General features: G+C 59.5%; 4 protein-coding genes and 1 long non-coding RNA gene across 10 annotated transcripts; 4 read left to right on the top strand and 1 right to left on the bottom strand.

Moving 5' to 3' along the window:
- Positions 1-32,074: 32,074 nt before the first annotated feature.
- Positions 32,075-50,387, top strand: EPPK1 (epiplakin 1). The gene is made up of 3 exons (XM_064384705.1): positions 32,075-39,904; positions 41,384-47,206; positions 48,707-50,387. Exons 1-3 carry the CDS (start codon positions 32,126-32,128, stop codon positions 50,000-50,002), a joined length of 14,898 nt encoding a protein of 4,965 aa, XP_064240775.1. The 5' UTR covers positions 32,075-32,125; the 3' UTR covers positions 50,003-50,387.
- A 17,329-nt stretch (positions 50,388-67,716) lies between these two features.
- NRBP2 (nuclear receptor binding protein 2) lies at positions 67,717-75,579 on the top strand. 2 transcript variants are annotated; one of them, XM_012473309.3, is made up of 18 exons: positions 67,717-67,970; positions 68,440-68,562; positions 68,639-68,740; positions 68,841-68,930; positions 69,124-69,164; positions 69,280-69,374; positions 69,498-69,521; positions 69,593-69,676; positions 69,755-69,810; positions 69,913-70,008; positions 71,525-71,657; positions 71,771-71,873; positions 71,952-72,002; positions 72,077-72,212; positions 73,026-73,079; positions 73,175-73,238; positions 73,331-73,386; positions 73,476-75,579. In XM_012473309.3, the coding sequence occupies exons 1-18, from the start codon at positions 67,848-67,850 to the stop codon at positions 73,542-73,544; spliced, it is 1,500 nt and encodes a 499-aa protein (XP_012328732.1). In that variant the 5' UTR covers positions 67,717-67,847; the 3' UTR covers positions 73,545-75,579. The 2 variants fall into 2 exon arrangements, with proteins under 2 accessions (XP_012328732.1, XP_021531708.1); XM_021676033.2 differs by lacking the exons at positions 73,026-73,079; positions 73,175-73,238; positions 73,331-73,386; positions 73,476-75,579 and adding an exon at positions 72,972-73,022 and having other exon boundaries at positions 67,847-67,970.
- A 3,541-nt stretch (positions 75,580-79,120) lies between these two features.
- Positions 79,121-91,976, top strand: PUF60 (poly(U) binding splicing factor 60). Of its 4 annotated transcripts, XM_012473310.3 has the most exons (12): positions 80,875-81,045; positions 83,999-84,097; positions 86,357-86,452; positions 86,584-86,673; positions 87,564-87,614; positions 89,750-89,911; positions 90,000-90,092; positions 90,208-90,421; positions 90,501-90,691; positions 90,823-90,958; positions 91,157-91,392; positions 91,530-91,976. In XM_012473310.3, exons 1-12 carry the CDS (start codon positions 80,923-80,925, stop codon positions 91,827-91,829), a joined length of 1,791 nt encoding a protein of 596 aa, XP_012328733.1. In that variant the 5' UTR covers positions 80,875-80,922; the 3' UTR covers positions 91,830-91,976. The 4 variants fall into 4 exon arrangements, with proteins under 4 accessions (XP_012328736.1, XP_012328737.1, XP_012328733.1 ...); XM_012473313.2 differs by lacking the exons at positions 80,875-81,045; positions 83,999-84,097 and adding an exon at positions 79,121-79,188; XM_012473311.3 differs by lacking the exon at positions 87,564-87,614 and having other exon boundaries at positions 80,877-81,045.
- A 627-nt stretch (positions 91,977-92,603) lies between these two features.
- On the top strand, positions 92,604-115,068 carry SCRIB (scribble planar cell polarity protein). Of its 2 annotated transcripts, XM_021676032.2 has the most exons (37): positions 92,604-93,184; positions 94,342-94,459; positions 94,561-94,639; positions 94,805-94,894; positions 94,999-95,055; positions 95,150-95,213; positions 95,354-95,428; positions 95,496-95,640; positions 96,145-96,263; positions 97,162-97,361; positions 97,435-97,601; positions 97,690-97,820; positions 97,902-98,027; positions 98,738-98,905; positions 99,341-99,727; positions 100,601-100,663; positions 101,207-101,296; positions 101,686-101,763; positions 102,624-102,947; positions 103,048-103,128; positions 103,222-103,497; positions 103,854-103,964; positions 104,070-104,363; positions 104,440-104,628; positions 110,506-110,616; positions 110,698-110,751; positions 110,900-110,974; positions 112,002-112,064; positions 112,934-113,041; positions 113,150-113,303; positions 113,375-113,522; positions 113,598-113,783; positions 113,870-114,012; positions 114,088-114,125; positions 114,253-114,327; positions 114,555-114,606; positions 114,688-115,068. In XM_021676032.2, the coding sequence occupies exons 1-37, from the start codon at positions 93,026-93,028 to the stop codon at positions 114,831-114,833; spliced, it is 4,944 nt and encodes a 1,647-aa protein (XP_021531707.2). In that variant the 5' UTR covers positions 92,604-93,025; the 3' UTR covers positions 114,834-115,068. The 2 variants fall into 2 exon arrangements, with proteins under 2 accessions (XP_021531707.2, XP_012328738.3); XM_012473315.3 differs by lacking the exon at positions 114,253-114,327.
- LOC110569342 (uncharacterized) lies at positions 106,006-110,432 on the bottom strand. The gene is made up of 3 exons (XR_002479460.2): positions 109,316-110,432; positions 108,955-109,167; positions 106,006-106,697 (listed from the first exon to the last, which is right to left on the bottom strand). It is a non-coding gene; the product is annotated as an uncharacterized LOC110569342 (long non-coding RNA).
- Positions 115,069-137,400: the final 22,332 nt, after the last annotated feature.

Below are 137,400 nucleotides of genomic sequence, written 5' to 3'. Positions count from 1 at the left end.
CGCAGGCCACAGGCAGGAGCAGAGCCCCTCCCCGCCAACACACAAGACCACCCAGCAGTCTTTGTGTCCTGGGCACAGAGGGCCGGCATGGGGAGGGCAGCCCTCAGGCAGGAGACGGTGGAATTGTGATGGGATCGCCCTGAGTCTGCAGGTCAGCTTGGGGAGCGAGGCGGAGATGACTTTCCCTTCATTCGTGGCCTCTGAATTTCTTTCAGCAGCGTTTTCTAGTCTTAAGCATACAAGTCTCGCGGTTCTTTGGCTACATTTATCCCTGAGTGTTTCGTCATTTGCCCCGCTATCGTGTACGAACTGTTTGCTTAGTTTCATGTTTGGATTGCCTGCTGCTAGCATGAAGTACCACTGATGTTTGTCTGTTGCGGAGACAGCCTACCGAGCGTCGCACCTGTCCTCCAGGGCCTCTCCGGACAGCCCGGCACGGTGGCTGGGCCCGGGGGCAGACCGGCTTGCCCCACTGGGTCACGTGCAGGCAGGACCCGGGTTTCTGGGACCTGAGCCCTCACCCCCACCTGTTAGCCCACCGGGTCCCACGGACGGCGCTGTGGACAGGCTCCTCCTCCCTGGGCTTGGCATGAAGGGGCCCTCTTGGTTCCAGCCGAGCAATCCACAGCTCCCACGCTGAACTGGGCTGTGGGCCCTGGGAGGTGAGGAGGAGAATGCCCCGGTGGCTGCAGCTGCTGGCCCAGAGGAGGAGCCTCTTTTCTGGAGGCATTTTTTCCACACTAAGGAAAGGGAATGGATGATCTGAGCCCAGGAGTTCCAGGCAAGGCAGGACGCCCAGAAGGGGTGGGGCGGCTGTGATCTGCGGGAAGTGGCTTCCTGCTCTGCCCCTCTCGGAACAGGAGGCTTCACCGTCCTAGAAACACGTTTGGAAGATGAGACAGTTTGAGCTTACTAAACCCACCTGCTTAAAGTCCTGAGTTAAAAAAAAATTAACTGATCATTCTTAGGGGACAACAAACTTACCTTTTTAAAATGGAGAAATAAAACACAAGAACCGAGAATCAAGCGCTAGTTCTGTTTTTCCCGTGCGAACGGGCCTCCGGGGAGCCAAGCGGCGTGAGAGGGAGCTTTGTCATCGCAGAATTATTCCAGCCAGTGAACAGGGCGGAGCTGAGGGGATGTCCACTTTCCCTGCCAGGCAGCGCACGCCAGCCCCCGAGGGGATGCAGGCCGCACCCCCGCGGACCTACCAGAAACCTGATCGGCTCCACCGTGTCCCATCCTGACACATTTCAGAGCCTTCTGGGGGCAGAGTCTGATCCCACCCTGAAACCCTGAGTGTCTTTGCTGAGGAACTGCTGGCTGGAGCCTCTGGGGGACCACAGCTAAGAGGCCAAGAGCCAAGGGGGCTTGGAGCTGGGAGCGCTGGGGCCCTTCCTTCCCGCTCTGGGAGGCAGCTGCCTGAGTCGCCGCCCTCCCCTGTCCTCCCCCTGCTCGGGAGCGGGGCTTCTCTTGGGCCTGGTCTAAGGATGCTGGACTGTGGGGTGCTGGACATGGGCCTGCCCTTGGCCTCAGGGCTGGGACTCCCGGCTGGGTCCCACTCCACCCACACCCCCTCCAGCTCTGCCAGGAAGACGGGGCTCCACCTGACCTCTGAGGACGGGGGCTGGATGGAGCCCATTCGCCAAGACCAGGCTGAGCAGCGCACACTGGGCCCACCTCATTCGGTCCTCTTCTGTCTCACATCGAGATGGATTCAGAGGTGATGCCAGTGCAGGCAGAGTGGCTTTGCGGCTCCCTGGGTGGTGGCAGGAGGCCACCCCTCGGGCACTGCCAGGATGTGGACTGCCTTCATGCGGAGCGTGGCTTTGAGCTTTCACCGGCACGGGGTCCACGGAGGCTGCTGCCCCAGCAGATGGCAGCAAAGCTCCTCCCAGCCCCAGTGTCACTCCTGCTTTCTGAGCAGAGTGGGGACAGCAGGCTGCGTCCCATCTGGGAGGTGCCACATCATCCCCCCAGGGGAACCCAGCTCAGTAAGAGGGGCGGAGGGTGGGGGTGCTGGCGTCATCTCAGCAGCCCGTGCCCCAATACGTCCCAGGAGGATGGTGGTCCCCAAAGTCCTCCTCCCTAGAGATTTCTCATCCCCAGAATGACAGTCACAGGCAGAAGGTTTTGGAAACATTGAACGTAAATTCTTCCAATTGGTAAAATGTAAAAAAAAAAAAAAAAAAAATCTCGATCCTGGTTACTTTATAATATATATACTCAAAGGATTATAAATTTTGTTTTTATTTCAGCCTCTCTGGACATGGGAAGGATTTGCTGAGGAGTGAGGATGGTGGCGATTACCCACAGTCATATCGTGACCTGTACATCCCCAACACTGAGCATTGAAAGTCAACAGAAAATTTGAAAAAGAGGACAGTCCATGCCACGGAATAGATATCACTTGAAAACACATAAGTGGGGCGCTGCTGGTGCCCTCATTTACTGTCAAGAACCAAGGACCAGGATTCCCGACAGAACCTTCATTTGAGAAGCCATTTTATTTTATTTTATTTTATTGAGATGGAGTCTTGCTTCATTGCCGAGGCTGGACTGCAGTGGTGTGATCTCAGCTCACTGCAGCCTCTGCCACCCGAGATTACAGGTGCCCGCCATCACACCCAGCTAATTTCTGTATTTTAGTAGAGACAGCGTCTCACCATGTTAGCCAGGCTAGCCTCAAGTGATCCATCCACCTTGGCCTCCCAAAGTGCTGGGATTACAGGCATGAGACACCGGGCCCAGCTGAGAATCTATTTTAAATGAGAAAAGTGGCCAGGTGTGGTGGCTCACACCTTAATCCAAGGACTTTGGGAGGTCAAGGTGGGAGGATCACTTGAGCCCAGGAGTTCAAGACCAACCTGGGCAACATAGTGAGACCCCCATCTCTATAAAAAAAATACAAGAAGTAGCCAGGCATGGTGGCCCACTCCTATGGTCCCAGCTACTCGGGAGGCTGAGATGGGAGGATTGCTTGAGCTCCAGAGGTTGAGGCTCCCAGACCCATGGCAGTGAGCTGTAATCATACCACTGTATTCCAGCCTGGGCAACAGAGGGAGATTCTGTCTCAAAAAAATAAAAAATTTGAAAAAAAAATGAGGCTGGGCACGGTGGCTCACGCCTATAATCCCAGCACTTTGGGAGGCTGAGGTGGGCGGATCACGAGGTCAGGAGATAGAGACTATCCTGGCTAACATGGTGAAAACCCATATCTACTACAAATACAAAAAAAAAAAATTAGCTGGGTGTGGTGGCACGTGCCGACAATTCCAGCTACTCAGGAGGCTGAGGCAGGAGAATTGCTCGAACCCAGGAGGCGAAGATTGCTGTGAGCAGAGATCATGCCACTGCACTCCAGCCTGAGCAACAGAGTAAGACTTCATCTAAAAAAAAATAAAAGTGAATGTACCGTTTGATGCACATGGCTTCCTGCACACAGGGTTGAGCGAGGAGGATGCAAGTCCCCCTGCACCCCAGCCCCGCCCTGGCTGCACACACCTCTTTGCTGAGCCTCAAACTTTGCAAAACACCCTCATGTTATCACAGCCGTTTACTCATGTTCCTGCAGTGCGACTCAAGACTTTCCCCATATGCTGTTTTGTTCAAAGCCTTTTATTGATTTTTGGGGACATAAATACAAAATGTTTCTGTATAAATATTGCTAGAAAGTGTAATAAGAGATGCGTAAGTTCTTTGAAGTTTCGGTACTAAAAGCCCAGGGGTGATCAGTGGCAGGAACGAGACTGTTCTAGGTGTCCTGTGGGCTCAGCTTCCGGTGAGGCAGCATCTAGGATTCAGAAGCCCATTCAAACAACCGCACGTGGAAGGTAAGGCAAGTATCATTCATCTGGCAGAAATCAGCAAAATCTAATAATGTGCTGCCAAATCGTGTGAGTGGGAAACAATCATCTATACTAAATATTACTATTTGTTATTTAGATGAGGATAAATTATCTGACTCAATAAATAAAACTATGTCAGATGGAATGAAGGTGATGATTTGGAATGAGGGGAGCGGTGGTCCCCGGCAGTGCTCCCGACTGCTTCATCTCAGGTGTGTGGGAGGGGCCGGACTGCCTGGTCCCAGCATGAGGGGCCATGTGGGGGGCCACTGGGAGATCATGGGGGGTCATGAGGTGGTACCACGTGGCCAGTATTGGCCAATGAGGAATGAGAGGAGGTACTTACGTGGCACCTTGACACCAGCGCGATTACTTCCCATCGCACGACCCTGCAGAGCCTCTGTCTCTCATCCAGGAAGACCCACAATGCTCAGCCTGGGTCCTGAAGCAAAGATGGACGAGAGAACCTCAACCAGCCTCTGCCACGTGGTGCGAGTGAGAACAGCTGCGGCTTTAAGCCAGTGACCTGGGCTTGCTTGTGAGTGGCCAGTGTATGGACTGTGGACTTTGCTTCCGCAAACCCTACAGGACACTCCCTAGTGGCCTGGCAGCAAAGCCCTTATCGGAAGGACGGAGACCAATGTTATGCAAAGCACTTGGCAAAACTGTCTCCAGGATAACCGGGAAGCAGGTCACGTATCTGTGAACTTGTGCCCAAAGAAGGGGTGGAAATAGAGCGAGTCGAACGTGTGGGTGGCTGTGGCCACGCTTGCTGGGCATTGACAAGCGACGCTGTGTTTGACTAGTGCAAGCGGCAGCCACGGGCCCCGGAGGGGACAGAGTCTAATTTCTAAAGTTGTCACATGATGTTATTACGTTTACCGTTCGTTTTTTGAGGCACAGTCTTGCTCTGTTGCTCAGGCTGGAGTGCAGTGGCACGGTCTTGGCTCACTGCTGCCCTGACTGCCCCAGGCTCACGTCATCCACCCATCTCAGCCTCCTGAGTAGCTGGTGTGCACAAGTGTGCACCACACCGTGCCTGGCTAATTTTTTTGTATTTTTAGTAGAGATGGGGTTTCGCCATGTTGGCCATCCTGACCTCAAGTGATCTGCCTGCCTTGCCCTACCAGAGTGCTGGGATTACAGGCGTGAGCCACCATGCTCAGCCTCTATATTGTTTTAAATGTCTACTTTTCAACAAAAAGTTGTTAAACATACAAAGGAACAGGAAAGTATGCTCATGCATGTAAGAAAAGCCAATGAACAGCAACAGCCACTGACGAAGCCCAGGCGTTGCACTTACTAGATGGAGACTTACAATGAGCTATTGTTGAATAGCTCTGTTCAAAGAGCTAAGGAAATAATTTTTTTTTTCTTTTTTTTTTTCACCTGTGCCTTCCACGGCCCAAGACGGGCACAGCCGCCCGCCCCCTGGGCCGCCGAGCACTGCTCTACCCCTCTGTTCTGGCCGCCGGGAGCAGAGGAGCTCGGGCGAAGCTCAAGGGGACAGGAAATAATATTTAAAGAACTAAAAAATGAGAGAAATCTCTCACCAGATGGAGGATATGCATTAAGAGATAAAAATTATAAAAAGGTGGCTGGGAGCAGTGGCTCACGCCAGCACTGTGGGAGGTCAAGGCGGGCAGATCACCTGAGGTCAGGAGTTTGAGACCAGCCTGGCTGACATGGTGAAACTCCATCTGTACCAAAAATACAAAAATTAACCAGGCATGGTGCTACGTGCCTGTAGTCCCAGCTATTTGGGAGGCGGAGGCAGGAGAATCTCTTGAGCTCAGGAGGCAGAGGTTGTAGTGAGCTGAGATGGTACCACTGCATTCCAGAATGGGCGACAGAGCAAGACTCTGTCTCAAAAAAAAAAAAAAAAAATCCACCTCAAATGCATGTAAAGAAACACAGAGCACCAGCAGAAACTTATTTTTGCTTGTATCTTCCTTTTTCCTGATGTGAAGGTAACCGCGTAAAGTAATACTTATCTGTGTTGATGAGAACACAACGTGCAAAGATGCCTGTGAGTGAAAACGGGGTGACGCGGGGGCGGACACGGGGGGACGCGGGGGCGGACACGGGGGCGAACACGGGGTGACGCGGGGGCGGACACGGGGGCGGACACGGGGGGACGCGGGGTCGGACACGGGGGCAGACATGGGGGGACGCGGGGCCGGACACGGAGGGACGCGGGGGTGAACACGGGGTGAGGTGGGAGCAACATTTTCGGATACTATTTAAGCATAGTTTGCAATAATTCAAATTAGATTGTTACCAAGTTATTTGTCAACAGTAATCCCCAAAGCAACCACTAAGAAAATAACTGGTTGAAAAAAAGGAAAGAAAAAGAAAAAAGGAGAGAGAGAGAGTGGGCGGTAAGCTCAGACAACATAGACTTTAAACAAAAGTTGTTAATAAAGAAAAGGAAGGACATTTTATAATAATAAAAGGGTCGATCCATAAAAAAGATATTATATTTATAAGCAAACACGTGCCGAACAACAGAGCCTCAAAATACCTGGAGCAAACACAGAATTAAAGAGAGAAACAGACAATTCAACAAAAATAGTTGAGGCTTCAGTACTCCACTTTCAATAATGAATGGAACAACTTGACACAAATCAGCACGGGAAGAGAAGACTTGAGCGGCACTCTTAGATTTTACAGACATCGTTAGAACATTCCACCCAACACTAAAAGAATACACGCTTTTCTCAAAAGCACATGGGACATTCTTTAATATAAGTCATATGTTAGACAACAAAACGAGTCTCAGTGAATTTCACTGGATTGGGGCCAAGCGCCGTGGCTCACACCTGTAATCCCAGCACTTTGGGAGGCTGAGGCAGGCAGATAACTTGAAGCCAGGAGTTTGAGACCAGCCTGGTCAACATGGTGAAACCCCGTCTCTACTAAAATTAGCCAGGCATAGTGGCACACGCCTGTAGTGCCAGCTACTCGGGAGGCTGAGGCAGAGGAATTGCCTGAACCTGGGAGGCAGAGGCTGCAGTGAGCAGAGATGGTGCCACAGAGAGAGACTGGCGACAGAGTGACAGATGGAGCCTGGGTGACAGAGAGCGACTCCATCTCAAAAAATAAAATTTAGTGGATTGAAATCATACAGTGGAATGAAATTAGAAATCAAGGAACAGAAGAAAATTTGAAAAATTCACAAATTTGTGAAAATTAAGCAACATACTCCTAAATAACCCATGGGTCAAAGAGGAAATTCTACGGGAAATTAGAAAAACTTTGAAATGAATGTTTAAAAAAACACCAAAATTTATGGGATACAATGGAAGCAGTGCTCAGAAGAAAATGTGTAGCTATAAATGCCTGCATTGAAAAGAAAAAAACATCTTGAGAGGCTAAGGTGGGAGGATCGATTGAGGCCAGGAGTTCAAGACCAACCTGGGCAACATAGCGAGATACCAGCTCTTTAAAACATTTAAAAATTAGCCAGGCATGGTGGCACAAGCCTGTAATCCCTGCTCCTCAGGAGGCCAAGTGGGAGGATCACTTGAGCCCAGGAGTTTGAGGCTACAGTGAGCTATGATTGTGTCACTGCACTCCAGCCTGGGCGACAGAGGAGACCCTGTCTCAAGAAGAAAGAAAAGGAAGAAAGAAGGAAGAAGAGGAAGAAGAAGAAGGAGAAGGAGGAGGAGGAGGAGGAGGAGAAACAGCATTTGAAGTCAATAACCTGACTTCTCTTCTTAACGAACTAGAAAAGAACAAATTATATCCAAAGCAAGCAGCAAGAAATAACAGGTTAGAGTGGCCAGGCGTGGTGGCTCACGCCTGTGATCCCCACACTTTGGGAGGCCGAGGCGGGTGGATCACAAGGTCAGGAGTTCAAGACCAGCCTGGCCAACACAGTGAAACCCCGTCTCTACTAAAAATACAAAAAATTAGCTGGGCGTGGTGGCATGCACCTGTAATCCCAGCCACTATGGAGGCTGAGGCGAAAGAATCGCTTGAACCCAGGAAGTGGAAGTTGCAGTGAGGTGAGATTGCACCACTGCACTCCAGCCTAGGCGACAGAGCTAGACTCATCTCAAAAAAGAAAAGAAAAGAAAAAAAAGAAATCATAAGTTAGAGCAGACATAAATGAAATAGAGAACAGAAAAACAGTAGAGAAATACCAATGTCGTTAAAAGTTGATTCTATGAAAAGATAAAATTGGCTTTCCATGCCGATAGCGCTCATACAATCATGGTGAATGTTCCCCAGACCCCCCGGACTCTGTAAGAAGCGTGGCAAGTACCGACCCCACAAAGTGAGACAGTTCAAGAAGGGCAAGGATCCTCTGTATGCCCAGGGACAGCGGCGCTATGATGGGAAGCAGAGTGGCTATGGTGGGCAGACTCAGCCGATTTTCCAGAAAAAGGCTGGAACTAAAACGAAGATTGTGCAAAGGCTCGCGTGCATTGAGCCCAGCTGCAGGTTTAAGAGAATGCTGGCCACGAAACGATGCAAGCATTTTGAGCTGGGAGGAGACAAGAAGAGAAAGGGCCAAGGGACCCAGTTCTAATCGCCGCCTTTTCTTTTATTATGAAGACAATAAAATCTCGAATTTGTGTTCAAAAAGAAAACAACAAAAAACAGCAAACTGATACTCTTTAGCCAGACTTACCAGGAGAGAAAGAAGGCCAGTTGGTTCAGTATGTGAAATCGAGCAATGCAATAGATCCTGTTCAATGAGTAAGAGGAGGGAACACAGGCAGGCGTTTTTCTGAAGATACACCGATGGCGGGCAGGCACGCGGCGTCCTTCGTTATTAGAGAAGTGCAAATCAGACCACCATGAGATACTTCGTACCCACTGGAATGGCCGTGACTGATTTATTTTTAATTTATGTTGAGACAGAGTCTCGCTCTGTTGCCCAGGCTGGAGTGCAAAGGTGCGATCTCGGCTCACTGCAACCTCTGCCTCCCGGGTTCAAGAGAGTCTCCTGCCTCAGCCTCTCCAGTAGTTGGGATTACAGGCGTGCACCACGATGCCCAGCTATTTTTTTTTTTTTTTTTTGTATTTCTAGTACAGGCAGGATTTCACCACGTCGGCCAGGCTGGTCTCAAACTCCTGACGTCACATGATCTGCCTGCCTCGGCCTCCCAAAGCGTTGGGATTACACGCATGAGCCACCGCGCTTGGCCTCATAATTGATTTTTAAAAATGGACAATAACAAGTGTTGGTTGATGAAGAGGTGGAGAAATTACAATCCTCATACATCGCTGGAGGGGACGTAAAATGGTGCAGCCACTTTGGGAACCAATGACAGTTCCTCCAAAAGTTAAACCCGAATTACAATACGACCCAGCAGTTCCATTCCCAGGCATACACCCAGAAGAACGGAAACCACGCCTACACAGAAACTTACACACTAATGTTTACGGGAGCTCACCATAGCTAAAACGTGAAAACTCGAACGTCCATCAACAGTGCGTGGATAAAGAGAACGTGGATTTTCCTGCAATGGATATTATTCAGCCACGAACAGGAACGAAATACTGACACATACTATGGCTTGGATGAGCGCTGAGCGCACGCTGCTAGAGGAAAAAGCCAGACGTGAAAGTCCGTGTATAGTCTGATTCCCCTCGTGTGAAACACCCAGAGAAGGCCCGTCCCCGGGACAGAAAGCAGATAGGTTTCCAGTGGGTGGAGAGTTCCTGGGAAAAGGTGTGGGGTTTGTTTTCGGGGTGATGGAAACGTTCTGGAATTACGTAGTGGTAATGGTTACATAACCTAATTGTACCAAAAACTACTGTGAATTGTACACTTTAAAGGGGTGATGTTAGACATTATGTTAACGCATGAAGTGTGTGTCGAGAGGGAGAGGGATGTTTAGACAAGAGCGGGCTGCGCCAAGAGCAGCAGTGAGAGGGAAGGGCGCCAGTCACACCACCAGGGGCTTACAAAGCTGGAAGAGGCGAGTCAACCCGAAGCAGAAGCGCCTTGAGTGACAGACCCCAACATATCTCAGCCTCGAATCAAGGGTTCAGTCAAGCGTAAGGCCGACGCCCACGATTAAATCTCTGTAAATACTTTTAAGTAACAAAATGGCTCTAGGAAAAGGAACTAAAGGTCCCTGAAGGGACTGTGGTGCTCATGATTAAGTCACGAACAAGAGGCCGGAGATCGAAGCTGCTACCAAGCCTTTCGTCTCTAGCAAGGATCTGCCGCGTGGCCCTGGCCTGCAGAGCCGCCGGGATCAGATGCGGAAGAAGACAATTCCTTCTGTTATTTCTTTAAAGTTTTTTTAGTGGAAAATTTGAACACACGCACAAGTGAACAGAATAGGATAAAGAGCTCCCAGGCGCCATCACCAGCTTCAACAATGAGGAGCCCACGGCCAGCCTTCCGTCTCCAGACCCATCCATCTCCCACGTCCCATCATCCGTGTATGTCTATCAAAGACAAGGGAGCTTTTACAAAACCATAATCACAGCATCATTACCGGGCCTTAATATCATCAAATAATAAGGGCCCTTACATTTGTAAGACCCCCCCAAAAAAGTTAAATAATAAAGTTCACAAGCTGTATGTGGGTCTATGAAACAGGAAGCAAGCTGTGCCAGGCACCGAGCCCAGACCCCACCTGGAGTCCCAGTGCTCCCTGCCCTGGGATTGCCCCATGCCAGCCCTGCCCTCTGCAACCCTGAGCATGAGTTCTAGGATCTGGGACAGGAATGTGGACCCCAGAGAGGGACTCAGGGCCAGCGGGCTCCCGTCCCCTCGGGCTTCTGACTCAGGATTCCTAGGAATTCCAAGTGTCTCTGAACTATTGATACCACCGGCCGCTGAAGGGCAGGAGGGAGTGCTGTCTCTAGACTGTCCAGAGATCTGGGGCAGTGGCCTGGAAACTAATGGGGCCTCCCTTTCTCTCTGCTTTTCCCACAGAGGCCTGGACTGTCTCCGCCATCCCACATCTAGGGACGGTTCCTCCACCTTGAATCCTAGGATAGGGTTACAGGATCCCTGGTTCAACAAAGCTAATAACATTGATGAAAATGGCTACCCTGAACAACACGTTTTCTTTTTCTTTCTTTTTTTTTTTTTGTTGAGACGGAGTTTCACTCATTGCCCAGGCTGGAATGCAGTGGCGTGATCTTGGCTCACTGCAACCTCCGCCTCCCGTGTCCAAGCGATTTTCCTGCCTCAACCTCCCTGGTATCTGGGACTACAGGTGCGCCCCACCACGTCCAGCTCATTTTTGTATTTTTAGTAAAGATGGGGTTTCACCTTGTTGGCCAGGCTGGTCTCGAACTCCTGATCTCAGATGATCTGCCGGCCTCAGCCTCCCAAAGTGCTGGGATTACAGGCATGAGCCACCATGCCCAGCCAACAACATATTTTCAATGTAGACAAAACAAATTTCTCCTGGAAGAAGATGCCATCTAAGACTTTCATAGCTGGAGAGAAGCCAGTGTTTGTCTTCAAAGTGTCAAAGGGTGGGAGGATCACCTAAGGCCAGATGTTTGAGACCAGCCTGGGCAACAGGGTGAGACCCTGACTCTACAGAAAAATGCAAAAATTAGCCGTGTGTGGCAGCATATTCGTGTAGTCTCAGCTACTTGGGCAGCTGAGGCAGGAGAATTGCTTGAGCCCGGGAGGTTGAGGCTGCAGTGAGCTGTGATCACCATTGCACTCCAGCCTGGGTGACAGAGTGAGACCCTGCCTCTTAAAAAAAAAAAAAAAAGGGCCAGACACGGTGGCTCACGCCTGTAATCCCAGCACTTTGAGAGGCTGAGGCAGGCGGAGTAGAGACGGTGAAACCCTGTCTCTACTAAAAATACAAAAATGAGCCGGGCGTGGTGGCGCGCACCTGTAGTCCCAGACACTCGGGAGGCGGAGGCAGGAGAATCACTTGGACCTGGGAGGCGGAGGTTGCGGTGAGCCGAGATTGCACCAGTGCACTCCAGCCTGGGCAACAGAGCGCGTCTCCGTCCCCCCAAAAAAGAAAGAAGTGATACACTGGCGCGGTTGTCACCTCGTGGGATTCTTGTTGTTAGAGATTATTTAATGCATTTTGGTCACAGGACCGTCTATGTGATATTGATCATTTGGGTTGTTCCAAAGCTTCTCTGTGGCCTGATAAAGGAGCGGAAGTGTCCCACAGGATCAAAAATAAAGAACGATGTGTGAGCCGCGAGCGCCTCTGTGTTTGTCTCTCTGGGCCCTGGCGTCCGGGGTCTGCTCTGCAAGCTGGGGCCTGCTGTCCCTGTGGTAGGCGGGCATCCGAGATCGCCGCTCGGAGCCCACCGCTTGCCAGGTGTGGTCTGCTCCTTGTCCCGGGGGTCCAAGGGTGTCACGCAGCATGGCTGCGTCCGGCATTTCCCACGGTATTGGAGAACTCGTCTTCTTCTCGGCCTCTGTGCGCTGGACGCATCGTGCTTCCTCTTTGGCCTGCGGAGAGGCCTGCATGCCTGCTCTGACCTTGGCTGCCTCGGGGCTCGGACAAGCTCGTCCTGCTCTCGTCAGCTGCATCCAAGCCGCCTGCTCCCCAGGCCCCTCTCGCCGGCCCTTGGCCCGGAGCAGTGTGTGGGGCTGCAGTTTCTCCTCTCCCCTCCTCAGCCGCATGGTCGTGAGCCCCCCTGCACGTCTGTTTCTTTTCTCATTGTCTTCTTCCTGACCCCTCCTCACGTTCACACATCGTCATTCTCACGATGGGCTCATGTTTAAGAGACAGCTGGATGGCCAGGGAAAAAGGCCTAAGATCAGGGATGGGGGTCTAAGGCCGGAACGAAGGTCTAAGGTGGAGAAAGAGGTCTGAGGTGGGGAGGGAGGTCTGAGGTGGGGAGGGAGGTCTGAGGTGGGGAGGGAGGTCTGAGGTGGAGAAAGAGGTCGGAGGTGGAGAGGGAGGTCTGAGGTGGGGAGGGAGGTCTGAGGTGGGGAGGGAGGTCTGAGGTGGAGAAAGAGGTCTGAGGTGGAGAAAGAGGTCTGAGGTGGAGAAAGAGGTCTGAGGTGGGAAGGGAAGTCTGAGGTGGGGAGGGAGGTCTGAGGTGGGGAGGGAGGTCTGAGGTGGGGAGGGAGGTCTGACGTGGGGAGGGAGGTCTGAGGTGGGAGGGAGGTCTGAGGTGGGGAGGGAGGTCTGAGGTGAGGAGGGAGGTCTGAGGTGGGGAGGGATGTCTAATGTTGGGGAGGGAGGTCTGAGGTGGGGAGGGAGGTCTGAGGTGGGGAGGGAGGTCTCAGGTGGAGAAAGAGGTCTGAGGTGGGGAGGGAGGTCTGAGGTGGGGAGGGAGGTCTGAGGTGGGGAGGGAGGTCTGAGGTGGGGAGGGAGGTCTGAGGTGGGGAGGGAGGTCTGAGGGGGGGAGGGAGGTCTGAGGTGGGGAAGCAGGTCTGAGGTGGGGAGGGAGGTCTGAGGTGGGAGGGAGGTCTGAGGTGGGGAGGGAGGTCTGAGGTGGGAGGGAGGTCTGAGGTGGGGAGGGAGGTCTGAGGTGGGAAGGGAGGTCTGAGGTGGGGAGGGAGGTCTGAGGTGGGGTGGGAGGTCTGAGGTGGGGAGGGAGGTCTGACGTGGGGAGGGAGGTCTGACGTGGGGAGGGAGGTCTGAGGTGGAGAAAGAGGTCTGAGTTGGGGAGGGAGGTCTGAGGTGGGGAGGGAGGTCTGAGGTGGGGAGGGAGGTTTGAGGTAGGGAGGGAGGTCTAATGTTGGGGAGGGAGGTCTGAGGTGGGGAGGGAGGTTTGAGGTGGGGAGGGAAGTCTGAGGTGGGGAGGGAGGTCTGAGGTGGGAGGGAGGTCTGAGGCCCACGTTTCTTTCCTTCTTTGCTTCAGAACAGGGCGAAGTTACCCTCGCCTAGCCAGCGCTGCGGCTTAGACATCTGATGCCCTTGTGACTCCCATTTTAGGAGGTCTCTCTTTCTATCCCAAGGTTTTTACAATTTTCCTCCTTCCTCTGACGCTTCTGGGTCACAGGGCAGGGTTTTCACGGTCTCCCCTGTTGCCTCCCTGACCCCTGACCCTTTCTGTGGGAGATCTTCCCTTCACCCCAACTCTGGGAACCCGCGCGCACAGCTTCTGGGCCTCCTGTCACCTCCACCCTCCAGAGCGTTTTCTTGTAGATTTTTGGTATCCTTTTCCTTCTCCGCCACCTCCAGGGTCCTAGCCTGACCCCTGTGCTGTGCGCCCGGCCCGTCAGTTCTTTCCCTGGCTTCTGGCCCACGCCCCTCGATCTTGTGAAAGTCCACTGGCTCCTTGATTGGCCGCCTCCACGCCCCTGTCTCAGGTTCACTCCACTCAGCCTGGTCTGTGCCCGGCGCGGCCAACGCCGCCAGCCGCGCGCTCACGGCACCCCCTTCTCTACAGGCTCTGTCCTGGGTGCCGGGGCGCCACGGGTCCTCCCATACGCATTTGAGGGAGGTGGGTTTCACGGGTTACTTTCCTGCAACCCTGGGGCTTAGAGGACAGGGGCTGGAGGACGGGCCCTGCAACGTAAGCTCTCAGATCTTGTCACAACTGGTCAGCCAGCCTGGGTTTGTACAGCCAGGATTTTTCTCAAAGCCACCATCAACCCTGGCAGTGGCCTGTGGGGAAGGGACAGATGACCGTCCGCAGGTGGTGAAGGGACGGATGACCGTCTGCAGGTGGTGAAGGGACGGATGACCGTCCGCAGGAGGTGAAGGGACGGATGACCGTCCGCAGGTGGTGAAGGGACGGATGACCGTCCGCAGGTGGTGAAGGGACGGATGACCGTCCGCAGGAGGTGAAGGGACGGATGACCGTCCCAGGTGAGGTCAGGGAGCAGCAAGCGCAGAGCCCACCCACCCACACCTGCCCGCACCCACACCTCCCCGCACCCACACCTCCTCCTGTGGGGGCCTCTCTGGGTGGTTTCTGGAGTCCACACCCCTTCTTGCTCGGGGAGTTTCTCCAGGGCTGATTTGAGGGTGGGCCAGTAGGTGTGGCCTCTTGGGCAGGGGGTTTGCTAACATCTGCTGGCCGCTCCCTGGCTGGCATGGCGGGGAGGGAGGCAGTGGAACCCGGGCGTCCTGGGGGCCCAGCCGACTCCTCAGCTGGGGGTGGGCAGAGCCTGCCTCAGGGGCTGTGAGGAGTGGAGTGGGGACTCAAGTGCTTCTGGGGGTGACAAAGAAGGGGGAAGGAGTGAAAGGTGGGTGCCAGGATGTCAGGAGGGGCCCGGTGGCACAGCCCACCTGAACACAGGGGACATGGGAGACGCCGCCCACCACAGCTCTCTGGCTGCAGCGGAGATTACAGCCCCGACATGGCCCCCGCTGCCAGAGATGAGGGAGCTTTCGGAGGCAGCGGGGCCATGGGACTGTGCGGGGCTGGTGAGCTGTGGGCTCCGAAGCATCTGCAGTGGACGGCGGTCCTGGGAGCCAAGGACAGGCCAGAGGCGGCCAGGATTAGGCACAGACCAGGCCGCGAGTCGAGGGAGGCTGGGTCTTTCCCCACTGGTTCAGGGCCCACGGCTCATGAGGCTCGCACAGCGTTTGCAACCAGGCATCCAGCCCCTGAGGGGAGAACGTGGCCAGTGGCCGCGCTCAGGCAGGCAGGTAGAGACGCGGGAGGACTGCACAGGGGTGCCGGGTGCTGGGGGCCCAGGCATGCGCCTGCTGGAGGAGACGCAGCTGTGAGGGGCCCACCGGGGCTGCAGGAGGCAGGGCCTTCCTGGAGGAGGTTCCAGGCCTGGAAATGGACTCTACGGTGGTGACTCCTGGAGCCCACCATCAGCTCGCTCCTCCTGGGACCGCGGCGGAGTCTGAGCCAGCCCCAGCCGCAGCCCGGCCCTTGCTGGAGCCGCTCCTGGCTGCTGGCGGGAGTGCTCCGGCCACAGCCCCCAGGTCCTGAGCTCACACTCACAGCATCAGTGCCGGCGCTGTATCTGTCCTTTCTCGCCCAGCACCCCCAAGCCCACCCCTCATGCAACCCTGGACCCGTGCTCAGATTCACCTGAAAATGGAGCAGCTGCCCTGGCGTGGCAGTGGCCTCCGTGTCCTCTGCTCAGACTGGACTCTCAGTCCTTAAGGGCATCTGGTTGCAGGAGGGGATGCAGGGTCCTCGAGAGGGCAGCGGCAGGGATGGCAAATGGGGCCCCTCCCATTTCCACGCCTTCACCCCAGGCCCATGTGTTCTACTTATTGGGAGGAGATGCCGAGGATGCCCTGCTTATGGGTTCGGGGCATAGGCCCCGCCCTGGAGCACAGTGCCCAGCTCCACGGCCCTTGGCCACCGGCTGCCCCTTGAGCATGACTCTGCAAGGCCTTTCCACCACCTGAGGGCCGAAGCTCTGGCGCTGCCATGCGGATCACCACGGCGACCACAGGGCCCTCGAATGGGCTTGTCACGCTGCCTGCGCTGGCTTTGCCAAAAGTGGCCCCTGGGGTTCAGCTGTGTTATGTGGCATCCTGCCAGGCACATCTCCCAAGGCTGGGAAGCATTCCTTCCCTTCCCTGCCAAGAAAGAGGAATAGCAGCACTTTGTGGTTTCCTGGGATGGATGACAGTGGGATCCCTCTCCTCGGGCTTTGTCTCAGGCCATGTCATGGGGCAGTGGCACCCTCACGCCCTTTATCACCCTGCAGCCCAAGGGCGCCCATCACCTGGCAGGCCATGGAGCATCATGGTGGCCCACCGTGTTAGGGGTCGTGGCACTGGGACCCGGTGGCGCTCCGGATGCCTGCTTAGACACCTCCCACTCCAGAGATGGCCACAGAACTGGAAAGAAAATGGCACAAAGAGTAGCCAACGCAAAGCCGCATGGAGACCACGGCCAGCGCGGTGGTGAAAGCCGAGCCGGAGAGGTGGCTCGGACATGCAGACCCAAGGCGCCGCCAGGGAGCGGGATGTGCGGGGGCTCCGGCCCTCCGTGTGTCCGAGCTGCTCGCCATCGCATTTACTCAGACGCGTCACCCTCAGCCCTCTGAAGCCACACAAGGCCTCTGAGATTCTGTAACTACAGTCATACACCTGGCGCCACCTTGGAGCACAGACACAGGTGGGCACGAAGTGAACTGTGCTGTCTTCACAGCTGAGGTCCGTGTTTATTTGCACAACCGTGCCTCAGACTCTTGGGCTCAGCCAGCGGGTTCCCTCTCCTGGGGGCTTGTCTCAGGCTGCGGCTGCTTCGGCACGCAGGGGGCTGGAACACATCCAGGCCCTGCCCTCCGCCTCTCCCTCCCCAGCGACTGCTGAGACGCGCTCACCCCCTCCCAGGCCCTGCCCTGATAAATCTCTCAGCACACGCTGCCCCAGATCCCAGCAGTGGTATTTCTGGGGAACCACTCCTTCCCCACCCTCAGTCCGTGGCTCAGCCGGGCCAACCCCACCCCCAGCTCCAGGCCCCAAGATGGCTCAGGCAGACCAGTCTCCTGGGGCTGCCTCAAGCAAGGACCACAAAGTGGGGGGTGAAACAGCAGAGATGTACTGTCTCGACATTCTGGAGGCCAGAGCCTGCGATGAGGGTGTCGGCAGGGCGTGCTCCTCTGAAACTGCGCTGACCTCTCCCTACTTCATCGGCTTCTGGCTGTTTGCTGCCAACCCCTGGCAGTCCTGGGCCTGCAGCGACAGCGCTTCAGCCTCCGCTTCCGTCACCTCTCGAGTCCGCACGGGGCGGCGTTTCCTTGTAAGGACACCACTCCATTAGGAGTGGGACCCACCCTGGTGACCTCATCTTCACTCGATTACGTCGGCAAATGCTCTATTTCCAAGTAAGGTCACGTTCACAGGTACTAGGATGAGGACTTCAGCGTGTCTATTTGGGGGGGCACAGTTCAGTTCAGGACAGCAGGCCATTTGATAAGAACTAATGTGCTGTTTCTAGAATTTCGGGAGAGAGGCTCATGGGCTTCCTCTGTCTGGTCGGCTTCGTTCTGGCCTGGCCCTGCGGGTCCTGGCACTCCGGGCTCCCCAGGCTGGAGCTGCAACCTGATGCTACACGACCCCAACCCCCACCCCATCAGTGCGACCAGCTGAGCTGCCTTTTTATTTTCTGTTTTTAAAGACAGTTTGAGCTGGGCGCCGTGGCTCACGCCTGTATTCCCAGCACTTTGGGAGGCCAAGGCAGGCGGATCACCTGAGGTCAGGAGTTCGAGACCAGCCTGACCAACAGAAAGAAACCCCATTTCTCTGAAAGATACAAAATTAGTTGGGCATGGTGGCAGGCGCCTGTAATCCCAGCTACTCGGGAGGCTGAGGCAGGAGAATTGCTTGAACCCGGGAGGCAGAGGTTGCAGTGAGCCGAGATCGTGCCATTTCACTCCAGCCTGGGTAACAAGAGCAAAACTCCCTCTCAAAAAAAAAAGACAGTTTGAGTTGAGTTTCTGGGGATTGGCTGGAGTCTGGGCTTCACTCATCACTCCGAGGGGCCTGAGGGCCTGGGACCTGCCATGTGGCCACTTCTCCAGCTCTGGGAGGGGCCCAGGAGCTCTGCCCAGCTGGGATGGGGGTGCAGGCCCCTCAGATCAGAGTACCCCAACTCTCTGGGCTTTTCTATCACAGATACCTGAGCTGGTCAGTGTGGAAACAGTTGTGGAATAATTTTTTTCCTGGTGAATCTTTGGATCTTGCAAAGAAAAGCCACTCCTTATCTCAACTGACACCCCCACCCCCATCAACCCAGGTCTCTGCTGGAGTCGGCTCTCCCTAGGACCCTTCCCCGTGCCAGCCCCTTCCTCCCAGGGGCTCAAAGCTCCCCTGAGAGGAGAAGAGCCTCAGTGTCTGCCTGCTGTGCCCATTTGGCCCCTTGTCCTGGGCCAGAGGGGAAGCAGGAGTCCCGGCTCCAGGCCCTCCACCCTGCCCCCTCCAGCCCCTGTGCCTCGGCAGACCCCCAGACCCTGGCGCTGCTTCAGGCCCCATGAGCACATCAGTGTGCTGTGGTCCACAGCTGCTGTCAGGCGCACACAGCGTGTCCACTTGGAGGTCCCTGGGGCTGGGGCTGGGCCGGGGCTGGGGCTGGTCTGGGCTGGTCTTCAGCGCTGGTCATCTGTGCCCGCCCTCAGGCCATGCACACAGGGTCCTCCTGGGCCTGCATCTGTGCTGGTGCTGGGGCTGCGATGCCCTGAGGGCAGAAAGCCGCACTGCAGGTGGGGCCAGACCTCCGCCCCCAGCCCAGGTCAGGGGCACGAAGCCAGGGGAGGAGGGGTATTGGGAGAGGATGTCAGCTTGAATGGGCAAGGAGAGGACGGGGAGAAGGGAGGTTATGGTAGTCACGTGGACTGCGCGAAGGTCCCGTGGCAGCACCCAGGATGAGCCCCAAGCTACGGGGTCATGGGCCCCAGCAAGGCAGCTGCTTCTGTGTGCAGGGGCAGGCATGGAGGGCGGGGCCCCTCCTGTGATGAGGAAGCCTCCCTGTGGAAAGGGACCCTGTGGCCAGCTGAACTACCAAGAGCTGGATGTACCCGAAACTCGGAGAGTGGCTGTCAGAGCCCCTGGAGGAGGCGGGGTGGCCGCCGTGCCTCAGGGGTCCTGCCCGGTGCGCGTTGCTGTTCCCTTCCGGGAGAAGCTGGACTCAGCCCAGACCCTGCCCCAGGTGCCAGGCAGGAGAGGCTGGAGGCTACCCTGGGCCTCAGTCCTGTGGCCAGCCCCATGGAGGCTCTAACAGAGACCCCACGCGCCCTGCCTGGCTGAGGAGGCGACCCAGGGTGTCAGGACCTAGGGCGCCTGCCCCCCTCCCCAGGGGAGAAGGGGAGGGGTCATCAGGCCTGCCTGGCCCAGGCAATGGTGCAGACATGCCAGCCTCCCTGGCAGCCGTGCCGGGATGCCCTCCATGGCTCCTGTGGGGCTCACGCGCTTGGTATCCCTGGGCCTGGGGGTGGGGGTGTCAGTGGGCAGCGTGGCCACCCAAGGGTGCGGGCCAGAGCAGCCCCTCCCGGGAGAGGCGTCCACCACTCATCCACCCACGGCGTGTCTGCGGCCCGCCCGGCCTGCCCACTCACCCCACCCAGCATTTTCTGATGGAAAGTTCCGCAGGCAACAGCAGGGCAAACCCTGTGAAGAAGACGGGCCTGGGCGGGGCGGGCCTGGGCCCCACAGTCGGCAGGCGCTGGCCTCCAGCCCCAGGGACTCCCAGGGACTGGGTCCCTGCCCTCCTTCCTCTCTCCCAGGTGCAGCACAGTGGACGGGCACAGGGGGGCCTTGGCCTGTGCGCCCAACACACCATCCTCTCCTGCGTAGAGGCCAGCGTTGCAGGAGGGACTCAGTGGGTCGGGGGAGCGCCTGCACTGGCGCCTGCTGACCAGCTGACCACAGACACAGCCTGCACCTGCAGGGACCAGGGTGCCCACCCCTGCACTAGGAAGCCACCCCCACCATTGTCAGGCCTGGGAGGGGGGCTCCAGGCTGAGGAGGGGCAGGTTCATTCCAGGCCTGGGTGGGGGTGGGAAAGGCGTGGCCACAGGGCGGAGGTTCCTGGAATGGAGACCAGCCAGTCTGGGGTGGTGGGAAGTCTTGGGTGGGGGCTGTCGGGGCCCTGGGGGTTGGGCAGCTGGGGAATGGAGAGGCCATGAGGGTGTGGGTGAGGAGAGAGGGGTCCTTGTGGTCTCCATAGCTGCAGAGGAGGAGGTGGGAGAGCCCACCTGCAGTTCCTCAGTCCCTGGCCCAGAGGAATGTGAGCAGCGCCCCCATTTCCCCCGCCCCCAGATCCTCCCAGGGCAGACCTGGCACCCATCGCCAGCAATCCCTCCCTCTGGCCGCCCGCCCAGCAGGGGAGCTCAGTCCGGGTGGGCTGGATGGGTGGGCCTCGGGCGCAGTGAGCTCCTCCAACCCTGGCCCATCCACCTCCCCCGAGGGGCAGGGAACTCAGGGGCAGGGTGAAAAGCCCCTTCCCAGCCCCTCCTGCTCACACGGTTGGGGCCAGGCCCTGGTTTCCCCGGAAGCAAATGGCCTGGCAGGAGGCAGGGTGGAGAGGAACCTGACAGCTGGACCGGCCAAGCTGTGGCGGGGAGGGAAGGCTGGGGCAGGGACATTGGTAAAGGTGGAGTTGACCCCTGGGCTCTGGGCTCCCTGCTGCCTCCAGGCCTGCCACAGACGCAATACCAGCCCCAGCCTCGAGCACAGGGCTGAGGCGCTGGCAGGCCCAGCAGCCTTCCGGGTCCTTTCAGGTCCCCTCGCCCCTCAGCGCTCACCATGGGAAACCGGGCCTCATGGCGGGGCTGCCTGGGGCCGAGAGGAGCCACACAGGGGCTAGGGCCCAAGTCCAGGGAGTCTCTGCTGCCATTGGTGTTCTGGGGAGCTCCTGGGCCTGGTGGATCCCCCGTGCCATTGAGGTGACAGAGGGTGGTGATGGCGATGGTGGTAACAGAGGCTGTGAAGCTGGAGCCTGGCGAGGGAGAAGGGCAGCTGGCTCTGGTGAGGCAGCAGCAGCTGGGGTGGGGGGCAGGGCAGCCCCTGGGGCCGAGTCATTCCTCCTGCAGGCATCCCCGGCGTACCTGGATGCCCTTCGAAGCTGGCTGGACTGTATGGAGGACCTCAGGCCTTGCAGGGGTCTCTGGTCCCTTATGCTGTAGCAGCCACCGTCCAGCTGCAGGAGCGTGAGGTGCAGAGAGCGGGGGGTAGGGCTGGGTGGTGACACCTTTGGGACCCCCATGTCCTCCTCTGAATCTCAGCTGAAGCCACTGATGCCTAATGATGCCGCTGGGCGTCAGGTCACAGCTGACCCTCCCTGGGGGGTGGGCAGATGGCAGACGCTGGTGGAAGATATAGCTCTTGTCCCCATAGCCGGTGACCCCTGAGAAGGGCAGTGGTGGGAGGGCTAGACAGAGGCCACCTGCCCCCTGTGCTCAGCCTACCCCCATGCCCCAGCAGCTGCTTCTGTGCCTGCTGTCGGTGAGGGCACCGCAGGTGGGTAGAGGTTGCAGGAAGACAGGAGCCCCTCGGAGCTGCATGCACAGTGGGGCCGCCTGGAGCAGCAGGCAGAGGCCAGGTGAGGGGGCATGAGTGAGGAGGGCACCATCGCAGGGAGGGCACCACTGGCCGCCTGGTCATGGTCCCCAGCTTGTCCTGGCAGCGCAAAGCTTTGAAGTGGCCCAGCACGCTCTCCTGGCTGCGCCGTGGCAGGGCAGCTGGAGCCTGAGGGCTAGGAGGGGTCATGCAGTGCCTGCAGGTGGACCCAAGCCCAGGGAGGGCCGCAGGCCGGCCCAGGGCTCCACAGCATGTCCCCAGCACACACGTGCCCCAGCACGTGTCTGCAGCATGTGCGTGGTGGGGCTGTGGCACGAGCCAAGGATTTGAAGGTCCCAGAGACCGGCTGGAGGCTAGCGGAGCTGCTCATGGGTAAGGGGCCCCTCGGCCTGGCTGGTCAGCCCCCCAAGGAGTCCTGAGTGCTCTCAGAAAAGCCCCTCCACAGCCCCTCCCCCGCCATTCCTTGGGGTGCCATCCTGGTGCGGGTATCTGTGATGTTGCCCCAGGGGATGCATCCCAGGCCCCCAGTCCAAGGCCCCCTCCCGATGCCCATGTCCCCGCCCCGGCCCCTGACCCCTTTCCCTTGCCCCTGGTTCGGCAGGGGATCAAGCTCAGCTGGTGGGACAGCCGCCGCAGGGGCTCCAGGACTGGGCGAGGCTGACCAGGGATGGCACTGCCTGTGCTCAGTGGGAGCGGCTGCATGCCCTGAGGTCTGCTGAGCTGTCATCCCCAGCAGGCCTGGAGGCCCAGCTTGCACTGGCGGAAGCAGCCTCTGAATGTCAAGGACTCACGAACCAGGAGCAGGTATTTGCACCCACCTGGCCAACCCCAGAGGAAGGGTTTCCACCCTGCCTGTGCCCTGTGGGGAGGCTGCAGTTCCCAGCCCCGAGGAGCAGGGATGGTTAGGAGTGCCCGAGGGCTTTCAATCCCCAGGCCACACTGCCCAGGATGACGCTAGCTTTCCCCCAGCTGAGGACCCGGCTGGCCAGTGTGGCATGGGGAGCAGAGGCAGCTGCCCACCCAGTGGTGGCCCCAGAACAGCACCTCCTACCAGGTAGCCCCGGGCCTGCTGGGTCAGGCTCTGGAGGGCTCCAGGCTCAAGGCTGGCAGTCAGGTGGCACTGTCTCTCCCCAGCTGTGCTTTAGGCAGAGGAGGAATCCTGGGGGAACCCTGGGCACAGCCTCAGCAGCCGGACACGGGGCTGAAGGCCACACGGGAGCCAGGCCAGCAAACCTGCTGGGGTCCAGTGGGGCTGGAGGAGGGGCTTTGCCAGAGGGCTGCCGGGCCCCAGTCTTGCAGGTGCCTGGGAGGATTGAAGGAGGGAGGAGGTCACCCTGGAGTCCCTGAGGAGAGGAAAGTGACCATGGGCAGGCTGGACAACCCGGGGCCTCTGGGCTGGAGCCGCTGGGAGGGGCCTAGCCAGAGGGCACTCACTCTTTTGGGAAAAGAGGGTACAGCAGGGGGGAAGGGAGGCGGGGCAGGCAGGGTCGGGCGGGGAGTTCTGGTGCCGATGTCATGGTTCGGCTCTCACCCTTCTAACAACTCGGAGCCCCCCTGCGTGACTGTGCCGCTGTCCATGGGCTCATGGCTGGAGGTACAGGCGGCCTTGGCTCCCCGGAAGGTGGGTCCAGCCAGCCCAGGGCCAGCGCCTCTCCGAACAGCACCGCCAGCTCTAAACTGTGTTGGGGCGGGGCAGAGCGGGCCCAGGTGCCTGGGCATGCCTCCTGCCTCTTCTAGCAAGTAGAATTCCCAGTTAAGATCCTGGTATTGCCATGTATGACTTCCATTTATGTGGTGATTGGAAAGCATATACATTTGGAGCAAGATAGGAAAAAAATTGAACTCTGAGGTAAAGGTTGGAGCCTCCTGTCCTGTGCTTAATGCAAGCTCAAGGCCCAAAGTGGGCTCTGCCGGGCTCGGCCTTCCTCCCCTTCCTCTCCCCTCTTCCTCCTCCCCCCCCTTCCTCCCCACCCTTTCTATAAAACAGGAGAAGCTGGGCTTACAGGAGGCAGTCTCAGTGTTTGCCCCCTCCCGGACCCTGCAGCCCCCTCTGCCTTGCTGTCCCTGGCTTATTTCCCTGGCTTGGGGACTGTCTGAATTTCCTGGGGCTTCCGTCATCAGCCATCACCAATGGGGCGGCTGTAACAACAGTCACGTGTGGACCCTAAGCTCTCCAGGCCAAGGTCTAATCTGGAAGCGTGGGCAGGGCCGTTTTCCTCGGGAGGCGAGGCTTGCCTCCGGGCCCCGCGGTGTCTTCCCTCCGCATCTTCACACCAGCTCTCCTCTCTGCGGTCTGCGTTTGTGTCCAATGCCCTGTCTGAAAGCACGCCCACTCCAGCATGGCCTCCTCCCAACTCACCGCATGTGCAGGGACCCTGCTTCCCAATAAGGTCGCGTTCCCGAGGGATCTGGAGTCAGGCCTTCGATGTAGGGATTTGGGGACGCAGTTCAAGCCACAGTTGGGAGAAACCCTCTGGCCCTTCCTCTCCTGGCCCTGGCTGAGCCTGCGGGAGCCCTGGCAGGCAGAGGCTGTACTCCTCACATCAGCCGGCCTCCGAGGCCTGGGCAGCCAGGGCCATCACCCTTGCTGACGGGGGACAGGGGGTCAGTGCGAGGCACAGTGAGGAGGGTGTAGAGAAAGAGAATTCGGGATATGGGGGGTTCTCAGGGGGACAGAGGCAGTAGGGCTCCAACTCCCACCTCAGCCCTTCCCTCACCCTGGAGGCAGGCGTGTCACCAGGCTCCTCTGATGGCAGGTGTCCCCCACCCCCTGTACCCCGGCCTGCAGTTGGAGCTTCGGGCTGCCATGTCCAGGCCCTTGGTGGAGTGGTCAGCCTGCTGCTCAGCTCCGTCCCACCCGCTCCCGCCGGCCCCTCCGTCCTGCCTGCATCTGCCCTGGCTCCTCTCAGGGCCGTGTGCCCTGGAGGGAACACTAGAGGGGGACTCCCTGCTCTCAGCTGCTTTATGGAGCAGTGGCGGGCACTCCTGTTCGGGCTGGGCCAGGCCGGGACCCGAGGGACCAACAGGGATCCTGGCCAGAGGCTCTAGCCAGCACAGTGCCTCCACGAACCAGCCCAGGGACAGCGTGGGCACTGTTCTTGGGGCTCTGCCCTCTGAGAGCCTCCCGGACCTGCAGAGAGAAGCTGGGTGCCCGTGCCAGGTAGAGGTAGGTAGAGCTGTGGGCAGTACTGGGTATTGGGGCCATCTCGCTCACCTCCCGACACCCTCCCTGGTGCCCTTCCCTGCTGCGTAGGTGCTGTAAGCCCAGGTCTGGGAGCTGGAGGAGTGACCTGTGGCCCCTAGGGAGGTGGTAGCTCCCAGAAGCCCCTACCGGGAGTGGCCCAGGGAACTGGAGAGGAAGGCAGGCACCCGGGTTTGCCCCGAGGTGTCCCCAGAGGTCACTGTAACACGGGGCAGGGGATCTGGAGTCACAGGAAGTCAGAGCCGAGGGAGAGGAGCGGGGGACAGATGCCAACAGGTGCATCGAGCAGGGCCAGCTCTGTGCCACCTGCCTCCACTGGAGGGGTGGGAGCAGCAGGCATGTGGCCCATCCCTGGGCATTTGAGCAGGCTTGGCCTGGCCAGCCTCACGCCCCGTTCCTGCAACGAGGGGCTGGCATACACCCAGGTTCTGTGGCCTGGCAGGGACGTGGCCTGCAATGGCTCAGCTGAGGGAAGAAGTGACTCTGGATGCGCTCCAAGCCACAGGCCACAGCCAGCCCCACCACGCTTCCCAACAAGACTGCACAGTGTCCAGGCATCCACTGAGCAGGGCTGGGGATGGGTGCAGTCGGTGTGGCTGTGCCTTGGGGGAACGTGGGCCCCACCAGAGCTCTGCTGCGGTCAGGGCTCCCAGCAGCCGGCAACAGCCACGCTGCATGGCCAGTGTGGCGGGTGTGGACAGGGTCCAGGCAGCCTGGGTGAGCAGGTGTGAGTGTGGGCCTGATGGGTGGGTGAGGGCAGAGCCAGGGCAGCGGTCCCGGACACCCTCCCCCCTGCAGGCCTGACCCCTCCCTCCTGCGCCTGCGTGGGCACCTGCAAGTGCCCTCATAATGTGCACTGTAGGTGGCTAGGTGGCTCTGGATGAGTTTCTGGTCAAGAATGACCCAGGTAGAGGTGAGGGCTGGGGCTAGCGAGAAGGGGACACTTGTCGGGGGGTGAGGAGCACCTGAGCCCTCAGGACCTCCAGGACTAGTGGACAGAGGAGGAGGAGCCTTGGGGACAGAGGAGGAGGAGCCCTGGGGACAGAGGAGGAGGGGACCTGGGGACAGAGGAGGAGGGGCCTTGGGGACACAGGAGGAGGGGCCTTGGGGACACAGGAGGAGGGGTCTTGGGCCCTGTCCTTCCCTGGCCCTGCCCACCTGGGATCTCAATGCAGCCAAGGAGAGGGCCCAACAGAAGATCCATGGAAGATTCCCGGCAAGGCTGAGGCTGCCCCCAGGCCAGCCCCCGAGGCTGTGAGCCTCCATGCCCAGCATCTCCAGCAGGCCCCAGCTTTGAAAGGTGGGTGCCAGAATGGGCTTCAGAGAGAGGGCTAGGTACTCCCAGGGTGACAGGGGGCATTCTCTGAGCCCGGATGGAGGGGGTGAGGGCTGGCACTGCTCCCACACAGGACACAGAGACCCCAGCTCTTAAAACCTCATGTGGGAAGAGGGGTCCGCCAAGGAGAGCCTCGAAAACCCCTGGACCCAGCAGACACAGGACGCGAAGCAGTGTTCCAGGGGGCTGAGCAGACAAGAGGGGCGTCGGGGCTGGAGGCAGCGACACCAGCCACATGGCAAGCAAGTGGCCTGTGGGGAGGGCAGCCGCTGCTCCGGCCAGTCCGCGCTTCCCTCCAAACGCCTTTCCTTAAAAAAAAAAAAAATTGTTCTGAAGGGCGCAGGACGCCCCCCCCCCCCGCCCGCGGCGCGTTCCTTGGCGGTGACTAGCTGCTGGGGCGGGGACAGGAGGGTCCCGCGAGGGGTTTCCGGCCCTGCCTGCCCCGCCCCGCGCCGGGACCCACCTGGGCGCCGCCCTGGACGGGGCGGGGCCTGCGCGGCTTCAAATGCGGGCGGCGCGGGTGGCGGGGACACTGTGGACGCCGCGGCGAGCGCGCAGGTGCGCAGGTGCGCAGGTGTGGCCTGGCGGGCGGGTGCAGGCGCGGGGCCGGACGCGGGCGGCCCGGGGAACCCGGACTGTCGCGGGAGCCGCACGCCGAGGCCGGGGTGGAGGCGCGGCTTGGGCGCCGGTGGGCCGGCAGGTGTCCCGCCTCGGGCGGTTCGCGCTCGGAGGTCCCAAGGGCCCCCTCTCTGAGTCCCCGACCCGTCATGGGAGACGCGGCCGCGGGTGGGGGTCTCGTGGGCCCAGCGGTTTCCGGGCAGCAAGGGCTGGTCGGGGCAGGCTCTGCAGGGTGGGGAACGCCCAGGCCGGGAGGCAGCTAGGCCGACGGATTGAGAGGGGTGACTCCTCGCGACACTGCCCGAGGGAGGCGTCACTCCCCCGGGGAAGCTGCCTGCGTTGGGTGAGCGGGTGAGCAGTCCCGGGGTGGCCCCTGCGGTCAGGTAAGCCGTCACGGGTCGCCTGGAGACCCCTGGGAGGCGGAGGCAGGAAGGGTCCTGCCCGTCGCTTGGACCCAGGGCCCCGCTGCGCTGTACCAAGATCGGGGCCTGATCTCTGACTGTGGTGCAGGATGCACGTGGGTGGTGTCTTCCCAAAAGGGCACACGCTCGGGCAGAGGCCAAGCCTGCTGCCTCCTGTGTGGGCCCAGGCAGGGTCTGTCCTGACCCAGCTCAGGCAGGCAGCTGCAGCCGCCCTGACCCTTGTCCCAGGCTGCAGCGGGGACCTGCTGGGCAGTCTGGTGACAGACAGTGACCTCTCCCAAGAGATGCAGACCCATCTTCCTCAGGAATGGCCCTCCACCACTGGTGCCCAGGGGCCACCTGAGGTGGGAGATCCTCGTGAGGGGCCTTTTGTGCCTCAGACTCTGGGGAAATCTGCTCAGCCTCCTCCCCACCCCATCACTCACTGCCCATGCTCACCTGGGCGGCAGCCACCTGCTCCAGATGCCCCCACATTCGAAGCTGCCCTCCCACCCCCGTCTGGCTCCAGACTCTCCAATCCACCTGCCCTCCCCAGGCCCCACTTAGAGTCAGGCGCCCTCTCCTGGGCCTTCTTCCTGCCCAGCCTGGGAAGGGGCAGGGCCCAGGAGGGCTCATACCAGGCCCAAGGTCACTGAGGAAGAGACAGGGAGTGGCGCAGCCAGCCACAGGCTGCATCTGGTGCATGGCGCAGGCGTGCACTGGCTGGCACACACACACATGCAGGACACGCCTGCCCCCGACTCCCTGCTCCAGGCACCCAGTCTCCAGCCTTCCTCCCTGAATCTCCTCTGTTTGGGGAACTGGAGCCGCTGGCCTAGCTTCTTCGGCCCACATAGCATGTGGCTGGTCTGGGCTGGCTGCCCGAGCCTAGGTCGAGGCCTGCTCAAGGTGCTGGCCCCACCCTCCCCACCCCATCCCTGCCAAACTCAACACATGCATTTCGGACTTGGCTGCCACCCACCTCCGCGACACAGGCTACGGAGGCTCCTCTCCAGGAACAGGATTCCGCTCCATCTTCATTACCCATTAAATCTGAGACCTCCTCCCACTTACCAGTGGGCCCTGCCCCTCCCCCTTGCTGGGAAGTCAGGGGCTCCTCTCATCTCCCCATGCCCATCCCCGCCCAGATGTCACCTCCAGCCCCTCGCCCCCAACCCACCAGAAGCCTGGCCTGGATGCTGTAGTGAGTGGCTCCCTCGGGCTCACAGACCCTGGGGTCTGGAATGAGGCACGCTGGAGAGGGCCCAGCCCTGGGGGAGGCAGGCTGGGTTCCTGGAAGCAGTCTGATGTAAGGGTCACTGGGAGTTGTCTCAGGATGGCCTCAGGAAGGGAAGGGAGGAGGAAGCAGGGTGGATAAAGGAGAAGCTGGCCTGTCCCACCATCTCATGCACCCCCTGAGAAGCAGAGAAGGCCACCCCAGACAGGCTGTGCTCTTGAGCCTGGCCCCTGGGGCCACCTCCCTGTACTCCAGACCAGATGCCCTCAACCCGGGCGTGCCTGCTGGCTCAGGGCTTGTCAGGTGTGACCAGATCCTCTTCTGTGAGGGTCCCCTCTAGGGTTGGGGGTGATGTTTCATTGACTGTGAGAACCAGGCAGGACAGACCAGGTGCCCGAGCACCGCCTGCCCCTCTCTGTAGTGCCTCCTTCTGCCCAGGCCTGCCCCCTGCCAGACGGGTGCCTCCTCCTGGCTGCTTGCTCCTGGGACATGACAGTCCAGAGTGGCCTGGGAGCAGCATAGCCTTTGACAGTGACACTAGCTGCGTCCCCTGGCAGAGGTGTTCCCCCTCCAGGGACCAGGACAGCTGAGCCCACCCACCACAGAGCTATGGGGCTGAGGAGCCCAAGTGCCATCATGTCCATCACGGATCAGTGGGAGATGGTGGGCAGGCCACTGTGGCTGCCAGGCCTTGGTTCCTGGGGACCCCTGTGGCCCACCTCCTGGGACACATGCGTGGGATGCCAGGTTTTGGAGTGATATAGCTGGCTTCCTGGGGAATGGTGCCCCAGCCTGCATGGTGTCACTGGGGAGCTGGCACTCCAGCTGTGCCTTCCAGAAGTTATTCAGGACAGCAGATTCTGGCTGGGGCAGACTGTGGTGTCACCAGCAGGTCCATGGCCAATTGCACCATGACAAGCGCCCAGGCATCCCTGTGGTGCACCAGCCAGATGCCCAGACGTCTATAGCCTCTTGGGAGCTTTCTCCAATGCTGGCCGTTTAACAGCAGCCCACTCCATGGTCCTCCACATCTTCTCAGCCACCTGACACTGCGTCCTGAGCACGGCCCCTCAGGACAGCTGAGCTGCAACACTGCTCCCTGGAGCCCCGGCTCTCTGAGCTCAGCCAGTGGGGTGGTGGTGAGCCCTCCTGGCCCTGGCTTTGTGTCTGAGGCTCTGATCAGCCCGGCAGCAGCAGGATGCCCTGAGGAGCCCCAGGACCAGTATCTGCAGAAGGGAGGGGAGGGGGCTAGGGTTTTGCCATGGTGGGTAGGTGGGCCACAGTTTTAGCAGGCAGCCCTGAGGAGGGGCATCGATAAGCTTCGACAGCCCTCAGAGTTGCCCCTGGAGCATGCCCTTCGTGGGACCAGATGTGGGGAGAGGGGACAGGGAGGACCCAGCGCTTTCTAGGGTTAGGCTCTGCGCGTTCAGAGGACGAGCAGCACGGGGTGCCAGTGAGACCTCAAAGAGGCAGCTGGGCACATGGTTTGGGACCCAGGATAGGCTGGGCTCTTGCTGCAGATTTGAGAGGCTGAGGGTAGGTGGGAGGCGGTCTCAGATTTAATGGGTAATGAAGATGGAGCGGAATCCTGTTCCTGGAGAGGGGAGCCGCCATAGCCTGCGTCGCCGGGCTGGGTGGCAGCCAAGTCCAGAATGCGTGTGTTGAGTTTGGTAGCCGTGGGGGGCGGCTGCCTCGAGAGCTGTGGAGTGTGGGGGTGGGGCTCAAACGTGGGGTCCAATCCTTCTCCTGAGACCCCTTGTAGAGGTAGGGAAGGGTGGGCATGGACAGGCTGCTGAACAGAGGGAGGCTCCAGCCGGAATGATGGTGAGAACCAGGAGGGGGTCTGGGGCCCGTAGTGCTGAGAAAACGGGGAGCAGACCCCACTCCTGGGTGGGTGGGCATAGGGTGCAGAACTCTGCAGGGGCTGAAAGAGCAGGAACTTGCTGTCACAGCTCTGGAGGCCAGAGCCAGTAGGCGAGGAGGGCAGGGCCGCGCTCCCTCCGGAGCTGGAGGGGAGGATCCCTCCTGCCTCTTCAGCTTCTGGGGCCACGGGCGTCCTGGGAATTCCTTGCTTGGAGATCCAGTCTCTGCCTCTGTCTTCTCCCTTTTTTTAAATATTTTAATTTTTTTGAGACGGAGTCTCGCTCTGTCGCCCCAGGCTGGAGTACAGTGGTGCAATCTCGGCTGAAACCCCCGCCTCCCGGCTTCCAACGATTCTCCTGCCTCATCCTCCCGAGTAGCTGGGATTACAAGCGTCTATCACCACACTAGGCTAATTTTTGTATTTTTGGTAGAGACAGGATTTCACCATGTTGGTCAGGCTGGTCTCTAACTCTTGACCTCAGGCGATCCACCCACCTTGGCCTCACAAAGTGCTGGGATGACAGTTGTGAGCCACTGCACCTGGCTGTTGTCTGTCTTCTTATAAGGACACAGTTACATTGGGTAAGAGCCAGCCTAGCCCAGTATGACCACACCTTGACTTGGTGACATCTGCAAAGATCCTATTTCCAAATAAGGTCACATTCTCAGGGACTGCAGATTAGGACTTACACATGCCTTTTTAGGGGACACCATCCAACCTGGTGCAGAAGGGGACGGGCCTGGGTGGAGGCGGCTGACGTGCAGGAGTGGTGGGGATGGAGGTGAGGCACGTGCGCCCTGCTCAGCCAGTGGCACAGCTGTGGATGGAAAGGGTCAGCACAGGACATGCTGGGGCTGCAGCCGGAGGACCAGGGCCCATGGCGGGAGAGAGCCTTCCCTGGCCTGCACGCGGCTCCTGGCAGGACTAACACGCGGCTGCGGCCCCCAGGGCAGGGTGTGGGCTCAGAGGGGCAACAGCCCAGAGGCCATGGTGCTGGGGGATGTGAGATCCAGCACAGGCAGAGGAGGGTGCAGGGCCAGGCTGAGGCAGGAGACCGGAGTTCAAGGGCAGGATTCTTGCTGGAGCCTGGTGCATGGCTGCAGAGGGAAGGTGGGGCCTCAGGAGCCAGCAGGAGGTGGCAGAGGCTTCTCTGGAGTGACAGGTCCAGGTGGGGTGAGAGGTTTCAAGAAGTCACCGGAGCTAGGGTGGGGCAGGGCATGGGGCAGAGCCTTTGGAGAACGAGAAGCCCAGAGGTGGGAAGATGCCAGTGCCCAGGCTGAGGGGCGGGCCCTGAGGGTGCAGCCACAGCCCCCATGGAGCAGGGCTGGGCCCCTCAGGCAGGGTCGGGGACCGGGGTGCCCAGGAAGGACCCGAGGGCACAGGGCCCTGGGCTGGCGGGAGGGCATTAGCCTGGGGTGGAGGTCAAAGGACAGTCTGCAGGAGGAACAGCCCTGGAGTCCCAACAGGCTTCTGGCAGCCAGCCTGGGTCCCTGCACTCTGGGTCCCTGTGCTCGCCCTGTTCCTCTGAGCCTGCACTTCTGTGGTTCTCTCTGGAGGGAGCGCTCCCAGGCAGACTCAGCTCCCCAGGGACACTCTGGCTGCACGTCTGTGGGTGGAGCTCGGCCCGGGATAGCATGGGATTGGCCCCATGACCATCTTCCCTTGTGCCCACCAGGCCATGCAGGGTCCCTGACCGAGCCTTTCTGTCCCCTGCAGGACAGAGGTGGACCTCAGCAGGCTCCGCATAACCAGCTGTATGTGATGAGCAGCCTTCACCTCCCGGGCACCAACAGCACGGAGCAGGCCAGCGTCCCCAGAGCCATGGCAGCCACGCTGGGAGCCGGCACAGCCCCCAGGCCCCAGGCCAGGAGCATAGCTGGGGTGTATGTGGAGGCCTCGGGCCAGGCCCGGAGTGTCTACACTGCCATGGAGCAGGGTCTTCTGCCCGCTGGGCTCGGGCTGGCTCTGCTAGAGGCCCAGGCAGCCACCGGGGGCCTGGTGGATCCTGCCCAGAGCCAGCTGCTCCCTGTGTCTGAGGCCCTGCAGCAGGGCCTGGTGGGGCTGGAGCTGAAGGAGAAGCTGCTGGCCGCTGAGCGTGCTGCTATAGGCTACCCTGACCCCTACGGGGGTGGGAACCTGCCCCTCTTTCAGGCCATCGGGAAGGAGGTTGTGGACAGGGCCCTGGGCCAGAGCTGGCTGGAGGCCCAGCTGGCCACTGGGGGCCTGGTGGACCCTGCCCGTGGCGTGCGCATGGCCCCTGAGCAAGCCTGCCAGCAGGGCCTCCTGGACCGGGAGACGTGGCACAAGCTGTCGGAGCTCAAGCCTGGCACAGGCATCCGGCACTTCCTCGACCCCAACACGCTGGAGCAGCTGACGTACCACCAGCTGCTGGAAAGGTGTGTCCGGGCCCCCAGCTCGGGGCTGGCCCTGCTGCCCCTCAAGATCACCTTCCGCTCCGTGGGCGGGGCAGTGAGTGCAGCCGAGCTGCTGGAGGTGGGCATCCTGGATGAGGAGGCTGTGCAGGGTCTGCAGGAGGGCAGGCTGGCTGCGGCGGACGTGGGCGCACGGGCCGAGGTGCGGCGCTACCTGGAGGGTACCGGCAGCGTGGCCGGGGTCGTCCTGCTGCCCGAAGGCCACAAGAAGAGCTTCTTCCAGGCTGCCACCGAGCACCTGCTCCTGATGGGCACCGCGCTGCCACTCCTAGAGGCCCAGGCCGCCACCCACACCCTAGTGGACCCCACCACAGGCCAGCGGCTGTGGGTGGACGAGGCAGTCAGGGCAGGCCTGGTCAGCCCAGAGCTCCACGAGCAGCTCCTGGTGGCTGAGCAGGCCGTGACAGGGTACCACGACCCCTTCAGTGGCTCCCGAATCCCCCTCTTCCAGGCCATGAAGAAGGGGCTAGTGGACAGGCCACTGGCACTGCGGCTCCTAGATGCCCAGCTGACCACAGGAGGGCTGGTCTGTCCAGTACGTAGGCTCCGGCTGCCCCTGGAGGCCGCCCTGCACTGCGGCTGCCTGGATGAAGACACTCAGCGACAGCTCTCAGGGGCCGGTGGCTTCTCAGACCCTGGCATGCATGGCGGCCTGCGCTATGAGCAGCTGCTGGCCTGCTGTGTCACCGACCCCGACACTGGGCTTGCTTTCCTGCCGCTCTCAGGGGGGCCCAGGGAACAGGAGCCCCAGGGACTCCCATTCATCATGCACAGTACTCGGCAGGCTCTGAGTTCAGCCACAACCACCATCTCCGTGGGGAAGTTCCAGGGCCGGCCCGTGTCCCTCTGGGAGCTGCTCTTCTCTGAGGCCATCTCCGCAGAGCGGAGGGCAATGCTGGCCCAGCAGCACCAGGAAGGGACCCTCTCCGTGGAGGAGCTGGCTGCTGAGCTGAGCGCCACCCTCGAGCAGGCTGCAGCCACTGCCAAGGTCACCTTTTCTGGGCTGAGGGACACCGTGACACCAGGAGAGCTGCTCGAAGCCGAGATCATTGACCACGATCTGTACGAGCAGCTGGAGCGCGGGCAGGCCACGGCCCAGGATGTGAGCGGCCTGGCCTCCGTGCAGAGGTACCTGCAGGGCACCGGTTGCATCGCCGGCCTGCTGCTGCCCGGCTCCCAGGAGCGCCTGAGCATCTACGAGGCCCGACGCAAGGGGCTCCTCCGACCCGGCACCGCCCTCATCCTCCTGGAGGCGCAAGCCGCCACGGGCTTTATCATCGACCCGAAAGAAAACAAGGCGCACTCCGTGGAGGAGGCGCTGAGGGCCGGTGTCATTGGGCCAGATGTGTACGCGAAGCTGCTGTCCGCCGAGCGCGCCGTCACCGGCTACACCGACCCCTACACCGGGCAGCCCATCTCCCTCTTCCAGGCCATGCAGAAGGGCCTCATCGTGCGGGAGCACGGCATCCGCCTGCTGGAGGCCCAGATCGCCACGGGCGGCGTCATCGACCCCGTGCACAGCCACCGTGTGCCCGTGGACGTGGCCTACCGGCGCGGCTACTTTGATCAGATGCTGAACATGATCCTGTTGGACCCCTCTGACGACACCAAGGGCTTCTTTGACCCCAACACGCACGAGAACCTCACGTACCTGCAGCTGCTGGAGCGCTGCGTGCGCGACGCCGAGACGGGCCTTTACCTCCTGCCACTCGGCAGCATGCAGTGCCCGCTGGTGGACGGTGCCACCCGGCAGGCCTTCCAGAACCTGCTGCTCTCTGTGAAGTACGGGCGGTTTCAGGGGCAGAGGGTCTCTGCGTGGGAGCTGATCAACTCTGAGTACTTCAGCGAGACCCGCAGGAGGCAGCTGCTGCATCACTACCGGCGACGTGAGGTCACGCTGGGGCAGATGGCCCAGCTGCTGGAGGCTGAGACGCAGAGGCAGGCGGACGTCACACTGCCTGCACTGCGGGGCCGGGTCACCGCCCACCAGCTCCTGGAGGCGTGTATCATCGACCAGCAGCTGTTGGACCAAGTGCTGGCTGGGACAGTCAGCCCCGAGGCCCTCCTCCTCATGGATGGCGTCTGCAGGTACCTGTGCGGCCTGGGAGCTGTGGGCGGCGTGAGGCTGCTGCCCTCCGGCCAGCGGCTTAGTCTCTACCAGGCCATGAGGCGGAAGCTGCTGGGGCCCAGCGTGGCCCTGGCCCTGCTGGAGGCCCAGGCAGCCACAGGAGCCATCGTGGACCCTCACAGCCTGGAGAGCCTCTCAGTGGATGAGGCTGTGCGCAGGGGTGTGGTGGGGCCAGAGCTTTATGGCAGGCTGAAGCGGGCTGAGGGTGCCATCACTGGCTTCAGAGACCCCTTCTCTGGGAAGCAGGTGTCCCTGTTCCAGGCCATGAGGAAAGGTCTCATCCCTTGGGACCAAACTGCCCGCCTCCTGGAGGCTCAGGTGGCCACAGGAGGGGTCATCGACCCCACGGGCCACTACCACCTCCCCATGCCAGTGGCCATTCAGCGTGGCTGTGTCGACCAGGAGATGGAGACGGCCTTGTCCAGCTCCTCCGAGACCTTCCCCACACCAGATGGCCGAGGGCGCACCAGCTACGCCCGGCTCCTGGAGCAGTGCCCCAGGGATGAGACTTCTGGCTTTCACCTCCTGCCCTTGCCAGAGACTGCTCCTGCCCTCCCCACTGAGGAGCAGGTCCAGAAGAACCTGCAGGCCATGCCGGCCGCCGAGGATGGCACGTCCCTCTGGGACCTGCTTAGCTCCTGCCACTTCACCGAGGAGCAACGGAGGGCCCTGCTGGAGGACATGCAGGAAGGGAGGACAAGTGCACGACAGCTGCTAGCCTCTGTGCAGACGCGGATACAGGAGACCCAGCTCCTGGCCCAGGCCCGCATCACGGTGCCCGGCCCGCGGGGTGAGGTCCCTGCTGTCTGGCTGCTGGATGCTGGCATCATCACCCAGGAGACCCTTAAGGCCTTGGCTCAGGGCACGCGGTCACCCACCCAGGTCGCCGAGCAGCCGGTGGTGAAGGCCTGCCTGTGGGGCACGGGCTGCGTGGCTGGTGTGCTGCTGCAGCCCTCCGGGGCCAAGGCCAGCATCGCCCAGGCTGTGAGGGATGGCCTACTGCCTGCAGGCCTGGGCCAGAGGCTGCTGGAAGCCCAGGTGGCATCTGGCTCCCTTGTTGACCCCCTGACCAACCAGAGACTGTCAGTGGAGGATGCAATTAAGGTCGGCCTGGTGGGCAGGGAACTGAGTGAGCAGCTCGGGCAGGCCGAGAGGGCAGTGGCCGGGTACCCAGATCCCTACTCCGGGGGCTCCCTCTCGCTGTGGCAGGCAATGGAGAAGGGGCTTGTGCCGCAGGACGAGGGCTTCCCCCTCCTGCAGGTGCAGCTGGCCACGGGGGGTGTGGTGGACCCTGTTCATGGGGTGCACCTGCCCCAGGCGGCAGCCTGCAGACTTGGCCTTCTGGACACACAGACGAGCCGAGCGCTGACCGCGGCTGACGAGGACAACAAGTTCTTCTTTGACCCCAGCGCACAGGACCAGGTGACCTACCAGGAGCTCAGGGAGCGCTGCGTGCACGACGCCGAGACCGGCCTGCTGCTGCTGCCCCTGCCCTCAGACACAGTGCTTGAGGTGGACGACCACACTGCAGTGGCTCTGAGGGCCATGAAGGTGGCTGTCGGCACGGGGAGGCTTCGGGGCTGTAGCGTGTCACTCTGGGACCTGCTGCGCTCTGAGTACGTTGGTGCTGACAAGCGGCGGGAGCTGGTGGCACTCTGCCGGTCTGGGAGGGCTGCGGCCCTACGGCAGGTGGTCAGTGCGGTCACCGCCCTGGTGGAGGCTGCGGAGAGGCAGCCCCTGCAGGCCACGTTCAGAGGGCTCCGGAAGCAGGTGTCAGCCAGGGACCTGTTCAGGGCGCAGCTGATCAGCAGGAAGACGCTGGACGAGCTGAGCCAGGGGGCGACGACTGTGACGGAGGTGGCGGAGATGGACAGCGTGAGGCGGTCCCTGGAGGGTGGCAACTTCATTGCCGGGGTCCTTGTCCAGGGCACCCAGGAGAGGCTGAGCATCCCAGAAGCCCTGAGGAGGCACATCCTACGGCCCGGCACGGCCCTGGTGCTGCTGGAGGCGCAGGCGGCCACCGGCTTCATCATTGACCCTGTGGAGAACCAGAAGTTGACCGTGGAGGAGGCGTTCAAGGCAGGGATGTTTGGCAAAGAAACCTACGTGAAGCTGCTGTCGGCCGAGCGCGCCGTCACCGGCTACACCGACCCCTACACCGGGCAGCCCATCTCCCTCTTCCAGGCCATGCAGAAGGGCCTCATCGTGCGGGAGCACGGCATCCGCCTGCTGGAGGCCCAGATCGCCACGGGCGGCGTCATCGACCCCGTGCACAGCCACCGCGTGCCCGTGGACGTGGCCTACCGGCGCGGCTACTTCGACGAGGAGATGAACCGCGTCCTGGCGGACCCCAGCGATGACACCAAGGGCTTCTTCGATCCCAACACGCACGAGAACCTCACGTACCTGCAGCTACTGGAGCGCTGCGTGGAGGACCCCGAGACGGGCCTGTACCTGCTACAAATTGTAAAGAAGGGCGACACCTACAGGTACATCGATGAGGCCACGAGACACGTGCTGCTCTCCAGAACTGCAGAAATGCGCGTGGGGAGGTTTGCTGACCAGGTGGTCTCCTTCTGGGACCTGCTGTCCTCCCCATACTTCACAGAGGACAGGAAGCGGGAGCTGATACAGGCATACGGAACCCAGAGTGGGGGCCTGGAGAAATTGCTGGAAATCATCACCACAACAATTGAAGAAACAGAGATGCAAAACCAAGGCATCAAAGTGGCGGCCATCAGAGGGGAGGTGACAGCTGCAGAGCTGTTCAACTCCGGGATCATCGATCAGAAGACCCTCCACGTGCTTCGTGCAGGGAGGACTGGGGGGCAGGCGCTCAGCACGCTGGAGTGCCTGAAGCCCTACCTAGAAGGCAGCGACTGCATCGCGGGGGTGACGGTGCCCTCCACCGCAGAGGTCGTGAGCCTCCATGAGGCCAGCAGGAAGGGGCTCATCCCTGTAGCATTTGCAACCTGGCTGCTGGAGGCACAGGCCGCCACCGGTTTCCTTCTGGACCCCTGCACCCACCAGAGGCTCTCTGTAGATGAGGCCGTGGTTGTGGGCCTGGTGAGCGAGGAGCTACGTGAAAGGCTCCTGAAGGCCGAGAGGGCTGCCACGGGCTACAGGGATCCGGCCACGGGAGACACGATCCCGCTGTTCCAGGCCATGCAGAAGCAGCTCGTCGGGAAGGCAGAGGCGCTGAGGCTGCTGGAGGTGCAGGTGGCCACGGGGGGTGTCATCGACCCACGGCACCACCACCGGCTCCCACTGGAAACAGCCTACAGGCGGGGCTGTCTGCACAAGGACATATATGCACTCATTTCTGACCAGATGCACATGAGGAAACGGTTTGTGGACCCGAACACGCAGGAGAAGGTCTCGTACCAAGAGTTGCAGCACAGGAGCCGCCGGCAGGAGGACACCGGCTGGCTGCTCTTCCCAGTGGCTAAGGACGCACGGGACTCCCACTACATTGACGATGAGACGCGAAGGGCCCTGGAGGCGGAGCAAGTGGAGATAACGGTGGGAAGATTCAGAGGCCAGAAGCCCACACTGTGGACACTGCTGAATTCGGAATACGTGACGGAGGAGAAGAAGCTCCAGCTGGTGAGGACGTACAGACTGGACACGAGCCAGGCACTGCACAAGGTGGCGAAGCAGATCTTAGACATGATTGAGAAGCGGGAAAAGGGCAGTAAACAACTGTGGTTCCAAGGGATTAGAGGACAGATCACAGCCTCGGAACTCCTAAGCTCAGGCATCATCACAGAGGAAATGCTGCAGGACCTGGAAACCGGGCGGAGCACTGTCCAGCAGCTCAGGAATGACACGCACGTCAAGCGCTACCTGGAGGGCACCAGCTGCATCGCGGGCGTCCTGGTGCCCGCCAAGGACGAGCCGGGCCGCCAGGAGAAGATGAGCATCTACCAGGCCATGTGGAAGGGCGTGCTGCGGCCCGGCACGGCCCTGGTGCTGCTGGAGGCGCAGGCGGCCACCGGCTTCGTCATCGACCCCGTGCGCAACCTGAGGCTGTCCGTGGAGGAGGCCGTGGCCGCGGGCGTGGTGGGCGGCGAGATCCAGGAGAAGCTGCTGTCGGCCGAGCGCGCCGTCACCGGCTACACCGACCCCTACACCGGGCAGCCCATCTCCCTCTTCCAGGCCATGCAGAAGGACCTCATCGTGCGGGAGCACGGCATCCGCCTGCTGGAGGCCCAGATCGCCACGGGCGGCGTCATCGACCCCGTGCACAGCCACCGCGTGCCCGTGGACGTGGCCTACCGGCGCGGCTACTTCGACGAGGAGATGAACCGCGTCCTGGCGGACCCCAGCGATGACACCAAGGGCTTCTTCGACCCCAACACGCACGAGAACCTCACGTACGTGCAGCTGCTGCGCCGCTGCGTGCGCGACCCGGACACCGGGCTCTACATGCTGCAGCTGGCCGGCCGGGGCTCCGCCGTGCACCAGCTGAGCGAGGAGTTGCGCTGTGCCCTGCGTGACACCCGCGTGTCGCCGGGCTCGGGCGCCCTCCGGGGCCAGAGCGTCTCCGTCTGGGAGCTCCTCTTCTACCGCGAGGTGTCCGAGGGCCGGCGCCAGGACCTGCTGAGCAGGTACCGGGCGGGCACGCTGACCGTGGAGGAGCTGGGCGCCACCCTCATTTCGCTGCTGGCGCAGGCTGAGGCTGAAGCTGGGGCCGGGAGCCCGCGCCCAGACCCTCGGGAGGCCCTGCGCACGGCCACCATGGAGGTCAAGGTGGGCCGCCTCCGGGGGCGCGCGGTGCCCGTGTGGGACGTGCTGGCGTCCGGCTACGTGAGCGGGGCCGCCCGGGAGGAGCTGCTGGCCCAGTTCGGCTCGGGGACTCTGGCCTTGCCCGCGCTGACCCGCCGGCTGACCGCCATCATCGAGGAGGCCGAGGAGACCCCCGGGGACCCGGGGCCGGCCGGGCAAGGGGACGGTGACTCGGGGCGCTCCGCGGGCGAGGCCGAGGCCGAGGCCACCCGCCGCCAGGAGCGGACCCTCCGTGGTGCGACCATGGAGGTGCAGCGCGGGCAGTTCCAGGGGCGGCCGGTCTCCGTGTGGGACGTCCTCTTCTCCTCGTACCTGAGTGAGGCCCGCCGAGACGAGCTCCTGGCCCAGCACGCGGCCGGCGCCCTGGGCCTGCCCGACCTCGTCGCCGTCCTCACCCGGATCATCGAGGAGGCCGAGGAGCGGCTCAGCAAGGTGTCCTTCCGCGGCCTGAGGCGCCAGGTGTCCGCCTCCGAGCTGCACACGTCCGGCATCCTGGGCCCCGACACCCTGCGGGCCCTGGCCCAGGGCACCAAGACCCTGCAGGAGGTGACGGAGATGGACTCGGTCAAGCGCTACCTGGAGGGCACCAGCTGCATCGCGGGCGTCCTGGTGCCCGCCAAGGACGAGCCGGGCCGCCAGGAGAAGATGAGCATCTACCAGGCCATGTGGAAGGGCGTGCTGCGGCCCGGCACGGCCCTGGTGCTGCTGGAGGCGCAGGCGGCCACCGGCTTCGTCATCGACCCCGTGCGCAACCTGAGGCTGTCCGTGGAGGAGGCCGTGGCCGCGGGCGTGGTGGGCGGCGAGATCCAGGAGAAGCTGCTGTCGGCCGAGCGCGCCGTCACCGGCTACACCGACCCCTACACCGGGCAGCCCATCTCCCTCTTCCAGGCCATGCAGAAGGACCTCATCGTGCGGGAGCACGGCATCCGCCTGCTGGAGGCCCAGATCGCCACGGGCGGCGTCATCGACCCCGTGCACAGCCACCGCGTGCCCGTGGACGTGGCCTACCGGCGCGGCTACTTCGACGAGGAGATGAACCGCGTCCTGGCGGACCCCAGCGATGACACCAAGGGCTTCTTCGACCCCAACACGCACGAGAACCTCACGTACGTGCAGCTGCTGCGCCGCTGCGTGCGCGACCCGGACACCGGGCTCTACATGCTGCAGCTGGCCGGCCGGGGCTCCGCCGTGCACCAGCTGAGCGAGGAGTTGCGCTGTGCCCTGCGTGACACCCGCGTGACGCCGGGCTCGGGCGCCCTCCGGGGCCAGAGCGTCTCCGTCTGGGAGCTCCTCTTCTACCGCGAGGTGTCCGAGGGCCGGCGCCAGGACCTGCTGAGCAGGTACCGGGCGGGCACGCTGACCGTGGAGGAGCTGGGCGCCACCCTCATTTCGCTGCTGGCGCAGGCTGAGGCTGAAGCTGGGGCCGGGAGCCCGCGCCCAGACCCTCGGGAGGCCCTGCGCACGGCCACCATGGAGGTCAAGGTGGGCCGCCTCCGGGGGCGCGCGGTGCCCGTGTGGGACGTGCTGGCGTCCGGCTACGTGAGCGGGGCCGCCCGGGAGGAGCTGCTGGCCCAGTTCGGCTCGGGGACTCTGGCCTTGCCCGCGCTGACCCGCCGGCTGACCGCCATCATCGAGGAGGCCGAGGAGACCCCCGGGGACCCGGGGCCGGCCGGGCAAGGGGACGGTGACTCGGGGCGCTCCGCGGGCGAGGCCGAGGCCGAGGCCACCCGCCGCCAGGAGTGGACCCTCCGTGGTGCGACCATGGAGGTGCAGCGCGGGCAGTTCCAGGGGCGGCCGGTCTCCGTGTGGGACGTCCTCTTCTCCTCGTACCTGAGTGAGGCCCGCCGAGACGAGCTCCTGGCCCAGCACGCGGCCGGCGCCCTGGGCCTGCCCGACCTCGTCGCCGTCCTCACCCGGATCATCGAGGAGGCCGAGGAGCGGCTCAGCAAGGTGTCCTTCCGCGGCCTGAGGCGCCAGGTGTCCGCCTCCGAGCTGCACACGTCCGGCATCCTGGGCCCCGACACCCTGCGGGCCCTGGCCCAGGGCACCAAGACCCTGCAGGAGGTGACGGAGATGGACTCGGTCAAGCGCTACCTGGAGGGCACCAGCTGCATCGCGGGCGTCCTGGTGCCCGCCAAGGACGAGCCGGGCCGCCAGGAGAAGATGAGCATCTACCAGGCCATGTGGAAGGGCGTGCTGCGGCCCGGCACGGCCCTGGTGCTGCTGGAGGCGCAGGCGGCCACCGGCTTCGTCATCGACCCCGTGCGCAACCTGAGGCTGTCCGTGGAGGAGGCCGTGGCCGCGGGCGTGGTGGGCGGCGAGATCCAGGAGAAGCTGCTGTCGGCCGAGCGCGCCGTCACCGGCTACACCGACCCCTACACCGGGCAGCCCATCTCCCTCTTCCAGGCCATGCAGAAGGACCTCATCGTGCGGGAGCACGGCATCCGCCTGCTGGAGGCCCAGATCGCCACGGGCGGCGTCATCGACCCCGTGCACAGCCACCGCGTGCCCGTGGACGTGGCCTACCGGCGCGGCTACTTCGACGAGGAGATGAACCGCGTCCTGGCGGACCCCAGCGATGACACCAAGGGCTTCTTCGACCCCAACACGCACGAGAACCTCACGTACGTGCAGCTGCTGCGCCGCTGCGTGCGCGACCCGGACACCGGGCTCTACATGCTGCAGCTGGCCGGCCGGGGCTCCGCCGTGCACCAGCTGAGCGAGGAGTTGCGCTGTGCCCTGCGTGACACCCGCGTGTCGCCGGGCTCGGGCGCCCTCCGGGGCCAGAGCGTCTCCGTCTGGGAGCTCCTCTTCTACCGCGAGGTGTCCGAGGGCCGGCGCCAGGACCTGCTGAGCAGGTACCGGGCGGGCACGCTGACCGTGGAGGAGCTGGGCGCCACCCTCATTTCGCTGCTGGCGCAGGCTGAGGCTGAAGCTGGGGCCGGGAGCCCGCGCCCAGACCCTCGGGAGGCCCTGCGCACGGCCACCATGGAGGTCAAGGTGGGCCGCCTCCGGGGGCGCGCGGTGCCCGTGTGGGACGTGCTGGCGTCCGGCTACGTGAGCGGGGCCGCCCGGGAGGAGCTGCTGGCCCAGTTCGGCTCGGGGACTCTGGCCTTGCCCGCGCTGACCCGCCGGCTGACCGCCATCATCGAGGAGGCCGAGGAGACCCCCGGGGACCCGGGGCCGGCCGGGCAAGGGGACGGTGACTCGGGGCGCTCCGCGGGCGAGGCCGAGGCCGAGGCCACCCGCCGCCAGGAGCGGACCCTCCGTGGTGCGACCATGGAGGTGCAGCGCGGGCAGTTCCAGGGGCGGCCGGTCTCCGTGTGGGACGTCCTCTTCTCCTCGTACCTGAGTGAGGCCCGCCGAGACGAGCTCCTGGCCCAGCACGCGGCCGGCGCCCTGGGCCTGCCCGACCTCGTCGCCGTCCTCACCCGGATCATCGAGGAGGCCGAGGAGCGGCTCAGCAAGGTGTCCTTCCGCGGCCTGAGGCGCCAGGTGTCCGCCTCCGAGCTGCACACGTCCGGCATCCTGGGCCCCGACACCCTGCGGGCCCTGGCCCAGGGCACCAAGACCCTGCAGGAGGTGACGGAGATGGACTCGGTCAAGCGCTACCTGGAGGGCACCAGCTGCATCGCGGGCGTCCTGGTGCCCGCCAAGGACGAGCCGGGCCGCCAGGAGAAGATGAGCATCTACCAGGCCATGTGGAAGGGCGTGCTGCGGCCCGGCACGGCCCTGGTGCTGCTGGAGGCGCAGGCGGCCACCGGCTTCGTCATCGACCCCGTGCGCAACCTGAGGCTGTCCGTGGAGGAGGCCGTGGCTGCGGGCGTGGTGGGCGGCGAGATCCAGGAGAAGCTGCTGTCGGCCGAGCGCGCTGTCACCGGCTACACCGACCCCTACACCGGGCAGCCCATCTCCCTCTTCCAGGCCATGCAGAAGGACCTCATCGTGCGGGAGCACGGCATCCGCCTGCTGGAGGCCCAGATCGCCACGGGCGGCGTCATCGACCCCGTGCACAGCCACCGCGTGCCCGTGGACGTGGCCTACCGGCGCGGCTACTTCGACGAGGAGATGAACCGCGTCCTGGCGGACCCCAGCGATGACACCAAGGGCTTCTTCGACCCCAACACGCACGAGAACCTCACGTACGTGCAGCTGCTGCGCCGCTGCGTGCGCGACCCGGACACCGGGCTCTACATGCTGCAGCTGGCCGGCCGGGGCTCCGCCGTGCACCAGCTGAGCGAGGAGTTGCGCTGTGCCCTGCGTGACACCCGCGTGTCGCCGGGCTCGGGCGCCCTCCGGGGCCAGAGCGTCTCCGTCTGGGAGCTCCTCTTCTACCGCGAGGTGTCCGAGGGCCGGCGCCAGGACCTGCTGAGCAGGTACCGGGCGGGCACGCTGACCGTGGAGGAGCTGGGCGCCACCCTCATTTCGCTGCTGGCGCAGGCTGAGGCTGAAGCTGGGGCCGGGAGCCCGCGCCCAGACCCTCGGGAGGCCCTGCGCACGGCCACCATGGAGGTCAAGGTGGGCCGCCTCCGGGGGCGCGCGGTGCCCGTGTGGGACGTGCTGGCGTCCGGCTACGTGAGCGGGGCCGCCCGGGAGGAGCTGCTGGCCCAGTTCGGCTCGGGGACTCTGGCCTTGCCCGCGCTGACCCGCCGGCTGACCGCCATCATCGAGGAGGCCGAGGAGACCCCCGGGGACCCGGGGCCGGCCGGGCAAGGGGACGGTGACTCGGGGCGCTCCGCGGGCGAGGCCGAGGCCGAGGCCACCCGCCGCCAGGAGCGGACCCTCCGTGGTGCGACCATGGAGGTGCAGCGCGGGCAGTTCCAGGGGCGGCCGGTCTCCGTGTGGGACGTCCTCTTCTCCTCGTACCTGAGTGAGGCCCGCCGAGACGAGCTCCTGGCCCAGCACGCGGCCGGCGCCCTGGGCCTGCCCGACCTCGTCGCCGTCCTCACCCGGATCATCGAGGAGGCCGAGGAGCGGCTCAGCAAGGTGTCCTTCCGCGGCCTGAGGCGCCAGGTGTCCGCCTCCGAGCTGCACACGTCCGGCATCCTGGGCCCCGACACCCTGCGGGCCCTGGCCCAGGGCACCAAGACCCTGCAGGAGGTGACGGAGATGGACTCGGTCAAGCGCTACCTGGAGGGCACCAGCTGCATCGCGGGCGTCCTGGTGCCCGCCAAGGACGAGCCGGGCCGCCAGGAGAAGATGAGCATCTACCAGGCCATGTGGAAGGGCGTGCTGCGGCCCGGCACGGCCCTGGTGCTGCTGGAGGCGCAGGCGGCCACCGGCTTCGTCATCGACCCCGTGCGCAACCTGAGGCTGTCCGTGGAGGAGGCCGTGGCCGCGGGCGTGGTGGGCGGCGAGATCCAGGAGAAGCTGCTGTCGGCCGAGCGCGCCGTCACCGGCTACACCGACCCCTACACCGGGCAGCCCATCTCCCTCTTCCAGGCCATGCAGAAGGACCTCATCGTGCGGGAGCACGGCATCCGCCTGCTGGAGGCCCAGATCGCCACGGGCGGCGTCATCGACCCCGTGCACAGCCACCGCGTGCCCGTGGACGTGGCCTACCGGCGCGGCTACTTCGACGAGGAGATGAACCGCGTCCTGGCGGACCCCAGCGATGACACCAAGGGCTTCTTCGACCCCAACACGCACGAGAACCTCACGTACGTGCAGCTGCTGCGCCGCTGCGTGCGCGACCCGGACACCGGGCTCTACATGCTGCAGCTGGCCGGCCGGGGCTCCGCCGTGCACCAGCTGAGCGAGGAGTTGCGCTGTGCCCTGCGTGACACCCGCGTGTCGCCGGGCTCGGGCGCCCTCCGGGGCCAGAGCGTCTCCGTCTGGGAGCTCCTCTTCTACCGCGAGGTGTCCGAGGGCCGGCGCCAGGACCTGCTGAGCAGGTACCGGGCGGGCACGCTGACCGTGGAGGAGCTGGGCGCCACCCTCATTTCGCTGCTGGCGCAGGCTGAGGCTGAAGCTGGGGCCGGGAGCCCGCGCCCAGACCCTCGGGAGGCCCTGCGCACGGCCACCATGGAGGTCAAGGTGGGCCGCCTCCGGGGGCGCGCGGTGCCCGTGTGGGACGTGCTGGCGTCCGGCTACGTGAGCGGGGCCGCCCGGGAGGAGCTGCTGGCCCAGTTCGGCTCGGGGACTCTGGCCTTGCCCGCGCTGACCCGCCGGCTGACCGCCATCATCGAGGAGGCCGAGGAGACCCCCGGGGACCCGGGGCCGGCCGGGCAAGGGGACGGTGACTCGGGGTGCTCCGCGGGCGAGGCCGAGGCCGAGGCCACCCGCCGCCAGGAGCGGACCCTCCGTGGTGCGACCATGGAGGTGCAGCGCGGGCAGTTCCAGGGGCGGCCGGTCTCCGTGTGGGACGTCCTCTTCTCCTCGTACCTGAGTGAGGCCCGCCGAGACGAGCTCCTGGCCCAGCACGCGGCCGGCGCCCTGGGCCTGCCCGACCTCGTCGCCGTCCTCACCCGGATCATCGAGGAGGCCGAGGAGCGGCTCAGCAAGGTGTCCTTCCGCGGCCTGAGGCGCCAGGTGTCCGCCTCCGAGCTGCACACGTCCGGCATCCTGGGCCCCGACACCCTGCGGGCCCTGGCCCAGGGCACCAAGACCCTGCAGGAGGTGACGGAGATGGACTCGGTCAAGCGCTACCTGGAGGGCACCAGCTGCATCGCGGGCGTCCTGGTGCCCGCCAAGGACGAGCCGGGCCACCAGGAGAAGATGAGCATCTACCAGGCCATGTGGAAGGGCGTGCTGCGGCCCGGCACGGCCCTGGTGCTGCTGGAGGCGCAGGCGGCCACCGGCTTCGTCATCGACCCCGTGCGCAACCTGAGGCTGTCCGTGGAGGAGGCCGTGGCCGCGGGCGTGGTGGGCGGCGAGATCCAGGAGAAGCTGCTGTCGGCCGAGCGCGCCGTCACCGGCTACACCGACCCCTACACCGGGCAGCCCATCTCCCTCTTCCAGGCCATGCAGAAGGACCTCATCGTGCGGGAGCACGGCATCCGCCTGCTGGAGGCCCAGATCGCCACGGGCGGCGTCATCGACCCCGTGCACAGCCACCGCGTGCCCGTGGACGTGGCCTACCGGCGCGGCTACTTCGACGAGGAGATGAACCGCGTCCTGGCGGACCCCAGCGATGACACCAAGGGCTTCTTCGACCCCAACACGCACGAGAACCTCACGTACGTGCAGCTGCTGCGCCGCTGCGTGCGCGACCCGGACACCGGGCTCTACATGCTGCAGCTGGCCGGCCGGGGCTCCGCCGTGCACCAGCTGAGCGAGGAGTTGCGCTGTGCCCTGCGTGACACCCGCGTGTCGCCGGGCTCGGGCGCCCTCCGGGGCCAGAGCGTCTCCGTCTGGGAGCTCCTCTTCTACCGCGAGGTGTCCGAGGGCCGGCGCCAGGACCTGCTGAGCAGGTACCGGGCGGGCACGCTGACCGTGGAGGAGCTGGGCGCCACCCTCATTTCGCTGCTGGCGCAGGCTGAGGCTGAAGCTGGGGCCGGGAGCCCGCGCCCAGACCCTCGGGAGGCCCTGCGCACGGCCACCATGGAGGTCAAGGTGGGCCGCCTCCGGGGGCGCGCGGTGCCCGTGTGGGACGTGCTGGCGTCCGGCTACGTGAGCGGGGCCGCCCGGGAGGAGCTGCTGGCCCAGTTCGGCTCGGGGACTCTGGCCTTGCCCGCGCTGACCCGCCGGCTGACCGCCATCATCGAGGAGGCCGAGGAGACCCCCGGGGACCCGGGGCCGGCCGGGCAAGGGGACGGTGACTCGGGGCGCTCCGCGGGCGAGGCCGAGGCCGAGGCCACCCGCCGCCAGGAGCGGACCCTCCGTGGTGCGACCATGGAGGTGCAGCGCGGGCAGTTCCAGGGGCGGCCGGTCTCCGTGTGGGACGTCCTCTTCTCCTCGTACCTGAGTGAGGCCCGCCGAGACGAGCTCCTGGCCCAGCACGCGGCCGGCGCCCTGGGCCTGCCCGACCTCGTCGCCGTCCTCACCCGGATCATCGAGGAGGCCGAGGAGCGGCTCAGCAAGGTGTCCTTCCGCGGCCTGAGGCGCCAGGTGTCCGCCTCCGAGCTGCACACGTCCGGCATCCTGGGCCCCGACACCCTGCGGGCCCTGGCCCAGGGCACCAAGACCCTGCAGGAGGTGACGGAGATGGACTCGGTCAAGCGCTACCTGGAGGGCACCAGCTGCATCGCGGGCGTCCTGGTGCCCGCCAAGGACGAGCCGGGCCGCCAGGAGAAGATGAGCATCTACCAGGCCATGTGGAAGGGCGTGCTGCGGCCCGGCACGGCCCTGGTGCTGCTGGAGGCGCAGGCGGCCACCGGCTTCGTCATCGACCCCGTGCGCAACCTGAGGCTGTCCGTGGAGGAGGCCGTGGCCGCGGGCGTGGTGGGCGGCGAGATCCAGGAGAAGCTGCTGTCGGCCGAGCGCGCTGTCACCGGCTACACCGACCCCTACACCGGGCAGCCCATCTCCCTCTTCCAGGCCATGCAGAAGGACCTCATCGTGCGGGAGCACGGCATCCGCCTGCTGGAGGCCCAGATCGCCACGGGCGGCGTCATCGACCCCGTGCACAGCCACCGCGTGCCCGTGGACGTGGCCTACCGGCGCGGCTACTTCGACGAGGAGATGAACCGCGTCCTGGCGGACCCCAGCGATGACACCAAGGGCTTCTTCGACCCCAACACGCACGAGAACCTCACGTACGTGCAGCTGCTGCGCCGCTGCGTGCGCGACCCGGACACCGGGCTCTACATGCTGCAGCTGGCCGGCCGGGGCTCCGCCGTGCACCAGCTGAGCGAGGAGTTGCGCTGTGCCCTGCGTGACACCCGCGTGACGCCGGGCTCGGGCGCCCTCCGGGGCCAGAGCGTCTCCGTCTGGGAGCTCCTCTTCTACCGCGAGGTGTCCGAGGGCCGGCGCCAGGACCTGCTGAGCAGGTACCGGGCGGGCACGCTGACCGTGGAGGAGCTGGGCGCCACCCTCATTTCGCTGCTGGCGCAGGCTGAGGCTGAAGCTGGGGCCGGGAGCCCGCGCCCAGACCCTCGGGAGGCCCTGCGCACGGCCACCATGGAGGTCAAGGTGGGCCGCCTCCGGGGGCGCGCGGTGCCCGTGTGGGACGTGCTGGCGTCCGGCTACGTGAGCGGGGCCGCCCGGGAGGAGCTGCTGGCCCAGTTCGGCTCGGGGACTCTGGCCTTGCCCGCGCTGACCCGCCGGCTGACCGCCATCATCGAGGAGGCCGAGGAGACCCCCGGGGACCCGGGGCCGGCCGGGCAAGGGGACGGTGACTCGGGGCGCTCCGCGGGCGAGGCCGAGGCCGAGGCCACCCGCCGCCAGGAGCGGACCCTCCGTGGTGCGACCATGGAGTTGCAGCGCGGGCAGTTCCAGGGGCGGCCGGTCTCCGTGTGGGACGTCCTCTTCTCCTCGTACCTGAGTGAGGCCCGCCGAGACGAGCTCCTGGCCCAGCACGCGGCCGGCGCCCTGGGCCTGCCCGACCTCGTCGCCGTCCTCACCCGGATCATCGAGGAGGCCGAGGAGCGGCTCAGCAAGGTGTCCTTCCGCGGCCTGAGGCGCCAGGTGTCCGCCTCCGAGCTGCACACGTCCGGCATCCTGGGCCCCGACACCCTGCGGGCCCTGGCCCAGGGCACCAAGACCCTGCAGGAGGTGACGGAGATGGACTCGGTCAAGCGCTACCTGGAGGGCACCAGCTGCATCGCGGGCGTCCTGGTGCCCGCCAAGGACGAGCCGGGCCGCCAGGAGAAGATGAGCATCTACCAGGCCATGTGGAAGGGCGTGCTGCGGCCCGGCACGGCCCTGGTGCTGCTGGAGGCGCAGGCGGCCACCGGCTTCGTCATCGACCCCGTGCGCAACCTGAGGCTGTCCGTGGAGGAGGCCGTGGCCGCGGGCGTGGTGGGCGGCGAGATCCAGGAGAAGCTGCTGTCGGCCGAGCGCGCCGTCACCGGCTACACCGACCCCTACACCGGGCAGCCCATCTCCCTCTTCCAGGCCATGCAGAAGGACCTCATCGTGCGGGAGCACGGCATCCGCCTGCTGGAGGCCCAGATCGCCACGGGCGGCGTCATCGACCCCGTGCACAGCCACCGCGTGCCCGTGGACGTGGCCTACCGGTGCGGCTACTTCGACGAGGAGATGAACCGCGTCCTGGCGGACCCCAGCGATGACACCAAGGGCTTCTTCGACCCCAACACGCACGAGAACCTCACGTACCTGCAGTTGCTGCAGAGGGCCACTCTTGACCCTGAGACTGGGCTCCTGTTTCTTTCTGTCTCTCTGCAGTGACTGTGCTCCCCTTATGAATTTTCTGCAGGTCTCGAGAACATGAAGCATAATTTTGTTTTTTTTTTCCTGTTCATATTCTTTCGATTTTTTAGTTTTGCCCATCAGTTATCTGTGGAAATATTTCACGTTATCATGTATTATGAGTGGAATTTGTCTTTTCCTTTCAAAGTCTTTCGTGATTGATTTCGTGGATTTTGTGGTTTTTCTGTGGCCCTCTGGCTTTCATACGGTCTCACTTTTCACTACTTTGTTTTTCAGAACATTTTTGTGTCTGTTCTGGATTCACTTGGTGCCTTTCTAAGCAAGGTCACTGTAGGCTCTCAGTCCGTCATGTCACCAGTACACCTTTGCTTCAGTGGAACTTTCATTAAATGCACTGATTGCCCTTGTGCTGTGCTGTTCATAGTCATCAGCCAATGTGTCCTACTGCGTGCTCTGGCTCAGTTTGCTTCCTCCAGTGCCTTCCCACTCCCTGCTGTGCTGGCCAAGCGCAGGGTCTGGATTCCATCTCCCGGCTGCTGCTTCACCTTATAGGTGTGACCTCACCAGCGTTGACTGAGCGACTCTGTTGTGGAGAAATACCTGTGGTCGCAGTTTACAGAGAAAAGTGCTGGACAAGGAAAATATGAATGAATCTCTGGTGTTTGATCTGAGGTTTTTGAAGGTTCAATCACCAATGTTTATACCCTGAATATAGAGATAGTAGTAGATTAAAGAAGTGAAGTAAGCCATGCAAAACCCAGGGTTCCTGGAGCCCTGTCTCAGAGTCGTATCTACATAGGCTGCAGTGAAGTCATGCTCAAAGATTCCCAGGAGAACGTGAACTTTCATTGTTAACGGAAGACTGGCAGTTGGAGCAGGTGACAGAGAAGCCTTGCCAGTCCCCTTCATTCACTCCACACATGGGTTGCCTGCGGCATCTGGGCGGCTTGCTCTCCAACGGTAGCAGCAGGCAGCAAGAATCCAGGTGTGCTGCCCAGTGGCTGTGTGTGGCTGGCTTCCTGGGGGCCTGTGGGCTGGGCGTGGACACCATGGAGGACAGTCCCTGTGCTGGGCTGGCTGGAGCAAGGGCAGACTGAGAGGACAGGGCTTGGACATTCTGGACGAAGAGCCAGTGGCCTCAGGGCAGAAACGACATCTGGGTAACTCATCAAAATGTGCCTTCCAGGCTCTGGAGAAAATCCCTGCCAGGGTCTGGAGGTGGGCTTGAGGGGACAGGGGCCAGCAAGGAAATAGAAACTGTAGTGAGGTTCACATGTGCTCACGTTCACAGATGTCAAAGTAGTCACTCGGCACAAGCCACTTCATAGCTCTCGTCCAAGTTTCATAGCCGTGTGCAACCAGTGATGAAGGCTGGGATGGGGGATGCAGTAGGGGTACCAGCTGTGACACGGGGGCCAGTAGCGGAAAGGCACGGGCAGGCTGCCCTCACACACATGCCTCCTGCTGTTCTCGAGCACGCCCTGCGTGTGTGCCGGGCACCTGTGCTGCACAAGTCCTCCCTGTGAACTTTGTGGCCATGCTGAGGCAGGGAATTCATGCCTGATCGGTGTCTACAGCTCCGCGTTTTTCTAGCCTTTCACCTTTACCTTACCTTCGTCATTACATTTGAAGTGCATCTCTTACACGCAGCATATTAGTGGGTGGGGCTATCTTTATCCAATTTCATAATCTCTCTGTTTGGATTGGTATATTTAGACCATTACATTTTATATAATTATTTATGCATTTAGGCTTCTTTTTTTTTTTTGAGATGGAGTCTTGCTCTGTTGCCCAGGCTGGAGTGCAGTGGCACGATCTCAGCTCACCACAACCTCAATCTCCTGGGTTCAATCAATTTTTCTGCCTCAGACTCCTGAGCAGTTGGGACTACAGGGGCGTACCATCATGCCCCGCTAATTTTTGCATTTTCAGGAGAGACGGGGTTTCAGTATATTGGTCAGGCTGGTCTCAACCTCCTGACTTTGTGATCCGCCCACCTCGGCCTCCCAGAGTGCTGGGATTACAGGTGTGAGCCGCCCACCTCGGCCTCCCAGAGTGCCGGGATCACAGGCGTGATCCACCCACCTCAGCCTCCCAGAGTGCCGGGATCACAGGCGTGAGCCGCCCGCCTCGGCCTCCCAGAGTGCCGGGATCACAGGTGTGATCCACCTGCCTCGGCCTCCCAGAGTGCCGGGATCACAGGCGTGAGCCGCTCACCTCGGCCTCCCAGAGTGCTGGGATCACAGGCGTGATCCACCCACCTCAGCCTCCCAGAGTGCCGGGATCACAGGCGTGAGCCGCCCGCCTCGGCCTCCCAGAGTGCTGGGATCACAGGTGTGATCCACCTGCCTCGGCCTCCCAGAGTGCCGGGATCACAGGCGTGAGCCGCCCGCCTCGGCCTCCCAGAGTGCCGGGATCACAGGCGTGAGCCACCGCGCCAGGCTATACTTGTGATTTTTTCAGTCTTCTTTGAGGCTCTGCTCTGCCACTTCATTTGAGGTATGGTTTCTTTCTCCACATGCTCCCCATTCTGTCTTTGTCGTATTATCACATCTACGTGCATTGAAAATCCTGCCAGGGAGTCTACGTGGCAGTTTTGCCTTCAACAGTATAGAGTTTTTTTTCTTTTTGGAGGCAGAGTCTTGTTCTGCTGCCCAGGCTGCAGCGCAGTGGTATGATCTTGGCTCACTGCAACCTCCACCTCCTAGTTCAAGTGATTTTTGGGCCTTAGCTTGCCGAGCAGCAGGGACTGCAGGTTTGCACCACCATGCCCAGCTAAGCTTTTTGTATTTTAGCCTCTACTCAGCAGTGTTTCATCATGTTTCCCACGCTGGCCTTGAACTCCTGAGCTCAGGCACTCTCCCCACCTTGGCTTCCCAAAGTGCTAGGATTATAGGCACGAGCCACCACATCAGGCCTCAACCGTAATAGATATTTTAAATGATTTTTTAAAAACAGGCCAGGCACGGTGGCTCACGCCTGTAATTCCAGCATTTTGGGACCCCAAGGTGGGTGGATCATCTGAGGTCAGAAGTTCAAGATCAGCCTGGCCAACATGCGAAAACACGTCTCTAAAAATACAAAAATTACCTGGACATGATGGTAGGTGCCTGTGATTCCAGCTACTCAGGAGGCTGAGGCAGGAGAATCCGGCTTGAACCCGAGAGGCAGAGGTTGCAAGGAGCTGAGATCGAGCCACTCCACTCCAGCCTGGGTGACAGAGCAAGACTCCATCTAAAAAAAAAAAAAAAGGTGGAAACAGCTTATTATGCTTCTCTAAATGTATGCCATTTCTGTTGCTCTTCCTGCGTTCCTGAAGTTCCGGCTTCCCTCTAGTATCATTCCCTTCAGGCTACATACCTTTCTTTAGCATTTTCTTTTAAAGTCGGCAGGTCAAGCACTTTGGGAGGCCAAGGCAGGCAGATCACTTTAGGTCAGGAGTTTGAGACCAGTGTGTCCAACATGGTGAAACCCTGTCTCTACCAAAAATACAAAAATTCGCTGGACATGGCGGTGCTTCTAACCACAGCTACTTGGGAGGCTGAGGCAGAGGCTGCAGTGAGCTGAGATCGCACCGTACACTCCAGCCTGAGCGACGGAGTAAGTCTCCATCTCAAAACAAAGTCTGCTGGTGAGGAATTTTACACATATAAATACATAAACTTATTTTACCCTATCTAGAGTTGGTCAAACTTCTTGATTTTCATAAGTTTATATCTGTCTCTAAATTGGGGAACTTTTCTGCCATTATTTACGTTAGCACAGTCTAATATTTCCCTGTGCTGAGAACATCTGTCTTTTCACTCATTCCTGGAATATCCACTCCTGCCCGGGGGCGCATCAGGCTGGAGTTGCTGCTGGGAAGTCTTTTTCTGATCCCTCCAGCATCTGAGTCCCGGGGCACTGCCAGGGACTCACTGACATTCCCCTTGAGACTGGATCCAATTTTCAGTCCTTGGCATGTTGGGTAATTTGGGGTTATATCTTGGATATTTTAAACGATCAGATGAGAGGCTCTGGGCCCCACGAGAACGCGCCATAGAACACTGACGTTTTCTCTCTGGCGGGCACTTGTCCTGGCTGGCTCAGGCCACCAGCCGCATCCCAGCCTCTGTGTGCAGCAGGTACGGGCTGGCTCCGTTCGCAAGGCTTTCGCCGTACCCCTGTGTTCCCCACACTGCTGCTCAGCTCAGACATGCCCCTGTGTTCCCCACACTGCTGCTCAGCTCAGACGTGCCCTGTGTTCCCCACACTGCTGCTCAGCTCAGACGTGCCCTGTGTTCTCCACACTCCTGCTCAGCTCAGACGTGCCCTGTGTTCCCCACACTGCTGCTCAGCTCAGACGTGCCCTGTGTTCGCCACACTGCTGCTCAGCTCAGGTGTGCCCTGTGTTCTCCACACTCCTGCTCAGCTCAGACGTGCCCCTGTGTTACCCACACTCCTGCTCAGCTCAGGTGTGCCCTGTGTTCCCCACACTGCTGCTCAGCTCAGACGTGCCCTGTGTTCCCCACACTGCTGCTCAGCTCAGACGTGCCCTGTGTTCCCCACACTGCTGCTCAGCTCAGACGTGCCCTGTGTTCCCCACACTGCTGCTCAGCTCAGACGTGCCCTGTGTTCCCCACACTCCTGCTCAGCTCAGAGGTGCCCTGTGTTACCCACACTCCTGCTCAGCTCAGACGTGCCCTGTGTTCCCCACACTGCTGCTCAACTCAGACGTGCCCTGTGTTCCCCACACTCCTGCTCAGCTCAGAGGTGCCCTGTGTTACCCACACTCCTGCTCAGCTCAGACGTGCCCTGTGTTCCCCACACTGCTGCTCAGCTCAGACGTGCCCTGTGTTCCCCACACTGCTGCTCAGCTCAGACGTGCCCTGTGTTCCCCACACTGCTGCTCAGCTCAGACGTGCCCTGTGTTCCCCACACTGCTGCTCAGCTCAGACGTGCCCTGTGTTCCCCACACTGCTGCTCAGCTCAGACGTGCCCTGTGTTCCCCACACTGCTGCTCAGCTCAGACCTGTGTTGGGGTTGTCGGTCTCTGCACCACAGCACAGTCATGAGACCCTCCCCCACCCTCAGATCAAAGCCACACACACACACACACACACACACATCCCAGTACACTCACCTCCACACACACAAACAACCCAGCACACTCACCTCCATACACACACACCCCAGTACACTCACCTCCACACACACACATCCAGCACACTCACCTCCACACACACACACAACCCAGTACTCACCTCCGCACACACAACCCAGCACTCACCTCCACACACACACAACCCAGTACACTCACCTCCACACACACACAACCCAGCACTCACCTCCACACACACACAACCCAGCACACTCACCTCCACGCACACACACAACCCAGTACACTCACCTCCACACACACACAACCCAGTACACTCACCTCCACACACACACAACCCAGCACTCACCTCCACACACACAACCCAGCACACTCACCTCCACACACACACAACCCAGTACACTCACCTCCACACACACAACCCAGCACTCACCTCCACACACACACACAACCCAGCACACTCACCTCCACACACACACAATCCAGCACTCACCTCCACACACACACACAACCCAGCACACTCACCTCCACGCACACACAACCCAGTACACTCACCTCCACACACACACAACCCAGCACACTCACCTCCACACACACACCAGTACTCACCTCCACACACACAACCCAGCACACTCACCTCCACACACACACACAACCCAGCACACTCACCTCCACGCACACACACAACCCAGTACACTCACCTCCACACACACACATCCAGCACACTCACCTCCACACACACACACAACCCAGTACACTCACCTCCACACACACACAACCCAGTACACTCACCTCCACACACACACATCCAGCATACTCACCTCCACACACACACAACCCAGCACACTCACCTCCACACACACACACAACCCAGTACACTCACCTCCACACACACACATCCAGCACACTCACCTCCACACACACACACAACCCAGCACACTCACCTCCACACACACAACCCATCACACTCACCTCCACACACACACAACCCAGCACACTCACCTCCACACACACACACAACCCAGTACACTCACCTCCACACACACACACAACCCAGCACTCACCTCCACACACACACACACCCCAGCACACTCACCTCCACACACACACACAACCCAGCACACTCACCTCCACACACACACACAACCCAGTACACTCACCTCCACACACACATCCAGCACACTCACCTCCACACACACACACAACCCAACACACTCACCTCCACACACACAACCCAGTACACTCACCTCCACACACACACATCCAGCACACTCACCTCCACACACACACACACAACCCAGCACACTCACCTCCACACACACAACCCATCACACTCACCTCCACACACACACAACCCAGCACACTCACCTCCACACACACACACAACCCAGTACACTCACCTCCACACACACACACAACCCAGCACTCACCTCCACACACACACACCCCAGCACACTCACCTCCACACACACACAACCCAGCACACTCACCTCCACACACACAACCCAGTACACTCACCTCCACACACACACATCCAGCACACTCACCTCCACACACACACACAACCCAGCACACTCACCTCCACACACACAACCCATCACACTCACCTCCACACACACACAACCCAGCACACTCACCTCCACACACACACACAACCCATTACACTCACCTCCACACACACACAACCCAGCACTCACCTCCACACACACACACAACCCAGCACACTCACCTCCACGCACACACACAACCCAGTACACTCACCTCCACACACACAACCCAGTACACTCACCTCCACACACACACAACCTAGCACACTCACCTCCACGCACACACACAACCCAGTACACTCACCTCCACGCACACACACAACCCAGTACACTCACCTACACACACACAACCCAGTACACTCACCCCCCCACACAAACCCAGCACACTCACCTCCACACACACACAACCCAGTACACTCACCTCCACACACACACAACCCAGCACACTCACCTACACACACACACACCAGTACTCACCTCCACACACACACAACCCAGCACACTCACCTACACACACACAACCCAGCACACTCACCTCCACACACACACAACCCAGCACACTCACCTCCACACACACACACAACCCAGCACACTCACCTCCACACACACACACAACCCAGCACACTCACCTCCACACACACACACACACCCCAGCACACTCACCTCCACACCAGTTGTTGGGAAGTTTTAAGTTTCCTCCCCAGCCAGCTGCTACTGTTAGCGTTTCACAATCCTCCATGAGTCGCTTTTTATATTCTGTCCAAAGGGAGAGAGGAGCTGCAGTGGCTGAACTCCGTCTCAGGCAGCCCAGAAGTTTCCAGAAGTGCTCTTCTGATTTTACAGGTGAAGAACCGGAGTCCTGGGGATGTAACAAACGCAGGTCCCCAAGGCAGGGGCAGGAACTCACGAGCACCCAACTCCAATCTTGTCCTCACCCCGCAAGCTTGTGCTGGTCCCTGCTGCCCTGCGTACCCCAGATAGAAGCAGTGTTGGAGGAGAAGGCTTTCTCAGAGTCCTCGGGAAGGGTTGGCCAGGCCCCCTGGTCCACTGGCTGTGCTGGAGAGGCGTCTGGATGGACAGTGGCCGGCTGGAGTCTGGGAGGCAGCCTGGGCACAGGGGGCTGGAACGCTGAGTGGCACGTGCCACAGGCAGCAGGGCACAGGGCCTCCCAGCTGGACTGACACTTAGCGTTCTCTGGGGCAGGTGGTGACAGGAGGCAGGCACGCTCCGGGGAATCCCTCAGTCGCCAGGCTCCATGTACTTACGCCTCAGGGTTAGAACCAATCTCTGAGTACAAATGATGCTCCTATGAAGGGCAGATGGGAAGCCCTGGGGTTGAAGCCCTGCCTCCATGCTCCCACTGCTCCTTCGTGACTGCAGGCTCTTCCACAAGTGACTCGTGTCTCAGTGACTCATCTCCCTCTTTGTAAAATGGTCATCATAATGACACCTAACTCACATAGCAGTCGTGAGCACAAACAAAATTCAAGTCCTGAAAGTGTTCAAAGAATGACAGAACGGGGTAGCACGGTGTTGCTTTTGTTATTTTTAACATTTGTGTGGCTTTTTCTTCCTACCTGAAAATGAGATTTCCCCCTCAGTCAGCCCAAGTCACCCTTCTAGTGGTAAGGAAACTAGGATTGTTATGGAAAGAGTCCAAAAAGAAAGAACTAGTTAATATTGAGATTCAGATTTTTCTCCTTTTTTTTTTCTTTTTTGAGACAGGGTCTCGCTCTGTCGCCCAGGCTGGAGTGCAGTGGTGCGACAGCTCACTGTAGCCTTGGACTCCTGGGCTCAAGCAATCATCCCACCTCAGCCTCGCGAGTAGCTGGGACTACAAGTGTGTGCCACCATGCCCAGCTGATTTTTTTAAGGACCAGAAAGTCAAAGACAAATGCCCAGCAGATTTTTGTAGAGATGGGGTTTTACCATGTTGCCTAGGCTGGTCTTGAACTTCTGGGCTCAAGCAATCCACCCGCCTCAGCCTCCCAAAGTGCTGGAATTACAAACATGAGCCACCACACATAGACTACATTCTGATTTATAATCAAAGTGAACTTTCCAGCAAGAAAATAGGCTTGGAAGACAGGTTTGTGATGCAGTTGGTGATGGGGTTTGAGATGGAGTTTGTGATAGGATTGGTGGTGACGGGGTTCACAATGGGGCTGGCGATGGGATCGGTGATGGGATCTCTGCTTCCATTGCTCTATGTGGGTGTGACTCTTCTCCAGTGCCTTCCCAACCCTTCACTCCTTTTACCCTGGAGACAGTGAGAAGGAAAGGCAGAGACCGAGGAGGTGGAGGCCTGGGTTTCTTTTCTTGACTCCTTCCGGCGCTGGTGGGGGTTGTTTCAAAGACATCCTGACAGGCTGGGCGTGGTGGCCAACACCTGCAATCCCAGCACTTTGGGAGGCTGAGGCGGGTAGATCACTTGAGCTCAGGAGTTCGAGACCAGCCTGATCAACAGGGTGAAACGCTGTCTCTACTAAAAACAAAAAAAATAGCCCGGTGTAGTGGCAGGTGCCTATAATCCCAGCTACTCAAGAGGCTGAGGCAGGAGAATCGCTTGAACACAGGAAGCAGAGGTTGTACTGAGCTGAGATCGCACCACTGCACTCCAGCCTGGGTGACAAGAGCAAAACTCAATCTCAAAAAAAGGAAAAAAGCAAAAAAACAAAGACATCCTGACAGGTGGGCAGAGCACCCCAGTGCTGACAGAAGGAGCTCCTGTGGCTGAGCGAGAGCGGCACCATCGGAGAGCAGCGAGAGCCTCGTGCTTCCCAGGCAATGCAGAGGTGAGGTTGGAGCTTACACTTACGCTGTGGGGCCCACAGTGAGGACAGGTAGCCTCACAGCAGACATGTGGGCAACAACTCAGAGTCAGAATGCACGCTACGCTGTGCCAGCCCAGGGCACTGATGGTGAGTCACATCTGCCCAACTTCAACCACAATGGCCCATGGACGCAGCTCTACAATCCAGACAGAGAGGGGGCTGTGCCTCCGGGACGTCAGACCAACCGGGATCCACCAAAGTGGGAAACTCAAAAGACCCTCCTACTTTACAAAAGCTCCTGAGGGGCCACAGCCTAAGGGCCAGCCAGCCCTGCACAGACTTCTGCCTGCTAGGGTGGTCTGAAGATCTTAAAGGCTTGAGTTTGGGATAAGGCAGCTCCGGACCAGCAACACCCTAGACCTTGTCGCAAGTGGACAGAACTCTCTGGAAGAGGATGCATCATGCGGGTGACACCCTCACGGGCACCAAGGAAGGGGAGCTGTGCAGACCCCAGGCACAACCAGTGCCTGAAGAATAGCTTAGTTTATAGTGATTGCTCAGCTGTTTCCTTTATATAATCCTTCACGTATAATCATATATTAGTTTATAGAATTAGTGCTTGAAGTGTAACTTACTGCTTACATATATCTAGCATACTTAGTTCCATATAATCTTTCTATATAATCATATAGGTACTGTAGTCAGAGCTGTACTGACACATTCAGTGCTGATTTATAGAATCCTTCCATAGAACCATATAGTAGTCTGTAGTAGGAGGAATCCCTAGAGCAGCCACAGAACAGAAGCCGTGCATGGGAAAACAGCCAGACCAGGACAAGAACCAAAGACCCAGGCGATGGCGTCCCTGCCTGAAAGGGCACACGCTGTATGGCAGGCTTGGAGCAGGAGCCTCTGCTCCTGATAAAGGAGTTGTAGCACCTTGCATCCAGCTCCTGTGGAAAGTCGGCCTCAGGCCTGAGATCCCGGAAGTAACCGAGGGAGAAGAACCCCTCTGGTGTGACCAGTCACGGTGGCTGTACACCCTGTCAGTCTTTTCTCGCTTCTGTGCTGGCTCAAATCATCCTCCCATAAATATCTTAAGAGAAGAGCACACGTCTGTCAGCTCCCACTGCATTAAGCTTACAGTATCCTTCTATGAGAAATCCTTTGAAGTCTCCAGCCCCCAGATAAGAATTGTTGTGCACAACACCTGTTGCACACAGCCCACTTCCTTGCCTCGGTGACCTAACGGGGGTGGGCCCCTTTTCTGTACACGACCCTCTACTACTGTGCACGGCACGGACCCCTACTGTGCACGGCCCACCTCTCTGCTCAGGTATAATGGGGTGGCCCCCTTGCTTGTGACTCACATGATTATGTATGCCCTATCACTAAGCCTATAGATGATGACCTCACTCACTACCCTGCCCCCTGCTTGTACCTAATAAATGCAGATGCTTCTGGGCATTTGGGGGCCACCGCTGATCTCCGCTCACAGGTTGAGTGGCCCCCCGCGTCCCGACACTCTTCGCCAGTTCTTCAGTGTCCTGTCTCTTTACCTCTTGGATCCAGCACCTCATCACAGCATAAGGGACACCCCACGACCAGGTGGGGCCCCCACAGCCCTACACATCTTGTGGTGCCTTCAGCTTATTCCTGTAAATATTTCTCAAAATGGTGTCCAGCACACAACCAGAGCGCATCAGGAAGGGAGCCTCCGTAGGGAGAACCCACGGAAATGAGAGCAAGCCCACGAAGACCATAAAACAGCCATGGCCAACTGTAAACAGCAACCACTAAAGCTAAGAATCCAACCGGCAGATTTAAGCAGCATTTCAGACGAGTCGGGCAGGGAGCAGGTGAAGTGGAAGACAGAATAGAAGGAATCGTGGAGAAGAAAGCACGCGAAGGTAAAATCGCAGAAGGGCAGGAGGGAAGCTCAGGTGAAAGAGAGCGGGAAGACGGTGTCACATGCATCAAACGGGGACCTTGACGCTCACAAGATAGAGAATGGGGCAGAGGAGACGTTGGAAAGGATAAAGGCTTGGAATTTTCCAGATCAAAGACATCAAAGTCTAAATCAATGCCCCAATCCCTAGTTATATCCTAATGAAACTGCAGACCTGGAAAGGCTAAGAGAAGTCTCAGAGGCAGCCAGGGAGAAAAGTCAGATTGCCTGGGGACAAGAGGTAGACCAAGAGCTGATCTCCCAAAGCAGCGACCGAGCAAGAGCAGAGGAAGTCCGCAGAGAGCCAGAGACCCAGACCCTTCCCCAACCGCGAGGCCACAGGAGCCCCCGCAACAGGTCCGACCCTCGGCTTGGACACACAAGCTTCACCTGGCGGGGCCTGATTTACTTACCGAGGGGAACAGAACGAAACGTAGCTTTTGTCCCTGCTGGTCTGCGGTGAGGCCGGGTCGGTTACAGAAGGGTCTTTCCTTCTGCTGTACAACGTCACAGGTGCAGAGAGAAGAGAAGCTGAGGACCGCTGGGCCGTTAGAAGGATCGCCCGTCGGACAATTTTGTATTTACTTGTTTGCGCTGCTCGTCTAACAAAATGCGATTCTTTTTTTTTTTTTCTGAGACGGTGTCTTGCTCTGTCACCCAGGCTGGAGTGCAGCAGCGTGATCTCGGCTCACTGCAACCTCCGCCTCCTGGGTTCAAGCGATTCTCGTGCCTCAGCCTCCCAAGTAGCTGGGATCACAGGCATGTGCCGCCCCACCTGGCTAATTTTTGTATTTTTAGTAGAGATAGGATTTCACCATGTTGGCCAGGCTGGTCTCAAACTCCTGACCTCAGGTGATCCACCTGCCTTGGCCTCCCAAAGTGCTGGGATTACAGGTACGAGCCACAGCGACCGGCCAACAAGTATTGGAAGTAACTAAAAATGTCCAAACGGTAACAAATCCAAACTCGTGCTGCTCCTGCGCGATAGCCAGTAAGTCAAGAGACGAGGAGTCAGAGCCGGGAAGGCAGCTTCATTTTGCTTTCACTCTTGTTGTCCAGGCTGGAGTGCAATGGCACAATCTCGGCTCACCGCAAACTCCGCCTCCCGGGTTCAAGCGATTCTCCTGCCTCAGCCTCCCAAATAGCTGGGATTATAGGCATGCACCACCACGCCCAGCTAATTTTCATGTTATTAGTAGAGACGGGGTTTCTCCTTGTTGGTCAGGCTGGTCTTCAACTCCCGACCTCAGGTGATCCGCCTGTCTCGGTCTCCCAAAGTGCTGGGATGACAGGCGTGAGCCCCCGCGCCCAGCAGGCGACTTCAAGCCCAGCAGATACGGACAAGCGCCCTCAGCAACAATCTCATGTCAGTACGAGAGTCAGGCCCTTTTCATGTTTGGGCAGGGGAAAGAGGAGGGCTTGCGATTGAGAGTAACGATGACTGTGGACAGCTGGGTGCCAGGGAGGGTCCGAGGAGGCTGGGAAGTCCCTCTCCCTTCCCAGGTCACGATGCTCCTGTAAATCTGCAACAAAACATAGTTAGCTCTTCACATGCTTCCCCTTCAGTCCTAGAGTGAGTTTCAAAAACTCCATGAAAACTGCTGTTCTTCTGTTTTATCTCAGTGCTCTGCGATTATCCTGACCTACATGCAGAAGTGGGTAAAGGTCCCTCAAACAAAAAAGGAGTGAGTGATGTGAATTCTTTTGCTGTCTCACTGTTACACAAATAGTCCTTTAAAGCAGTCTGGTGCACATGCTAAGACCCCAGCAGTGAGGGCCATTTACACCGAGAAGAGCTCACCATACGCGTCAATAATCTTCCACTTGGACTTGGCCTTATCTGTATGCTGTATGTACGCCTCTATTTCTTAGCATTTATTTACGATTAAATATATTGCTATCCTCTGAAATCTTTTTGGCAATAATTATTTCTAATCAGTACTTCTCACACACATATGCACACACACATACACGCACACACACACATGCACACGCACACACATGCACACACATGCACATGCACACACATGCGCACACACACTCATATACACACGTGTGCTCTACCACGTACCAGCTTCCAAACTGGTTGTTGGCAGCTTCATGGCTGCTGCCTCGAAACGGCTGTTTCTGACCATGTGTATGCTTCACGCACTTACTTGGAGGGGGCTGGGAAGCCAGTAAGCCACCCTCTCCACTGCCCGATCTTGAAGGCACCAGCTCAGTGCCTCTGCTGTGTTCTTGCCCTGGAAGCAAGTCACCCAGTGTAGTCCACACTCCTGGGAGGGGACCGCATATGAGGCGGGAGAGCAGGAGGCAGAGTCGCCAGGGCAGACAGTGAGAGGGGTCCTCCAGTGCTCCTTTGACTCCCCGGAATGGGACTCCCTGGCTTTCTCCCACCCTAATATTCCAGGCATCCAGGACAGCAGTCCTGAGCCCCGCAAGCCAGGGGCATCATCCACCTGCCAATGGGAAAGAGATCTGCAGGAATTCAGAGATCATCTCACCTGCGTCTCACCGGCAGCTCACCTGCATGCCCCAGAGGAGGGAGAGGCTTGGGGAGATCTAAGTCGACAACCATGGAGCCCTAGCAGATCTGCAAGGTGGGGGTCACAAGGCGTTGCACAGGGGGCCAGGCGCACTGGCTCAGGCCTGCACTCCCAGATACAGACACTCAGGAGGCTGAGGCAGGAGGATCCCTGGAGCCCAGGAGTTCAAGACCAGTCTGGGCAATATAGCAAGGCTGGCTCTACAAAAAAAATTTTAAAAATAGCTGGGTGCAGTGGCATGTGCCTATAGTCCCAGTTACTCAGGAGGCTGAGGTGGGAGAATCCCCTAAGCTCAGGAACGTGAGGCTGCAATGAGCTATGATCACACCACTGCACTCCAGGGCAACAGAGTGAGACCCTGTCTCTAAAAAAAAAACAAAAAAAAAACCCAATTCACAGATTAGGCTAAAGGGCAGGTGGGTGGCTCCGTGGCCAAGAGCAACCCTCGAGAACCTCCAATAAATCAAAATGGCCTGGCAGGATCAAGGGGTGGAGAAGCTCAGAGGCAGAGCTGGAGGGAGGGTGGGGGCACAGCCTGAGCAAGGCCAGAGAGGGCATGCCGCCGCAGCCACCTCCCCTGTGCATGGGCCGCAGCCACCTCCCCTGTGCATGGGTCGCAGCCACCTCCCCTGTGCATGGGCCGCAGCCACCTCCGCTGTGCATGGGCGGTGGCAGTCCGCCACACTCTGTGGAGTTGGGAATAAGTGCTGGGACGCATCCCTGCATGTGATCATGTAGCTGTTGTCACGTTGCCATTCTTACCGTGCCCAGAGTGCGTGCTTGTCCCCTCCGGCTGCCAGAGCAGGACTGAGGGATGGAGGAGTGGTTTAAAACAGCACACACAGACCTGCTCACTGTACCGGAGGCTGGAAGCACAAAATCGAGGTGTCAGCAGGGCTGATTGCTTCTGGAGACTCGGAGGGAGAATCCAGCCCAGGCCTCTCTTCTCACCATTCATGGCCCTGGCAGTCCCAGGCACACTGTTAGCCTGTGGGCACACTGTTTCAATTCTGGCCTCCACGTTCACGTGGCTGTCTGCCTTATTTATCTGCACCCCAAGTAACCCTCTTCTTTCTCTGATAAGGACATCAAACGCTGGACTTAGGGCCCACCCCAACATCTCAAGATCCTAAATTTATTTTCATCTGCAAGGACCATTGTTTTCAAATAAGGCTGTGCTCCCAGGTACCAGGGATCAGGGTGTAGACTTTTGGGGGACTCCATTTGACCTACCACAGAACATGTGTGTCTGGTTATGGGGGCAGAGAAAGGGGAGGAAATTTGTTGAGATTCTTCTGCTCAAGTCTCATCTCCTTGGGGCTTCCCTGGACCACCCCTCCCCTCCAAACCACACCCCTGCCCGCCCACAGATCCATTCAACAAGCGTTTGCTGAGGGTCTGCTGTGTGTCAGACACCAACCTTGCACCAGAGAAAGAACAGGAACAAAGAGCAGACACCTGCCCTCTGGAAGCTCCAATCGCAACAGGAACACAGACAGTGAAGAACAGAGATGAGAAAAACCCACGTGCAAGTCAGGTGGGGTGAATGCCTCAGGAAAACTCAAGTCAAGCAGGGGAAAGAGGATGGGGACTGTGATGTCTGGATTTGTGACCAGTACAGCCCTCTCAGGCAGTGACCTCAGAGGACGTTTGGGAAGGGCATTCTGGGCAAAGGTATAACCAGGGCGGAGACCCTGAGGGGAAGTGCCTGTCATGTCTGATGGATGGGACAGGGCCGTGTACTTGGGGTGGGCTCAGCTGGAGAGGGCAGGGGACATGAGGTTGGGTAATGGGACCAATTACTGGGCCTTCATGTTTAGGCCCTCGTGCGAGGTGAGAAGGGACCACTGGGGGCTCCCCTAAACCAGCCTCAGGTTCAGTGGTTCACTAGAAGGACTCACAGAACTCAGAAAGGATACTATTTATTACAGCAACAGATGCGTTAAAATCAGCAGTGGCAAGGACTCACGGAACAGAATCCAGGAGAGACCAGCATGGGTCTGCAGGTGTCCCCACCCAGGCATGTGGACAGCGCCCAACCTCCCAGCACTGAGGTGTGACAATAAGCACAGCATGCCACCGGCCAGGGAAGCTCTCTGCACCTTGGTGTCCAGGGTTTTCACTGGGTTGGTCACACAGGCACGCCAGACCTCCCAAGTGGCTGACTGGCTTCCAGTCCCTGCAGAGGTCAGGCTGATGCCACATGGCCCAAGGCCCCCAACATGGACCACGTTGTTAGCACAGACCGGGGGTGTCCAGTCTTCGGTGTTCCCTGGCCCACATTGGAAGAATTGTCCTGGGCCACACATAAAATAAACTTAATACTAACAATAGCTGATGAGCTTTAAAAAAAAAATCACAACTAGAAAGAATTTGTGTTGGGCCATATTGAAAGCTGTCCGGGGCCGAATGCCCCCTGTGGGCTGTAGGCTGGAGAAGCTTGGCATAGACTCTGATGTGGCCGAGGCAAACGCAGACATTCAAATCAGGCAGGACATGCCAAGGGCTTAGAAGGTGTCTCCCAGGAGCTGGTGTCTCCCAGGGTGGATTTGAACACCCCAAACCTTTACCGCAGAAGGTCTCAGCAGGATCACTTGGCATCGGTGGAAGCCACACACAGGGGGCCTGGTGACCAAGACTGGTCAGGAAAGAGCGACCACAGGGGATGCAGCAGGGCCGGATGCAGCTCTGCCGGACAAAGAGGAGTCCCAAACGGCCAGAGCATGGAGCCTCGCGGAGGAGAGGAGCGGGAGTTCCAGCCGGGTTTACGTCTGACAGCCACAGGCATTTGGGCTCCAGAGAGAGAAAGTGAAGGAGGAGGACCCGCCTTGAGAGAGGGAGGAGACCTGGGGAAGGCTGTAGGGGCTGCGGGCTGAGGGGGGTTTTAGGTGACAACTGGGGAGAGCCCTGGTGGCCGGTGTGGCTGGAGGGTGTGCTCAGAGTGGCCTCTAGAGGGAGAGTCCGTGTGAGCCGGGGGGATCCCCCTCACGGTTCCACTGTCCCAGGGGAGCCAACCGCAGAAAGGAGGGGTGTGTTTGAGGAGAAAAGAGAAAATCTCCATCCTGGAAGGTGGTAAGATGGGCTTGTGGGCGGGAGAAGGCACCGGGCGGGCCAGGGAGAGATCTGTGGCCACCAATGAAAGCCAGCCCGGGTCCTCCTGCTGGTGGGCTTCTCTCTCGCCTTCGGTGTCCCTCCCACCTGTCCCTTGGGGGTCGGCCGGGGCGTGGAGTGCGTGGCCCAGAGAGCAGGCCCCGCTTTCGAGCCCGCGGGGGGTTCTGCAGCTGGAGGGTGCCGTGGGCTTGGGAGTCCCCAGATGTCCCGGGCCTTCTCCCAGATCCTGGGGGAGCAGCTGCGAGCGAAGTGCGCTGCTGCTGGCCCCGGGTGTCCGTGGGGCCGCCCAGGCCGGGTTCCGGACGCGGGCAGAGGTCGAATCGCGAGCGGTGCGGGAGCCTGAGGCTCCCGTGCGCGGGACGGGGCCCCCGAGGGTGCGGGGATTTGGGGGCGGTTCCTCTGTGCAGGGCGGGGCCTCAGACGGGGCGGGGATTCTAGGAGTGAGGCGGGGCCTTGGGCGGGGCTTCGCGGGGAGGGGCAGGGCCTGAGGCGGGACATTGCTGGGCGGGGCGGGGATTCTAGGAGTGAGGTGGGGCATGGGGCGGGGCATGGCGGGGCGGGGCTCCGGGGGCGGGGCCTGGGTGCTGACCGGGTTCGGCCGCTCCGGGGGACGCTCCGCTCTGGCTCCGGCAGGCACAGGCGGCCCCGGAGGGGCGCGCCGGCTCCACCCCCGGGCCCCGCCCGCCCGCCGCGCGCCGGCGCCTCCCAATTCCCAGAGCCGGGGCTGGGGCTCTAGGCGGCGGCGGCGGCTCTAGGCTGGGCGCAGGGCCAGGGCGGGCCGGGAGCGGCTGCGCCGGCGGCTGATCGCACGGAGGGCGGTGGCCTGAGTCGGCCGAACCATGGCGGCCCCAGAGCCGGCGCCGAGGCGGGCCCGGGAGCGGGAACGGGAGGACGAGAGCGAGGACGAGAGCGACATCCTGGAGGAGAGCCCGTGTGGTCGCTGGCAAAAGCGGCGGGAGCAGGTGGGTGCGGGGTTCGGGGACACGGGGTGACACCGCCCTCCATGAGCCGGAGGGGCCTGGAGGCGCTGGGAGAGCGCGGCACCTGGAAACCTCTCCGCAGCCTCCCTCAGGCGGCGGGCAAATCTGCCACCCCTGGACCCCTTTGCCCTGGCGGCCTCCCTGGGATTCCCTGAGTGCCAGTCTCCTCCTAGGACCACCTCCCCATGCCTCTGGACTCAGCCGCTAGCTCTCTGGGGAATCCCCCTAGACCCCCTGAAACCTGCTCCAAATCCCCTTAGCCCGGCCCTCGGATAGGAGCCCTTGGCTCCTGAGGGCAGCCACCCTTCAAGCCCCCACCTTCCCACAGACTGGCTCAGGGCCTGCAGCCCATGCTTGGGCCCACTGGAAGGGTGTGGACAGGGTCCAAGTCCTCACCCGCAACCCCGACACACACCAGGGCACACATAACCCCTTATTCACCCCCACCCAGGTGAATCAGGGGAACATGCCAGGGCTTCAGAGCACCTTCCTAGCCATGGACACAGAGGAGGGGGTAGAGGTGGTGTGGAACGAGCTCCACTTCGGAGACAGGAAGGCGTTTGCAGCGCACGAGGTGAGGCCACTGCCCCCTCCTCATCCTGCCCGGGTGGCCACCTGCTGACCACCCAGCGAACACCCTCCCTCCCCAGGAGAAGATCCAGACCGTGTTCGAGCAGCTGGTGCTGGTGGACCACCCCAACATCGTCAAGTTGCACAAGTACTGGCTGGACGCCTCCGAGGCCGGCGCGAGGGTGAGCACGGGCAAGGCCCTGGGCAGGCAGAGGCCACAGCCAGGTGGGGCGGGCGTGGGGACGAACCGGTCGGTGGAAATCCCGAGCTCGCACCCTGCAGGTCATCTTCATCACAGAGTACGTGTCATCGGGCAGCCTCAAGCAGTTCCTCAAAAAGACCAAGAAGAACCACAAGGCCATGAACGCCCGGGTATGGGGAGCGGGCTGGGGCGGCCGGGGAGCAGGATGGGGTCGGGGATGGGGTTGGGGCAGCCTCGGTGACTGGGATGGGGAGGGGGTGCCCGGCGCCCCGGACAGGGGCTGGGCGTGGATGCGGGGGCGGGCTCCGCAGGCCCAGCCACCTCTCCGGCGCCCACCCGACGGAGTCGTGCGTCCGCCGCCAGGCCTGGAAGCGCTGGTGCACGCAGATCCTGTCTGCGCTCAGGTGAGGGCCTGGGCTGGCCCGGCGCTGCGCCGCGGAGCCCCCATCTCTCCAGCGCCTCCTGACCGGCTCCTCCTACTTTCCCCTCCCCCTGCCTGCTCCTTCCCCACGTCCGCAGCTTCCTGCACGCCTGCAGCCCCCCCATCATCCACGGGAACCTGACGAGCGACACCATCTTCATTCAGCACAACGGCCTCATCAAGATCGGCTCCGGTGCTGGCGGGCAGGGCTGGGCGCGGGGGTGGGGTCGGGGCAGGGGAAGGTTCCTGGAGCCGAGGGCCGAGGAGTTACGACGCCCCAGCAGCTAACCCCGCTTTTTCTCCCGCCCCTTGGCAGTGTGGCACCGAATCTTCTCCAATGGTAAGTGCGAATTCTGGAGGGATGGGGTCCTGGAGAGGTCCCGCCCGCTCAGCCTCTGCGCTCTCCCACAGCGCTTCCGGACGATCTCCGAAGCCCGATCCGCGCTGAGCGAGAGGAGCTTCGGAACCTGCACTTCTTTCCCCCCGAGTACGGCGGTGAGTGGCGCTGGGTCCGGGTGCCCCGTGCCTGCCCTGCGCTTCTGTGCTACCTGTCCTGTGCTCTCTCTCGTTCAGAGGTGGCCGATGGGACCGCTGTGGACATCTTCTCCTTTGGGATGTGTGCGCTGGAGGTACTGCACCCCCCCACCTTGTGCTCTGCCCTCCTCCGAGCTGTGCCTGCCTGGCTTACCGTGTGGTCCCTTCCTCATGCTTTACCTGGCTCTGTGCCCCAGATGGCTGTGCTGGAGATCCAGGCCAACGGGGACACCCGGGTCACAGAGGAGGCCATTGCTCGTGCCAGGCACTCGCTGAGTGACCCCAACATGCGGGTAAGCAGCCTGCCCTGCCCTCCCCAGCTGGCTCACGGTGCTCAGGTAGGGCCAGCAAGGTGCTCCAGGCAGGCCTGGGAGAGCATCACAGTTTGTGCAGCTGAGGAGTGCGCCAGCTGGCCGCACGCTCCCGAAGAGGACCTCAGTGGGAGCACATATTGGTTCCTGGCCAGAAGGCCCCGAAGGGTCAGCACATTTTAAGAACAAGAAGGCAACAGAGACCCTTTCTCTGTGGCTGCCATCACCATGCCTGTTTCATAGATAAAGAAATCGAGGTTTAGAGATGAGTCCTTTGCCCAAGGCTTTAGAGTAAGTGGTAGAGCCAACCTCTGCACCTGGGTCTGCTTCAGTCCAAGTACTTGACTTTAAATTTCCAGCTTGTGGGGAGACATGGGGGGTGCCAGGCAGGCCAAAGACGTGTGGGGTGGAAGCTGCATCCCCAGCCCCTCTGCTTGGAGTCCAGACTTCACCCCATGGCCTAAGGAGATGGGGGTGCCTGCATGGGGCCGGTGGGGAGCTGGAGCCGGAGTGGGTACGGATGTGGACAGGGTGAGGACCTGTCCACACGGTCATCTCCAGTGTTGGGCCTGAGCAGGGCCGATCAAAAGGCTGTGGGTAGGAGGCTTGCAGGTGTGACTTGAGGATCATGGCTCCTACTCCCCACGGTTTTTTGAGGGTTGAGGGAAGCAGAGCGTGGGTGCTCCAATCCCAGAAGCCAGCTGTCCTCAAGCTCAGAGGACCTGGTCCTGGCCTGGCTGCTGCCAGGACTCCTCCCTGTGGTCATCCCTGCATGTCCCATGTGTCCCTGAGGAGGAGGGACATGGGGAACTCAGGGGCTGCCTCTCCTCGAACTGTGGGGCCAGAGCAGAGAGCCCCTGCACACCACCTGCCTCTCCTCCCCAGCCCCTCCTCTCCAGCCCCTGCACACCACCCGCCCCTCCTCCCCATGCCCCTGCACACCAGCAGCCCCTCCTCCCCAGCCCCTGCACACCAGCAGCCCCTCCTCCCCATGCCCCTGCACACCAGCAGCCCCTCCTCCCCAGCCCCTGCACACCACCCGCCTCTCCTCCCCAGCCCCTGCACACCAGCAGCCCCTCCTCCCCACGCCCCTGCACACCAGCAGCCCCTCCTCCCCAGCCCCTGCACACCACCCGCCTCTCCTCCCCAGCCCCTGCACACCACCCGCCCCTCCTCCCCAGCCCCTGCACACCAGCAGCCCCTCCTCCCCACGCCCCTGCACACCAGCAGCCCCTCCTCCCCACACCCCTGCACACCACCCGCCCCTCCTCCCCAGCCCCTGCACACCACCCGCCCCTCCCCAGCCCCTGCACACCACCCGCCCCTTCTCCCCAGCCCCTGCACACCAGCAGCCCCTCCTCCCCAGCCCCTGCACACCACCCGCCCCTCCTCCCCAGCCCCTGCACACCAGCAGCCCCTCCTCCCCACGCCCCTGCACACCACCCGCCCCTCCTCCCCAGCCCCTGCACACCAGCAGCCCCTCCTCCCCACGCCCCAGGAGTTCATCCTTTGCTGCTTGGCCCGGGACCCCGCCCGCCGGCCCTCTGCCCACAGCCTCCTCTTCCACCGAGTGCTCTTCGAGGTGCACTCGCTGAAGCTCCTGGCAGCTCACTGCTTCATCCAGCACCAATGTGAGCAGCAGGCCAGCCCAGGGGGTGGCCCGGGAGGCTGAGGTTGGGACGTGGAAGGGGGCTCTGCAGGACCCAGGCCTGAGCGCACCACCTGGATGCACCTGTGGCCGCAGACCTCATGCCTGAGAACGTGGTGGAGGAGAAGACCAAGGCCGTGGACCCGCACGCTGTCTTGGCAGAGCTTCGTCGGCCCCGCAGGCCCCCGCTGCAGTGGCGGTGAGCAGTCAGCGCCCAGAAGCCTCCCCTTCCAGCGCCCCTGGCCAGCCCCTCATGTGCCTCCCACCTCCATGCCAGGTACTCGGAGGTCTCCTTCATGGAGCTGGACAAATTCCTGGAGGATGTCAGGTGAGAGCCGATGTAAGGCTGAGGGCCAGGCAGCTGTCAGGCCTGAGTCCCCAGCTACCCTGGTGTGTCCCCAGGAACGGGATCTACCCACTGATGAACTTTGCAGCCACTCGGCCCCTGGGGCTGCCCCGTGTGCTGGCCCCACCCCCAGAAGAGATCCAAAAGGCCAAGACCCCAACACCAGAGCCCTTTGACTCTGAGACCAGAAAGGTGAGGCCTCTCTCCCGCGGCTCAGTGCCAGCCCTCAGACCTTCCAGCAGTCAGACAAGAGGTGCCCCTCCTTCTCTCAGGGCCTGCACCCCCACGGCCCAGCTCTCCTCCAGGTGGCCAGAGACCGAATCCAGGCTGATCCTCTGGTGGGGGTCGTGGGGATTATAGGACAGGCCGGACACTCCCCTTTTCCGGGAGGCTCCATGTCCCCTCAGATCCTTCCCCCACATCCTGCTGCCTGCCCTGAACCCACTCCAACCATCCTTCCTCCAGAACTCACCCGGGGCCCTTCCACCCGCCAGCATTCTTCACCCACCCCCGGGTGCCGATTCCTGGACATCTGTGTCCTGGTGTCTCCCCAGACTGCTACAGTGCTGCCTACTGGCCAGGAGCCTCTCTTGGTGCAGTGCAGCCAGAATTCATGTCCTAAACAAGCAAACTTCCTGCTCCTGGCTGGCCGCAGAGATCATGGGAGTCCTCAGCTGACGCCCAGGCTCTGGGAGGCCTGATCCCCAGACACCATGCACTTCTGTGTGGTCCTGTCCTGGCCAACCTCCCTTTTCCTCTGCCCACAGTTCCCTCTTTGTTCAAGTTATCTCTGTGGTGAAAGCTCCTATTCATCCTTCAGTACCCAGCCCCTAATGTCGATTCTTTAAGAAGCTTTCCTTAGCTTGCCAGGCCACTAGCAGTGAGACGGGCTCCTCTTAGAGACTCCCCCCTTGACGATCTCTGCTGTCCCTCTGCGCCCCTCTGGCACAGCGGCATGTGCTCCTGCTGCTGGGTCTGTGAGTCCCAGCCTTCCCCCCGCTGCAGGTCATCCAGATGCAGTGCAACCTGGAGAGGAGCGAGGACAAGGCACGCTGGCATGTGAGCGGGGCCCGGGGGACGGCGCTGCCATGGGGAAGGCGGGGGCCCAGCGGACCCCCGACCTCCCTGCCGACCGCGCCCCGCCACCTCCCCAGCTCACTCTGCTTCTGGTGATGGAGGACCGGCTGCACCGGCAGCTGACCTACGACCTGCTCCCAAGTAGGCTGGGTAGGGGACCTGGGCGGTGGGCGGTGACCCCGGGCGGCCGGAGGCGCAGCAGCCTCATGGCTCGCCTTCCGCCGTTGCCCCAGCGGACAGCGCTCAGGACCTCGCCACGGAGCTCGTGCACTACGGCTTCCTCCACGAGGTGTGCTGGGCGGGGTGGTGCTGCTGGGCCGAGGGGGTGTGCCAGGCGGGCCGCACCCCTCCGTCCCCCATGCCTCCCTCCTTCCGCAGGGCGACCGGACGAAGCTGGCCACCTTCCTGGAGAGTACCTTCCTCAAGTACCGCGGGGCCCAGGCCTGACCCGGTGCCCCAGCCCCAGGGGACCATGCCAGGGTGCTGCCCAGGTCAGGCCACGTTGGGGAGAGCCCAGCACTGCCAGGCCTCCCTCCACTGTGTGCCTGGGAGCACAAAAGGCCCGGGTAGTGAAGAAACCCCCACCTCCTGCGGAGCGGGGCTGACCCTGCCTCCAGGTGCCACGGGGTGGGGGTGGGGGAGCCATAAGCCCTCCCAGGTCCTTAGGATCACGGCTGCCCCTAGGACCCCTTCCTACATCCTTGATTCTCTGCCCAGAGTTCCCACCCAGGCTGCCTGGCCAGGGCCACTGCCTCCTTAGCATGCAGGAGGCTTCCCTGCAGGAAACCCCAGCTCTGGGGCTTGGGGGTGAGGGTAAGCCCTGAACAGACCTCTGCCCAGCAAACGGCTCCATGGGGTCTGAGAGAGCAGCCATCCCTGGCTGGCACCATAGACCCACACAAGGAGCCTGCACAGCAAGCCAACAGTGACATGCTTGCAGGTGTCAGGCATGGCACTGGGCACAACTGGGAGCTGGCAGGAGAAACAGACCACAGAGAGGTCTGGAGTTGAGGCTATCATCAGCTAAGCCTCTGGTCCCACACAACTCTGGCCTGGAGCCATCTCTGGCCCTTTACCCACCCTGAGAGCAGGATGTGCAGCCCCTCTGCAGATCGCTTCTGGCCCTTGCAGCCCCTCCAATGGGCTTTTTCTCCCCGGCATTCCCTGGCCTGGAGGGCTGAGGGACCCCGCATCCTCTCTGCTCCTCAAACTCACCCCGCTCCATGTTACCTCCCACACCTCCTCCCTGGGGCAGCTGCTCCCTGGGCCCCTGAGGATGTCAGCTCCTGGCTCCCTGGCTCTCTCCCACTCCACTCGTGGCTCAGTCTCTGAGGTTTCTACGCCCTCATGGACTCTGCATTCCCGGCCTCTTGATTCTTGGCTTGCCTCTCCTCCAATTACAAATTTAGTGAAACGGCCTTAAACATTTTAACTTGTATGTATAAATTTAGCTCATTCATGCTTTCTAAAAAGCGTTTCGAATGTCAAGCCAGGAAGGCACACCACTGTATTAGCTATACTGCTGCTGTAAAATGTATCACAAACTTAGCTGTAGTTCTGTAGTCTGGAAGTCCGACTGCGGGTCTCACCGGACTAGAGTCAAGGCTGGCAGGCTGCCCTCCTTCCTGGAGGTCCTAGGGGAGACTCCATCGGCTGCTCCTTCAGGCTGCTGGCAGAATCCACACCCTTTCAGCGGCAGGGCCAAGGTCCTCACTTCCTTGCTGTCTGTAAACTGGGGCCACTTCCAGCTCCTAGAGGCTGCCCACATTCCTTGGCTCTCGGCCCCTCCTCTGTCTTCAAAGCCAGCAGGTTCAGTCTGTGTCAAGAACCATTTCTCTGGTTCTCTGCAGCCAGAAAAGGTTGTCCTTAAGGACTCATGAGATCAGGTTGGGCCCAACCGGATAACACAGGTTAACTTCCCTCCTCAAGGCTTTTTAATATTAATCACATCTGCAGAACACATTTTGCCATGTAAACTTACGTTCACTGGTTCCAGGGATTAAGGAATGAACCTCTTTTGTGGGGGAAGGGTGGCATTCTGCCTACCACAGCACCCCAACAAAAAAAACAAAAACCAAAGCAAGACTTACCAAGGCATATCAAATAAATTAAATGTACAAAATAGCGAATCTCAGTTATTGTAGCCATTCCAATACTATTTACAAAATGATTCAAATTCTCCCTCCTTCCAACTCAGAATTCGAAATCTAAAATAATTTCCATATCCTAGATGGAAATCCCGATGCTAAGCTATCTGATTATGCATGGTCCTAAATGGTTTCGGTGGCAAATACATAACATTGTACTAGTGATTAAACTGAACTTAAAAGCATCAATACTACCATTGCTGCACGGAATCACGTCTGTTGAATTTTTCCTTTTAAGTTTTATCTGTTCAGAATTATATACATATTGCTTTTAAAGTGGAATGGGCTTTTTTTTGAGGCCAATAATAAATAATAAATGAAGGCTCCTGCTCTGATCCTCCCCAAATTCAACTCTCTTAACTGTTCCTTCAGGCATTTGAAATTCATGTTTCTCAAACTTATGGGCATGCCTTTACTCCGGTTTATCAGTTTTTCTACATTAGGTGTCCCCAGCTGGCATCCTCTGGGAGGAGTGTGGCCACCTGCCTCAATCTCCTTATGTGGCATCATTCCTGTGTGACGGGCATCACAGCTGCATGGGTATTATTACTGCTTCATTACCACACATCTCAGGCAAGAACAGGGTGTTCTAGGATGGCATTTCTTGCACAACTTTTTGTTTTCCCTGGAGTTAATAATTGCCTAGTTTTTTTTGTTTGCCTGGTTTTCTATGTGTGTGTCATCGATCATCTTGTGACTTTCCTGAAGAAGCATGAATATCCTCTCAGAGCTTAGGACTCACCACATAACTGACTGCTCAGTTTCTTCTTTTCCTAGAGCCCCTGCCCAGGCTGCTTGTTCTCGGACTTGTGGCCCAGCACGGGTTAACTCTTCACAGGTGTCCTGGAATGCTTCCCTCTTCCTTCATGTGCCCTGTTTGAGGAGGAACATCCTCCAAGTTTCCCGAGAGGGTGCACGGGAAGCTAAGGAGTCTTTCCCTGTTTGTCTTTATGCTAACCTCACATATGCTTGACAGTGTGACTAGTTACCGAAAACTTGGCTTGGTTGAAAATACTTATTCCAAGGATTTTGAGGGTGTCATGTCATTTTCTTTTAGTTCCAAGAACTCTTGTGCCTTCCTCAGTCCTGGCTCTTTACCTGTGATCTCTCCTCTGTGTTTTTTACTTTGTCCCATTCCTTTGGAAATTCTCAACGATATGTCTTGATATACAACTTCCCTTACACCCATTGTTCAGAAAACATGACTGGTTCTAGGAAATTTTCTTGATTTATCTCTTTGTTGGTTTCTCTCATTTCCTTATTTTCTGGACAGTTTATTTAGATGTTGGACTTAAAAAAAAAATTTTTTTTTTGAGACAGGGTCTGGCTCTGTCACCCAGGCTGGAGTGAAGTGGTGTGGTCACAGCTCACTAGCCTCTCTAGGAGCTAGGACTACAGGCGTGTGCCACCACATGCAGCTGGTTTTTTTTAAAATTATTTTTTTGTAGAGATGTGGCCTTGCTATATTGCCCAGGCCAGTCTTGAACCCCTGGGCCCAAGTGATCCTCCTGCCTCAGCCTACCGAAGTGCAAGGAAGGCAGGTGTGAGCAGCTGTGCCTGACCTGGACTTCTCTTTTGAGATGCAGTCGTGTACAAGAGCACAGGCTCTGGAGCCATTCTACTGCTCCCTGCCTTGTGACGTTGCACATCGGTAAGGGCCCACTGCATAGCACTGGGCTGTGAGGATCCCACGAGTGAATGTGTGTGAGAACAGTGCTGGGCACCATGCACCCTGAGTGCACATTATTGTCAAGGGAAGCTGTCACCAGAGGGTAGTGCTTATGGCTTCACCTCGTGGTGGTGGCAGACCAGCCCCCTACCTCCCATCCATCCTCTCCATCGTGGAGGCCTTGTGTGCCAGGCTGGCCCTAAGAGCACCCGCCTGTGTTACTGCTATTCTGTTTTCCAGATATCTGGTTTTGTTGTTATCCATTCTGGAAGACTTTATCCCTTTTTTTTTTTTTTTGAGATGGAGTTTCACTCTTGTTGGCCAGGCTGGAGTGCAATGGCACAATCTCAGCTCACCTCAGTCTCCACCTCCTGAGTTCAAGAGATTCTCCTGCCTCAGCCTCCCGTGTAGCTGGGACTACAGGCATGTGCCACCATGCCCAGCTAATTTTGTATTTTTAGTAGAGACATGGTTTCTCCATATTGGTCTGGCTGGTCTCAAACTCCCAACTTCAGGTGATCTGCCCACCTCCGCCTCCCGAAGTGCTGGGCTTATAGGCATGAGCCACCATGACCAGGCGGAAGCCTTCATCTTAAACCCTATTGAACTGCTCACTTTCTGCTCGTATGTTTTATTTCTAGGAGCTCTTTCTCATTCCGTGTGTTCTTTCTCTGCAGCCTCCAGTTCCTTTCTATTGGCTGTAATGCCTCTAATGTCTCTAAGAATCGTGTTTCAGTTTTCACTTTTCTTCTGTTTCCTTTATTGTCTCTGTCCCTTCTTAGTCCCTTTTCTTCTTTCTCTGGTGTCTGGTGATCCTGGGCTGTCCAGTTGCATTTAAGTGTGAGATGCTTTTAGTGGCTGGTACTTATGGCCTTGAGCTTCAAGGCCAGTGATCTGGCTGGGGCGTTCTACTGGGCACCCCTCTGCCCCTGGCTGCCAGTTTTTTCTTTTGAGCTGGGAGCTGCTGCTGAGAGGAACCCTCCTCTCTAAGAGGCCTGATGGCATGCTGGAGGCCAGACCCAGAGCAGGGGTGGAGGTAGGGGAAGGAGCCAGAGTCTCACTCTCAGGCTTTCAGACAGGGCCTTGCTTAAGTGGGGCCTCAGAACTCCTCTCCAGCCACTGCAGGGCCTGCCAGCCCCAGAGGGTAGGGACAGAGGTCTGGGGTTTCCTTTCTGTGGCCGTGCTTTCACCCACGACCCTCAGACACCAGCCTCTATTGGGCTGTCCACCTTCCTCCAGCTCTACAATATCCCAGCTCTTTGCCCTTGCAGGGTTTACCTTTATAAAACCCCTTTCCTATCATTTCAGAGGGTTGCAGGAGGGAGGTGGGGAATATCCTGCCCTATTTAAGTAGAAGTGTCTGTATTAAATTCCAAACGTTCCCAGGGTTGAAAGGAGGCCTGCCCTGCTGCATAGAGAGGATGCCTTGTGGTCTCAGGCAGGTGAAGGTGCCTGAGCCTACAGATGTGGCTTCTTCAGATGACCGTGTTGAGGTCTCGGGACTGGCCGTATCAGATGGCAAAGGACAGCAGCTGGCCGTATCAGATGGCAAAGGACCTGTCCAGGACACGCAGCTCTCCCGGCAGCACTGACGGACACCTTGGGCCATGAAAGGCAGTTCAGGGACTAAGGGGGCCTGCGGCCGAGCGACTGATGTCAGCCAACCTATGGCTGGGGCGTACGCCAGAGGCGCTGGGGGCTGACGAATCCCTGAAAGGAGAAAAGGCTGCCAATAAACGAGGCTTCCCGACCCCAGGGATGTCGCGACTCAAGGACGACGCATCTCACGACGTGAGCCTGAAATACGCGGGCCTTTCGTCGCTCGAGGCTCCTCCAGCCCAGGAGGGCCCCGCTCTTTCCCCTGCCTCCTCACGGAGAGCCTCTGGACGACGCCCGCGAAGGCGTTTTCTGCAAAAAAAGGCAGAGAAGAGAAGCGTAGCAGCGGCCGCAGGGGCGAGGGGCGGCGAGGAGTGCCACGCGCACCCATGTCGGCCACGCGGACAGACTCTCCCGGTTCGGGCCCTAAGGCGCGAGCTCCCGGCCGCCCAAAGAGCAAGGCCCCGCCCCTCGCCACGCCCCGGCCACGCCCCTTCCGTCGCCCCTCCTGGAGGCGTTAACCGTTCCTCCCCGCCCCGGAAGCACGTTCTTACCTCGTTCCTCGCGAGAGTTCCGTGAGCCGGCGCCCAGATCGCGCGAGACCGCGGAGGGAGCAGGAGTGGGTGGCGCGCGCGGCGGCCGCGACGGACGCAAGATGGCGACGGCGACTATAGCTCTCGTAAGTGAGCCCCTGTGACCGCGGGCGGCCCTCGGCTGGTGGGGGCAGGTCGTTGGCCCAGCCTGGGTGCAGAAGGCCTCCCAGGGACGCGGCGGTCTTCTCAGACCCCGCGCGGACTCCTTTGCGGCCCCGGGTCGCGCGAGGCGGGGGCGGGGCGGGCGCGCGCCGGCGGCCTGCAGGAGGCCTCAGTTTCCGGCCTGAGGACCCCAGCTTCCGGCGGGGCGGGGCGGGGCGCGGGCCCGGGCGCGGCGTGGGGCCCCGGCGGGTGAGCGAGTCTGGTGGGGTTGCCTTCCTGCCCGCTAGGTCCGGCAAGCGGGGATCGTTGTCCTCTCTCTGCCGACGGGTGTGTGCGCCGTGGTCACGACGGAAGTGGGGTCCTGGGGGCGACGCGTGGGCCTTCGGGTTGATGGGATCAGAAGGGGACGGGACCTGTGTCTGCAGCTCAGAGCATGGGGTGGCCTTGGCTTACTGCGCCTGCAGCCGTGAATTAGCTCTCCAGTGCTTGTAGAGGGATCTGGTTGTCTCCATTCTCTTATTTCCACTCGGGAAAGAAGGACGTGCTCTCTCCCCTCCTGTGTATTTTGAGAAGTCGCATTGTCCCAAGCTCTGCGGGAAGATTTGGGCGCACAGTGGGGAACTAGGCAGTCGGAGGTCTGGCCCACCAGAAGCCAGTTCCCACCCAGGGCGCCATGCGCAGGGCGTCCGAGGGAGCTGCATGGGCATCCAGAGGAAGGAGCCGCCCCCTGCTCTGCTCGGTGCCCACCTCTCCGGGCAGGACAGGCGTTATTAACGTAGAGGGAGAACACCCATGCACACAACACATCATGCGTGATGAAGTCTGGTCTCTCCTCCACCCCACTTAGCTTAGAGGACCTAATCCCCTCTTGCGTTTTTCTCAGCCACAGTTCATCCCTTTATTATTTGCCAGTCTCCCTGCAGCCCACACCCGGTGGGATGGGATAGGTCTGTTCGAGAAGACAACTTGGGTGAGTGACTGAAGGCTGGATTGATAGAACCAGGAATTATCTTTAGACTGCCTTTGCCAGGCGCCCAGCTGGGGGGCTGGACCCATGTCCCACTGAGGCAGAAACCAGTTTCTAGGGGGAGAGAGGCAATGTAGGGGCAGCATAGTATGTGATTCTCAAGGCTGGCTAACTCTGCTCTTTCTGCGGTGTTGTTTCTCTTGAAGTCACAGGAGTAAGTGACCTTTGAGGGGCATGTCAGAGAGAAAGGGGGTAAGGGTTGAGGATTTGGTGACCTCACAGAGAGGCTGTCTCCAGGCAGCAGTCACAGAGTTGATGGTAAAGGACTGGACACTTGGGAAGGTGGAGGAGGAGAGTGGATGCCTCATCCCCCCAGTTACCCGCAGAACAGCACCCTGTGCCCGTGAGGGCTAAATGGGGGCTCAGGTCTGCTGTGGCGTGGTGCCAGATAGGTGGTGGTGGTGTTGAGTTGGATGTGGGCCATACCGACCCCATGCGCAGGTTCTCCATTGGGGTGTTCGGTGCCATCTGAAGTCTGTTGGGGTTAACAAATGTTTTCTCGTTGTCCAAGTTCCAGCTTGCTGCATCAGGCCCCAGGAGAGAGCTGTAGCCCGTGATCTAAGCCATTTCTCTTTTAATCATTGGGATGGAAAGGCTTCTAGAAGGGTTGCCTGTTCACCACCGTCCTGGTTGGGCACAGTGGTGAGAGCCTGTTCCGTCTCATGCTGCTTTAGCTCTTATGGGAGGTTAAATGGAGCAGCTGAACTTGGCCAACAGTGGCCTGGTGGGGACAGAAGCCGGAAGATACCTAAGGGCGGGCATGCCTTCTGCCTGGTGGCTGCAGAACGAGGCCAGCTGCCTCTTCACAGCAAGGGTAGGTCTTCTGGACGCATCGCTTCACTTTGACTCTTGGCTCCGTTCTTCTCTTCACTGACAGCCCAACCAGCTCTCATTTGGGGTCATCACCCTTGTGGTCCCAGTTGCTTTCTTCTGTAGGCACCCAGACTGCAGTGTCACCTCACAGAGGCCCCCTGGCTGCCAAGGGTGCCATGGCCTGGCATACCTTGTAGCTGCTCTCTTCTCGTCCTATGCTTTCTTCGTCGTGCTGGTAAACCACAGAAGTCATCTTTGATTTTTGCATTCTTTGTCTGCTGGCAGCTGACACCAGGCTCCTGAGAGAGATGTCTTTCTCTCTTGTCTCATTTCTGCCGCCTCTGCAGTGCTCAGTGTGGAGCCTGGGCACGCAGTAAGCGGCGTTTGCCATATGAAGGAAAGTGACAGATAGAGGCGAGGCGATGTCCTGCAGCCACCTCTGCCCTGGGTGTCTGACACTGGTTGTTGTCAACTGTGCTGATGATTGCTGGAACCTGTGACTTGCTTTGCTGCATTTCGTGTGCAGGGGCTTCGGGTTGGGGGGTTGGGGGGGCTGCTGGGATTTCACCGATTCTTCACAGTAGCCCTAGGAAACAGGCCATCCCCCTTCCCAGCTGAGGCACCTGACGACCTGAGACCTTGGGTCATTTGCTCCATGTTACTTCTTTTTTTTCTTTTCTTTCTTTCTATCTTTTTCTTTTCTTTTCTTTTCTTTTTTTTGTGATGGAGTCTCACTTTGTCACCCAGGCTGGAGTGCAGTGGGGCAGTCTCAGCTCACTGCAACCTCCGCCTCCTAGGTTCAAGCAATTCATGGTAGCACCTCTGCCTCCCAAGTAGCTGGGATTATAGGCGCCCACCACCATACCCAGCTAATTTTTGCATTTTTAGTAGATATGGGGTTTCACCATATTGGGCAGTCTGTTCTCGAACTCCTGACCTCAAGCAGTCCACCCACCTTGGCCTCCCAAAGTGCTAAGATTACAGGCATAAGCCATTGCATCCAGCCCACATTACTTAAAAAAGAAAAAATGTAATAGAGACGGGGTCTTGCTGTGTTGCCCAGTCTGGTCTCAAATTCCAGGGCTCAAGTGATCCTCCTGCATCAGCCTCCCAAAGTGCTGGAGTTACAGGTGTGAGCCACCGCGCCCAGCCCTGCTTTCCTCTTCTTGTCTTCTGGTAGAAACACTCCTCTTTGCTGTGGGCTGAGGAAAGGCAATGCCAGAGTTGGCACCCCAGAGCCCCTCCGCTGTACCGCCCTCAGGGGGCTTCCCATCCCTCCAGGCACTGCTGCCTGGTGCTCGGGGGCATCCTGACCACAGAGCCGCCATTTTTATTGCCTAAAGATGGCAACATGTGACGAGCTGCAATCATAAACATCTGTTTCCTCCAAGCTCTCCCAGTGCCTGCTTAGCACAGAACCCTAAGCTGCATGCAGCTGGGAACTTCCATCTTCTGCCATGAATGGCGGTGGGCTGGCTTTTCCCAAGAAAAAGCTTTTCTGAGCCATGTCCCATGGTCAACACTGTTGTGATTCACGTGTTGGCTTAGTGCAGGGATTTGGGGGAGCATGAAGTTACGAAAGTGCCCGGGTTCACCCCGTTCACGGGTATCCGGAGACCGGACCTGAAGCCGTCTCTTGTGGGCAGTGAGAGGCAGCCTTGGCTGGGCGTGGTGGCCCACTCCTGTAGTGCCAGCACTTTGGAGGTTGAGGTAGGTGGATTGTTTGAGACCATCTTGGGCAACATGGAGACCGCTATCTCAAAACTACAAAAATTAGCTGGGTGTGGCGGCATGTGCCTGTGGCCCCAGTTACCCGGGAGGCGGAGATTGCAGTTGCACCAACCACACTCCAGCTTGGGTGATGGAACCAGACCCTGTCTCAAAAAAAAAAAAAGACAGGCAGCCTCTGCTCTGGCTGTGCATGCAGTGCCCGTGTCAGAGGGGTCCTTGTTTCTTTTCACTCTTTCTGGGGTGCAGTGTCTAGGCAGCATGGGACTGACGTGGGCAGCTAGAGCACACCCATGCCAGCAGCATCGATGGCAGCTCTGGGCACGGGCTGGTTGGCCTGCCCTAGTGCAGCTGGGCTTGTGCTGCTGCCCCTCCGCTGGAGGCTGGAGGACCTGGGACTCTGGGGGGTCAGCCCAGCTTCTGGCTTTGTGCACATGGCTCCGAGGGCGGGCACACTGGGAGCGGCATGATGCACGCTACCTTTGGCTCTCATTGTGCAGCCTCTGAGAAGGTCGAGTAGGTCTCAGGGCCCTTCCACGAAGTCTCCCGACCCCCACAGTGTTCCCTGTCTCCTGCCCGTGACCTGTCTTTGCCCTGCCATTCCTCAAGACCATGGTGGAGCTGCTTCTCCTTTCTGTGCCCCCTTGGGTGTGGGTCTTACCGAGTGCAGAGGGCCAAGCGCTTGGCTTTCCTCCTGGGAGACAGCTGTGGTCGGTTCCGTTGCCAGGGAATGGAGGCCTGAAAAGCTTCTTCAGGAGAGAGCTGGGACCTGGGCTTGGCCAGAGCCCTGGAAGGCACTGGGGCTGGGGCTGAGTTGTGGGCTGGTCATGGTGTATGCAGACTGCTCGGGAGGCGCCCCGCTGCCTCAGGAGGGCATGGGGGCAACCAGCCCGTCCCTTTGGGCATACAGCCTGCTGGCAGGAGAGGATGGCTTTCCTTGGCCTGGGGCAGGAGCACAGCTCTCTCTACCTTCCTCCCTGTCCCTGTTGGGACTCACTGGCAGCTCTGGCCGAGCCCAGACTCCGCTCTGCTTCTGACCGGGTCTTTGGGCGTGCTGATGGGTATGCGGAGAGGGCAGTTTGGGCTGGGGTTCGTATCGGGAATGCATCCCTGCCTGGCCTCCCTTGCTCATCCCCGAGGAGCTCAGCCCTTAGCTTGGGAGGAGAGCAGGCCTGGGCGGTGGGGTGGCGTGCCTGTCAGTTACAACATCTCCTTCCTGCCTGCAGCAGGTCAATGGCCAGCAAGGAGGGGGGTCCGAGCCGGCGGCAGCGGCGGCGGCGGCGGCGGCAGTGGTGGCAGCGGGAGACAAATGGAAGCCTCCGCAGGTACCGACCTTGAGCACCCTCTCCCTCGGGCCCGCCCGCCCGCCCGCCTGCCCGCCCGCCCGTACGTCCCTGGGCCCAGGGAGGGCTGGCTGGGGGCGGGGCGGGAGGAGCCTCAGGGACCCTTCTCGGCCTTCTGGGTAGACAGCTGCCTGCAGGACCGCGGCCCTTGCCCTGCACCAGTCCTGTGCCCTTCCCACCCAGCCCTGGAGACAGCCTCTGCCTCTGTGGCTGCCCTGCTCCACGCACCGGGAGGGGCCTGTTGACAGTGCCGGGCAGGGGCCCCCGGGCCTGCGGCTCGCGCGTTCTTAGGCACTGGCGTCTTGCAGGAAGGGTGGGCCGCTGTTCTAGAATGTGCAGGACTTTACTAGCTGGAAATACAGATTTCAGTTCAGAGTTCTGTGTTTTAATTTCAATAATGAAGCAATGCATAAATCAAAGCACAGGTCTGGTTGGGACTCAGCCCTCCCCATCTTTTTTCTGCCCCAGGCTCCAGAGTGGGTGTGGGTGGTTCTCGGCCTGTTCAATGGCCCAGCCTTGGGAGCGGGTCCTCTCAGAGGTGGAGCTGGGCCTGTGACTGGGTAGTCGGGTTCTTTGTGTTTCTCCATGGTAGCGCCCGCCTCCAGAGCATTCCAGTGGGGCCTCAGCAAGGTGGCCTGGCGGCCTCTTGGGGCCAGGCCCTCCTCTTGGTCCCCCAGGCACACTCGGGGGTGGGACTGGGACCGGGACTGGGATGTGGTATGCAGCCTGGATCCTGGGAGATGTGGGAGCCGGCGCTCCCTGGCCCTTGGCTGGCGCCCAGCTGGCCATTGGTTGGTGGGAGAAGGGCCTTTTGTTCACCAGGACAAAGAAGAGATTGAAAAGTGTCTAGGGGGCTGAGGGGATTGGCGTTGATTACCATGGTAACAGCCTGCTCCCAAGCCCCAGCCTCTGGCTCTTGGGCCCTCTTTCCCACTAAGGAGGAATGGGCTTGGGGCCAGCTGTGAGGGTGATGAGTACAGGCCTGGTGTCACCCACAGCCAGCCTTTGACCTTCAGGGACTGCTTGGGGCTCTGGTTGCCTGGGAAGGGGGTCTCCAGGGCTTCTTGCCCTTTGAGCCTGGGCCAGCATCCCAGCACTCAGCAGGCGGTGGGTGGGGGGGCGGTTCTTGGGGTTTGGGCCAGCCGGCCCCTTCCTGCCTCCTGTGTCCCTCTGTCCTTGCTGGTCACTTCTGTGCTGGGGATCCTCCTCTCTTCTCTGCTGTCCCTCAAGGCTGCGTCTGGAAGTCTGGGAGGGCCCGGTTGGTGGCCAGTGGTCTTTGTGCTTGCTGAGCTGGGAGATGGACGGGCATGCTGTCTGCCAACCCCATGCTCTGCTGGGCCTGCAGGCCATGCCTCCCTGCTCACGCAATTGCATTCTTCCCTCTGCAAAAAGCTAAGAGATGGATTTTGACAGAAGGGATATAAGCATAATCCTGGTTGGCATCAGCTTGAGTCTGCAGTGGCTATGACTGCCCAAGGGCCTCCTGGTCCCCAGGCCTACCTGGCTAGGGCTGGCCAGTCTGCTCCTGGCTTCTCCCAGTGGGCTGGGCACAGCCCATGCAAGAGTGTTTGGAAGTGAGCTGGATCCCGCCTTAGGCTCATGTGGCCCGAGAGAGGCCCGTGTTCCTTGGGAGGTGTGCACAGTGCCTGTGGGGACCGGGGGAAGCACTGCTGGGAGAGAGGCCCTCGTATCTGCTCCTTGGGTGGCCCCTTGAAACTCCAGGAAAGCTGAGCCTGTGCCTGTGGTAGGAGCCTGTGTCCAAGCAAGGAGCCCCAGAATGTCCAGAGGGCCCTGGCCCTTTTCTCCCACCTTGGAGGATAGCTGAGGCTGGCTCTCCTGCAGGGCGTGTGACAGGTTCTGGGGTCAGGTTGACAACCAGGGGCTGGACCCTCTCCTGCCTCCAGCTGGTTATCTTGGTGGCTCCCGAGGAAGCCATGTGGCCTGGGCCCTACAACTCCTCGGGTTGGCCCAGGGCCTCCAGGGTACCTACCCGCCTCTGTGTGCGTCCTACGCCATGGGTCCCAGGGGAGACAGAGGCCTGGGCTGGGGACAGCAATGTCAGAAGGGCAGACCTGAGTCCAGGCCAGGCAAGGGACAGTGTGCTAGGGCCCTGTCTCTCTGGGAAGGGGCTGGGCCGGAGGCCGTGTGCGGTGTTCGGGAGACAGGTGGGGTGGCACTCCTGGGGCCACAGGCAGGAGAACTCGAGCTTGCTGCTGATGGATTCCCCTGCTCCCTTACCAGGGCACAGACTCCATCAAGATGGAGAACGGGCAGAGCACGGCCGCCAAGTTAGGGCTGCCTCCCCTGACGCCCGAGCAGCAGGAGGCCCTTCAGAAGGTGAGCACGGACCTCCCAGGGCACTGTGGGCGGGGGCCAGTAAACCGGGGGCAGGGGCAAGGGCAGGGTGTGGGGCAGGCCTGTCTCCCACGGGCTGGGCCCCCAGTGCTCCTCACTGCCGCCTCTCTCAGGCCAAGAAATACGCCATGGAGCAGAGCATCAAGAGCGTGCTGGTGAAGCAGACCATCGCGCACCAGCAGCAGCAGCTCACCAACCTGCAGGTGAGCCCCGGCCGCGCCTCCAGCTCCCTCCCCGCCACCGCCACCATCTCCTCCTCTTCACGCTCTTCCTCCTCCTGTGCCTGCGGCCGCCCCGCAAGCTGTTACAGTGCTCCAATTCTCAGAGACTCATGCTCGGGACCCTCAGGGTCCTCTCTGAGGCACGAGTGGCCCAGCCTTTCCCACCTGTTGCTCGCTGGAGCCCCTGACGTGCCGCAGCCCTTTTCTTGGCGGCTTGCCTATAGCTCTCCCTGTCCCCCTTCCTGGTCGTTACATGTGGCCTCTGGTCTCCCCTGTGCCCCCTGCCCCAGCTGTGCACAGCCGTCGGTGGCAGCATACAGGGCATGGGCCTCCCTGCCCCCATGGCCTGGGTGAGACCGCCCAGGCCCCCACCCCTGCAGTGAGTCCAGACCACCTGGGCTCAGCCCTAGGACTGAGGGGACAGTCTGGAGGCACCTCCCCTGGGGCCCTGCTCTAGGCCTGCAGCCGGAGGCTGCGGTACCTTCACGGGAAGAGGCCGGTGTGAGGCCGACAGGTTCCTGGGCCTCGAGCCTCACGCCCCCACCCAGCCCTCAGACATTCACACTGCCAGGAGATGTCCTGGCCATTCACTGCGCTCCACTACCCTCCTCCCTCCGTCCCCACCTCCCTCCCTCCCCTCCTTCACCCCTTCCTTTCTGCCCCGGCCGGCCCAGCTGCAAGGCTGCAGGGCGGGGCACATGGGGCGCTGCGGCCCCCCTGGGCAGGTGCCGGCGGCCGGCAGTGTGGGAAGGCAGGCGGCCTCCCTGGCAGGGCGGGGACTCCGGGCCTTGCCGCTGTCTGCGTGAGGTGTTGACGAGAGCGGGAGACTGCTCGGCTCCAACAGACTGAACTCTGTCTTTACTGTCTTTCAGATGGCAGCAGTGACAATGGGCTTTGGAGATCCTCTCTCACCTTTGCAATCGGTCAATAGAAATGCTCACTTCTTCCGGGGCTCATGTCCTTAGTCAGGGCTAGAGGGGGGCAGTGCAGCCCACGTGCTGGGGACCTTGCTCCCCTGGCCGGCCCTGCCCGCCAGCTCTGGACGAGCGCAGCAGAGCGCCAGGCGTGGTGGGGCCAGTGGTGTGGGCACCCACCCGGGACCGCCCCTGGGGAGGCCTCCATCTGCTCTGAGGGCCCACCTTAAAACTAACCGGCCAGGTAACTGCGGAGGGCAGCCGGCCAGGGCGGGTAGCTGCCGGCACCAAGCCCGTCTGCGCCCACACCACCTGCACACACGGGGTGCACCCATGGCCTCCAGACCCGTCAGTCTCCAGGCTGCCTGGCTCTTGGGTTGGGGTCAGGCCCCTTGAGAGGGGTCCTAACTCATGGCCCCATCAGACCCTGGAGGGAGGATGGATGGATGGGGTGGGGGTGGGGGGACCCAAGCGAGCAAGGGAAGGGCAAGCAGGGCCTTGGGCCTGGCTGTCAGCAAGGGGCAGAGGCCACGCAGCCAGGGTGGAGGAGGCAGAGCCATGGCTATGGCCTTGGCTGTGGTGGGCAGAGGAGTCCGGGAAGGAGGTGCCCCTCCCTTTTCCCAGAGGCAGGCTGAGGAGGAGGCCAGGCCCCGTCTCGGGGTTCCTGAGGGGAAGACGCGGCCCCTTCTCTGGGAGCCTCTCTGCAGAGGGGGCGTCCCTGCGTGTGCGGCTCCCGTGGGACGACACGCCTAGTTCTCCCAGAAGCATCTGAAAGGGAGCCCGAGCAGGGGTTCCGGTCAGGGAGAGCGGTCTCAGCCTGCCTGGGGGGGGCGCCCACACTGAAGAGGAGACACGACCCTGTCTTGGGGGAACCGTGGCCTGAGGGACAGGCTTGGTCTCGTCTCTGGGGAGCCTGCTGAGCGAAAGGGACGTGATTCCACCTTTGGGGGCCTTGCTCTGAGTAGGGAGCCTGAGGCCAATTTGTTAGGGGCCCAGTTTGAGGAGGGCACAGTCTCATTTTCAGGGAATCCTAGTTGGAAGGAAGATACCTCGCCTTGGGAAGTCCCTTGACGTGGAGAGGTGCTTCCAGGGACTTCTCCATGGAGGGGGAGGTCTGGCCTGTACTAGGCCAGCTGATGTCTAAAGAAGGAAACTGGTCTCTGGCCACAGGGCCTTCTTTTATGGAGAGGGGCAGGGCCTGGCTCCAGCTCTTGTCTGCTTTGCCCGCCCTGGCCCACAGTCTCCCTGTGGCCCGCTGCGTGTGGCTCTGGAACTCCCCTGCCTGGCAGGTCTCCTGTGAGGTGGCAGGGCGGAGAACCTGTCCCTGAGGGTGTGGGGAGGTCCCTCAGCACAGTAGCCAAGCTCACAGCTAAGGACCTGGACTGGCCAGGCCTGTCACCTCCCCAGCTCCCAGGAGCCTGGGGGCTTGTCTTAGGGTCTCTGCTACCTCATGGTGCCCCTGGGGTCCAGGCCAGTGGTCTCGCCTGGGCCTGCTCTCTTGGTGGCAGGTACAGGCTCCAGGCAGCTCCTTCGTGAGGAGTTGCAGGGCACTGGGAGGCCACAGCATGAGCCCCCACCTCAGTTGGCCCCACCTGAGTAGCTGCTCCTCATTCTCTCTTCAAGGAGCCCCCATCCAGGCTCCTGAACTCCTCCCCTGGGGTCTCTTCTGGGCAGTGACTGCCCTGTCTTCTGCCCTCCTCTCTTCGACCACCAAACCAGTGGGTCCCTCCAGCCTGGATGGCCCCTCCTTCCCTCTGCTGTTGTGATCCTTGGCTGGGACGGTGGGAGCATCTCCCAGCCCAGCCTGGGATACCCGGCCCCCAGACTGGAGGGATGGTCTGGGTGGGAGGGCACACAACCCTGCCTCCTGACCATCTCGTCGGCTTCGCTGCCGCAGTCTGCCTGGGACCTTGGCGGGCTGGGGTGCGTCTGTGTCCTGCTTCTGGGCCTGGCCTTCCTTCTTGGGGCGGCGGGGTCCTGCAACCCCGACACCCTGACTTCAGGGATCGAGCCGGCACCTCCCTGCCAAGTGGGGAGCCCTTTCCACAGCAGGGCTGAGTGGGTGGGCCAGGAGGGGAGTGGGCTGCCCAGCCTCCCGCCACCCCTGACCAGCCAGCGGCTCTCTCCCCTCTGTCCTGCTGCAGATGGCGGCTCAGCGGCAGCGGGCGCTGGCCATAATGTGCCGTGTCTACGTGGGCTCCATCTACTATGAGCTGGGAGAGGACACCATCCGCCAGGCCTTTGCCCCCTTTGGCCCCATCAAGAGCATCGACATGTCCTGGGACTCCGTCACCATGAAGCACAAGGTCAGCAGGCTTGGTCTGCCCTGGCCTACTTTGGGCTCACCCCCAGCACTCGGCTCACCCGGCCTGACAGGTGTGTCCCTGTGTCTAGGGCTTTGCCTTCGTGGAGTACGAGGTCCCAGAAGCTGCACAGTTGGCCTTGGAGCAGATGAACTCCGTGATGCTGGGGGGCAGGAACATCAAGGTAAGGCAGGGTGACAAGGCCTCCATCCCACAGGCGTGCAGGGTGGCCCCTCCACAGAAGCCTTTTGTGGCTGGGCCTGGGTTGACATGTCTCCATCTTGCTGCCTCTTCCCCAGGTGGGCAGACCCAGCAACATAGGGCAGGCCCAGCCCATCATAGATCAGCTGGCTGAGGAGGCACGGGCCTTCAACCGCATCTACGTGGCCTCTGTGCACCAGGACCTCTCGGACGATGACATCAAGAGTGTGTTCGAAGCCTTTGGCAAGATCAAGTCTTGCACGCTGGCCCGGGACCCCACAACTGGCAAGCACAAGGGCTATGGATTCATCGGTGAGCTGGGGTGGCTGAGGTAGGATGGGGGCCACCCAGGACTGGGGTTGGCCCTGCTCACTGCTGCCCTTGCCCACAGAGTATGAGAAGGCCCAGTCGTCCCAAGACGCCGTGTCCTCCATGAACCTCTTTGACTTGGGTGGCCAGTACTTGCGGGTGGGCAAGGCTGTCACACCGCCCATGCCCTTGCTCACGCCGGCCACGCCTGGAGGCCTCCCACCTGCGGCTGCTGTGGCGGCCGCTGCAGCCACTGCCAAGATCACGGCTCAGGTGAGGGCCCACGCAGCTGTGTCAGCCTGATGGCGGGTGGGTGGGTGCACTCCTGATTCTTTGTAGACTGACTGAAGGTGGTCTTGAGTAGCTAGACCAGGGACTGATGATGGTGACCTTTTGGGTTGCAGGAAGCAGTGGCTGGAGCAGCAGTGCTGGGTACCCTGGGCACACCTGGACTGGTGTCCCCAGCACTGACCCTGGCTCAGCCCTTGGGGGCTTTGCCCCAGGCTGTCATGGCTGCCCAGGCACCTGGAGTCATCACAGGTGAGTCTCAGTGGGTCCAGATCCTCTCCTCTCCTGCCCTGGCATCTCTAGTCCCACTGCCCTCAGCTGCCTGACCCAGATGGTCCAGGTGCAACCCTCTGAGCCCAGGGCAGGCCATCCATGGCTGGCTAGCTCTGTGCCTTTCTGGGAAGGGCAGGGGTGGGGGGTGACTGCTGGACCTGGTTGGTTTTGCTGCAGGTGTGACTCCAGCCCGTCCTCCTATTCCGGTCACCATCCCCTCGGTGGGCGTGGTGAACCCCATCCTGGCCAGTCCTCCGACGCTGGGTCTCCTGGAACCCAAGAAGGAAAAGGAAGAAGAGGAGCTGTTTCCCGAGTCGGAGCGGCCAGAGATGCTGAGCGAACAGGAGCACATGAGCATCTCAGGCAGCAGCGCCCGCCACATGGTGATGCAGAAGCTGCTCCGCAAGCAGGAGGTGCGCCACAGGGCTGTGGGGGGGAAGGTAGGGGAGTGGGGCCGTAGCACTCGGCTGTCCCCGGAGGTGCGCCACGGGGCCGTTTGGGGGGAAGGTAGGGGAGTGGGGCCGTAGCACTCAGCTGTCACCCCCTACAGTCCACAGTAATGGTTCTGCGCAACATGGTGGACCCCAAGGACATCGATGACGACCTGGAAGGGGAGGTGACAGAGGAGTGTGGCAAGTTCGGGGCTGTGAACCGTGTCATCATCTACCAAGAGAAGCAAGGCGAGGAAGAGGATGCAGAAATCATTGTCAAGATCTTTGTGGAGTTTTCCATAGCCGCTGAGACTCATAAGGCCATCCAGGCCCTCAACGGGCGCTGGTTTGCTGGCCGCAAGGTGGTGGCTGAAGTGTACGACCAGGAGCGTTTTGATAACAGTGACCTCTCTGCGTGACATTGGCCCCTTTCCCTGGACTTGTACTTGCTCCGTGTTTCCTCTGGGTTTTATAGTGATACAGTGGTGTCCCCGGGGCCAGGCACCCTCTGCCCAGCCCAGTGTATAGTGCGGATAAAGGTGCGGATGCTGCTGGCCTTGAACGTCCATGTGTCTGCCATTGGTCCTGTCATCCATCCTCGGTGTGTGTGTCCTTAGGAGGTCTAGGGTGAAGCGGCAGGAGTGACGAGGTGGGGGGGTACTCTGGTCCTACTGCATGCTTGGAGGCAGGCGGGTCCCTGGTGGCGTGGGACCTGAGGAGGGGGTTGGCGCCCTGGGCTCTGGCCCGCGGGTTCCGGAGGCTGGGCGGGTGGGGCTGCCTGGGGCGCCTGGCCCTCGGGTGCGGGCTCGCAGCCATCCTGTTTGCGCAGCGTGGTGCTGGGAGAAGACTGGGCCCCGTGACACCGCGACCCGCTGGACAGCGCGCGCTGCCAGTGCTTTTGTGCCTCGGAGCCGGCCTTCCAATTCTAGGGAGCAGGCGGGCGTGGTCGCCTCCAGGAAGGAGGCTGCGCTTTGAGACGCGGGGCCAAGTGCCGAGGGGCCAGAGGCCGGGCTGAAGAGGCCTCGGTGGGCGGAGGGTGCGGCCTGGCGTGGACTCCAGCTCCCACAACTCTTAGCGCGGGGCGGGCCCGGCTTCCCGGCAGGCTGTGCGCGGGGCCGCTACGGGTCCTCGGAGGCGGCGGCGCGCAGGGCCTTCTGGGGGCCGCAGTCCGGGCGTGCTGGGCGGCGAGGGCTGGACTCGGCTTCCCGGCGGGCTGCGCGGCGGCCGGGTGGGTGTCGGCGGGGCAGTCCGGCGAGCAGTGGCGGTTCCGGTGCGGCACTGCGAGCGGACGAGCGGGCGGGACGAGCTGAGCGGGACCGAGCGGGATGCGGAGCCGCCGCCGCCGCTCCCCTCGCCTCCTGAGAGTCTGAGACCCGCCGGGCCGCGCCCCCCGCCCAGGCCCGCAGTCCGAGCGTTCCGCGCGTTCCGAGCGCGGGCAGGGCCCAGCGCCGGCCCCGGCCGCGTCCCCGTCCAGCCCTGGGCGGCCCGCCCCCTGCCCGCGCCCCCTCTCTCTGCGCGGCGCCCATGCGGACTGAGCCCCGCCCCCCGGCCCCGAGCCCGCCGAGCGCCGCCGCCGGAGCCCGCGCCGCCGGAGCCCGCGCCGCCCGCCCGCACCATGCTCAAGTGCATCCCGCTGTGGCGCTGCAACCGGCACGTGGAGTCGGTGGACAAGCGGCACTGCTCGCTGCAGGCTGTGCCCGAGGAGATCTACCGCTACAGCCGCAGCCTGGAGGAGCTGCTGCTCGACGCCAACCAGCTGCGCGAGCTGCCCAAGGTGAGCGGCCGCCCGCACCTGCCGCCGGCCGGCGCGCGCCCAGCCCCCGGTTCTTCGGTCGGCAGAATCTGCCCGGGCGAGCCACCGCAGCTTCCAGCCGGCCTTGCTGGTTTGCACTGGCCAGGTCCCCACCCCAGCCAGCCCCACCCTCCCCTCCCAGCCGCCCTGGCTGGCACAGGTGGCAGCGGTCATCAGGTGCTTGTCTGGGGATAGCGATTGTCACCGAGCCTGGAGGAGGAGCCTCACAGAGTAAAATCCGTGGGGATTCAGAGAGGTTGATGGGATTACGGTGAAACTTGGGCTCAAGTGGCTGATGAGTACCAACTTGTTGGGCCGCTCTGGAGGTGGGGTCCAGGCCTCCTCTCCTTTTCTTCCTGGGTGCAGGGGCGAGTGGGGAAGCCCCTCGTCAGATCTCCTTGCAGTCTCCCTTCCTTGCTTTTGTTTCTCAGGGTCAGCTGTTTTCCTAAGACTGCTCCAGAAGGGAGGATGGAGAAAGCAGCTTAGGAAGCATCTGTTTTCTGGAGACGGGGTGCCAAGTGGCTGAAGCCTAGGAGTTGGTGCTTCAAAGAATGTGGCCCCGCTCTGGTCCTGGCAGTGACAGCTCTGTTGTCTGTGACCACCTGCAGGCCTTGCACATAGCACGGTGCCCGTGGTGCCCTGCTGTTTTTGTTACTGTTCTTTTGGGAACGATTTACTGAGTTTTTGCTACAGAACCCGACCAGGCTCGTTGCTGGGGTGCAGTAGCAGAGGCCACTGTGGGCCCCTGGAGGGTGGCAGAAGTGGTTCAGGGGCTGGGTGGGCCCTGAGGTAAGACAGAGCAGGGGATGGGGGCCTTGTCTGGTTGTGAGCAGGTCCCTTCTTGGAGTGGAGGCCGGCCTGAGGAGTGGAGGGAGGCGGGCACAGTGGGAGCAGGTGCCTTCTCAGAGTAGAGGCCAGTGTGAGGAGTAGAGAGAGGTGGGAACAGTGGGCGTGTGCGCCGGATGTTTCTTTGCTTTCCTTGCCACAAACGGGGTGTCATGGCTGGACTCCAGGACCCTGTGTGACCTGGAGGAGGCAGAGACCCAGGGACCCTTGACTTGTGACACTCACATGTCCAGGAGCTCTTCTCTGTTCTGGAGTGGCCTCTGCCACAGAGCCCGTGTCCTCCCTGCCCACAGCCCTTTTTCCGGCTGCTGAACTTGCGTAAGCTGGGCCTCAGCGACAACGAGATCCAGCGGTTGCCTCCCGAGGTGGCCAACTTCATGCAGCTGGTGGAACTGGACGTGTCCCGGAACGGTGGGGAGCCTCGGCGGGGGCTGGGTGGATCCGGGGATTGTCCGCTGGGGCCACAGACGTCTTGCAGGTCATGAACTCTGTTCACTGTGACCCTCTAACAGATATCCCTGAGATCCCAGAGAGCATCAAGTTTTGCAAGGCTCTAGAGATCGCGGACTTCAGCGGGAACCCCCTCTCCAGGTGGTTGGCAGCCTGTGGTAGAGTCGGGAGTGGCTGTGGGTCCTGCAGCCTGTGGTGGGTTCGGGAGTGGCTGTGAGTCCTGCAGCCTGTGGTGGGTTTGGGAGGGGCTGTGGGTCCCACAGCCCTGGTCTGGTCTTCTGGAAGCCTCTGCTTTTTCCTATGTAGGCTCCCTGATGGCTTCACTCAGCTGCGCAGCCTGGCTCATCTGGCCCTGAATGATGTGTCCCTGCAGGCGCTGCCCGGGGACGTGGGCAAGTGAGTGCCCTCTTGGGTGGGGGGGTGGGGCTTGGTTTGGCCCTGCCCCTGCCACCACTGCCTGCCTTCCTTCCTCATGCCTCAGCTCCTGGTCTCTCTTTCAGCCTCGCCAACCTGGTGACCCTGGAGCTCCGGGAGAATCTGCTGAAGTCCCTGCCGGCGTGAGTGTGACGGGCATTTTCCCAATGGCCTGGGCAGCGCCATGGCCTGGGGACCAGGGTTGCATGGCGACACCTCACCCTCCTTCCTGCGCAGGTCCCTGTCTTTTCTGGTCAAGCTGGAACAGCTGGATCTGGGAGGCAACGACCTGGAAGTGCTGGTGCGTGGAGGCCCCACAGAAGGCAGGGCGGAGACCGGAGGGCCGGCGGGCGGGGGCTGGGTGCAGGGGCGTGGAGTCTTCTGGGCGTGGCGCAGCAGGAAGCCTCGCCCCACGGCCACTCTTCTCTCTGTCCCTTGCAGCCGGACACCCTGGGGGCTCTGCCCAACCTCCGGGAGCTGTGGCTGGACCGGAACCAGCTGTCGGCACTGCCCCCGGTGAGTGAGAGTGGGGCTGGCCTTCTGCCTTTGCCTGTCCGCGCTCTGACTCTCTGCCTGCCTGCAGGAGCTTGGGAACCTGCGGCGCCTGGTGTGCCTGGACGTGTCGGAAAACCGGCTGGAGGAGCTGCCGGCCGAGCTCGGTGGGCTGGTGCTGCTCACGGACCTGTTGCTGTCCCAGAACCTGCTGCGGCGACTGCCTGATGGCATTGGTCAGTGTGCCTGGGGGTGCGGGGTGCTGCTCACAGGGCCGCTCCAGAAGGAGCGTGGGGTGTCAGGGCTGTGCGTGGCATGGAGCACGGGCGTGCGGGGTGCTGCTCACAGGGCCTGGCTCCAGAAGGAGCGTGGGGTGTCGGGGCTGTGCGTGGCGTGGAGCACGGGAGGATCCTAGGTCTGCCCAGGCTCTGGGACTGTCCCTGAGGAGGGGTGGTGGGGCCCTAGGGCATCTCAGAAGGCTGAGGAGGCAGCTGGTGGTGCTGAAGGGGGCGGCGGAGCCCATGAGAGCGGAGGGTGGGTGGTGCCACTGGAGCCTGGTGTTTTCTCAAAGGAGGTTGGGTCAGGCTTGTTGGGGCGAGGTAGGTAGGGCCCTCCTGAAGAATGGCGGTGGCCAGAGGGACTGGGGGCCTTGCCCACTGCCCTGAGAGCACCTTTGCCCAGGTGGGTAAAGTATGTCTGTGGCTGTGCTTAACCATGTCACCCTGTCTGCCCGACACCAGGTCAGCTGAAGCAGCTGTCCATCCTAAAGGTAGACCAGAACCGGCTGTGCGAGGTGACCGAGGCCATCGGGGACTGTGAGAACCTGTCTGAGCTGATCCTCACAGAGAACCTGCTGATGGTAGGGTCCAGCTTGCCAGGCAGAAGGGAAGGGGCCATCGGGCGTGTAGAACAAGGGCAGGCATCGGCCTGTGTGTGCTGCTGGGGGTGCTGGCAGTGGCCTGACCCGTGGAGCTGTTTGGACAGCTGCTTTCCCGTCAGAAGGGGAGCCTCCTGGCCGGAGGTGAGGTGGGGCAGCAGAGTCAGGGCAGGGACCTTTGCCGTTTGCAGCGAAGAATCCAGGTTGCGTTTTTCTGGCGCATGTTGTAAAACAGGGGAGCGGTTGCAGAGAAGGCAGGGACGGGGTGGATGGCTCTGTAGGAAGGACAGGTTGGGAGCAGGAAGCCAGGCTGCTCCCCAGGGGCATCTGGCTGCCCCTCACAAATCAGGGCAAGCTGAGGCCTGCCCCGGGGCAGGGCTGGGGGATGGTGGTGCTGCCATCCCCAGGCTGGGAAGCAGGAGTGAGCCCTGGGTAGGTTGCTTATTCGTGGGAGGGGTCCTCAGTGGGGAGAAGAAGAAAGGGAGTCTAGGGTTCAGGGCTTTGGAAAGGGGCTGGCCCTGAGCAGGCAGGCTGGACCTGGGGGCCTCGGGAGCCCTAGGAATGACAGGGCAGACGAGTGGGGCACCAGACAGGCTCGCAGGTCAGTCCAGGGCACCCATGGGAGAGAGCCAGGGATGACTTGGGGTGTTTTGGTGGTAGGGACTGAAGGTTGAGGGCAGTGGGCAGAGCTGGGGGAGCAGAGGGCACAGAGTAGGGTGGAGACGGCCTCCGTGGTCAGGTCCTCGTCCAGGTCTCCAAGGGCTGCGAGGGGTCCTGGCTGGAGCTGGCCTGGGGTCTCTGTGGCTCTGCCCCCACGGGCTATCATCTCTCTGCCACTCCCAGCAAGCCTCTAGTGCTCTGATCTCCTCTTCCTGGCCAGGCCCTGCCCCGCTCCCTGGGAAAGCTGACAAAACTGACCAACCTCAACGTGGACCGGAACCAGCTCGAGGCACTGCCGCCGGAGATCGGGGGCTGCGTGGCGCTCAGCGTCCTCTCTTTGAGGGACAACCGCCTGGCCGTCCTGCCACCAGAGCTGGCCCACACGTCCGAGCTGCACGTGCTGGACGTGGCAGGGAACCGGTGAGTGCCAGCCTGGCCCCACAGGCCCGACTGTGGCCCCAACGCCCACTGACTGTGCCTGCCCGGCCCCCAGGCTGCAGAGTCTGCCGTTCGCGCTCACCCACCTCAACCTCAAGGCTCTGTGGCTGGCAGAGAACCAGGCGCAGCCAATGCTCCGGTTCCAGACGGAGGACGATGCCCGGACCGGCGAGAAGGTGCTCACCTGCTACCTGCTGCCCCAGCAGCCCCCGCCCAGCCTCGGTAGGTTGCTTGCAACAGGCCCTTGGTGCGGGTGGGCCTCAGGCGGCGCTTACGGACCAGCCTGGGTCCTGACACTCGCCTGCTACAGAGGATGCTGGGCAGCAGGGGAGCCCCTCAGAGAGCTGGAGCGATGCCCCGCCGAGCCGCATCAGCGTTATCCAGTTCGTGGAGGCACCTGCAGGTGACGAGGACGCCGAGGAAGCTGCAGCCGAGAAGCGGGTATGGGGGTAGGGACCTGGGAGGTGGGCCTCCGCCTGAGCCTTGTCCTGCAGCTGCTGCTCACCCCTGTCCCCACGGCAGGGCCTCCAGCGCCGGGCCACGCCCCACCCCAGCGAGCTCAAGGTGATGAAGAGGAGCATCGAGGGGCGGCGCGGTGAGGCCTGTCCTTGCCAGCCAGACCCTGGGTCGCCCTTGCCTGTGGAGGAGGTGGGCACGGAGCCACAGCAGCCTGGTGGGCCACTGCCCTCGGGAGCTGCAGTAGTCAGGTCCACCCTGGGAGTGGGGCTGTGAGGTCCAGGGCAGCACAGAGAAGGGGCAGGAGATGAGGCTGGTGACAGGGTTCAGGGACGGGGAGCTGTGGGGCCAGCTGGATGGCGGGGTGCCAGGGCGGACGTGCAGGGAGACCTGTGGGGCTGGAGTACCGGTGTGCCCGGGAGCACGGGTAATGGGTTCTGGTTGTGGGGTAGGTGGGGTGTGCCTCTGGCGGAGCCGGTGTGGGTATCGTCAGTACCCGGGAAGGGGTTTGGGGCTGGCACTGAGCAGGCCTGACAGTCCTCACTCAGAACTGGGGCACGCACACGGTGGGCTCCAGGGTGCAGCAGCACCAGTGATCTGGGCCAGGGTAGGGTGTGTCGGGGGAGGAGGCTCGTGTCAGGCGGGATTCTCCTGGGAATTGCATGGTCCTTGTTCTTTTTGGGAAAGGCTTTGCTCAGTGCTGGGCCGTGGAACTGTGGCTTGCCCACACTAGGCCCCAGAGACGCATGGCTTCCTTGGGGACTGGGATGAAGAGCAGCCTTGAGGGTGTGAGCCTGTTACAGTGCCTGGTTGGGGCAGTGGGAAGCTCAGGGAGTGACCGCCACGCAGGAGGCCTCTGAGCCGGGAGCGCCCTCAAAGCCTGACCCTACTTCCCGCTGCAGGAGAAGCGGCTGAGCGCTGAGTCTGGTGTGAGCGAAGACTCTCGCCCGTCTGCCAGCACAGTCTCTGAGGCCGAACCCGAGGGCCCATCGGCCGAGGCACAGGGGCAGAGCCAGCAGGAAGCCACGGTGGCTGGCGGGGAGGAAGACGCCGAGGAGGACTACGAGGAGGTGCGAACGGGCAGGGCGGAGGTGGGAGGCTGGAACCTGCGGGGAACTGCCCCGTACAGAGTGGCTGTGGGTGGTACGGGGCTGTGCTGCTGAGGGTGCACCATAGAGCTGCCGCTTAGGTGGGGTGAGAGTCTCCCCCAACAGCTGGGCTCACAGACCGCCTCCTGACTCCGGCGTGGGCTCCCCAGTGCCAGGCCTGGGCACAAGTCTTTGTTCCTACCTGGGGCATTGTGTGTCTCCAGGAAGAGCCCCGTGGCCTCCTGGCCTCCTTAGGGCTGAGACGAGTGTCCGTCACTGGGCGGTTACGCTGAGTCCTCGTGTGGCAGGGAGCCTTTCGGGGCCCCTGTCTGCGGTGTGGACGCTCTGCTTAGCGGGGCCTCCCTGTGGATGCACAGCCACAGAGCTGGGGCCACCCTCACCCTTGCACCTGCACAGCCTACAGTGCATTTCGCGGAGGACGCACTGCTGCCCGGGGATGACAGGGAGAGCGAGGAGGGGCCGCCCGAGGCTCCCTGGGCCTTGCCGGGCGGGAGGCAGCGGCTCATCCGCAAAGACACACCTCACTACAAAAAGCACTTCAAGATCTCCAAGCTCCCCCAGCCCGAGGCTGTGGTGGCACTGCTGCAGGGCATGCAGCCCGACGGGGAGGGCCCCGCGGCTCCCGGGGGCTGGCACAACGGCCCCCATGCACCCTGGGCTCCTCGGGCTCAGAAGGAGGAGGAGGAGGAGGAAGAGGAGGAGGAGGAGGACAGGGCTGAAGAGGAGACCAGCACCGAGGAGGAGGACAAGGAGGGGGCTCTGGCTTCTGCGCCCTCTGTCAAGGTGCGTGGCGGCCTCACCCCTGCCTGACCCACATTCCCCTGGCCCTCCTGGTCACCCAGGGCTGGGGCAGGGCCAGGGCCTGACCCACTGGCCCCCAGCCACCCAGAGAAGGTAGCGGACATGCATGCTCCACGGTTGGCATCGTGGTCGCTCTCGCCAGGCCCCAGGCCTGCCCTGGCGTTGGTCTCAGTGCCAGGGCCAGCTCTGCTGGCCGGTATCCTGACCCGCTGGCAAGCACAGAGCTCACAGAAGCCAAGCGTGGCTGCCCGTCCTTTGTGGGCCTACCAGGGCCTTTCTGCACGTGTAGTGGTTCCAGGGCAGGGTTCCTTCCTCTCCCAGGATGCCTGAGCTCTCCTGGGCCGCTCCCCATGTTGGGCACTGGCTTCGGGGCTGAGGCCCTGCTGGCTGTTCTGCCTGTCGGACCCTCCTAAGGTGCCACACAGGCCTTTGGGCACCAGCGTGTCCCTTCCTGGTCCTCAAGTCTCTTCTCCATGGCTCACAAAGGGTTTCACCTGCTCTCTGGGCAAATTCAGATGCTGGGGGAGTCCCCAGGCCCCACTCTCCCTTCCCTTGATGACAGCCCATCCCCGAGTGCGGGCCGAGGTGTGACAGCTGAGGGAGCCTGGAGGCGCCACAGCAGGGACAGCCAGGCAGGGCTCTGCTCAGCTCTGGAGCACCCCCCGTGAGCCTTGCTTGTCCCCAGGTGTGCAGTGTCACTCACGCCTCCAGGACGGAGGTGCCCGTGGAGGGGCGGCCAAGGGAGCTGGGTGTGGTCTCCTCTGTCCTTTCTGCTCGTGGCGGGGGCTGGGTGAGGCGGTGGCGGTGGTCTTGGCGGTGGCTAACCTGCATGCCTCGCTGGTCCTGTCCTAACAGGGGGTGTCGTTTGACCAGGCCAATAACCTGCTGATAGAGCCTGCTCGCATTGAGGAGGAAGAGGTCTGTACTGCTCGCTCTGCGCTCTGGCCGGGCCGCTGCTGGCCTTGCTTCCCGGGCTGCGGGCTCATGCCTCTCCCCGCCCCTGTTGCTTGAGCACAGACCCCCCCCGCAAAAGAGCTCTCAGATCGACCTTGGCTCTGGGGCCGGGTCACCTCCTGCCTGGGACAGCCTGTCTTGTAAGGGGCGAGCGGAGAGGTTGGGCCGGCTCCCGGCAGCTGCCTGTGGCGCTGAGTCTTGCCTCCCTGCAGGGGCGGCACAGCCCTCATCCTCTGAGGGGCGGCAGGGGGGCCTCGGGCCTCCACCACCCAGAGGTGGGCAAGCCCCGGCCCCCCACATTCTGCAGAGGATTGCTCTTCTGCTGGGGTCTTGGGGCTTCTCCAGCTGGCCCCTGCGCTGGCCCTGGGCGGTGAGTGGCTTGAGACCCCATGCAGCTGCCCAGGGAAAAGCCAGAAATGGCCTCTGCACACCGGCGGGTTCTCCGGCAGAGAGCACAGGCGTCCCCGCCGCGGACTTTCCTGGACACCTCGTCTGTTCTGTTTCCAGCTGACTCTCACCATCCTGCGGCAGACTGGGGGCCTGGGCATCAGCATCGCGGGTGGCAAGGGTTCCACACCCTACAAGGGGGATGATGAGGTGAGCACTGCCTGGGTCCCGCCGCCACCCGCCTGCTCCACCTCAGTCACACCAATGGCACGCAGGCCCCTCGCCCTGAGGACACGTACACGCTCCACTCGGGCTGGGCCCAGGGCACCGCCTGTTGTAGGATCCTGAAGTCCAAGGGCACCCTGAGGGAGTCTGGGTCTGTCCTCCCTCCTCTTGCCAGGTGCCTCTGCACCAGGCTTGGGGCCACGAGCCCTTTCTTGGGGTTGACCTGCTCCTTCCAGCCTTGGCACTCAGGATCCCGCGGTGGCCCGGGCTGGGGGCTGCTGGGAGTGGGTCTTCCCCTCATGGGTCTTCTGCAGAAGGGGCAGGACTGCAGGCCCCCTTCCCTGGCCACTGCCAAGCTCGTGTCTGTGCCCTAGGGCATATTCATCTCTCGGGTGTCCGAGGAAGGCCCTGCAGCCCGGGCTGGAGTCCGCGTGGGTGACAAGCTCCTTGAGGTGAGTCGGGGACCCATTGACCCCAAGTGGCAGCTATGCCCTCTGGAGGTACACAGTTCCTGGTATTAGGGTGATTGGCTGCCTTCTCCCAGCCCCCCAAGAGTCCTAAGCACAGGACACCAAGACTTCTAGGTGAAGCCACGGAATCCGTAAACGCCAGGGGAGAGCCATCTGGGCAAGAGGCCCCGTGGGTCAGGCAGCGGCTGCACCAGGCACAGTGGCCTCTCCAGGAGGGCCCAGGCTGCTGGCTGGTTTGATGGAGTTTGGACCCTGTATGGGAGCCCTGGAGTCCCCGCCTGGGCACCTGGCCATCCAGCCTGGGCACTCGTGTCAGGGGGCTCAGGAGAGGCACGTGCCTTTCTCGTAGGGACACCCTGAGGGCAGGCGAGGGCCCTGGCGCCCAGCCAGGCGGCTTCTGCCCACAGCTCAGATGCTGCTTCTGCCGCTCAGCTCTTCTAACCTTTTCGTGGGAACTCCTGTCCCTGGGTGTTGGGGTAGGGGCGTGGGGCAGTAACCCTGTGAGTTCAGGTGTGTTCTGGGCTGCTCAGATGGGCAGGAGGTGTCCAGGAGTGGGGCTGCATGTGGCCTGGTTGTGGGGATGTCTGCCTGCCTCCCATGGCCAACCTGTGTCCTAGCCGTGGGGCTGCCCACATGGGGTTTCTGAGGACCTAGTTGGGGGGGGTCAGTGCCCATGAAGAACCCTGTATCTATAGGGCTAGGGTGGTGTCAGAGCCTGGGACCTCTCCCCCTGCCCTGTGCCTCAGTCTCCCCATCCTGAAGGGAGCATGTGGAGCCCCCAGCACGTGGCTGTCGGTGGCCGCACAGGGTTCTGACGTGCATGTGGCCTCTGTGGCCCGCAGGTGAATGGTGTGGCCCTGCAGGGCGCCGAGCACCATGAGGCCGTGGAGGCGCTCCGGGGGGCCGGTGCTGCCGTGCAGATGCGAGTGTGGCGTGAGCGCATGGTGGAGCCTGAGAACGCAGTCACCATCACGCCTCTGCGGCCTGAGGACGACTACAGTCCCCGGGAACGGCGGGGAGGGGGCCTGCGCCTGCCCCTGCTCCCGCCCGAGAGCCCAGGGGCCCTCCGGCAGCGCCACGTGGCCTGCCTGGCTCGCAGTGAAAGGGGACTGGGCTTCAGCATTGCTGGTGGGAAAGGCTCCACACCCTACCGGGCTGGTGATGCGGTGAGGCTGGGGCCCAGGGCCGGGGAGGGCTACTCCAGGGCCGGGGAGGGCTGCTCCAGCCTCACTGGCAGCCCCGGCTCTCCTTCACCCTCCCCTGCAGGGCATCTTCATCTCCCGCATTGCCGAGGGCGGTGCTGCTCACCGCGCCGGCACGCTGCAGGTTGGCGACCGAGTCCTCTCTGTGAGTGGGGATGGGACCCCGCCCCGCACGCCCTCCCTCACCCTCTGTCCCATCCTGCCCTTGGGCCTCCCTGACTTGGATGCGTTCTCACAGATTAACGGAGTGGATGTGACCGAGGCCAGGCATGACCATGCCGTCTCCCTGCTGACTGCTGCCTCCCCCACCATCGCCCTGCTGTTGGAGCGGGAGGCTGGGAGCCCTCTTCCTCCCAGCCCTCCACCACATTCCTCCTCACCCCTCACCGTTGCCGTGACCACCACCAGCACCACCCCGCCCAGCATAACCACTGCCACCCCCGGGGATCCTGGGTTGCCGAGGCTGGCCCCCAGCCTGCTAGCTGCCACCTTGGAAGGGCCTTACCCAGTGGAGGTGAGACACACGCCCCTACCCAGGCACCCACCCAGCTTCAGCTGTGGGCGCTGGGCCTCCCAGGATCGGCCCTTTTGTGACCCTGCAGCCCGCTCTGGGTGGGAAGCCAGCCACAGCCAGACTCCTCAATTTGGTTCCCTCAACACAGTCTTCTGGCCAGCCACATGGCCACAGTCAGCAAGGATGTTGGCTTCACGCATGCCTGCTCGAGCAGCCAAACACTGGTGGCACAGGAACCCTCATGGGCCCGTTAGGGCAGCCCCCGCCTACATCCACAAGGATCTGGATGGACTCGGGAGCCTTCCCACACCCCTTCCCTGTCCTGACGGAGACCTGTCCCTTGTCCGTGTCCCCAGGAGATCCGTCTCCCGAGAGCTGGGGGCCCTCTGGGGCTTAGCATCGTTGGAGGCTCTGACCACTCCAGCCACCCGTTTGGTGTCCAGGAGCCTGGTGTGTTCATCTCCAAGGTAGGGCAGTCCGGCCAGACAGCTCTGAGCATGGCGCACCCATCCCCAGTATCAGTGCAAGTTGGCGCGGCTTTGTCCACCAGATGTCGCCCTCCTCCCTGATAGGTGCTCCCGCGGGGCCTAGCTGCTCGCAGTGGCCTGCGGGTTGGGGACCGCATCCTGGCAGTGAACGGGCAAGACGTGCGAGAGGCCACGCACCAAGAAGCCGTCAGCGCCCTGCTCCGGCCCTGCCTGGAGCTGTCCCTGCTGGTGCGGAGGGACCCAGCTCCCCCAGGCCTGCGGGAGCTGTGCATCCAGAAGGCACCCGGGGAGAGGCTGGGCATCAGCATCCGAGGGGGTGCCAGGGGCCACGCTGGCAACCCCCGTGACCCCACAGACGAGGGCATCTTTATCTCCAAGGTGAGCACCCCACAGCCTGCCCCAGGCCTCACTCCCCACCCCCACCAGGTCCCTCCCATACCTCGTCTCTCTGCAGGTGAGCCCCATGGGGGCAGCTGGGCGTGATGGCCGGCTACGTGTGGGTTTGCGGCTGTTGGAGGTGAACCAGCAGAGCCTGCTGGGCCTGACGCACAGTGAGGCGGTACAGCTGCTACGCGGCGTGGGCGACACCCTCACCGTGCTGGTGTGTGACGGCTTCGATGCCAGCACCACTGCGGCCCTGGAGGTTAGCGCCCCCACCCCAGGAACCAGGCTTCCCTCGGGCCCATCCTGAGGTGCCCTGAACCACTGACGCCTCTCAGGGCGGGCGACGGGTCCTCTGTGCCTCTGGGCCTGGGAAGTGCTCTGCATCAGCTGTGGGGGGTGGGGAGCTCGGTGGGGTTGGGGGGCGCCCACCTTCCCTTTCTGCTGAGCTCTAGCCATCGAGCTGTCCAGAGGCCTGGCCCAGGTAGGACAAGGCACATGAACAGACGGGTGTGTCTGGGGCACACTGCATGGTCTGGTCCTAAAAGAAGTTGTTGGACCACTGGCGACTTGTGCAGTGCCCACGAGGCTGTGACGGGATGGCTCAGAGCCCTGCCATTGCCCACCAGCCAGGCAGACTCCTCGGAACTCTGAGGGTCCCCTCTCCTGTGCCCAGTGGCACCCTGTTCCTCCCAGCCTGTCCCTGGGCCATGCCTGACTTCAGGGCGCCCCCTTTGATGACCTCTCAGCAGAGAGCTCCTTCCCCAAGATCTGCCCAACTGCTGGTCCTTCACTTCTGGACTCCAGAGCAAAAGCCCGGACCGGGAGTTGGGGTGCAAGGTGGGGCCCCAGGAGTCTCCCTCCCAGCATGGCCTGGACCCTGGACAAGCCTGGTCTCTCGCAGGGGGCTCTCATCTCCCTTCCGTCTTCTCCCTCATGCCATCCTGGGGGTCCTGCAGCAGGCTTAGATGGCCTCCAAGAGCATGGCCAGCTTGCGCAGACCGGGTTCCCACCCGGAGTGGGGTACAGGGCCGCAAAAGGGTGGGTCATGGGAGGGCCGGCACCCATGGCTGAAGCTGGGGGGTGCCTGGGCGGGTGCATGTGTCTTCACCTGAAGCAGCCACCCACTCCTAGAGCGTGTCCCTGCTGGTCACACACGTCCCTGGGGCCAGGTGGCTGTGTCACGCTCCCTTCGGCACGTGCATGGCTTCCTCTCCATAACAGCCTCTGGGACGTGGAGGCCTCACATCGGTTCTCTCTTGTAAGGGATCTCTGGGATGGTGGCTTTCTGCCAGGCTGGCAGCCATAGAGTGTGTCCTGACCCATGGCCAGCGCCCCTGACATTGTGGGAAGTTGGTCTGCATTCATCTTTTTTCAGCGTAGGCGCCCCCGCCCCCCCAGGTAGAAAGTGCATCCGCATTCGTATTTTTTGGTCCACAGCTGGATTCTGGGCTCGTGGCTGGTGAGCCGGCCCCACCCCCCTCCCCTGCTGTCTTGAGGGAGTCCTGGTGGTTTCTAGGGAAAGATTTCCCTGAGGGCTCAAGCCCTGGACCATCTGGTTCTCAGAGCCTTGCCTTTTATTTACTCATTTTAAATGTATGTTTAAATGCATTTAAGATAATATTCGATAGATTTACTCACACACTTACTTTTTATTAGAGAGAGAGCCTTCTCCGGGAAGGGCTAGATGTGTAGAAGGCGGGGCTAGTGCCGTGTCTGCAGCCGGCGTGCGTCTGTCTGTCTGCCGGCGCGCGTCTGTCTGTCTGCCGGCGTGCGTCTGTCTGTCTGTATGCAGCACTGCTGTTGGCCACAGGTTGTCCTTGCATCTGGTCGGGTTCCCTGTGAGTCTGCCGTGACACATGGGTACAGGAGGGATGGCCTCACAGGTCTCAGACATCACACTCTGGCCAGCAGCCCACCACAGAGCTACCTCTACACCCTCCCTGGTGTTGAGGGCAGAGACCGTTTCTGCTGCCCTGGGCCAGGGCCCCCGAGCAGTGGGGCTGAGAGCTGCGATCCACCACCGCCGCTTTCGCAAGTCTGTCGTCTTCCGGGGGCTCGCCACCCGCCCCGGCACTGCCCGGCCCTCCGTGGTCTCCCTGGCTTCTGGCCAGCAGGGCTCGTTGCTGGTCTTTGCTCGGTGGGCACAGGTGTGATTTCCTCCGTTGTCTCCCTGGCTTCTGGCCAGCAGGGCTCGTTGCTGGTCTTTGCTCGGTGGGCACAGTTGTGATTTCCTCCGTCGTCTCCCTGACTTCTGTCCAGCAGGGCTCGTTGCTGGTCTTTGCTCGGTGGGCACAGGTGTGATTTCCTCTGGCTCTTGCTCTTCTTTTCCTGGAAAAAATAGGATCTTTTGAGTTACAAAAATGTAAATGTTTAAATTAAGTCTTTTGATTCCTTTGTGACTTCTGGATTCTGGTTTTTTCCTTTGAAAAATCTTCCCTACTGCAAGATAAACATTGTCCCGTTTTCCTCTAGTATTTCTGGCAATTTAAAAACCACAGCTCCGTGGTTCACCTGGACTTGTTCTGACGAGGCCTCCTTGTCGCCCAGGCTGGAGTGTGTTGGCAGATCACAGCTCACTGCAGCCTCCACCTCCCACACTCAAGCCATCCTCCAGAGTCACTGAGACCACAGGCGCACGCCCCACGCCCAGCCCTGCTGCTTCCCTGCTGATCTGGGGGAAATGTGGTGTCCGTCGTTCCTGTGTGCTCCACAGTTCCTGTGTGCTCCAGGGTCTGTTTCTGGACTCAGTTCCAGTGAATTGCCAGCCACTTCTGAGCCAACCCCACACGTTTAAATGCCTAACCCTGATGGCCGAAGCTACCCACTCTTCCTTCTCGAGAAGCTCGTCTGTCACGTGTTTCCTCTTACAAGTGACTGGAATTGTGGGATTTCACAGACTCGTATATGTTATCTGTGTACGTGTATGTATTTTGAGGAAGGGTCTCGCTCTGTCACCCAGGGTGGAGCAGTGGCACGATTGCTGCTCACTGCAGGCTCAGCCTGCTGGGCTCAAGCCATCCTCCCACCCTCTCAGCCTCCCAGGAAGCTGGGACTACAGCCACACACCACCACACCTGGCTCAAAGGTTTTTTAAAAGTTTTCTGTAGAGAAGGGGTTTTGCCGTGTTGCCCAGGCTGGTCTTGAACTCCCAGGCTCAAGTGATCTGTCTGCCTTGACCTCCCAAAGTGCTGGGGTTCCAGGCGTGAGCCCCGCACCCGGCCTTGGGGTTATCTTTCTGGCGAGTTTTTCTCTAGCGCATTCTCAGGTTGCCCTTGCTGCCCTAGCAATTCTCCCTGTTGTCTTTTTCACTTGGCAGAAGCCCTGGCGCCCTTCCCACCCGGGCCTCTCCCGCCCCGCCTCCTGCAGAGCTGCTGGTCCTGTGGGGGTGGGGCTTGCCGTGTGCTCGGGTTTAAAGGGGTGGGGGGCTGTTTCTGTTTAAAACCTGTAAGAATCGTTATCTGAAGCTGGGGCCCTAGAAGCTTCCAGAGGTGGTTCCTGAGGTGTCTTTCTGGTGTTAGGGTTTTCTTGATGGGTTTCAACACAGTGTTCCCTTGATGTCTGCTGATCAGGCAGGGAATACTCCCCAGCTGCTTTGCCAAGGTGTGCTCTGTACGTCCTGCCCCAGCCCTGGACTCCTCCACTGTTGTGTGGGACCTGGCCCCTCTTGGTGGGAGCTGAGTGTAGAGCTCGTGGCCGTGGGCCAGGCGGGCTCAGGACTCTGGCTCAGCCTCGGCCGCTCTGTGGCCTCTGCAGCAGATGGAGGCTGAGAGGTGGAGATTTTTATATCCATGAAAGAGAAAAATCATGAGTTTGTACTGTTATATTTAGCTCATTTAAGATTATAGGGTTTTTACTAACTTTGGTGATTTTAGATTTCTCTTTTTCTCATAAAATCTTCAATTTCTTAATTTCAAAATTAGCTGAGTGTGGTGGCACGCACCTGTAGTTCCAGCTACTGAGGAGGCTGAAACAGGATGGTCGCTTGAACCCAGGTGTTTGAGTCCAGCCTGGGCAAGACAGTAAGACTCTGACAAAAACAGCGACACCAGCAGTTTGACGAGAGCGGGAGCGTGGGGCTGAGTTCCGGGAGGCTGTCTCCCTGAGGGCTCACCCCGCTGGGACGAACGGTTTGACCGAGAGCGGGAGCGTGGGGCTGAGTTCTGGGAGGCTGTCTCCCTGAGGGCTCACCCCGCTGGGACGAGCGGTTGGCAGCATCCTGTGTTCTGGCCACTTGAGAGCCTTCTGTGTTTTTGCTGCCAACTTGATGCACAGTTGGGCTGACTCGCTTTAGCTTTTAGGGTGAACTTTTAAAAAATCTGTGTCTCTTTTTTTTTTTTGAGACAGTTTCACTCTGTTGCCCAGGCTGGAGTGCAGTGGCATGATCTCAGCTCACTGCAACCTCCTCCTCCCGGGTTCAAGCAATTCTTCTGCCTGAGCCTCCCGAGTAGCTGGGACTCCAGGCGTGAGCCACCGCGCCCGGCCCCATCACAATTTATTTTGATGCTCAAATTGTCCCAGCCTTGGCCTATGAAGGTGCTTGAGGGCCTGACTCATTCTGGCACGACCTCCCCTCTGAGCACCTCACCTTCCGCATCCAGGAAGTGCTGGGCTCCTCTCCTTGCCCTGCCCGGCCTTGGAGTCAGCCGTTTCTCTCAGAAGCAGTGGTTCCCTTTAGTGGAGAGTGACCCTTAGAAGCTGTGGTCTTGGTACTGGGCGTGGACAGCGCTCTCAGGGTGGCGTCTCAGGACCTCCCCGAGACCAGAGCTAGGGAGCACGCCAGTCTCTCCCACGGTTATTCCTGGAACGACAGAGCATGAGCTCACCCGTGGCCTTCTCTGTGTTTGAGCAGTGCTCTCTGCCGGGAGAGGCTGGGCTGCCCGTGGCCTTGCTTCCCACCCTGCCAGGGCCCCTGCCTCTCTTGGACCTGCCCAGCGGCTCTGACTTACTTCAGAAATTGCGAAGATAGGCACCTTGTTTGCTGTTGGTCCTCTTAGTTCTGTGAGAATCTGAAAGAGGTGTAGTTAAGACTGTCTAACTGTGCCTTTATGACGCTCTGGTGTTTCCAGTGATCTTTGCTTTCTGTGTTTAGCTGCCTACTTGTTGAGCGCTTAGAGTTGATGATGATTGTATTGTCGTTGTAAATGGCACCTCTGTGGTGACAGCATCCCTCTGCCTGCTTGATAGCTGTGACCTCACATCCCGCCTCCCCTGGTCTGAGCAGCCACTCTCTGTGTCTCCCGTGTGTTTGCCTGGCATCTCTGCCCACCCCTTCCTTACGATTTCAGTTGTGTTTTTAAGCAACAGCACGGGGCTGGGTTTGTCCGTCAGGCCACGCTGAGAGCACTGTGATTTCACAGGGACCCCGTCTGTGAAGAGGGCCACGAGTGATGCCTCTCCCCACTGTGCTGCCTCCTCTGGCTGCTGGCGGTGGAGGCTTGAGCCAGTCCCGCTGCCCCCCGGGGGCTGGGAAGTGAGCTCTTCCCATGGCTCTTACCTGTCTGTGTTTATTTATCCTGGGCTCAGGATCCAAGTGCATCTTGTGCCCAACCAGAAGCCCCTGCCTGCCCTGGCCCTGTCTCCTCAGCCTCCTGTGCCCTGCCTGCACCCCGGGCGCCTTTCCCTTCTAGACTGCCCCTCTGCCCTGCCAGTCCCTGGTGTGGGACAGCTGATTCAGGTCTGGGAAGTGCAGAGCTGGCCGGGCCTCCTGCATGGCGCCTTTTGTTTCAGAATCCCTGCTCAGCACTCAGCCTGTCCACCCGAGGGGGCCGCTCTGTGCCAGCAGGTGCAGCGCTCGCCGCTCACCCCCTCCTTGCTGCATCTCGGAGGCTGTCAGTTCTTCCTGGGAGTGACTTTACACAGTCGCCTGTTTTGCCCTGCCCCAAAGTGGCAGGCATCACGCCACCTTAGTCTCACTTGGTGCAGACGTGACCATGTCCACAGCAGCCCTGTGAGCTGTGAGGGGCCAGGACAGGCCGGGGACAGTCCTGCCAGGCACTGGAGGGCCCAGCAGAGTGCCCTCTGAGGCCGCCCCAGCCATGCGGTCGGCCCCACCCAGGGACACAGCTCCTTTGTTCACCTTTGCTGGCTATTCAGGGCCGGGCCACAGTGTCCCCTCAGCCCACACCCCTCTTCTCAGGTGTCCCCAGGTGTCATTGCCAACCCCTTTGCGGCAGGCATCGGCCACCGGAACAGCCTGGAGAGCATCTCCTCCATCGACCGGGAGCTGAGTCCTGAGGGCCCCGGCAAGGTCAGAGGCGCCTATAGCCGGCAGCCCCGGGGCCAGGGAGCCCGAGGCCGGCAGCACCTGATGGGTCCGCTTTGCTCGCAGGAGAAGGAGCTGCCTGCACAGACCCTGCACTGGTCCGAGGCCACAGAAGCCGCAGTGAGTGGGGTCACCCCGCCCTTCCCATCAGAGCACGGGATCGGGGTACATATCCGTGGGGTGCTGGATAGTGACCCCCAGGACCCCCTCTTGTGCCCGTGCTGTCCCCTTCCCCCGATGGCTAGTGCTGTGTCCGCTCTGCTCCCAGGGTCGGGGTCTGGAGCCCCTGAAGCTGGACTACCGTGCCCTGGCCGCCGTGCCCAGTGCTGGCAGCGTGCAGAGGGTCAGTGCCCCCACCTCTGTCCTGTTCTCCTGTTCATCAGCTACCCCAAGATGAACGCCAGGGCCTTCGTGGAGGGAACCTTGGGCGGGGGGCTAGGGTGGGAGGAGGCCACATCTGACCTGCAGGCTACCCCAGCTGGAGCTTGGCCCCCAGCCTGCCACGTGCTTGTCAACCCTCGTTCCTGACCCCAGTCGTGCTGCCCCACCCCTACCCTGAGCTTCGGATGGGCGACACGGAGTCCAAGGCTCTTGTGCTCACCGAGCAGGCCGGTGTGGTGGTGTGTGAGCTTCGCCTGCTGTTGGGGGGCTGTCCAGCCTGAGGGTGCAGGCTGGAGGCGGAGGCTCCTGGGGGATTGGGCAGGCACACATCGCTGAGGGGAGGAGGGGCTGGAGCCGCTGGGGATGGGTCGGGGGATGCGCAGGCATCCGAGAGACACAAATAACCCCCCCAGAGGGTGTGCTCCCCAGCCTGTGTCGGGAGGCCCGGAAGGAATGTGAGTGGCTGGGGGCAGGCTCTGCCTGGCCCCGGCACGGGTGGTGGGCTGGTGGTGAGGGGCTGAGGCAGCGCATGCAGGGGCTCTTGGGTGCCGACCCTGCCTCCCCTGGCCATGGGCAGCGCTGAGAGGGAGGCTCCCGGGAGACCCATCATCCTCATGAACAACAGCACAGCCATGGGGCAGCGGTCAGGGCCCCGCTCGAGCCCTGAGGGCTGCACACCGCAAGTGGGGGCTCCCCGCCGGCCCCTCTGTCCCCCGCCCCTCCCCAAGCCCTCCCTTCCCTCTTCTGGAAAGCTCCAGCCAGCACACTGCTATGGAGACACCAGTTGCCCATCCCAGGCCCCTGCATCGTGGGGGTCGGGGACAGCCCCTTCATGCTGACCGAGTACCTGGGTGGCCCCTGGGCTATAGTCAGTTTGGGGAGCTGAAGAGCTTCTGTGCCCTCCAGGCAAGTGCCAGGGCCCCCAGTCCCTCCTGCTCAGGGGCCACAGCCCCTCCAGGCCTCACCCCACCCACTGCCTGCTCCTGCAGGTACCGTCTGGAGCAGCTGGAGGGAAGATGGCCGAAGCCCCCCGCTCCCCTAGTGGCCAGCAGGTGAGTGTCCCGAGTTAACAGGCGCGCCCCATGGCAGGTGGAGGGCAGGGCAGATGGCCGTTGTGTGCCCGGCCCCCTCCTCCAGGGAGAGGGGATGGCGTGCCATTGATTCCCGGCTTCCCTCTGCTACCACGGGGCCTTCTGTGCGAGGACAGCCAGGAACACTTTCCTGGCCAGAGCTGCCTGGCCGATGGGCTGGGAGCCTGGGCTTGCTGGTCCTGGAGGGGCTCAAGCTCCAGAGACCCCAGTCATTGTCCTGGGCCCAGTGCCTCCCAGGGCCCGCCGGCCTCGCCCCTGCCTGACTCTTGTCAGGGGCCCCCCACTATTGGCACCACCCCCAACACACTACCATGTGGGGGTTGGGGTGGGGGTGGGGGTGGCAGCACCCATGAGACCCAGTCACAGCTCAGCACCTCACTGGCAGTATGTCAGCCCCAGCCAGGTGTCTGTCTACCCACCTCTCTCCCCCGACCCCCCTCTCTTCCCCCTCTTTCTCCCCCCCACCCCCCCCACCTCTCTCTCCCCCCACCTCTCCCCCATCTCCTCCCTTCCCCCACCCCATCCTTTCCTTGAATCCCTGATCCTGCTTTCCGCTGCCCCTGCTGCCCCCACCTGCCTTTTCCAGACAAAACCAGGGGTGATCCAGCCATTGGCTCAGGCCTGGCCAAGGGGCTCCCCAGCCCCCGGGGGCAGAGGTGGTCCCCGCTCCGTGAGTGCCCTGTCCCATGGGTGGGGTGGCAGAGCCTCCTTCCCTGGCAGGATGGTGGGTGGGGATCAAAGGCAGGCAGTGGGGACAGCGGGTGTTGGGTTGGGTGCAGCCGCAGCCCGACAGCTGCCCAGTGCAGCTCACGAGAGCCCCACCCCGCCAGCCACCCTCCCCGCCCTCCCCGGATGAACTGCCTGCCAACGTGAAGCAGGCCTACAGAGCCTTCGCAGCTGTGCCCACTCCACACCCTCCTGAGGACGCCCCTGCCCAGGTGTGTGGGGGCAGCACCCCTCCCTACTGCGTGTGGGTGGGGTGGGTGCCCAGGAGCCCCAGTGCCCCAGAGGAATGCCAGCCCAACCTCAGGGCCCGCTCCCCCCAGCCCCCCACGCCTGCAGCCTCCCCGGAGCAGCTGTCCTTCCGGGAACGGCAGAAGTACTTTGAGCTGGAGGTGCGCATGCCCCAGGCCGAGGGCCCCCCTAAGCGTGTGTCCCTGGTGGGTGCTGATGACCTGCGGAAGATGCAGGAGGAGGAAGGTGAGGGGCACAGAAGTGGGGTGGGGGGTGGGTGAGGCTGGCCCAGCTTGACCCACCCGGCTCTCTGGCAGCCCGGAAACTGCAGCAGAAGAGAGCACAGATGCGGGAGGTGGTGGAGGCCGGGGCTGGAGCGAGGCTCGCCCTGGATGGAGAGGCCCTGGGCGAGGAGGAGCAGGAGGAGGAGGAGCCGCCGTGGGCCGGCCCGAGCCCCACTGCAGGGTGAGCACCCGCGCACCAGACACCCCGCACTCGCCCCACACACCCTCCCCACAGCACATCCTGTCTCTTCCCTAGGCAGAGTCCAGTGTCCCCCCCACCCCCCGGAGGTGGCGCCCCGGTGCGGACAGCCAAAGCTGAGAGGCGCCACCAGGAACGGCTTCGAGTGCAGAGTCCGGAGCTGCCAGCACCTGAGCGTGCCCTGTCCCCTGCTGAGCGCCGGGCCCTGGAGGCCGAGAAGCGTGCGCTGTGGAGGGCGGCCAGGTAGGCCCCTGCTTGGGGGTCCCCACCCCTCCCCGACGCCTGCCCCGGCTCCTGCCTGGCTCACCCAAGCTTGCTGGTATCCACAGGATGAAGTCACTGGAACAGGACGCTCTCCGCGCACAGATGGTCCTCAGCAGGTCCCAGGAGGGCCGGGGCACTCGGGGGCCCCTGGAGCGTCTGGCCGAGGCCCCTTCCCCCGCGCCTACCCCGTCGCCCACCCCTGTGGAAGGTCTGTGGGTCTGGGAGGTTGGGGGGTCAGCCTGCCGCATGGGCCGCTTCCAACACCCGCTTCTTGTCCCCCCAGACCTCGGCCCCCAGACCAGCACCTCCCCGGGACGCCTGGTGAGGAGCCGGTGGCTGTGCCCGCCCTTCACCCCCGAGACATGGGGGGTCTGGCCTGCCCCCACCCCTGTGGCCCTCACCCCTTTCCTCTCACTCTCTGCCTCTCCCCTCACGCTGTCCTTTCAAGCCCTTGTCTGGAAAGAAGTTTGACTACAGGGCCTTTGCAGCCCTGCCTTCTTCCAGACCGGTCTGTGACATCCAGGTACCCGGCCTTCAGGCCTCTGCATGCCTGCCACCCTGCCTGCGCCTGCCACCGCCTGTGTCCGCTCCCGCAGGGCCTCCCCTCCTAGCTCTGCCCTCGCCCCGCCTCTCCATCCCCTTCCTCCTTCAGCTGGGCTCTGTGGGCCTCAGGGCTGGGAGCCCACCTGTCCACGTGGGTGGTTTGGGGCAGGACTGGCACCGGCCTGACCAACACTCTCCCCATCACAGTCACCGGACTTTGCTGAGGAGTTGAGATCCCTGGAACCATCTCCCAGCCCTGGTGAGTTGGGGCCGGGTACGGGGTGAGCTCCCCGGAGCCCGGCTGCCCTCACCTCACTGCCCCCCTGTCCCTGCCCCCCAGGCCCACAGGAGGAAGATGGAGAAGTGGCCCTGGTGCTTCTGGGCCGGCCCTCACCCAGCGCTGTGGGCCCCGAAGATGTGGCTCTGTGCAGCAGCCGCCGCCCCATAAGGCCTGGGCGCCGTGGCCTGGGCCCTGTGCCCTCCTAGAGGAGCGGGTGCCTCCCCCAGACTTGGGGTGGGGGCCCTGCCAGCTCCAGCACCACCCTTGCCCTGAGTCTTTTAACCTGGGTTTTAGCATTTTAAAGAGACCCCCGCCGGAGTTCCGGCCTCTGACTAACTGCCCCACCCCAGCCGAGACCTCGGCGAGACTGTAACTAGTGATGTTTGTACAACCAAAGACTCTATTTTGTGGTTTAAGGAGAATAAACTTGACTACACTTTACTTCTCACCTGTCTGTCCACCCCTGCCCACTGGCACAGACGCCTTCTGCCCTCCCGGTGCTGCACCCTCACCGTCCCTCACACATCATCTCCCGCTGCGCACAGGCTGCGCGGTCAGGTGCCTGCAAACCTGCATCCGCAGGGCAGGGTTGGTCATCGGGGCTCAGGACCGCACACGCCGCCCCCGCCCCTCACACACACAGCACGGAGGCGGGACACACGCTTTATCGGGGTCGGAGCCAGCACTGGAGTCCTGTGCCTGGCGGCTGCACTCACACCAAAAGAGCACCTGCAGCTGCTCAGCCGGCGGTCACTGGGCCTTGGTGACGAAAAAGAGGCGGAAGTGCTCCAGGCGCGCCTCCTGGAACTGCGTGGGGCTGTACTCGGGCCCGTCCGTGGGCCGCAGCAGCGACAGGCACCTCTCCTGCTCCAGCGGGCCACGGCTCAGCAGCGCCTGTGCCAGGCCGGGCTGCACCGCCTCCAGCTGCCGCTGCACGGCTGGGAACGGGTCCACCTCTCGCAGGTCGAACACCAGCGGCTTCCCGTTCCTGCCCCAGGAGGCTAATGAGGCGGGGTGGGGCTGGGGGGGGCTGGGGGGGGCGTGGGTGTACCTGACGCCCTGCCCGCCTCACCGCAGAGCCCCCAGAAGAGCCAGTCGCATCCCCTCCGGCCTCAGGTGCTCCGGGTTTACTGTGTCCACATAGTTGGTGTCCTGGTAGCGCAGGAAGGCAGCCGCCTGGCCCGAAGGGTCAATGACGAGAGGCCACCTGGGGACAGCTGTGAGGTCGTTGCTATCTGTCCAAACCCCAGCTCGCCCACATCCGGCCTGGAGCACTGACCGGCCATCGGCTCGGATGCTGTTGCCCATGTCTTTCATCAGCACGTCATGCAGCTCGGTGACCTGGCACTTAAGCCCACGTGCCTCTTCTTCCCCTGTTGGGGTGGCAGAGTAGAGCTGACAGGGAAGCCCAACACCGGACCCCACCCTGGGCTGTGCCTCCCAGCCCCCAGCTGGTGCCCCACGCCAGGCCCACCCTCCTGCGTCTGTTCCCGCAGTGCCAGCCTGGCCAGAGCCAGCGCCTCCTCAGCCTTCTGGGCCTCCTGCTGCAGCCTGTCCACCTGGTCCTCTGCGTCCTTAATGACCTGGAGGAGGGGGCCACGCTGACCATCGCCTGTCCTATCCCATGCTCTGGCTGGGGAAGGCTCCTGCCCGGGCCTCCTCCCCACCCCACCCCAAGGAGGCCACCATCGGCTGGTGACTCCTCATGTTTGAGAGGGAAGAATCCTGGGCCTGGGGGGGAGGAGCCCCGGGCTGGTGTGGCACAGCAGGTCCGACCACCTGCAGCATCAGCTCGGTCTCGTCCGTGCGCCTCCACTCAGGCCAGTCGTGCTCCGAGATCCTCCGGCTCAGCTCGCAGTAGGCCTGCTGCAGCTGGGCGGGCGATGGGCAGGCCCCGGCGAGGCCGGCCAGTGCCTTCTGACCAGGTCACTTCCTCTCCTAGCTCTTCCCCTGGGCGCCTGTCCACCAGGCTCCCCCACCTCCCCACCCACCCGGCTCCTCCCTGAGGTCACACTCACCTCCCTGTGACACTGTTGCTGCTCCCTGGCCAGCTGTTGGACCTTGAGGTCAGGCTAGGGAACGGGAATGAGCTGGGGCAGAGGTTCCCACCAGCACCCCCCACCCACGCTCCCCGCCAGTGCTCTCCGCCAGCACCTCCCACAGCCCTCCTGCCTGCCACACCGCTCAGCCTCGGCCTCCTTGTGCCGCTGGGCCTCCTGGGCCCGGCGCTGCTGCTCTGCCTCCATCTTCTGGAGCATGGCCGCCGTGACGCTCACCGCCGCATCCAGCGAGGCCACCTGTGACAGATGACATTTGTCGGCCACTCAGGGTGCCTGTGTTCCTAGTCTCAGCCTGGAGAGGAGCTGTTGCTCTTCCATTTGGGAGAAAGGGTGCCATTGTGCAGAAAGGCCTCAGTGCTCACAGCTGGTGCGTGGTAGGCCCTTTGGGTGCAGCTATCCCCAAAGCAGAGGCCACCGGGAATTCTCCTGGGCTCCCTGACAAAGTCCAAGCAGGAACCTGCTCCTGTGGCTGGACCTCCAAGGGCTTCCTTCCCCCTCACGGCCCCCAAGGACTCGCCCCAGGCTTCCCGCCTCTGCTGGACTCAAGCCTGCGGCCTTGGCTGCCACTGCTGCTTCCTGAGCAGGCGACTGGCCCGCAGGATGTGCACGGCGCGACTCCCTCTGTGGTCTCCTGCAGATCTCTGCCCGCACGACACAGCCCCTGGGGCTGCCGCTGCCTCTCACCCTCTGGAGTCCCCAGCACTCCAGGAGCAAGGAGTGGGTGCAGAGAGCCAGGCTGCAAGCCCAGCTGCCCGGGGCGAGGCCCTGACTTCCTGTGCCCGGCCCTCCTTGTCTGTGGAGCTGGGGTGATGCTCAGAGGAGTTGCAGTGAAGAGTAAGAGCAGGAGCTCAGAGCAGACCCACATGCGCCTGCCTGGTGGCGGACCAGTCCCGGCCTCACCCTTGACCAGGAAGCTGTGTGTTCATGGGTGGCTGTGTGTGTGAACGCTGTTTGCCCCGTGCCTGTTCTGGGAAGGCAGGGCTGACCAGGGCCTGCTGTCTAGTGCGGCTGGCTCCCTAATAACTGGATGATGGCAGAAGGGGGCAAGGCAGTGGCTGAGAAGGGCCAGGTGGTGCAGGGAGACTCTTGTACTCAGAATTAGGCCTGGGAAACAGTTGGGGCCCAAGGAGCTGTCGGCTGGAGAGCAGAGGCCTGGGAGGAGAGCAGTGGCCGAAGGTGGGCGCCACAGCCAAGAACAGACCAGGCAGGTGTGGGCAGGCTTGGCAGTGGGGCCAGATAGAGGCGACAGACACACGGGCCACGGAGCAGGCAGAAGGCAGCACGGCGTCAGGGGTGAGCCGCGGCGTTCCCACAGAGCGAGGGCTTCGTGATGTGGGAGGGAGGAAGACAGGCGGAAGGGAAAGGGGGAAAGATGAGGTCCCCGTAGCTCTTCCAGGGAGACTGGCCACAGACGTGCAGACAGGGAGACAGAACAGCAGAATGGGGAACAACTCGCGGATGTGGGGAGGCAAGCGGGCAGAGGAGGCGAGAGGGGGCAGCAGTGCACAGCGCGCAGCGTGGCCTCAGGCGACCGCCATCCCGGCTGAGCAGGTGCCGACTTACGCGTTCATCTACAGATGCAGGGGCAGAGACGGACAGAAGGGGCGGTGTAGGGGCCTGCAGGCCCGCGGGAGGCCAGGGACACGCAGGCGCCGGTCAACTCACCTCCGTGGCCACCTGATGGGTCCACAGGCTAATGACAGCCTGAGGACCAGCCCCGTGCTGTCTGCTTCACAGCAGCTAGGACCAGAATTTCAAAGCCCACCAGGGCCAAAATCAAAATGTCACACAGACATTTGCTTTAAATAGAGCGCAAATACGCATATTTCTAGACATTTAGACACTGCTTGCTTTGCATATGCTGCAAAACTGAACCCGACATCTGCCAGCTGCGGATGAGACAAACCCCGGGGCTACAAAAGCCTTCAGGCGGGGCTGCCCTCTGCTGAGCAGCTTTGCCTAGGTGCCAACCCTCCGTGGAAACCTGCCCAGGTGCCTTCAGAGTAAAGCTCACTGCACGCTACTGCCCTCTCCCGGCCCTGCCCAGGTGCCTCCAGGGTAAGGCTCACTGTGTGCTACTGCCCTCTCCCGGCCCTGCCCAGGTGCCTCCAGGGTAAGGCTCACTGCGTGCTACTGCCCTCTCCCGGCCCTGCCCAGGTGCCTCCAGGGTAAGGCTGACTGCGTGCTACTGCCCTCTCCCGGCCCTGCCCAGCTGCCTCCAGGGTAAGGCTGACTGCGTGCTACTGCCCTCTCCCGGCCCTGCCCAGCTGCCTCCAGGGTAAAGCTCGCTGCGTGCTACTGCCCTCTCCCGGCCCTGCCCAGGTGCCTCCAGGGTAAAGCTCACTGCGTGCTACTGCCCTCTCCCAGCTCTGTCATTTCCTCGATCAGCCCCCAAGTCCTCCAGCTTCTGAGCCTCATTGCCCTGCAGCCACAGGGACTCCTTCCTTGTCCCCCTCGGGGTCTTACACTGGCTAGTCCTCCCGTCTGGAAGCCCCTCAGACGTTCACAGCTCTCATTCCCTCACCGCCGAGTTTTCCCTTGGACGTCACCTCAGCAAAGGCCACTTTGGCCACTTTTCTTAAAATTCCAGCCCAACCCTGCCCGCCCCGGTAGCCTGGTGTCTCCACTGCACTATGAATTGTGACAGAAGGATGTGCCCGAAGCACCTGGAACAGCACCCAGCACAGGCCTTCCGTCAGCTGGGCCAATGGCTGAGTTAATCGCGAGCGGAGGAGTTGAGCAGTTCCCAGCTTAGCGTCCACCTAAGTGTTTTGGCAGATAAATGGGTGCACAGGAGAGTCGGTCACATACACGTGTTCACTTGTGCACATTGCTCTGCACATTCGCCAATGACTGTCTATATTTGTAAATATAAATTTACAAATATGAACGTGGGTGGGTGAGTGAAGGAATTTATGAATATGCAAATGTAATCCTCACTCTGGGGTCCTAAGGACAGTAACATCACAGCAAGGGTGACTTCAGCTTAGCTTAAAATCATCTTAATCCCTGAAACTGGCAAAATGACTCCAGACTGTTGGTACGCCCAATACACGGCAAAAGCTAAATCCTCAGTGAAAAGAGAGTGAAAAATACCTTCCTAGGCTTCAAATTATTCCTACCAATAAAACATATGACATGGCCAGGCAAGGTGGCTCATGCCTGTAATTTCAGCACTTTGGGAGGCTGAGGCATGCAGATTGCTTGAGCCCAGGAGTTCAAGACCAGCCTGGCCAACATGGTGAAACCCTGTCTCTACTAAAAATACAAAAATGAGCCGACATGGTGTGTGGGTAACCCCCCATATAGGCACCGAGGAATGAGAGCTAAGCAGAACCCTGGCACAGTTAGGGCTTGAGGAATATCTCACTTTATAGTGTTACTACTCAGCTATTTCCTTTTATATAATCCTTTATACAATCATATATTAGTTTATAGAATTAGGGCTAAAGAATCCCTTTATATAATCCTCTATATATAATCATATAACAGTTAATAGTATGACTGCCTAAAGAATATTTCCCTACATATATATAATTATATCTTAGTTCATAATCGGAGGAATGCCTAGAGTGGACACAGCACAGAGCATGAATTAAGGAATAAGCAGCTTATAATCGGAGGAATGCCTAGAGCGGACACAGTGCAGAGCATGATTTAAGGGAAAACAGTTATACCAGGACAAGAATCCATGGCCCAGGTGGCAGCGTTCAGTATCGTAAAGATACCCGCTGTATGGCAGGCTTGGGGCAAGAGCCACTCCTCCTGATAAAGGAGTTGTAGGACCCTGCTCCAGTTCTTGTGGAAGGCTGCCCTCAGAACGGCAATCCACCTTGGTGACTGTCAACTTTATCAGCTCTTGCTACGGTGCTGCTTGAAAAGCATCTTCCCATAGAACCCATTGGAAGCTGCCAGAAGGTGGCGGTAACCCTGACAGCTCTGTCACTGCTGTGTGACTTAAAGCATCCTCCTATAAATCTTCTTAGAAGTAGTTTGCCCATAGATAGAAGTATTGCACACTGCACCCTCTTCACTGCACACGGCCCACCTTCAAGCCTCGGTGACCTAATGGGGGTGGACCCCTTACTGCACACGGCCCTTGACTTCATGGGAATGGGTCCCTTGCTGCGCACTGTCCACCTCCTGGCCTAGGTGACCTAATGGGGGTGGACCCCATGTTTTATTGCTCACGACCCTATCACTATCCTTAAAGATGGCTTCACTCACTGCCTTGCCCCCTAACCTATACACAATAAATACTCAGACTTCTGGACATTTGGGGCCTCGCCTGACTCCGCTTATAGGTGGCGTGGCCCCCCGAGCCCAGCTGCGTTTTTCTTGTACTTCTGTGTCCTGTCTCTTTATTTCTCGGATCCTGCGCCTCAGCACAGCATAAGGCTCACCCCACGACCCTGTGGGCACTCAGCCTTACAGTGGTGCGGCACGCTGGTAGTACCAGCTAGTCCAGAGGCTGAGGCACAAGAATCGCTTGAACCTGGGAGGCAGAGGTTGCAGTGAGCTGACATCATGCCACTGTACTCCAGCCTGGGTGACAGAGAGAGACTCTACTCAAAAAAATAAATAAAATAAAAAGGAACAGGAAAATACAATATAAACAAAAATCTGCAGAAACTACAAGTTATCTACAGATTTCAAATAACTATATTTACTCTGCTCAAAGAGAGAGACTAGATTGAGAATTTTAGCAGAGAACTGGAACCAAATAAAATTTTAGACATGAAAACCAAAATTAAGAACAAAGTGCATGGATTTAATAACTAGCTGGATACAGCTGAAGAGAGAATCAGTAAACGGAAAAACATGTCACAAGAAAATATCTAGAATAAACTCAAATAAAAGGATGGAAAATACAGAAAAGAGGGTAAAAAACTGTGGTAGTTATTGGTGCTGATCATCAAACATGTCCATCCCTCCACCTTCTAAACGTAGCAAAGGATTACACTTCCTGACCAATTTGTGGTTACGTGGAGCCAAATGCCTAGATCTGACCAATAAGCTGTAAGTAGAAGTGTTTGTGCCAGACCCTTCTGACCTCTTTCCCTCTGGTATACTGACCAGCAATATTCAAGATGGTGGTCACTTTGTCAGCCTGGGTCCCTAAAAGACTACAATTAGCAGAAGCCCTCTGTTAACCCTCAATGGACATGTAGCATAAATAAAAAATAAACTCATTTTGTTTTATGCCATTGAGATTTGGAGAGTGCATGTTCCACAGTACATCTGTATTAGTCTGTTCTCCCATTGCTATAAAGAACTACCTGAGACTGGGTAATTTATAAAGAAAAGAGGTTTAATTGACTCACAGTTCTGCAGGCTGTACAGGAAGCATGGCTAGGGAGATTTTAGGAAACTTACAATCATGGCAGAAGGCCAAGGGGAAGCAGGCACATTTTATATGGCTAGAGAAGGAGGAAGAGAGAGTTGGGGATGTGCTGCACACTTTTAAACAACCAGATGTCATGAGAACTCACTACCATGAGAAGAGCCTGGAGAAATCCACCCCCATGATCCAGTCACCTCCCACCTGGCCCCTCCTCCAACACGGAGGATTACAATTCAGCATGAGATTTGGATGGAGGCAAAGGCCCGAACCATGTCAACATCCTAGTCCATCCTGGTTGGTACAGAAATGTAGAGGCTACAGTGACATCTACCAAATACAGATTTGGAGAGTGAGGATAAGGACAGAAACGAAGAGGTAATGACTGAGAACTTTCCAAAACTCGCTCATGGGGAAAAACAAAACAAGGTGGGAAGACTGGCTTTTATCTGGTGTAAGACTTGTTATAAAGCTATTGTAGTCAAGACATGAGTATTGACACAGGGTAGATCCACAGACCTATGGAACAGTACAGCAATCCCAGAACAGAGCTGTGAGTATACAGACCCTTGACTTAGGGCACAGGTGATGTGTAGTGAGGAGGGTAGTCTTTCACAAAGACTGTGGCTGCTCTCAGGACAACTGTGCATCCATATGAGGAATAAAGCTTGAAATATTTCACGTTCAAAGACAGACCAAAATAACATACAAAAATCTATTAGAGTGGACGATGGCTCTGAATGTGAAAGATTTAGAAGACTGCGCAATAAAGTATCTTTATGTCCTTGGGAGAATGGAGGGACTTCCTTAACTGACATGAAAACACCAACCATAAATGAAAAGAATGATAAAATTTACTACGGTAAAACAAAATTTTCCATCAAATGATAACATTAAGAGAGTGAGAAGCAAGTAAGACAGAAGACACCTGTAATACATGTGACTGACAAAGAGTTTGATCTAGAATATATAAAGTTCATAGAGCAATGAAGAAAATACATCAGGCAACCCAGAGAAGAGTGGTCAGTGATGTGAGCAGGCAGGACTTAAACACATATAACCAACTGGCCAACATACCTAAGAGTTCTCACTTTCATTAATTGGCAAGGAAATGCAAGGTAAAACTGCAGTGAGATACCACTACACATCCACCATGAGTCTGCATTAAAAAACACTGGCATAGACCAGGCGCGGTGGCTCACACTTGTAATCCCAGTACTTTGGGAGGCTGAGGCAGGTGGATAACCTGAGGTCAGGAGTTTGAGACCAGCCTGACCAACATGGAGAAACCATGTCTCTACTAAAAATACAAAATCAGCCAGGCGTGGTGGCACATGCCTGTAATCCCAGCTATTTGGGAGGCTGAGGCAGGAGAATCACTTGAAGTCGGGAGGCGGAGGTTGTGGTGAGCCGAGATCACACCATTGCACTCCAGCCTGGGCAACAACAGCAAAACTCCACGTCAAAACAACAACAACAGTGGCAATCACAATGTCTGTGAGAGCATCATGAGGCAGTGGGACTGTACATATCATTAGTGGGAGTGGACAAACTGGTACAACCATTTTGGAAAACTGTGCACATGTATACCAAGAGACATACACAAGAATGTTCATAGCAGCATCATTATAGCCAAAGCCTGGAAACAAACTGAACGTTCATTAGCAGTAAAATGGATAAATATGTTACAGATATTTATATAAAGTCTCCATAACAATGAGCGTGAATGAACTATAGCTACAGACAACAAGACTGAATCTCACAAATATAGCCTGTAATAGAAGAAGCCAGATACCAACAAATAGCTGCCATATAAATCATTTACATAAAGCTCAGAAACAGTGAAGCAAAGCTATATTATTTAGGCATTCGTGCTTAGGAATGAATGGATGAATGAATAAATGAGGGATGATTTGAAGATGTAATAAAGAATAGGGTAAAGAAAAGACAGTAAGCGCTGACAAGCCCGCAGCCGACATATACTCAATGGGCAAAGCTGGAAGCCGTCCCCTTCAATATTGGCACAAGACCAGGATGTGTCTCTCACCATTCCTGCTCAACATAGTATTGGAAGTCCTAGCCAGAGCAATCAGGCAATATAAAGAAATAACAGGCATCCAAATGGGATGAGAGGAAGTCAAACTGTCTGTTTGCAGACACCATGATTCTATATCTAGAAAACCACACAGTCTCAGCCCAAAAGCTCTTTCAGCTGCTAAACAACTTCAGAAAAGTTTTAGGGTACAAAATAAATGTACAAAGATCACTAGCATTCCTATACACTAGCAACAGCCAAGCCAAGTGCCAAACCAGAAAGGCAATCCCATTCACAACTGACACAAAAAGAATAAAATACTTAGGAATACAGCTAACCAGAGAGGTGAAAGATCTCTACAATGAGAATTATGAAACACTGCTCAAAGAAATCAGAAAAGGCAAAAACAAATGGAAAAACATCCCATGCTCATGGATAGGAAGAATCAATATCATTAAAATGGCCATACTGCCCAAAGCAATTTACAGATTCAATGCTATTCCTATCAAACTATTATACCAAGCATATTATTCAAAGGACTAGAAAATACTATTTTAAAATTCACATGGAACCAAAAAGGAGCCTGAATAGCCAAGGCAATCCTAAGCAAGAAGAACAAAGCTGGAGGCATCGTGTTACCCAAGTTCAAACTATACTACAGGGCTACAGTAACCGAAACAGTATGGTACTGGTACAAAACAGGCACACAGATCAATGTAACAGAATAGAGAGCCCAGAAACAAGGTTGCATACATACGTACAACCACCTGATCTTCAACAAAGCTGACAAAAACAAGCAATGGGGAGAAGACTCCATAGTCAATAAACGGTGCTGGAATAACTGGCTAGCCATATGCACAAGATTGAAGCTGGACCCCTTCCTTACATCATATATAAAACTCAACTCATGATGGAGTAAAGACTTAAATGTGCCAAGCGCAGTGGCTCAAGCCTGTAATCCCAGCACTTTGGGAGGCCGAGGCGGGTGGATCACGAGGTCAAGAGATCGAGACCATCCTGGTCAACATGGTGAAACCCCATCTCTACTAAAAATACAAAAAATTAGCTGGTCACGGTGGCACGTGCCTGTAATCCCAGCTACTCAGGAGGCTGAGGCAGGAGAATTGCCTGAACCCAGGAGGTGGAGGTTGTGGTGAGCCGAGATTGTGCCATTGCACTCCAGCCTGGGTAACAAGAGCAAAACTCCGTCTCAAAAAAAAAAAAGAAAAGAAAAGAAAAAAAAGAAAAAAAGACTTAAATGTAAAACTCAAAACTATAAAAACCCTGGAAGACAACCCAGGCAATACCATCCTGGACATAAGAATGGCAAAGATTTCATGACAAAGACACCAAAAGCAATCACAACAAAAGAAAAATTGGCAAGTGGCATCTAATTAAACACAAAAGAAACTATCATCAGAGTGAACAGACCACGTACAGAGCGGGAGACCATATCTGCAAACTGTGCATCTGACAAAGGTCTAACAGCCGGCATTTATAAGGATCTTACGCAAACTTACCAGAGAAGAACAACCCCACTAAAAAGTGAATGAAGAAAATCGGGCTGATCTGAGTGCAGTGGTGTTTACAATTTGACCAGTTACAGATTTCTTTATTACTTCTCACTCCCACTGCTTCACTTGACTAGCCTAAAAGATAAGAAAAAAGAAAATGAAGTTTTCAAAATAAGACATGCATGTGGCCAGCAAGCATACAGAAAAAAAAAAAAGCTCAGCATCACTGATCATTGAGAAATGCAACTCAAAACCACAATGAGATACCGTCTCACGCCAGCCAGAATGGCTATCATAAAAAGAAAATAACAGATGCTGGTGAGGTTGGGAGAAAAGGGCACACACGCTGGTGGTGGGAGTGTGAATTAGTTCAGCCACTGTGGAAAGCCGTGTGGCAAGTCCTCAAAGACCACAAAGCAGAACGACCATTCATTCGACCACCAACCCCATGACTGGGTATACACCCAGAGGGACAGAAATCATTGTACATAAAGACACATGCACACGAATATTCACTGCAGCACTGTTCACAATAGCAAAGACATGGACTCAACCTACATGCCCATCAGTGACAGACTGGATAAAGAAAATGTGGTACATGCATGCACACCATGGAATACTAGGCAGCCATGAAAAAGAACAAGACTGCTGGAATTCACTCGGGTTGGCTGACAAAATATCACAGAAAATATGATGGAAAGCTGTAGATTAGTCTCAAACCTTTTGGAAGGCCAAAAGTTTTCACTGGGGCAGGCCAAAGGCGGCCGGCCGGTCAGTGCATTACTAGGGAGGAGATAGGGATGATAAAAGGCTTTCCCAGCTTAAATCCATTTACCCCACATCCCTTTGTCTCTACATTAACTGTTTACTCTAATGTAAACTTTGGGCTGGATGGTCCTCTCAGGGGGAGATCAAAGGAGAATTACCCGCTAACAGCGTTTACTCTGGGCCCAGAACCTAAAGTTTTTATCATTCATATAACCACTCTTTTCACCATGTTAATTATCCACAAGTATGTTGACTTAGAACCTGTTTGCAATCCTTTACTGAATAAACGTAACCACAGAGAGGGAGTGCTGGTCGACTGGTTGCATTTCGCCCTCTGAAAGCAGCTTCGACCATCCCTAGCCCACTCGCATCCCTGTAACGCTGTGAGAGCGCGTTCATTCCTCCGCCAGTGAGTCAGGGTCTGCAGAACAGACCTCCCCAGGTCAAGCAGTCAGTAAGTCACTGGTACCCACTGGGGGTTGCCGAGCTTGGGGAGGCATTGTCTCAGCCTAGGGATTCATCATGGGACAGCTGTTATCAGCACAACAGAAATGGTGTCAAGCTCCGTTGAGAAACATAATTCAAACTGCTGCTTCCCAAGGCCCGTGGTTCCTGGCAAGGAGCACACTGGACGTAAAACTCTAGGAACAAGTGGGGAGAAATCACGCACAAAGGCAAAAAGAAACAGAAGGAAGGGCAAGGCAAGCAGCATTACAGAAGAACTCTGCCTGCTTGGTAACTAATCATCGGCAACAAGCAGGTGTCTGTTCATAAAAAGATAAGAAAAAAGGCATTACAGGCCGGGCGCGGTGGCTCACGCCTGTAATCCCAGCATTTTGGGAGGCTGAGGCGGGTGGATCACGAGGTCAAGAGATTGAGACCATCCAGGCCAACATGGCGAAACCCCAACTCTACTAAAAATACAAAAAAAATTAGCCGGGCGTGGTGGTGGGTGCCTATAGTCCCGGCTACTTGGGAGGCCGAGGCAGGAGAATTGCTTGAAACCAGAAAACAGAAGTTGCAGTGAGCCAGGATTGTGCCACTGCACTCCAGCCTGGTGATAGAGTGAGACTCCATCTCAAAAACAAAACAAAACAAAATTTAAAAAGGGCATTACAGGCCAAAGCCAAGTGGCTGAGCAAAAAGAAAAAAAAAGGGAAAAAATGCTCCCGCAGAGCAGCTCTGCTCAAGCTGGCCCAGGTGGGGGGCAGTGAGCAGCACCTGGGCGCGGCCAGCTCGGCCGCCATCCCAGGACCCGTGCCGCTGAGCTGCTCTCCGCACGTGTCCCACGGCAAAATTTCATGTGTTCTTTGTGTACAAGCAACGTCCCAAATTGTAATTCTCTGCCAAGATTTAAGTAAATTTAAGGATTTGTAAAACCTTTCTCTGATATTTGCCACCGTTGTTATTCCAATTCTATTCTTAACGTGGCTCTTTTAAAATCCAATTTAAGTAAAACAGTAACCTCTGAAGGGAGAGAAATTACAGCTAGCCCATGAAATTAGCAAGGAGCAATTAAAAGCCAGTCATATAGCTTTGCTCCTCAGTTAAAACAGTTCCTAATTGACTAATAAGCTGCAAAACCTGTTTTCTGTCTTAAACGACAACACGACTCGCACAAGCTTTATCTACCCTTAATTTTGTAAATTTAAATGACAAATTTCAATCGGCTATACAAGAAGGCCCATGAATTAGTTAAAAATCAATTAAAAGCTGAGCATGTAAAACCACACTTTACCCTTTAAAGGAGAACTTTGAACCAAATTAATATTAGTTGAATAAAGAAGTAAAAATGTGCCCATTCTCAGAAAGTGAAAGAAATTTGTACGTAAGGTGGAAACATATGCATGAACGACTGATGAGAGGCAGTCTTTGCTCAGCTAGCAAGTCCCTGTTTTCAGAAAAGTTTGCCAGTTTCAAGTCTGTAAACTTGGTCAGCCTGAAAACTCAATTGCAAGATTTAAGCTATTCGGCCTGTGACTTTAAGCACAGGGTTAAAGTATATTCTTTGAGTCTCTGCTTCAGAGATGCTTCTAATTTCCTTGTAAACTCCATACTACCAACTTCAGCTTGCCATGCTAATGAATTATACAGTTAATTGCTAAGTTATAATCCTGATATCATCAATATTCCTTTAAAGAAAGCGTAAAAAAACAAAGTCAGAGAGAGAGAAAGAGGTAAGGCAGAGTCACAGAAAGTCAAACAAAAGAGAAAGTAAAAAGCAAAGGAAAAATATTAAGAAAGTTATAAGATTGCACCTTTACTAAGGAACGTTATAACACAGAGCATGTCTAAGTTCGTCAGTGAAAGTTGTAAAAAATGTTACAGAAGAAAATTCATGCAAGTAGGTTGTATAAATTTTGTTTTGAAAGATTAAGCAAGTTTTAAAACATTAGCTATAAAAAAATTCCGTGTGTAAAGGTATTAGTTAAAAGTTAAAGAAGTATTCAGCTTTTCTGTGAGCTGGACATTAAGATAAAGCACATGTTTTTCTTAAAGCACTCACCTGCTCTTTTACAAAGATTATAAAAAGTCTCTCAGCACAGGCACAACTCCTAGAATTTCCAGTACGCTAGCACCAGCCAAGAAACTGCGTCCTCATCAAAGGATGGAAAGGAGGAAAAACCCAAGCCAGCCTAAAAGAGACCCTGCAAAACGACCACACAAGCCCCGGACGACACCTCCTCGAGCAACGCTGAGGACCAGCAAAAGGCTCAGTGAGTTCTGCTTAGCTTTTATTCTTTCACTCCGCCTGCAGCCTGCACTCATTACGCTGCATCGGCTCATCTTGCAATCTACAGTTTTCTGCCCTGGAGCCTAAAGTAACACCCCGTTCACAGCTCCCAACAAACGAACTGCTTAACTAAGAGACTGACCGCCCGCAGTGAAGTTCCTCGGTAATGGCATACAGCAAACTGAAATGCAAATAACGCCACAGGTCAAACACAAAACACTCAGTTACGCTTAGGGCTTTGAGAGCCTCAGCCAGTCCTCCTGGCAACTGCCGGCACGGCCGTGGCATCATCACTGCCAGGACAAACAGCTGCTTTTGTCGACAATCTGGCCAAAATGACAAAAGGTGTGCGGGAGCGCCTCTCCTGGCTCTCCCGGTTTAAGTCTGTTCACCCCGAATCGCTTTGTCTCTACTCTGTTTCCTCACCTACACTTTGTGCGGGATGGTCCTCTTGGGGGGGATCCAAGAGGAATTACCCGTTTTCTCTGTGTTTACTAGTAGTGTGTACTCTGGGCCTGGAACCTACAACTTTTATCATTCCTATAACCACTCTTTCACCATGTTAATTATCCACAAGTGTGTTGACTTCGAACCTGCTTGCAATCTTTTACTGAATAAACGTAACCACGGAGAGGGAGTGCTGGTCGATTGGCTGCATTTCGCCCTCTGAAAGCAGCTGCGACCATCCCTAGCCCACTCGCATCCCTGCAACGCTGTGAGAGCGCGTTCGTTCCTCCTCCGCGGGGGGCGATACACGTCTCGTGAGCTTACGTCCTTTGCAGGAGCACGGATGGAGCTGGAGGCCATTATCCTTAGCAAACTATTGCAGGGACAGAAAACCAAGCACTGTATGTTCTCACTTGTAAGTGGGAGCTGAAGGATGAACTCAGGAACACAAAGAAGGAAGCAGCAGACACGAGGGTCTACCTGAGGGAGGAGGGGAGCGGGGACAGGAGCAGAAAAGATGCCTACTGGGTACTGGGCATAACTCCTGGGCGAGGAAATAACCTTTGCCATGGAGTATTCCACAAATCCCCACGACGAGTTCACCTGCATAACAGACCTTTACATGCACCGCTGAACCCACGCTGAATATCTCTGTGCTTAACTTTCTTTGTATATAGTAATAAGATATAAAGTCTTTATAATAAATATAATGTAGCCTTTATATATAATGTAGGAATATTAACAATACTACAATCAGTTCTGTTGAGAGGATTAAACCGGGGACTTTATACATATCTCAGTAAAGGTTTTTAACTTGAGAAAAAAGGAAGCAAGCATTATTAAAATTCAGGATATGATTATCTGGGGAGAGGTATGGCGTTCTGGCAGTATTTTATTTCTTGAGTCGGGTGGTAACCACATGAGTATTTCCTTTGTGGTAAATAATTGAGCTACAACTTTGATTTGTGCAATGTTCTGTATGACATTTGTATTTTACAGAGGAAGACAAAGATGTACAAAATCCAGGAGTGGCTAAAACCAGGGAAGGGACGAATGGACAGCTAGACAAATCGGACGGAAGAGTGACCAGACGCACGAGTGAGCTGATGATTTCGTAACTTAAAAGAAATTGTGAATACCATTTAAAATAGCAATAGCTGCCATTTCTTGAGAACTGACTCTATACCAGGAATTGCACCAAGGAATTTCATTATCTCATGAATCTTCATAAAGCAGGCTGTCATCAGTCCCATTTCTGAATATATGGAAACTGAGATTCAAATAAGCTTCAGAACTTGCCAAAGCGCTGTCTGTACGTGGAAGAACTGGAATAGATGGAAAATGAACGAACAGATGAGAGGATAATGTAATGAGTAAACTTATGAGTGTCTTAATGAATAGGCAATAAATGATGAATGAATGAGTGAATTAATGAATTAAACTATAAGAGAATGAAGATTAATTGAATGAACTGATTAAATGATGAAGGATACATGAAAAACTAGAAGATGAATGAGTGTTGAATGGGTCAACGAGATAAACAAATGGTCAGTTGAGCAAGTGGATGGATGAATTGATGGATGAATTCACTGTTCAACAAAATGTTTCAGTGCCTGTCACGTGTCAACCGACATACATGACACGGGGGCATACAATTACGGGGTGACCGAGACACAGTCCTTCCTTGCTTCCTCATAATTTTCTGTCAAGTAAACAGCATAAACCTGTGTATGAATGGATGAGTGGATGTCTGAATGAACAGTAGATAAATGAATAATTATTTAAACATGGTACAAGATTGGAATTGGCACATTAATGAGTGAATAGGCTGCTAAGTCTATAAATAAATGATTCATGGACGGACCTGGTGGCTCACGCCTGTAATTCCAGCACTTTGGGAGGCCAAGGTGGATTACCTGAGGTCAGGAGTTCGAGACCAGTCTGGCCAATGTGATGAAACCCTGTTGCTACTAAACATACAAAAAAACAAATTAGCTGGGCATGGTGGTGCACACCTGTAGTCCCAGCTACTCAGGAGGCTGAAGCAGGAGAACTGGATGAACCCAGAAGGCAGAGGTTGCAGTGAGAGTGCACCACTGCCGTCCAGCCTGGGCGACAGAGCAAGACTCCATCTCTAAATACATAAATATAACGACTCATGAGTTAATAAGATAATTATGAATTGATCAAAGAGCAAACCAATGCCTGGGGCGAGACTGGATGAAGTGGGTCAGTGTATGTGGAGCGATGGCGGACAGCACCATCTACGTCAGCTCTTCTGCGTCATTTCTGAGATTCTGTCTACCTGTCTCCTCAGTTATTGAGAGATGTGTCTGTTTTCTGTTTTGTTTGTTTTGAGACAAAGTTTTGCTCTTATTGCCCAGGCTGGAGTGCAATGGCACGAACTCAGCTCACTGCAACCTCTGCCTCCTGGGTTCAAGTTCTCCTGCCTCAGCCTCCTGAGTAGCTGGGATTACAGATGTGTGCCAACATGCCCTTCTAATGCTGTAGTTTTAGTAGAGACAGGGTTTCACCATGTTGGTCAGGCTGGTCTCGAACTCCCAACCTCAGGTTATCCGCCTGCCTTGGCCTCTCAAAGTGCTGGGATTACAAGCGTGAGCCACCACACCTGGCTGATTGAGTCTGTTCATTTCTACTTGTAGTTCTTTTTTTTTTTTTTTGAGATGGAGTCTTGCTCTGTCACCCAGGCTGGAGTGCATGCAGTCTTGGCCCACTGCAATCTTGGTTCACTGCAACCTCCACCTCCCGGGTTCAAGCAATTCTCTTGCCTCAGCTTCCCAAGTAGCTGGGACCACAGGTGCCACCACACCCAGCTAATTTTTCTTTTGTGAGATGGAGTCTCACTCTATCGCCCAGGCCAGAGTACAATGGCACAGCTCACGGCAACCTCTGCTTCCCGGGTTCAAATGATTCTCATGCCTCAGCCTCCCGAGTAGTTGGGACTACAGGCGAATGCCACTATGCCCAGCTAATATTTTGTATTTTTAGTACAGACAGGGTTTCACCATGTTGGCCAGGCTGGTCTCAGTCTCTTGACTTCCTTATTCCCTGCCTCCCAGCCTCCCAAGTAGCTGAGATTACAGGCACACGCCACCACACCCAGCTAATTTTTTTTTTTTTTTGTATTTTTGTATTTTTAGGAGAGACAGCGTTTCTCCATGTTGGTCAGGCTGGTCTCGAACTCCTGATCTCAGGTGATCCGCCCACCTCAGCCTCCCAAAGTACTTGGATTACAGGCATGAGTCACCTCGCCCAGCCTACTTTTTTAAAATCCAAAATGACAATCCATCTTTCAATTGGGATGTTCAGAATATCCACATGTAATGAGATTACGGATAGGGTCCAGTTAAAGTCTACCATTTGCTGTTTGCTGTCCACTGGCCCCGTGTTCTTTATTCTGCTTTTCCTCTTTTCCCGCTTCTCTGCATTACTTTTTAAGAATTCCGTTTTATCTCCTTCGTTGGCTCATTAGCTACAACTCCTGATACTGCAGTAGTTGCTTTAGGCTCTAGTGTATACAGCTCTGAATTGCCACAGTCTATTTTCTAGTGATGTTACATCATTCCACATGTAAGAACCTCGTGACAGTACACTTCCATTTATTCCTCCCAGCTGGAGTGCACTGGCTCGAGCTCAGCTCACTGCAGCCTCTGCCTCCCAGGTTCAAGCGATTCTCCTGCTTCAGCACCCTCCAAGCAGCTGGGACTGCAGGCACATGCCTGTAAACAGAACATTTATGATTGACATTATTTTAGCCCAAGTATAAAAATTGTTTTTTTTTTCAGAGTCTCACTCTGTCACCAGGCTGGAGTGCAGTGGCACCATCTCAGTGATTCTCCTGCCTCAGCCTCCTGAGTAGCTGGAAATCTGGGCGCACACCACTACGCCCAGCTAATTTTTGTATTTTTAGTAGAGATGGGGTTTCATCATGTTGGCCAGGATGATCTCTATCTCCTGACCTCATGATCTGCCTGCCTCAGCCTCCCAAAGTGCTGGGATTACAAGCGTGAGTCACCACATCTGGCCAAAAATTGAGTTTTAAAAATTGATTTAACTGCTTTGCTAAACTAAAGGGATTTTCAAGAGTGGGCTCGTTTTCTGTTTAAAATTCCTCACCTCAGTACTTCTTAGAGGCGCACTCACAAATCCAGCTCCTCGTCTCATAGGGACTTTTCTAAGAGGGTACATGTTAGACACTTACTGTTTAGAAGGAAAAGGGCAATTGTTCACGTCCTTCTTATATGGTTTTTTTCCTCAAGTTGGATAAGGATTTAAGGGAGCACTGGGCTTAGCTGCTTCATGACCCCCAGATTCCTCCTCCTCTGGCCTTCCTGTGGCCCCCTGGTCTCCCTGTCCTCTATTTTATGAGATGTATTGTAGGGGGCAAGTTAGGGGGTCCCAGGGCTTTTCATTGGGTGAGAGCTCTTTACTATGCTTTTTCCTTTTTACGCGAAACGTGGGTGTTAATTTATTAATTGAATAAAGAGCTTGTTACAACTGTGCTAAGTGTGCGTGCTCATCAAACTCCCAATCTTGCAAACCCATCATTAAAAGTTTCACTTTCACTGTTCCCGGGTCTCTAAGTCCATTCTTTGGGTTTAAACACTTAAATTTGTTTCTCACACCCGGGAGGCGGAGGCTGCAGTGAGCTGAGATCGTGCCACCGCACTCCAGCCTCACCCGGGCTGTCCTAGGAGGTGTGAGGTGTCCCAGGAGGTGTGGGGTGTCCTAGGAGGTGTGAGGTGTCCTGAGGTGTCCCAGGAGGTGTGAGGTGTCCCAGGAGGTGTGAGGTGTCCCAGGAGGTGTGGGGTGTCCCAGGAGGTGTGAGGTGTCCCAGGAGGTGTGGGGTGTCCCAGGAGGTGTGAGGTGTCCCAGGAGGTGTGGGGTGTCCCAGGAGGTGTGAGGTGTCCCAGGAGGTGTGGGGTGTCCCAGGAGGTGTGAGGTGTCCCAGGAGGTGTGGGGTGTCCCAGGAGGTGTGAGGTGTCCCAGGAGGTGTGAGGTGTCCCAGGAGGTGTGGGGTGTCCCAGGAGGTGTGGGGTGTCCCAGGAGGTGTGGGGTGTCCCAGGAGGTGTGAGGTGTCCCAGGAGGTGTGGGGTGTCCCAGGAGGTGTGGGGTGTCCCAGGAGGTGTGGGGTGTCCCAGGAGGTGTGAGGTGTCCCAGGAGGTGTGGGGTGTCCCAGGAGGTGTGGGGTGTCCCAGGAGGTGTGGGGTGTCCCAGGAGGTGTGAGGTGTCCCAGGAGGTGTGGGGGGTCCCAGGAGGTGTGGGGTGTCCCAGGAGGTGTGGGGTGTCCCAGGAGGTGTGAGGTGTCCCAGGAGGTGTGAGGTGTCCCAGGAGGTGTGGGGTGTCCCAGGAGGTGTGCAGCACCCCGCAGGTGTTTATCCGCCATCATTATCTCCTCTTTGGTGAAATTTCTCTTCATGTGCTTGCTCATTTTATGCCTAGACTGTATGTTTTATTTGCTGTTGAAATTTGAGTTGTTTATATGTTCTAGACACACGTCCCTCGTCGGCCGCGTGGTTTACAAATGTTTACTCCCGTCTACGGCTTGTCTTTTCCTCTTGACAAGTCTTTTACAAAACAAACGTTTAACATTTTGATGAGGTTTAGTTTATCAATTAGTTTTTTTCTTTTTTGGATTGTGCTTTTTGTGTTATGTCCAAGAACTTTTCACCAAGTCCTAGGCCCCAGAGATTTTCTCCTATGCGTTCTTCTAAAAGTTTACATTTAAATCAATAATCCACTTGGAGTTAATCTTTTATAGGGTGCGTAGTTCAGGTCCACACTAACCCCTTTGCCTATGGATGGCATGACCTCCTGGCACCCCCAGCTGCTGCCCTTCTCAGCTCTCCGGGCCTCCATGCCCCAGGCAGCAGGTCTGCCGGACACCCCAGCACCCCTGACTCCCTCACAGTCTCCTCGGCCACTCCCTAAGCCCACCGCCTCGGCCCTGCCCCTCTCTACCAACCCAGAAAGGACCCTTTGCAGACAAGGAGAAAGAAGAGGGGGCAGGACAGGCTCCCGGCAGTGCCCACAGGAGGAGAGTTGAGGGGCGGGTCCCTAGCTGGGCAAAGGCTCTGGCAGTGGTCGAGTGGAAGCATCTCCCAGGTGCCTGTGTGGGCCTGAGGCAGAACACAGGCTTCAGGCAGCACCTCCAGATTTTCGTGGGATGTGGGGTGAGGTTGGGAGTGCAATGGGGGAACATAATGACAGACGGCAGAGGGACGGGGGTTTAAGTTAAGTTGATTTAAATGAAACCAAGGCAGGCAAAGTTCGTGGTCTGGTTTTCCAGCCACTGCTCCAACAGGCAGAGTCAATCCCGGGCCCAGGACAAGTTCAGGCATGGTGTCTCCGGTCTAGCCCAGGGCAGACTCTTTATTCTCATTCTATTGCCCAGGCTGCAGTGCAGTGGGGCAATCTCGGTTCACTGCAACCTCCGCTTCCAAGTTCAAGCAATTCTGCTTCAACCTCCCGAGTAGCTGGGATTACAGGCGCCCACCACCACGCTCAGCTAATTTTTGTATTTTCAGTAGAGGCAAGGTTTCACCATGTTGGCCAGGCTAATCTCAAAATCTGGAGCTCAAGTGACCCACCGCCTCTGCCAGCCAAAGTGCTGGGATTACAGGTGTGAGGGCATGAGCCACCATGCCCAACCACACTGTCATTTTTTTTTTTTTTTGAGACAGAGTTTCGCTCTTGTTGCCCAGTCTGGAGTGCAGTGGCACAATCTCGGCTCACTGCAACCTCTGCCTCCCGGGTTCAAGCGATTCTCCTGCCTCAGACTTCCAAGTAGCTGGGATTACAGGTGTGTGCCACCATGCCCAGCAAATTTTGTATTTTTTGTAGAGATGCGGTTTCTCTATGTTGGTCAGGCTGGTCTTGAATTTCCCACCTCAGGTGATCCAACTGCCTCAGCCTCCCAAAGTGCTGGGATTACAGGAGTGAGCCACCCCACCCGGCCCAGATTGTCATTCCTAACACAGCCTAACTCTGTGGCTGGGCCACAGAGTTCCTACCTAGAGCCTTTTCTCTGGAAAATGGAAGTGCTGAGAGCGAGGGGTTGTATTCGTGGGCCCCCTGCTCCCCTCACCACCATGAGCTCTCTGCCAACCCTGGAGTCGCCAGCCTGTTTCTCCATCAGTAACACCACTTCCTCAGGCAAAGCATGGAAGGAAATGACATGAAATCCGACACCAAAGGTATTCACAAAATGGGAGTGGCTTTCGCCTTCATTGCAGACCGACAAAGTCAGGACTTCTGGGAAGGGAATGGGGCGTGGCAGGGCCAGCTCTAGCAGGGCCACTCAGGCTCCTGACAGCTTTCAGAGACAGAGTGGGTGGGATGAGTCTTGCCCTGCCTGGGTGTGCACCTGCTAGATTCACACCTGCCTGGTCCACACCTGCCTGGCCCACACCTCCCAGGGCCTACACCTCCCGGGGTCCACACCTCCCGGGGTCCACACCTCCTGAGGCCCACATCTGCCTGGCCCACACCTCCCAGGGCCCACATCTGCCCGGCCCACACCAGGAGCCCACACCTCCCAGGACCCACACCTCCCAGGGTCCATACCTCCCGGGGCCCACACCTCCTGGGGCCCACACCTGCTGGCTCACACCTCCTGGGGCCTACATCTGCCCGGCCCACACCTCCGGGGCCCACACTTCACAGGCCCACACCTGTTCAGGGGTGCTCTCGTCCTCTGCGTACACCCGTGGTTCTGCTCCAAGCTTCAGAAGCACCTCCACAGCTTCCAGGTGGCCCCCAAAGACTGCGCGGTATAGCGGCGTCCGACCGAAGGCGCCCTGCAAGTCGGGCTCCTGAGCAAGATCCAGGCCTTGTCCCGGAGGAAGGAGGCC

The sequence above is a fragment of the Aotus nancymaae genome, unplaced genomic scaffold (genome assembly GCF_030222135.1).
Source record: "Aotus nancymaae isolate 86718 unplaced genomic scaffold, 86718_ANA_hifiasm-v0.15.2.pri h1tg000036l, whole genome shotgun sequence".
In the NCBI taxonomy this organism is placed as follows: Eukaryota; Metazoa; Chordata; class Mammalia; order Primates; family Aotidae; genus Aotus; species Aotus nancymaae.
Note: the sequence above shows the minus strand (reverse complement) of the source record. Positions and strands in the feature narration are given on the sequence as shown.

Bases quoted from the DNA above. Each gene is read 5' to 3' on its own strand.
- EPPK1 (XM_064384705.1), top strand. From the start codon at position 32,126: ATGAGCAGCCTTCACCTCCCGGGCACCAACAGCACGGAGCAGGCCAGC. The intron at 39,905-41,383 runs GCCGAGGCCGAG...CCGGGGCCGGCC, and splicing joins CGGGGCGCTCCGCGGGCGAG to GGGCAAGGGGACGGTGACTC. The intron at 47,207-48,706 runs GCCGGGAGCCCG...CTGCTGGCGCAG, and splicing joins AGGCTGAGGCTGAAGCTGGG to GCTGAGGCTGAAGCTGGGGC.
- PUF60 (XM_012473310.3), top strand. From the start codon at position 80,923: ATGGAGCAGCTGAACTTGGCCAACAGTGGCCTGGTGGGGACAGAAGCC. The intron at 81,046-83,998 runs GTAGGTCTTCTG...TCCTGCCTGCAG, and splicing joins GCTGCCTCTTCACAGCAAGG to CAGGTCAATGGCCAGCAAGG. The intron at 86,453-86,583 runs GTGAGCACGGAC...CGCCTCTCTCAG, and splicing joins AGCAGGAGGCCCTTCAGAAG to GCCAAGAAATACGCCATGGA.
- SCRIB (XM_021676032.2), top strand. From the start codon at position 93,026: ATGCTCAAGTGCATCCCGCTGTGGCGCTGCAACCGGCACGTGGAGTCG. The intron at 95,056-95,149 runs GTGAGTGTGACG...CTTCCTGCGCAG, and splicing joins CTGCTGAAGTCCCTGCCGGC to GTCCCTGTCTTTTCTGGTCA. The intron at 114,328-114,554 runs GTACCCGGCCTT...TCCCCATCACAG, and splicing joins GACCGGTCTGTGACATCCAG to TCACCGGACTTTGCTGAGGA.
- NRBP2 (XM_012473309.3), top strand. From the start codon at position 67,848: ATGGCGGCCCCAGAGCCGGCGCCGAGGCGGGCCCGGGAGCGGGAACGG. The intron at 70,009-71,524 runs GTAAGCAGCCTG...CCCACGCCCCAG, and splicing joins TGAGTGACCCCAACATGCGG to GAGTTCATCCTTTGCTGCTT. The intron at 73,080-73,174 runs GTGAGCGGGGCC...CCACCTCCCCAG, and splicing joins AGGACAAGGCACGCTGGCAT to CTCACTCTGCTTCTGGTGAT.